Source organism: Daphnia carinata, chromosome 1, assembly GCF_022539665.2.
Source record: "Daphnia carinata strain CSIRO-1 chromosome 1, CSIRO_AGI_Dcar_HiC_V3, whole genome shotgun sequence".
Lineage (NCBI taxonomy): Eukaryota > Metazoa > Arthropoda > Branchiopoda > Diplostraca > Daphniidae > Daphnia > Daphnia carinata.
Window position 1 is genome coordinate 6,679,297 of NC_081331.1, and position 129,750 is coordinate 6,809,046.

Consider the following 129,750-nt stretch of genomic DNA (forward strand, 5'->3'; position numbering starts at 1 on the left):
CTGCAGCTTTGCAAAGAGCTGGCCAATCCACTTTTTGAATCATGCGAGAAATGAACTCAGGGTTGAATTCAACTTCATTTACTTTAACTTCTTTGGCCTGTATGTGACACCATCAAAACATTAGAAATTTATGGTTACAAGCAAAAATCTTACTTACAACAATTCCTAGTGGATAGCCAACGGTTACACCTTTTAAACATTTAGAAGTTAATATGTTGTGGGTTAAAAGCTTCATCTTTAATGTGTTAAATTCTAGCGATATTGACAGTGGTGCAGACCGAACCCACGTGTATTCCAAAACAAGCGGCTGCTGCCGCTTCTCGCCGACTCACTTTCCATCTGCAAATAAAAGGTGATTATGTGGTTTTTTATATGAACACCAACTTCCGATTTTCGTTCACATAATTTAAATCGAAAAAAATATATACGTTTTACTAAAGCAATAAATAATTCTGTTCTTTATTACTATTTCACCAAACACTGTTTTGAAATTTGGCAAACAAGCAACGCAAAAAAATTTGTACTGGCAACGTTCTAGTCTTGCTGGTTAGTGTCTTTTCTTTTTATTGGTCTTGTCTCTGCCTAAACATGTCAGCCGCTACAGGGTAAGTTGAATATTTTCATCTCGAAAAATCTAATTCATCGACCAATGCTTGTCGAAACCAAGAGTTGTTTTGCAAAGCTAGTTATGTAAAATACCCGATTCGTCCCAGTGTATGTTGTTTTATGGTGCGAAATTGACTTGTAACAAGTTCCAGTTAAGTCGGATGTGACGAGTGTTGTTGCAGAGTAGTAGACATGTGCGGAATGCCATCTTATTGGACCAGCTGCTGATCGTTCTTAATTTGTTTGAATTAGGAAAGTCCCGGCCAAGGTGGTCCCACCGCCACAACCATCTAAATCTAAGTTGCCAGCTGTTCCCGAATCCCTGTTGAAGCGCAGGAAGAAGCAAAAGGCCGAACGCACCAAGAGGCTTGAACAAGCCTTAAACGTAAGTGCCTGGTACTTTAGTGATATTACAGGTCCACTAACTACATTTCCCCGATTACAGTACCTTAAGGCTCGTCGTGCCAGGCGTGTTGAGATCTTCAAACGTGCCGAGAAATACATCAAAGAGTACAGGACCAAGGAGAGGGATGAAATCAGGCTAGCCCGTCAAGCCAAGAAGGAAGGAAACTTCTATGTTCCAGCTGAGTCCAAGTTGGCCTTTGTCATCCGTATCCGAGGGTAATTTGTTTTAAGTTGTTTTCCAAGACTTGTACTAAAAGTTTATAATCCCTTAGTGTCAACCAAGTCGCCCCTAAAGTCCGCAAGACTCTGCAGTTGCTCAGGCTCCGACAGATCAACAATGGTGTTTTTGTCAAGCTTAACAAGGTAAAATTAAATACCTAATCATTCCTGTTAATTGTATATGATGACCCACAATGTTTGAAGCACAATGAAACAAAATCCATACTGTTCACCTTGGAGATCTGAAGCAATTGTTATTAAAAAGTGCATTGGTGTTGAACATCTGAAATTAAAACCCTGAACTTTTGTAGGCTACCTTGAACATGTTGCGCATTTGCGAGCCCTACATCACTTGGGGCTACCCCAATCTGAAGAGCGTTCGCGACTTGATCTACAAACGTGGTTTCGCCAAGGCACGCGGTCGTCGCATTCCTCTTACCAGCAACGATATCATCGAACGAAAGCTTGGTTAGTGTTATATTTTGGTCGTAGTCGTAAACTGGCTGCTGGAATAACTCGAACGGGAATACTGAAATACTTCATTTTTAGGCGCTGGAAACATTATCTGTATGGAAGATTTGGTCCACACGATCTTCACCGTCGGAGGCCACTTCAAACACGCCTCCAACTTCCTTTGGCCATTCAAGGTATTTGCATACTTGCGTTATTTCAGTTGTGACAGTTTAAATAGTTTAAGTGGCGTTACCTATTGTATCGTGCACGTTTTATTGTCAAAGAATATTGATCGTAGTATATCCTTCGCCTTGTCTCAATAGACCTGGGGAGTGGAAAGCTGCGCAACAGTTTAAAAATACTTTGTTTAATGCATTGAATTTAGTACTTGATTTTAAAACGTAATTTTGTTTCGCAGTTGAACACACCAACTGGTGGCTGGCGCAAGAAGACAACCCATTACGTCGAGGGTGGTGATTTCGGCAACCGCGAAGAGAAGATCAACGAACTCCTCCGCCGAATGATTTAAATGCTAGATAATGGTGTCCCTTGGTCATGGCATGTGTAATACAAACGTCGTGACTCGAATATCGGTTTTCATATTATTATACGTTAGTATCTGACGTTCTGTTCCAACCGAAACAAGGAAACAGAAGTCCTTCGTAGGAAACCGTGATTAAGAATCACTTACGTACTCGGTACATACCTGTTCTGATGTGAAATCGTGATCATAACGCGCCGAACGAAAGGCGGAAGGCAGTACTAGTAGGTGCACGGTCCTAATTGTGAAACCATCTCGTAGATGGCGCAGTTGCATCGAGGCTTGATGTGTTGCTGTGGTTACGAGTAGGCAAGCAATTGTTTTTATTACAAGTTTCGTCCTTGTGATTGAGATTTACGAGAAAGGGAGAGACGGTCGTACAATTGTGTTTAGCTTATTAGGAGATGGTGAGAATCAATAAAGTCCTGCTCTGTGGAGCCAAACAGATAGGGAAGTCTGCAATTCTAGAACAACTGATTTACGGACACGTCACTAGAGATTCGGTACATGCACAGCACCATTGCTAAACAGCAAATGCTCAATGATCCTTTAATTAAATAAATAAATTGTTTCTTATATTGTAGATTTTTCACCCTACAATAGAAGATACATATGAATGTCATGTTGACACAGATAGAGGAGTGAAGGAGCTTATCCGATTCTATGACCTGGGTGGAATCACTTCCAAAAACAAAGAAATTCCGCGCCACTACTTTAATGTTGCAGATGCCTATATCCTAGTGTATGGTATCAATAGCCATGAGTCTTTCCTCATCATGGACTCTTTGAAAAAAGAAATCGACAGGAACAAGGAGAAGAAAGATGCAGTAATGATTGTCTTGGGAAACAAGCTGGATTTGGTAGAAGAAAGACAAGTGGATTATTCTCAGGCCTCTTTATGGGCTGCAAAGGAACGTGTTAGACTGTTTGAGATCTCAGTTTTTGACCAGCAAACATTGATAGAACCATTTGTGTATCTTTCTTCGAAATTGAATCCACCCCCACAAAAATCTACTTTTCCTCAGTTAAGCATGGGCATGGGAAGAAGCAAAATCAAAGATTGAATCCCACTATTAAACTTGTTATTGTGTTATTTTCCTGTTATGTTTTCAGTATTATAAAAACTTTCCTATTTGTCATATGAAATCTCAGTTTCGTCTTTGGATAAAAAAAATACGACGTGCATACTCCGTCGTGTACAAAATGAATTAGTACGCCAATTGAAACACACAAAAAACCTCGTTCCTCTTCTTTGTTGCTGCAAAGAAATTGTTTGTGATACACACAGTGTAAATATATAGCCCATCATGCATGATCTTAAAAAATAATATACACAGTCTCTGAACTGCTGTGCTTGTTGGATTATTTGTCTTCTTAAAATGCGGATCGAAACAACATTCGTTATAAATATATACTGTATTTTAAAACCAGCTGGTTCCGGCTGCCATACGCTGGATTATGAAAAGAATAACAGCGGATGCCACAAAAAGCGGAAAAAACAACATGATATATGAAAAAAAAATAATAATAATATGTATAGAAAAAGGAATGATTATACATTGTTGATACTGCTCACTACGTGTATAATTCCTCGTCGACTGTGAAACAAAATAAGCGACAGCGCCGCACTACATGATGACAGCGGGAAGGAAGGCAGAAGACGGCGTGCAGACTTAATAATCACTTTGCTATTCAAACACGGATATAAGGACGGGAAAATGAACAGACTAACGTATACAGACTTCAACAATCTCAGCTACTCCTGATTACAAAAGCATCACGTACGCCGTCCATGTTGAGAGTGCAACGAAATAAATGAAAAAAAAAAAAATCATAAAACATATTTAAACACAGACAAAATTTTGGAAAAAATAAAAAAAAATAATTGGAGGAAGAGGAGTAATGCATTTTTGGCGCGCCCGGCGACGCCGCTCTCATTCCACGCCGCGGCACTTTTTCCGGGCCAGTTGACGACCAGCATCCGAGCAGAGAGGACGCGCCGTTTTATACATCACTCATCCCCTCATTTTCATCTCGTCTCTAAAAGTTCGACGTGGATACGACCATTTTGCAGACCTGCCATCACTTCGACTTCAGTTTTTATTTGTTGGTTCGTTTTGTGCCTGGCATTTCTGCAGCCTCGTTGACCGGTAAGTCTTGTTTTCTGCACGCCTCTTATTATTGTAGTTATGGTGTTTGGAAATTCTTGCGATTGTTTACATCATGTGCTGTACAAAATGTGCGGCCCTAGCCGAGATGACGTAGACGAAGCAAAAACAAGAAAGAGGGGAAAAGAAAAAGAAAGAAACTGGGAGAGCGTGTACAGCAGCAGGTTGGCTGTCTGCTGGTTGTCGAGGGTTAAAAGTCGTTCGTCACGTGGTCAAGCGAATGTTAGCAGTCGCCGGCTGATGCGTATACCAGTCATTTGTTTGCCATTTTGTCATTTTTTTTCTTTTGAAATCAAACCAAACATTTTGTCTTAATCGTTTTCAAACAGGAAAAACAAAACACAAGTTCCTTTTTTACGTGTTGTTGTTGTTTTGTGTTTTTTTTCTCATTTTTGCATGGCTACCATGTTGCAAAAGAACATGCAAGTTTTGCCTCTGGCAGAATGATACACTTAGGCGTTCCGGTCTGGTAGTGATGTCAGAGACCTCGCGGTCCCGCGAGTAGATTAGGCCTTTTGTATTATGCAGTCGGAAAAATAATAACAAAAGTGGATGTGCGTGTGTGTGTGTGTGTGTGTGCTCTGGATATTTTATATTGCCTTCTCAAGTCTAGTGGTATTATCTAGTAATAAAAAAGAAAAAAGCGGCAAGAAAACTGTTACCAGGGCACATGAACAGACAAATAGACAGGCCAGAAAGGAAGAAAAACACAAATAATGATGCCCTCACTTATTCTTTCAATAATTCTACAACGTATTTATATCCAAAACAAAAAAAATTGTTAAATTGACGAACTGTCAGACAATTAACGTTCGATTTGTTGGAATGAATTTTTCTTAAAAAAAAACAAACACAGAAATTACAAATGCACTCGTAGTAGATGGGAGCGTTCATTAAAAATGAAACTAATTTCCCGGTACTATTCACGCGAGTCACGCACAATTCATGTAGCACCGGAGACCCATGGTCTTGCCCAATTTTTTCTTTCTCGTCACTGTACACACACACACACAGACGCATAAATGGCAATTTCATTTGCATCGCCCGTTGGCCCTGCAAAATGTAATCCTACCTTTCTCGCGTCATCGTCTATTTTTTATTTTTCTCGCAACCTCTCTCTGCTCTTTGGCGTCTGCCGCGCTTCATCCGCGTTCGCACCAATCACGCGTCTATCAACGCAACGACAGAACCTTAACGTCATTTCCTGTCGTCCACTCCTCCCGCTGGCTGTTGTAGCGCTTTGAATTCACGTTTTTCCTCCCCCCTTCTTTCTAGGTTGTATTGCTTTTTTTTTCTTGCTCCCTTTCATGCCTCAACAACCAGTTAGTTAGGGCGTCCAGCTCTGTTCTTCTTCTTTAAAAAAAAAAAAAACCCACCCATTTTACTCGGCCGCCCCTACTACTATAGACGGTAAGGCAGTGGTACATCATGAATCTCATTATGCCGCAGCGTTAATAATGCATCTTGAACTGCGTGTGTGTGTGTGTGTGTGTGTGCAACTATATAGCCGCGAGACAGACATGTAAGAACGCGGGAGAGAAAGGCAAAAGGATTGGGGGGAACTGAAAATCGTCAATAATTCAATTGGATTCTCTCGTTCTCCATTGCCTGCTGCTCCCCTTTTGGTACTGTACGCGTTTCAGTTATTGATACATGTATATGTATGCATTTGCTGCAGCGCAAGACTACATCTAGACAGCGACATGCATCTAGAAAATAGATGTAGTTGTACATCGTCCGTTGTTTGATATTAGATATGCGAATTCGGAGAGATTGATAATGAAAATGGTCCAACTCAAGAAGCAGAAGCAAGGAGGCTCCCAACATTCCTTTCATTATTAATCAACAATGCTCATACATAATGCCTAATCGATGAATTATGGAGACACGCTCTTACATTTATGTATGTCTGTACGTGGCGCCGCCAGTATCTGAATATATGTGCAAACTCGCTGCTTTTAAGTCTATAAGAACGCCCTGTCCCATTTGGCCTCGTAAAGAAAACGTTCAATTTGCACCGTCGTTTTGACAGCGTTTACTAACCTTGAGAGAGAAAGCTTGATAGTCTTTTACCCACGTTTGATTGAAGTAACCTCCAGATTACAAGACAATTTGTTTACATAATTCTTTTTGATCAAGAAATATTGAGACAAATTGCTATCAACTCCATCAGAAAAGATAAGCCTTCGCATTAAACATTTGATCTCTGAGCAGATGATTGACTTATTGCAGTGTAACAGCTGTTGGCTGACGTTACAATTTAGCGGCAATAGCCTCGCTTTTTGTTTTCCTTTTTTTTTTTTTTTTTTACTTTTCTTGTTTATGTGGTTGACTCGTACCGGCTAACCTGTTGCCGAATGCGTAGCAGAAGCGCGTGACACGAGACCTCTTGCCACAGTTCCGGTTGGGTCCAAGAACAAAGTACAAAACTTATTTGGAATGCAATGGCCGTCTTTACCCCCTTTTTTGTCTCCAGTTATTAAACACATTCTCCTTTGAATTTTTACGCTAGCCCTTCCGACTTCCAAATGAACACAAGAGGCTGTTTGTACCAATCACAAACGACATTCGTCAACTATGTCGTCATTTTTATTTTCCTTCTTCAACTTTAAAATAAGAAATTTTTTTTTTTTTTGATAGTTTGAAAAATTTTAAATAGCGTAAAAAAAAGGAGTAAGTTGCGCGCACGCTCCCCCTGCGTTTCGTGTTATCTATTTACATTTGTTATTCGAGTGCGCTTTGTGTTGCATCAGTATTGATTGCTGTGTCGCGCGGGAGGGGCCTCGGGTGCTTTTCCTAACTCGTTCCGTGTTTCCATGTTACATATCTAATATTTCGTATGCATTTATATATATATATATATATATATGTGTGTGTAGCTCTTCTGGATGTATAGTGCTCACACACACACATATATATATATACAATAAAAAGGGCCAGACGAGATATATAATATGAATGTATGTAGAGAGACTCAGTTGATAGGGTGGGGTTGGGCGCCACCGGGATGCCCGTGACGCGCTATGACAAAATATGACAAGAGGAAGGAAATGGAGTATCTTTTTTTTTTTTTTGTATGTGTTGTTGTTGATAACCCTCCCACCGCCAGTGGGGGGGGTGGTCTTTGACTACACCCGTTTGATATTCTATGCTACACACATAATATTATTCGATATAGAAAAAGAAAAGTCGTACTGGGTCGTGTACAAAGTCTCAAATAAATGACATCCACGCCCGTTTGACATCGCTCTCACCCTTGTCTCTGAAAAAAAAAAATGGTTTTTTTTCGACAACAAAATAAAAATAAAATAACTGAACGATATTGAGATGGTGGATAATGTTCTCGACGACGAGTATTTTCCTTTTTTTTTTTAAGCGTTACAAGCTAAAAAGGGAATTTATAAAAATGCGAGGAAGAAACGAGAAAAATAGGAGAGGGGTTCAAGAAAATAGCGACAATCGAATAAGGGCCAACTTTATTTCAAACTCGATGCACTCATGAAAAAACAAATATATATAATTTTTTTTGAAACTTGTCATCTTCTTGTTGTCTCCTATATTTCTCACGATTGCTTTTCTTTTTTGTCCTTGTCAACTTGGATAGGCCATCTATGTACATCTAATACATGTAGATGATACGATTTGTAATAGATATAAATTCTCGCCTGTTTTTTTTTTTTTTTTTTTTTATCCGGCCAATGATTTTATTCCATCTGCATTTTTTTTTTTTTGGTGGTAAAAGGGGGAGAGGGGTATAGATCTTTGTTAGTTGTCAGCATTAAGACGCAAAGCGGCCGTGAACGGAATGGCTAATATGCAAATGGTACGTTTGCCACCAACTTGTGGTAAATGTCCAAGTTGAATTGGACGAGACACAAATCGAAAGCTAAACTATTCTCAATGCCGTCCAATTTAAATGATTTAAACTGAATGCCAGTTGGCTATTTTTTTTTTTGTCTTGATTCATACGATTCAAAATGATTTCGTCTGCTGTGCGAAATGTACGGTTCGTGTTAGCAGTTAATAGTTTGACAAATAACTAGTGACGTGATGAGCATCCGTCACGCACTTTCATTTGATTTTCTGCGCCCGTAGTTATAAATCATCTCGCTAGTTTTCGGGGGATAAAAAAATGGTCCCTCCCCCTCCTTTTTCGTTTGCTCTTTTCATTTCCGTAAAATATTTGCCTATGCAATTCGGGTTTGTTTTGCTTCTTTGCTCGTTCATTTGTTTATATTTGGGAAGTAACAAACAAAAACAAAAAAAAAATGCAAAGATTGCTATTACTTGCAAGATGCGCTGATTTTCGATTGCTTTCTGATCCACTTTGTGCGCTCTTCTTGTCTCTTCCAATTTTCTGTTTTTTTATTCTCATTGCCGGTGTTTGGAGGATGGGAGAAGAACAAAAATAAAGTTGACAGTGTAGAAAGGGGGGCGAATAATTTCTCATCATTTTGCATATATTCCACTCGTGTTCTCTCTGGTTCTTCAATATTATTTTTTTTTGTTTGTTTCAACATCTTCTTCCGTGCGCATATTGATTGATTCCCTCCGACTCTTCTATAGTTACCATGTCGATGGTAATTTCCCCCTCCGCGTTCGCCACTTGATTCTCGCCGAAATATTCATGGACTCGAATGGAATAAACGCAAACGGCAGCAAGTCGAAAAATAGAAATCAAGCAAATGCAGCAACCGTGCGGCAAGAGTAAAAATTTGAAAAAAAAAAGAATAACATATTCAAAAAGAAAAACGGAAAGAACTTTGTTACCCTTTTATTGCGTTATAGCGGATTAGAATAGAGAGCTGCACGGCGTAGACATGCATCCAGTGGGTCTATAAACAGTAGCGAATGAGCAAGAAGATGGGCATAGAAGTGAATTGACTTATTTTGCTTGGGGCGAATGACGAGTCCCGACACATTGTAAGTTAATGCTAGTTGATGTTTGTCATGGAAATGAAGCTCCACTGCGCTATATATTTATTTTTTTTTAAATCTACTAATATTATTAGATTGCGTTTTTGCTATTGGAACGAGCAATTGCATGTCTATTCTTATTTTTTCATACTGTTTTTGTATTCATTTGAAATCAACAACAAGCACTTCTCGCTATTGCGTTCCATAGATTTGATGGGGTAAAAATTATTGTGTTCACCTGTTTTAACTCTTGGCTACTGAATATTCAAATCCGACTAGCGCGTGCCTCACGAGATTCGAATTATCCGCCTTTGTCTAGGCAAATGTTTGAAACTATTTTGATTGCCCTTTTCAGATATTCACTAAATTCGAGAGAACACCGCACACATTAGGAACGAGACAGTGATAATCAAACATACCATAGCGGAGCTAAATAATACCTCTACCTTTTTGTCAATTCATTGCCAGGCGTACGCGGGGTATAGCAGTGGGGTAGGTAAAGAGATTGTATAGTTTTTTGTACGCAAACCATATACGTCAGAATAATAGAAACAAGCAAACAAAGGGAGAAAATAAAAAGGGGTGAGCAAAAGTAAAGGGTCGAAACTGATTGAAATCGATGGTTTCTATCATTTTCAATGAAAAATTCATCGATGACCACCTCCCCGTGTCTGTTTTCAAACCGCGCGCCAGTTCACAAAACACGACGCAAATCGAATTTTCCTGCTCTCTTTAAATGTCATTTCACAACGTCCAAAACAGTTGAAATCTCTCTGAATGCGTAATTTTGAACGTACATAGCTGATGGTGCACAACAACAATCAGTCAAAGATTTCCCGTGGACTCGTTTCATTAGCAATGCTACGTCAAGAGTTTTTGGACGTCAGTCAGATGCGGGAGTTTGTATGTACCGTTCAATTGTTGATAGGTGCCTCCCCCCTTTTTTTTAAACAGTCTGTCGGGATTGAATAATACACGTAGTACTTTTTAGATTTAACAAGGTAACATGGCGTGCGTGTCCAGTGCGGCTGGGGTTACATGCATGTTATGGAAAGGATTACAAAATACAATAATACGTTAGATCCTGGTTGAACCGAGTTGCCATGTCAGGGTGGAGCTTATATTTACATTGGGAGCTTTTTTTTTTTTGTAACGGGAATGTTGTCGCCTGGGCAACCCTTTTGTGTATCGGGCTGTTGTAGGCGATTTTGACCGTGTGTTTAAAACACACAGTACAGATGCAGTGCGTGCGTATTGGGTATACCCCTTTCATTTTTATTTATTTTTTGTTTTTCCCACAAAAATATAATTCTCATAGTCTTCTCAATTATTTATTTGGCTGCTGGCTTTCGATTTCTTTTCGTTTCATTTCATATGTGCATGAGAGAAAAACCTACATGTGATATGGGGCAGAGAACAGAAAAAAAAGAAATTAATGAATTTTTGATTGACTAACAAAAAATGGGGAAAAACTCTTGAGTTACAAGGATTATTCTATGAATGCTTGAAGCGCCCTCGTATTTTCGGGAACGTCAGTTTTGTTTGCACATGTTGTGGATAACATCCCTCCCCCTAACTAAACCTTAAAAAAAAAAAAAAAGTTGGGGAATCATCCGTCTTGATGCATATTCCGCCTGGCGAATATGTTTTGAATTCTTAAACACTTTTACTTTTTCGTGTTTCATTTTAGATAGGATAATTTTTAGGTTTCGCTAGCTATTTGCCTCTATAATAGTTTAATAAGCTATTAATTCAAAAGTTAGACAAAAACTCGTTATTTCTGACGGAGAAAAAAAAAATCAAGTTGCTAATTCTTCGTTATTATTCAAATGTATTTCTTTTATTTTTTTTTTTTTCATTTCTCTTTTGAATTTTTTGCGGAATAATTCAAATGACGACATCCGTCTCTGCGGGCCGACGTCCGCGCAATTTCACGAGCGTTTCATTTTTGTTTTAGTATTTTGTGCTTTTTTTTTCTCTTTTTCCAAGGGATTTATAATATAGTAAAGAAAAAAATAAAAAAATTTACAGCGTTTCAGAACTGTACCAAAAAGAGAGGCGGCAGCTAGCAATGGCGTACATCAGACGAGTTTTTATGATTAGGTTTCGCCTCCCCCACCCTGCCCTCGTCCATATATACATGCGTGCATAAATAAATGATAAATAGTGCAGGGTGTATATTATATAAATTACACGTTACAGTTGCGATGTGCCAGAGTTATTGATTTCAAATCTCCTCGAACCCTTTTCTGTTTTTAAGTAAGAATTTTAAAGAGTTCCGTCAGAATTAAAAATAATATACAAAAAAACGGAAGACGGCTCGTCAAAAATCTTTTCCGTTGGGGGTTTATATAAATGACGCACGCAACGACGCCGCGGCGGCTGCGCTTCTTGCCGTTGCTCGACGCGCTTGTATAAATAAACGCTTGTTTTATTATTTATATATTTATATACAGACAGACACGCATACATATATATATATATATATATATGTGTATGTATGTTACTCTCGTCTATGTGTGTGTGTGTGAGACATTTCCTCCCAACCACCTCATCATCACCACCACCCAAGAAGACCCAAAAGGCAGCCAACTCCATTTTGTTTGTTGTTAGCAGTACCAAAAGAGTCTACTATATACAACATGCGTACATATATATATATATATACAGCAGACATTTATATACATTTTCCCTTTTTTGAAAGGGGGGAGGTTTTTTTACTATTGGCGTCGTCAGCATCATTGAATGTTGTACACAGACTCGTTTTTGAATATTTTTTTCCCCCCACATTTGTTCCATCCGATGTTAACATTTTAACAAACGATTATTTTTTTAGAGGGGGGGGGGCGGGGCTTTGGGTATGTCAAAATATCATCCCGCGCTCAATTTGAAATTGTTTTCTCCGTGCAGTTGTTTGCTGGTTGTTGTATTATGCCAACTTTGCCTGATTATGATGACCACATCATGTGCTGTCGCAACAAGCGATTTGTGAAATAGCTTTTTAGCCGTTTTTCGCCCACACTCGAACACACAACAGGTTTTTTTTTTAATTCCGTCTGTCATTTTCTTTTCGGTTTACATAAAACAAAAACATTTTGCAATTTTTTTCTTTTCCCCATTCGATTTTCTTATCACGTACAAGCGCTAGATTACAGCACTCGAGCAATGATGGCGGTTGAAACCCCGCAGTCATTGAACATCTCCCGCTACAGTTCAGAATTCGTCACGATGTTAGAAAAGCAGATGGAAAAAAACAAGTTTCGCCGAGCTGACGAAACATCGTGTTGGAAATAGAAAAAAAAAAAGAGAGAAAGGAATGACGAAAGGTATGGGAGAGGGTTGGTTGTGGAACAAGAAAAGAAAAAGAAAACGCTTCAAGCCAGAAACATAGCGGAGGGAAACAATTTGGGCGGCGGTGGCGGAATGATTCGATTGATTCATTTCTCTTTCCTCTGATCTCCGCGTATGACGCGATAGACGACACGAAATCCCCGCACTTTTTTTGTCGAATTCATCCGACCGGAGAATAAAAATGACGCAATTCAATTGGACGAAAGAGATGCGCGTTGTGTACAAGTAGTTTAACCGGCGGCGTTTGGCGACGCCATTAACCACCCGCCAGCAATTTACATCATTTTTTTGAAAATAGGGAAAAAGCATAAAGAATAAAATGAAAAGGTAATAGATCTTTTCTCGTCGTGCGTTTTCGTTTTTTTTTTCTCTGCCAAGATTCGATATCTAATTTAACGTCATCGTCGTAGAAGATTGATTCCAGAATTTTGTTTTAAAACGCCCTCGGCAATCTTTGCGTATCATTCTTATTCATTTTTTTTTTTTTTTACCTTATTCGTTTTTTATCAAAATCGATGATGACATAGGCGTTAAAAATTTTTTCCCCCATCGTGTAAACAGAAAAATATCTTTAATTGCGCCTAGCGTCTTGCCTGTTATTACCTTCCGCTGTTGATGGAAGAAAACGACAGATCCGCTAAAAGGAGGCCGGAAATGAAACCATTTTGCATATCCACGAGGCGCTGAAAAACAATTTTGCGCCATTTAAGAATAATTAACGACTTGCGCTACAATCCCCAAATATTTTTTTGAAAAAAAAAAACCTCGTTCGCGCGTGCGCACCGAATCGCACGAATCAGAGTTCAAATTTCCCGCTCTCTTCATTTGCTTCAAATATTTTATTTTTTCTTCTACCCGGCGAAATTGACGGATTTAGCCATTGGCATTTTGTTCAAGTCAACATGAATGCATTTCAATCAACTTGAAGGGGTGGGGAGTTAATCAAGTTCCTGGTCCTTTTCCATATACCTCCCCAAGATGGCGCCTGAGGAATGCGAAGGGGCAACGGACGTCTTTGCAATCACGGGGATTAAAAAGGGGGAAATGAAAAACCATCCATATCGCTTCATTAAGTACTAATTTGCCACACACCATCCAACACCCACGTCGTGTAGGCCGAGCGTTCCCTTTAATTACACGTCGCATATTAGGCGTCGCAGCGAGTTACTCGTGAAATTTTCAAAAACTCAAAAAACAAAAGACGATGCAAGCACGTAATCTCAGGTGTTGAGACGTTTGTGCTTTTGATTTGTGAGGCCCGATTCGATGGAAATCGTCGTGCAATCGCAATTGCATTCGCCTCTTGGTTTAACGCTAAATCCTAAATGCATCGGTCCCATTTCTGCGATTGAAACGTTTGCTAGTTTAAGCTTGTAAACATCATCGCACGTGTATATGACTAGCCCAAAATTCTCAACAAACTGTTAAACTATCGTCGAGACAGCTTTTTTTGCTATGATTTTCTGGTTTTCTTTTTCTGATAAATATTTACTTCGGTTAAAAACAAAAAAAGACGTCACTTCCTGGCGACGCCCTTTTTTTATTTTCCTCCCCCTTCTTCCTCCCACTGTGACGGCCGTCGGCTACGTCTACAGAGATTAGAGAAATCATGATTCACGCTGTTGTGCGCAGCAATGACGTTTGCCTACAAACAAACTAATATTGATACTAGTAGCCCGGATTAATGTGTTTAGAATTAATAATGGCGTCGTTATTATCGTGATCCGTACGAAATTGCAGCAAGCCCCCACGTCACACGACAACCGCCTCGGTTGTGTCACCCAACTTCTATTCAAAATTGATTTTTATTTTCTCTTTTTTGTTTGAAAAATCTTATAGCAAAGAGCTTGATTGACTGCAATATCGATTATAATATGCAAAGAGAACGAGGAGGATGGGGTCAAATTAATATAGGAGGTTCATTTGCCGAAGGGGAGCGAAAAACTCCTATTTACAACTACCAAGAGGGTGGAGAAAAGGGTGGGGGGGTCGGTGGGCGAATCGGGGGGATATTATAATTGAAATGGTCTCGCGCGCTCGCGCGCTAATTAAACTTGATGAAAAAGGAGGTGGGGCGAACGTTGGAGGAAAGCAACCGTTTTTTAAGCAGTGACGTGCGAAAGAAGAGAGTGCGTTTGTACGGCAACCACGGGCAAAAAAAAAAAAAAAGTCCCACCCCCCCCCCCTCCTTGTTCCAGTAGAAGTTTTGTATTTCGTCATAGACGGAGAACGCCGTGAAATGGAAAAACAGTTGACTGAGTCAGTAGCGGTTTGATTGAATTAAAAATAAAACGAGCCGAAAAACGACGTTTTGGTGCATTGAAATTTTGTGTAGCGAACGAACTTTGACGACGCAATCTTTTTCTCATGAGAAACTACTACTTCCAATTTTCTTTTTATTATTCGCAACTACGTCCCTGGGCTGCTTGGACTCGGTGGCGTCGACGAGGGGGGGGGGGGGTGATAGGGATAAAAAAAGACAAAAACGTTTGGCCAACGATCGATGGCTCAATAGATATGCAAATCAAGCGTTCTCTTTCAATCCTTTTGTCTGTTTTCAGCGTTTGAGAATACTTTTGCGTGAAACGATTCGTTTTTTGTTTTAGTTTTAGTCAGAGATTAAGAGTTTTGACTTTTTTTTGCTGTCTTTTGTATGAAACATTAAATGTCTCGAGATGTTTTGATTTGAAAATAGAAACTGGCCGCGCCAGTGAACGATGTTGCTTTTTATGGTCGCTAGATGGCTACCGCATTTGATTTTCTTTTACTGTATCGAAAAAATCATGTAACACGTTCTTGAGTTCAATAAGAAAATTTAAAAAAAAAAGGAAGAAAGAAGAATAAAAGAAAAGGATGGTTGATGAAGTCAAAATGTAATGAAAAAGTACAAAGCGCTTGGATGTAACGACATTCTGACGATCATTTCCGGTTGCGGGCATCTTCAATCGTGTCTGTTCTTTTGACGTATTCATTGCACACCGACTGTTATAATTCACATACAACTCGTGTGTGTGTGTGATGTGTGTGTAATAATCCATTTACGGTTGTCTTGCGTGTTCCAGTTCAAGAAAAAAAAAATCTCCAAGAGACAAAAGAATTATCATCTACGAGTATACACCAAAATAAAAAAAAAGGGCGGAGGAAATAAAGTCAAAAATATTTAAGAAAAAGGGAAAAATACGAAAAATTTTTCTTGTTATTGAATTGTCTCGTGATTTCCACAGTCGACAAGATTTTTAAGAAGAACAAGGAACTCACCTTCTTTTTTTCTTTCGTTCTGATTTTTTATTTTTATTTTTTGTCGGGTATTCAATCATCCGCTTCGACGATGGTGGGCTAGATTTGTGAACAACGGCCGCCGCCTTCTTTTTTTTTTTTTCTTCTTACCACAGAAAAAGATATGAGGGGCCATTTTTCTTCTGCCCTTATGGGCGTGGAAAGAAGAGAAGCCCTTCAGCCCGGGTCCGTTCGTTAATTCGGTTCATAATTTTCTGTTCAAGATACGATGCGAAAAAAAAAGAAGAAGAAGGAACATGTAATTGACGTAACTGGAAACCTCTAAAGCTATCGATGAAAAAATACGAGGGCGCTTCTTCATCTTATTCCGTTTTGCTCGAGAAAAAAAGGAACGAAAAACGACCGCCATCATGAACAATAAAAAACAAAAAATGATTTTTTTTTGTATGTTATTGTCTTGTTTTACTTGTTCGTTTTTTATTATTATTTATTATTTTCGATTGCGCCGACAGAGGGAACGGCATTTGGCAGTTAGGACGGGATCATCGTCTGCTTCATCGAAGTTAAAGGGGGAACGAAATGATTCTGGGAAATCGGGTGGTACACATGTCAAGAAAACGAGCAGTGATTGGCGCGTCAGCAAAGAAATTCATGACACGTACGAGTTTTTAGCGGACCGCGCCCACATCTCAATGCAGATGGGGTGGACGTCGTTGTATGATTTTGCGGTTTGCGCTCTGGACTTGTCAAACTCGATCTACTTGATTTTTTTTTTCCTCTTTTACAATTGATAAAATCGTACGATGAAGTCATCCGACGCTTTTACTATTTTCATATTCTTTTTTATTAAAAGAAATGAAATAGAGAGTTCGAGTTCAAAGGTGAAGATGATCTTGTCAAACGGACGCTCAAGACTACTGCAGCATGGTTTCAACAAGCCAAGCAAACGTCCAATCAAAACGAATAAGAAAAAAAAAGAACATTCGAGCGTCGTATTTCATTGGCCAGGCCAACCCTACACAAGACGCGGCCATGGGTCTGCTTGTGCGTGTGTAGTAAAGACTGGGTTTCTTCAGCAACGCGACGAGTGTGTTTAGTCAGCTGATAGCCGACGCTCTAATCTCACTGGGTCTGAACTTTGATCAACAACGATAATCAAAACATATATTTCAAAGCTCTGTGCCGGGCATAAATATATATGTACACATGTGCTGCACTCTTTGGTGGATATACATGACTTATGCTAATACCATTTGACTGGCTATGAACTACTGATACGTGAACATAGCGGGAGAGGGGGATCAACTTTAAAACTTGCGTTAACACACACACTCACACAAAAAGGGGTGGGTAGGACGCTTACCAACGTACCAAACAGAAGGGGGAAAATAAAAATAAGTGGAGATGGAATGCGACGCGTCACGGACGCTCATGGCAGCGCCTACCCAACAATAGAAAACGCCCCGAGAAAGCTATTGAACCTTCCTCATCTTTTTTTTTCAGATTTTTTCAGTTATTTATTTATTTTTTTTAAAGACCGTCAGCAGCACAAAGGTGTTGAACTGCCGCGATGATGTTACACACCGTTTTTTTTTTCGGTTAAGTTCATTTTCCCTTTTTTTTTTTGGCCAATGAATGACGTGTAGGAAACTACGAAAAGGAAAAATCAGTTCGACACCAACGTCCAAATGCTTTCGACAGCCTGCATGTGTGTCAACGGAACCTGTTGTCGCATAGCAGACAGTCTAGAAAATGTCCTAAAAAAGGGAAATGTTGCCAAATTTTCGAAACTGTATTATACGAACTCTGTAGCCAAAGACGAATTGATTACAGCTCACTTTTTTGATTTTCGATTGGATTTCTCGCTTTTGTTTAATTCCCTTAGCCAAATGTGTATGGTGTCGCTTCTCAGAAGCAAGTGCGCCAGACGCCACCATTTGGAATGCGTAACGTGTGCGCCGTCAGGTGTGTCAACCCATAGGGGGCCGAAGGACCTCATTGTGCAGGTGTGTGTGTGTGTCCCCCTGTATCTTTTCCCCCTTTTTTGTCTGTTCCACTATCCCCTACATCTATAAATGGAGATTCAATCCGATGGGTCTCCTCTCTCTCTCTGGAAATCAAACATTCTTCTCCTCCTTTTACTCAAAATGAATGATGACCCCTCCTCCGAAAAAGACGCCAACAGATTAACGGTCGTTGAGCCGTCGAACGGTTGCCATGGAGATTTTTTTGCCATCTCACATGCTACTTTTAACGCTAATGGCGATACCCAGATTTCTTTTTCCTTTTTCTATTCTTGTTTGCAACATACAATATTATTTATATTATTATGATTATTATTATTATCATTTTTTTTTTGTTGAATCGAGGGGCCTCGCGGCGTTACGAAAATGGCCGTGCCAATCTCGAAAGAAAGAGTTGCAGCAACAACAAAAGAGCAAAAAAGAAACAATAAAAAGCCAAGCAACGCCTTTTTCTTTTTCAAATAAGAAGACGGCCGGACGTTCCAACACACAGCCGCACACCTGCAGAAAATGATTGTCTACCCACGCCCACCTCACGCACACACACACACACACACACACGCATTACACCACAGATGTCTATTTCTTAATCCATTTTCATGGCAGCTTCTATGGAAGAATAGAAAAGAAAATTTTCTCTCTCAAGCCCGGAAGGTGAGAGCTAGAGAGAAGATGGCGCGCGCGTAACGATCAAATATGCGTCGTTAAATTTTACGAGAATGAGCCGCACACGGTTGTCGTTACAGATGATTTTTTCCTTCTTCTACCAATAGTCAAGTCTTTTTCCTTTTTTAAATATCAACATGATTTCTTTATTATATTTTGAATTGTTCGAAATAGCAGACGACGGTAAGACGATACTTGTCGTCAGGTGGTCGTCGGTCGTCGCCGGGACCTTCCTTTTTTTTTCTTTTTTCAAACTGCCCACCCTCTTTTCACGTCTATAAAGATTAGGTTTAGACCAGAAAAAGAAAAAAACTTTTTTTTTTTGGGGCCGTCGTCGTCGCCGCCGGTCAAGTTTATCTTGTTTTTTTTCTTTTTTCCTTTACTCGAGACGCCCTCGACTCGGACTTTGGACCAAGGGGGAGCGCCATCTTGAAAAATCTCGTCTAAGATGTCTACACTACTGGCCAAACCAAAAAACGTGTATCGACGAAATTGAAAAAAAAAAATATGTCAAATACAAGTCAACTTTTTTTGTTGTTGATTATAAATGTGCATAATATTTCAGGACGGGTGACTAATTTGAAATGTTGTTGAACGGGAAAAAGTATACAATTTTATTTTTATTTCATTTCTGAAATGAATTAGTAACTGCAGACAGCACTAAATGTAAAAAAAAAAATGAGAACTGGCAAGTGCACTGGCAAAGACAACGAAGAATAAGTTTAAAGGTGACCCGGACACGACGTCACAAGGTTGGGCCGCCTTCGACGTCGGTGGCCAAGACAACAAACACCACCAAAAAGTCCCCCCCCCTCCTCTCTCTCCACACCAAACTCGGTCCGAGCCCCTCCTTGTTTGACCCCAGGGTCTCCGCTACGTATATACAAGACACCACTACAAGTCCAGTTTCTTGCATTATTTTCCCTCGACATTCTCACCTTCGACTGGGCGCATGTTATAACTCCTCCCATTCAAAAAATTAAAAGCACAAACACACACACACACACACCAACATCTTTCATCATATTTTTAATTTTTTTAAAGATTTATTTGGTCTGTGTGTGTGTGTGTATAGTTTATTTCACATCGAAAAACGAATCTCGGTAAACTAACGCCACCGCTGCATGTCTATCTTATCGCGCGCTGGCCTCGCGCCGGTTTCCCAATCGCTGCCAAATCGCTCTGCTTTTTTATTTATTCTCTCAATTTTTGTTTGCCAGTTTGCGTGTGTGAATGAGTTTTTGCTGATTGCCGTCACTCTACCGTGGAATGAAATCTTTCTTCACCCCAAACCGGATTTTTTATTTTTGTATTATTATTTTTGAAAAAAAAAAACAGACGACGTATTTTTAAATAAAAGCCCACGAGGGGTGATGGGTATCTTCTTCTTTTGCCCTGCATGGAGGGGGTAGGGGACGAGTTTTTGACCCCGACGCGCGGCCATCATGGATAGGAGGGGGGGAAGAAAAAAAAAAAGAGGGAGGAGGAGTTGAAGGGGGGGTAAATGCACTAGTGTAGTGGAATGTTTCTTTTCCCCCCCTTCAACCCACCGACCCCCTAAACCACCTTACACACCAAGAGAAAGGGAGGGGACGTGGGTCAGCAGTCAGCTCTCTCTACTCTGCTTTTTTGCTGTCTGATTTCGTTTGTTGTTGGACAGACCCTAGCGCGTTGCCGGGTGGTCAACCTCCGCCCTCTTTTTTCTCTCTCTCTCCCTTTTTTTTTTTTTTTTTTTTACCTCAAAACCTTTTTTTTTTTAATTCTTGAATTTTCTCATTTTTTTTTTTTGCCTGGATATGGTCAAGGTCTATGGCGATACTAGCGCCGTTTTTCGTTCAGTTTTTTCCATTGAAAATCATTGAAAATTAGACGGTTGTCTGTCGTCTGTAAAGACGTTGACGCGTCGTCTGGAAATGTCATGTGCACCACTTTTTGTATGTATGTCCCTTCCCGTCGCTTGTTTATCTCCCCGAAATCACACACACACACACGACCATTTTCGTAGAGAGAGCGTCTTGGCGCTCGCGTCTCTCTCTCTCTCCGGAGAAAAGATTTTGTTTTCCCCCCTGAAAAAAAAAAAATGAAAGAGATGGGAAAAGGTGGATAAATAAAAATAAACCACCTGAGGATGAAAAGAAAGGAAAAAAAAGGGAAGGAGGAGGGTGGATAGGAGGAGCTCTAGAAAAAAAAGAGAGAGAGACGCTGCCAACGCCGCGCGTCTCCAAGTGTTGCCCGCCGGTGGCGCTCTAGAGCCCATTCGACCGACAAGTGTCCACAAGAGCGGTCGTACACATATTCACCTCTTCTCTCTCATTTCTCTTTTCCTCTCTGTTTTCTCTCTTGATATTCTATCCACTACTGTTTTGGTTTCTCCTACGTGCGTACACGAGTTCAATCCTGCGGGATCAACATTTTTGATTGTGCTGATTTTCAGTCCAGGATTTTTTTTTGTTTGTGTGTGAAGGGACAGAACAGAAACAGGTGAATTCATTTTTACTCTTTGTGTTTTTCTATTCGCAGATTTGTGTGTCGAAATAGTTGTAAGTTAGCCGGTTGTCAGAGTGTTGAAATTCAACGACGATGAACGACGCCGGTAGCACAAGGGGGCAGGGAATTCCTATTCACAAAATGTTGATTTTTTTTTTACTTGTTTCTGTGCGTGCGTGCGTGCCCACGTCCCCCCTCCTTCAAAATGAAAACAGGTTTTTTTTTGTTTTTTTTCTATGTTTGAGGACAAGGGAAGGGGACAGTCAGTCTAAGGTTTGTGTTCTTTTTGTGTCTGACGGGCGCGTCCATTGTTTTTATTGGTCGCCAAAAAAAAGGAGGAACGCCATTTTTGTTTTCTCTTACGTTTGATTTCATTGTGCACCTGCAACTTGTTTTTTTTTTTTTTAATGGGCATTTTGATTTGTCGCAGGAGGAACAAACAAAAAACAGGGAATGTCGTCAAAAATGGCGTCGACGTCGTCATCTTCGTCGTCGGCTGGCTCGTCTCCGCACCTGTGCCTCCGCTGGAACAACTACCAGTCGAACTTGACGAGCGTCTTTGACCAGCTGCTGCAGAACGAGACGTTCGTCGACGTCACTTTGGCCGCCGATGGACACGCCATCAAGGCCCACCGAATGGTTTTGTCGGCCTGTTCGCCCTATTTCCAGCATCTCTTTTTCGACAACCCGTGCCAGCATCCGATCGTCATCTTGAAGGACACGCGCTGGCCGGAACTCAAGGCCATTGTCGAGTACATGTACCGTGGTGAGATTTCCGTCGCCCAGGAGGAGTTGACGTCGTTGTTGCGCGTCGCCGAGACGCTGAAAATCCGGGGTCTCTCCGAACTCAACAGCGACCGACACGCCGCTGCTGCCGCCGCTGATGATCGCAGCGAATCGAGTCCAATGGCCAGCGTCCATCCGACCAATTTAGCGGGACCCTCGTCGTCTGCGTCGTCTGGACCGGCAGCTGTTAGAAGATCGACGCAGAGTCCGTCGTGGCCGTCGTTACCTCATCATCAGGGAGTTTGGCCGAGCCACGTGATGGATGAAGAAATGGCAACGACGCCATCGCCCACACCGGCGCCAGCCTCTCGATCGTCTGGTGTCAAACGACGTCGTGTTTCGGGATCTGAGAGTCCGCTCGGTGGAGCTTCGAGTCCGGCAGCTGCCTCCACCCCGGGGATGCATCATCAACATCACGAAGAGGCCAGTTTAGACCATCACGACGGCCCACTCTCGTTGGTCGGCCATCAACAACAAGCGCCGCCGCCGCCACCACCGCCTCACAGTCCGGTCGCTGCGCCTCAGGCCTTGACCCAGGCACCGCCTCCTCCTTCGTCTCTCCATCAACATCCACTGGTGCACTCGGACGACCTTGATATTAAACCCGGCATCGCCGAACTCATCCGCGAAGAAGAGAGGGTAAGTTCGTATTTTATTTTATTTTTTTTAGTTTGAACGGCATTTTTTTTTTGTTGGTTAAACGGAAGTTGATAAAAATAGTCGACCTATACACAAAATCTTATCGCTAAATGGGGAGGGCTGTGTGTTTTTTTCAAAAAAAAAAAGAATATCAGCATCCGCAAAAAAGAAACGGTTAGGGCGGGCGTTTTGTTTTCTCAATTTATGTTTGAAGGTTCTTGCGGCAGGAAACCCCATATCGTTATCGTAGCGTCGCGACGCCCTTTTCGTACATTAACAAACATCTTTTTTTGTTTTTAATTTTCAAAAAAAAACTGAATTTCATTATCATTTTCAAGAAGAAAAAAAAGGGGGGGTTGAGAAAGTTATAAAGATGGTGCCCCTCGGCGCCACATTCCGACGCTTGTTAAAAAAAAAAAAGGGAGGAAAAGAAATGGGCTCTCTCCCTCCGGAGATGTTGGAAGAGGATGAAAAAAAAAGACGAAATGTTTTTTTCTTGTGGGGGGGGGGGTGGAGGGGTGGAAGACGCTTGGTATGATGGCCTTGATGTTCACTCGAGGGTTGTGCTATTTCTCTTCTGGACAAGAAAATAAGTTTTTCTTTACCCAAGAAAAAAAAAGCCCCCCTCTTTTTTTAAGGTTGAAAGGTGACCAGTCCCGACACCCCCTGCTGAGGTCCCAAATCCCTTCGACCTCTTCTCGACCAATGCCGCCGTTTTTCTTGCCCTCCTCCCAAGGATTTTTTTCTTCTGTTAATGGGAAACGAACAACATGAGCCCCGAATTTCATTAGAAACAAAAAAAAAAAAATGTTTTTGTCCAAAGGAAACAAACTAGAAAATAGTAAAACGTTAGTTTTAGAAAAACCGGTGAATGGCGCAATCCTGCGATGCATCCGAGCTTGAAAACGATATTGCGCCTGATGGATTACGTATGGGGAGGAGGGCCAAAATACCTGCTTTAGCACAATAGCACCAAGAACTACCCGCCGCTCATTGATACGTTTCGCTCTTTTTATTTACGATTTTGTTGTTGCATTTTGTCAAAATGGTTCTTTTGCGGCGCGATCCAGCGGAAAAAGGATCCGTTGGCAGCGCTCTTCCTGTTTATCGAAAAGCCGACGCCGATCGTCGCCGTCGCCCGCGCCCCCGTTATATTTTGTGTTCGATAACTTGGGAAGTAGGGGGATTGTAACACTGTAAAAATGTCTTGAGGTAAACAACATCGATCCGTGTTTTTCGGAAAACCGGAATTGAGAACGTCGTGGCCATCATTAATCTCCCCCCCCCCCCCTCTGTCTCTTCAATTTTTCACAAAAAGCTAAGCGATGTGTTATTGCCAGAAAGAGAGAACAAACAAGTCGTTCACAATCGTCTACAAATCCAAAGTCTTTCTTTGATATTTTTCACCAATATAGAAAAATAAATATAAACGTCAATTAAACTCGGACCTTTTTTTTTTTTGTATGAAAGAAATCCGTTCATTAATTGATTGTTTTTTTTTAAGACTTGATGGTCGAGAAACAGCTCCCCTCCCAATAAAGGATCACAGTTTGAAGGTCGAAAACGTTTCGATTGTCACTTGTTTTTCACATAGGGGAACCCTCTTTTGTTTTTTTATTATATTGACACCTGTCTGGGGATAGTTGATGACATCCACACACATGCTCCCTTTCTATTGGGTTCTTGTTACCTGGGGAGTGTGTCTATGATGGTTATCTCCATCGAGATTTTTTTTTTTGTTCGACTCGTGTACAGGTCAAGCGCAATTCGACTCGGTGAAGCTGTAAAACGGTTAACGACACACGTTTTTTTTTTTCAAGTTTATTTTGAAGGGATTATTGTTACACGGAGTAAATTCTTAACCCCCCCTTTTTTTGACAAGTACAACTTCATTAAGAATTGGATGCTGTTCAAAAAATTTGGGTTTATTTTAACTTTGTCTTCTCGTTGATTAGACATTTTTAATCAAATGCTGCGAGTGAAAAGATTAACTCGATAGCTTTTGTTTGTCATTAACGCTTGCATTTTTAATGAAGCTTCTCTCTTATTGGCTCGTGGAGAAACATACCCAGATTTGTTTGAAGACTCGTTTTCTCTACACACCTTTACAATATGTGTGTGTTAGGGAGGGTGTAGGGAAGAAGTAGAGAAAACTAGTAAAGTACCCTCATCATTTCAATACCTTAGTTCTTGTGAAAACGAGAGGAGGGGGAGGTTGTAAGTATGTAGCCGCTCAGTGTGTGTGTGTGTGTACGTATAGAAAGCAGAAAAAGGTGGTTGTGCCCACCCGCTGAGAGGTTGGGTACCGTCCTCCCTTTTTTTTTGCAACCTGTTTTCATTGCTCCCTCTCTCGGAAAGTTGTAAAAAATCATAAAAAATAAGTATAAAAAAGCCAGTACAATTTCCCCAACCAAAGGGACATGGTTTATGAGCCCTCCCCTTCCTCTTTTTAATAATAATAAAAAAAATAAGCTTGGCAGAAACGTACGTATCTTTGGTGGGATATGTCACTAAAGATACCCACAGTTATTTTTTTTTTTATTTTTTTTTTACGAAGAGAGAGGAAGTTAGAAAATGGAGAAAATACCTGGATTTTCTTTTTTCTGCCCTTTTTTCTTCAAATACCGGACAGCCCCCACAAAAAAAAAAAAAGAAAGTTCACATTTATTGATGGATCGGCCTCGTAACGGCCGGACGCTCCCAATCTCTATTGAGCAACTCTTTTTTAATAGCCTCAGACGGATCGTGAGAAACCCCATAGCCAGTTTTATATATACATTTCTTTCCCTCTCTTTTTATTTTCTTTTACCTGGTGTGTGGACTATGAAACTGATTTCCTCCTCCCCCAAAAAAAATTTCAAATCAGATATATTTTGCTAGACATTACTGTGCGTTTTTCGTTTTTGAATGTTACCTTCTAAAAAAAAATAAACCCCATTTCTTTTGTTTTCAGGCTCGAATGCTGGAAGGGACTCACCCGTGGCTGACCGCTTCACCGTCGGTGCTCTCAGGTAAGAACCGGACCAAACTTTTTATTTTTACTAGCCTTAAAAAAAAAAAAAAAAAAAAAAATGTTGAAACGAAATTGGGTCCAGACGCTGACAGGGTAAGGGCATGCTTTTATCTCTTGTCCGTCAGCTCCTCCCTTAAAAAGTTTGAATTTTTCACGGCATTGACGGAAAGAAGAGAGGCTCTTGCACGGGGGGATGTTTTCATTAGTCGATGTGGCATGTTTCGCATGACAAATTTCACCGTTTTCTTTTCTGTCCAGTCGTCGAAATGAATGACACATTTCAATTCCAGTTTCATGTGAAATGAACCTTTTTTTTTTTTTCTCTCTCCACGCCGATAGTTTTTGCTTTTATCCATGCCGTGATCATCTATTTATCGAGATGCTCTTCTTTTCATGAAGCATCTCATTTATTTTGATTGATTTTTAGTTTTTTTTTGTTTGGTTTTCATTTTGATTTTTCATTTTCTCCCGCATTTTTTTTTTGTTCTGCCAATATAAAGAATCGCTAGTCCAGTGGCGGTCCAAAGCTCCATCCTGGTCTAAGGAGACGCTCCAAGAGGCCATCAACTCGATTGTGACGCAAAAGATGCGCTTCACTCAGGCGTCGTCTCACTACAACATTCCAAAAGGCACTTTGTACGACAACATTCTCGGAAAATCCAAGCGCATGTTGGTCCTGGACGAACTCGGTCTCGACACCCAAGATGAGGAAGCTGTTCTGGATTTTTGCTGCGAAACGAGCGTCATGCCGTACAACCGACGGACTAACAAGTCGCTGGAATCTATCGTCGCCTTTGTTGAGAAGCTGAAACAAAGCAAAGGCCAGCCGTCGTACAAGCTCGGCAGTCTGATGGGCTTCCGATGGTGGTGGGCATTTTGCAAGAAGCACAACATTGTCTCGCTCTTCTACGTCAAGAACAACAACAACAACAAATCCAGCAAGAATAAGAACAACAATCGTTCGTCACCCAGCTCGGCCTCTTCTGCTTCGTCCGGCTCCTCTAACAATAACAACCTTTCACCCTCACCACCCGATGAGTTGATCCCAGAGAATTTGTCGAAACCTTTTGAAGAAGAGATGCCCGTCGGTGGTGGGAATCACATGTCGGTGGCCGCTGCTGCCGCCGCCGCAGCAGCGGCGTCCGCTTTCCGTAGCATCAACAACAACAACATCCACCTGAGCCAGGCGTTCCAGCTCAGCCATGCCTTTCTTCTCCAGCAGCAGCGGCAAAACCATCGCCACAATCTGAGGAGTCGGACGCACAGTGTCGACCACGATCACGGAGATGAAAGCGATCCCGAACCGGAAAATTTGTCCGTTCATCGCGGATGATTTTGTTTTTGGCGATATGGAGATTTAAAACGAGATTTAAAAAAAAAATTTAATCGAAATGAATCGATTTACCTCTAGAACCAGGACGATAAATTCAACGGAAACATAACACATAACACAAAGAAAGAGCAACGTTGCCTTGTTTTTCACCTTAAAAAAAAATACCTCCTCAATTATTTTTGACATTGTATACAAATTTCCTCGGGTAGAGTTTGTGTCATTTGTGACTTAATTATTCGCTCAATAATTTTTTTTTCTTTTTTTTTTTGTTTGTGAAAACACCTCGTTGCGGGTTTTGATGTGTGAAGCAGTCTGAAGAGGAGGGGGGTGATTTAAAAGAGAAATAATCGTAAAAAAAAATAAAGGGAAGGAGGAGGGGTCGACTTGTTGTTGTTATTCGTTCCGGAAGTTTTTCAGGAAGGGATAACAAAAATTGAAAGGAAAAAAAAAATGAATTGGATATTTTTTTATTTTCCTCCTCCATTTCCCTGAATAACCCCTCCCCCCAGACTGAAGTTTTGGCTCTCGTTTGTTCTTATTTGCTTTTTGTGGATATGAATTATGATGACAGCTTGTTACATTCCCCCTTTTTTTTTCTTCGTGAGGTGTCTTACAAATTGGCAATATTTGATCGGTCTTCCATCTCGTTCGAAGACTTTTTTTTTTCTTGGGGTCTTTTTTTTTTTTTGCTCTTCTCATTTGTTTGCTGTTTTGCTGAAAAAGACTATTAATTTTCGTGTACATTTATGGCCGTTTATCGGTCGTGATGAAAAGAATTGCCAAATGGCGACAATCAAATCGATTAGTTCTTATTGGCCAACTGTTTGTGCCAATTAAAGTTTAGCGTTTTTTTTTTATTCGTTATTGTTGTTGTTTTCCAGGCCATTTCGAGTCTCCCGTAACGCAACGTGCCAATTCGGCGGCCATATCCATGCATCTGTTGTCAGAGCTCATTTTCTTCGATTTCATTTCTCACATTGTTTTCTCTTTCTTTTTTCACGATTTATTTTTTTTTTTTTGACTTTTAAAAACGTGTCTTGACTGTCATCCTCCCCAAAACATCTCGATTAGCGAGTTTTGATAGCGGTGGGGAAATGTTTTTCAATGTTTTTTAGGTGCCAAAAGATGTCGCTCACGACGCGCCCAATCATTTCTTGTTTTTTTTTTATTTTGCGCGTCTCTCGAATTGCACTCGTGACAATCTCCCGCATCTGTGCCTGACATGTCCTCTTTTTTTCGCTCGATTATCCTCTTAATCGAGGGTCGCATGTCTTTTTTTTTGCGTTTAACCTGGAAAAATTCTATCCGTCTACTTCGCTCACGTTTTTTTTATTTGTGTGTTTTTGGCCAGGTATGATTTGATTCTATTTCTTAATTTTTTTTGTATTGTTTTTTTTTTTTTTGGCTGGCATCATCTCGCCTTAACCTTGTCAAAAAAAAAAAAATACAAAAATAATTGATTTGATATTTCCCGTATATCGTCCTAAGTTGCTATTAATTATGTTTGTTATTGTTGTGCGTGTTTTGGGTCGGACGGTGAAACTAGCAGGTAAAGTATAATTGCTATTTTTTTGTGTCATTAGCCGTCGTTTAGAAGTCAACAAGGCCAATTTTGGTAGCAATCGTAAAAAATGAGAAGATGAACTCACATTAAAGTATTAGCCGCTTGGTTGTTTTCTATTTATCTTAAGTCGTTTTTGTCCTGTTCTTGCTCGAATCAACATTACAGTGGACACTTAGAAAGTAGTCACGGACGATGATGTTAATCATGTAAGGACCAATTTCAGACAACCAAAAAATGGATAACGTTTTATCCATTTCAAAGTTTTAGTTAGCCGTGCGCAAGGTAAGGCTCGTTGCCTTACTTTCTACTTGAAGATGGAATCAATTTTTCTTGCGTTTTCTAGAAATTTTAAAAAATTAATTGAACATTTTCAATTGTTAAGCAAAGTTTGCCGAGTGGGGCAAAGTGGCGCGCACGGTCCGAAAGAGTTGAAATTCCAATGGGATGGAGAGGGGGAAATATTATTTATTATTAGGTAGGCCGCAAAAGTCTGTGCTTGGTCCAGGAGGGCGCCTTGAAAACTTTGTCATATAGATGCGTACGTCATTGCAGATCGTGTAAACGTCTACTTGGGACCAGGGGGGAAGCTTATAGAAACTAGAGTTGCGCTGTAAAAACATGGGCCGTGTAGCCCATTTTCCATCATTTAACAGATCCATATGCTTTTAGAATCATCGGGCTAGAGAAATCATTTATAATGTTGAAGGCGTTGAAATAATAATGAAGGCCAGTGCCAGTTGTTTTCAACAAAACGCCAACTTAACCAGGCGAAACGGGTTCTCCGGTTTAACCAATTTTGCTCGGCATTATTTCACTGCTGCTCCGGTTATTGCTTTTTCTTGTGTTTAATGAAAACGGCAGCATTTGATTTAAAACAAGCGGCTAATACTTAGTGATGACATTGCTCAATCTTTCATGTCGTCCAGTTGTGTGTTGATTGCCTTTTCGACTATTTAAAAAAAAACAGTGTGTGTTTAATAACATGATGTTGGTTTGTGTAGACACGTACCAGTACCAATTGCAGGCGCTGTGGCAGAAAGCTTGGGCTACCGGACAGGGTGTCATGCAAAACTTGCGTTTCCGTGAGCGTGGTCCTTTCAAAACTTGGAGGCCAGAAACCATGGCCGAGGCCATCATGGCCGTTCTCCGCGAAGGATTGTCGCTGTCCCAGGTATCATCCATCATTCTCTCAAATGAATATATCTGTATACCTGTGTATAATTCTAGTTTTTTCTCCCCCTCGTTCGGTTAACAAAAACTGGTTCGGTGGCTTTTTAGACGTCCATTGCTTATCAAGGGCTATTGATTTCTCAAACTTGTCATGACGGGAAGACTCTGATGATTTGCTGATGATGTTGATTGTCTAATATGCAATGTACACATCGTAGTCGCGTTGCTTTAGCTGGCACTGTATGCTATATAAGATTGCTTTCGAATGGTTAATGAGCAAACGGAGGAGAGCGCGGGACACGCACTAGACTCCCTCCTATTGATTAATGGCGAATTGCATCAAGTATTCAAACTCCTCCTCCCCCCGTAGCAGTCTTGCTGGAGGGACGGAGGAGGGTCGTTATTGAAATTGTAATCACGCGTTCATATACCGACGAGGAGCTGCCATCAGGAGTCGAACCGACACACTCGAAGACGACGCCCACGACGCCGGCGACGCGCTCTTTATTAGATGAATTCATTTGAATAGGGAATGCACGCTTGTGCTGTGTGCCGCGCAGAGAAACTGTTAATCTACATCAGCGTCCCTCTCCCAAGTGTGTGTACGAGGCGAGCTCATAATGGTCTGATTTGCATATGCTAATAGGCTGCCAGGAAATTTGACATTCCGTACCCGACGTTCGTGTTGTACGCCAACCGCGTGAATAACATGCTCGGGCCTTCGGCCGACGGTGGACCAGGTAATCAGCTCGCAAGCTAAATGGCTGCATTGCTTTCTTTTTTTTTAAATGTTGCAACGTTTCGAGTCTTATTACGCAATGTGGTACCACTCGTCAATTTGTCATTCATGAATTCAAGTCGGACAACGCCCAGTTTTTTTTTCTCGTTCAAAACTAGTAGTTGCAACAACATGTATTCGTTGACATCTTTAGATTTTTGTCGGTTAGTAAATAACTGCCGTCTGAGACAATTCCACGGCAAACTGGTTTTTTGTTTGCAACGTCATTGAAAAAAGTTCACGAAAGTGTTCCTTTCTTTTATTCCCGAAAGTTGGCCCAGCTAAGAAAAGCCAGTTGATGTTTGTGGGTAATTTCGACGCACAGGTGTAAATGGCTGCCCATAAAAACAAAACATTTTATTGCTTTGTTTTGTTTGGTCGGTTAACGTGCCGATCCGTTAAAAACTAAATGAGAATTCAAAAATGCTTTAATTTTTCTTGTTATTAGAATTACGCCCTAAAGGCCGCGGCAGACCGCAAAGAATATTGACCGGTTCATGGCCAGAAGATCACGTTCACGGAGTCATACGGGCCGTCGTCTTTCGTGACCCCAGCAGCCTTCCCCGACATATTGACCGCGAAGATGCCAGTAAATTAACGGCCAATCGATCGGCATCAAGTGCTAACATGAGTCGTTTATTGGCTGTCCATCCACCACAATCGATTCAGGTTTTACGATACTTAATGATGAACGGCCGAACATTTAAAACTTGAACAATTTTAAATGCAGAATGAACTTGGTGGAAGCAGCGGATCGGGAATGCGCGGCTTGATTCAGACAGCCATGAATAATGGTAATAGCCACAATTATAATCATGAATTCGCACTGCCATCCTCCTCCAACATTACTGGCACGTATAGTCACGGTACTTTTTGGCGCACTCTTCCCCTTAATTTGATTCATTTCTAGACAAACTTCATATCTTTTGTTCCACATCTTAGGAGCGTCCCTCCTAACCGGTGCATCTTCTTATCCATCAATGCGATCAGTTGCTGGACCGTCCTCCGGTGCCAATGCAGTAAATGGTATCATGGCTGATCTAATGGCCGGCAATGGACCGATGGGACCCACCAATAATGCCAATAACAATATGCAAAGCGGATCTGGATCGAGTACTGGTTGCGTGAGTGGAAGCAGCCTAACACCGTCGTCGCTGTTTAGCGCTCTACAACAGGAAGTGGCGGAAGAGACGCGATTGGCCGCTTTGAACGCGATGACTCAACGTTTGATGACTACACTGGAAGGTACGTCGCGGTTTCATCATCCAAGCAATGGGCGTTGCTTAACCTCGGGACGTGATCCAGGTGACAACTTTGGATTGGGCGCTGCCATGTAACCAACAACGGGCTACCGGTGGCATTCAAAATCCAGCGGCTGCAGCAGCAGCCGCCCTGGAGGCGGCAGCGTGGTTCGGTCCTAGCAGCAGCTTTAGCGGTCAACTGCCCATCGTTGATTTAGCTGCCGATGACGTCACAGTAGCCGAAGATGATGACGTTGATGAGGAAGACGATGATGCCGTACAACACCTGGCCTCTTTTGGAGCTCATCACAATCCAGCAGTCACCAATCCCATTCATTCTAAACAAGAACAGCTGTTTGGAGAATAGCTCTTCTTTTTCTTTGTTATCTAGTGGATAAAGAAAGAAAACGTGAATTTTATTTTAATATCCCCAACGTCATGAGAGTGGAAATTGAATGACGCTAATGGCTAAACAAATAGTGAGATTCTAAAGCTGCGCTAGATATCTTCATTCGTCGTCCAACAATTTGTTGTCGAGTACCGATTTTAAATTTTATTTTATTCATTTTTTTTTATCACGAAGATTGTTGATCTAGATGACAGGTGACATTAGTACGGACGGAGTAGACAGTGACGTCAATCAAGTGTCTAGTCTCTTTACGCACCACATGTTTTTTTGTTGTATATCCGTCTTTAATGAACGCACCCAACCAAAGTTTTATTTACACGTTCGATATCTGTGTTTAAAAAGACCCGATCTCCTGTATTGCCATCAAAAGGCTAAAGGACCATATTCACTCGGCACGTGTAAACAATGGCAATTTCCCGTCCTCACCCAAAACAATTGAAAACGCAAGAATTGAAATTGGTGTTTGGTCTTTCACATTTAGACTTTCGTTCAGTACGAAACGGTGACGTCGTTTTTACGCACTGACTGCCATTGCTTTTTATTGATTCAATCGTCTCGCGTGAAAATTAATTGTGAACGCATTCAAATCGTTGGGAACTGCGCGCTAGCTGTCCTGTTTAACTATGCATTTAAAAACAGTTGAAACACGAGCGGGACTAAAAAAACGAGAAGATTTTATGCTTAGGTTTAATGGATAATTCTTGAATGATTTGACCTGCCAATAATCACCGCCCACACGTTTTATTTTCCCGAAAAAGGGGGTTCCCCCTTTTAAACCCACTTTCATACTGAGACCATCCATGCGACACAGAGGCAAGATGGTAGACTCATCTTTTGATTTTTGTGTCTAGACTTCTTGTGCTTTATTCGGCCGAGCTGACGGTTGGCACCAAGTAAATTTTTTAGAACTAACCACTGTGAATATTCGTTTGTAACTGGTAGCATAAAACCATATATGATCTGACAATATCCCCCCTAAAACACTACATTTGTCAGGTTTGAAAATGCCTCTCAAATTAGAGAATGAATGGTCGATTTTGATGCCTTTTTGTTTCTTGGTTTTCTTCGTGTGATGAAAGGTAATAACTTTTCTTATGCGCACCTTCCCCCATTGGGTTTCGTTATGTCTGTGACCTATAGAAAATGTTGAACGATGTCGTTTTATTGACTCTTCATATTTGGTTTATCTTTTTCAACGTTACTGTGTCTCACTTTTTTATAATTTTTGGCCTCATCTTGGTATTTATTATTGATTGCTGCATTACTGACAGTTTCATATGCTTTTTGTGCCACTGCACCAAACATTCATAGTTTTCTTTGTCCCGTTTAACGGCGCCTATCAACCGTCTATTGAAACAAGATCTACTAATTGGAGGCTACGTAAAATGTGAATAAACGAGACATCAATTTAGACTGTAGACGTGCCGAAATCACCCAGCGCTGAATAATGGATCATCAATTAAAAAAACAATATTGAGGTCAACTATTCGAATAAAAGTAATAACCAACAATAAAACAAAAGCTAAAGTAGGCGAAAACTTGGGGCGTATTTGTAGTCGGAGGAATAGGAATCACGAAATGAAATCGATTTCGTGTCTCCATTGTAGGGGTCGGCCCCAGTTCATCTATTGGCACTAACATTTGTTCAACAAGAAAACAATGCTTTAATCGAAATCAGCACTTTCTTTTCTTTTATTTAAAAAATGGCTGACTTAAGGAGAAAACCAATAGCTGAACCGAAATCAGCGCTCAACTTTCATTATACTGTGTGATTTTTATCGAAATCCAAGAGATTTCGTTTTTGGCCGATTTTGACAAAAGTGAGAAGGCTATATAGCTATGGCAATCCGTTTTACACAAAAAAAAAAAAATTTCGCCAAAAAAAAAAAGAAAAATCACACTTTTTTCTTTTTTTCCGACACGTAGCCATCTACCGCTCAGACTCGTTATTGCTGGCGTAGGCAATTTCAGTCCATTGGATGCCATTCGTAGTTAGTTCAGGAACGTGGATGGAGAATTACGCGTGGCTGGAGGAACAATTGAAAAATGGATAAGATAATACAACAAAAGGATGGTAAGTATAAACATTATTATATTGGTTTTCAATTATTAATTATTGTTTATTAGATCAAATTATGAAGCTGCAGGCCCAATTATTGGAACAACACAAAATATTAGATAACAGCAAAGCTAAGGATGGTAAGGCCTAATACATAATGATTCTATTTATTTGCTTTTATTCATTTGTGTTTTGTAGCTCAAATTTTGAGTCTACAAGCTCAGCTAGGGGAAAAGAACAAATTGGAACGGAACAGTTTCCAAACAGTGAAGGAGGTTTTTCCAAACTCATCCCTAACTGAACATGAGGTTGAATTGGCATTAGGCGAACACAGTCAGGTACCTACACTTTTCAAATAAGAATTCAAAATAAGTATAGAATTTTAACAAACAATTATTTATTGTTTAGTTATTCAGTCTACCACCTGACAGTGTTTTAAAGTTAAATTCTGTTAGTGCTGCACTAAAAGAATTGTTAGTAATAAGTCCATGCAGCGAAGGAATTGAACAATTGTGGGACTGTATTTGGGCCGAAAATGGGTGTGGTATGGAAACCGAGATATGGCATGAGTTCAACATAAAACATGAATTAGGTACTTTTCGGTTTTTTGTCTATTGAAAAAAGTATTTTTAATGCAACTATTTTGCATACACAGAATTTTAGTGGGGGATCAAGTCAAGTCTGGAAGTGTTACAGGATGGAAGAGTGAGCCTACAGTTGAAAAACACTGAAAGTGCATTACCATTAAGGTATGAGGTAAAGTAATAGAGTATGCAAATTGTCTAATGAGAAGTACCATCTTGTGTGAATGAATCCTGTGTAACAGCAATCCTTTATAGTTTTGTCACAGCTAGAGCCTCAAATAATTCTGCTGCTCTGGCTAAAGAACAACTTGTCCTTTACGTTCAGAGTGTTGGTGAAGCTGGGTACTTAAATGGCCCTAAAGATGTTTCTTTTCGCTGGCATTGCAGCGATGAACATCATACATGGATTTTTTAGGTATGAAAGGAATTTTCTTGAAAATTTTTTGAATTTATGACAAAGCATTTCTCCTGCTTTTTGCCAACCATGTCTAATCTAAAAAAAAAAATTTATCCAATAGGAAAGGATTTTCAACATACTGGGAACACAACTATCAACAATGCAACATTCTAGGGGTGCTATTTTATCATTCAAGAGCCTTATACAATGATTTTCATCTGCAATTTGTATGGCCTTTCCCAAGCTTCTGCCAGAAGTTGAATCTATAAGTCATGTAAGTCACATGAGCAACAATTGAGATGCTTAATGGTGTTTTTTTTATTTTCTCAGCATAGGTTAATAGTAACATTGGATCTGAAAAGATTCTTGGTTGGGGCAAGACACTGAATAAATTGTATTGATTGGATGGATGACATGACATTGCTATACTTAATTCGGATTCCCCAGACGGTATTTGATATTTAAAAAATTGAAGTGCATATCTGGGCTCCCTTCTTTTCTGAAGCCCCGTTTCCCCTTGACTCATAATAAGCCCGTAGGGGGTCATGCCCCTACTGTACGGTATATATAAAAACAACATATACCGAGGTTTGGAGGGCTCTGGCCGGAAAGGGGACGTGGGGTGCCGCTTAGTCCGATGATGTGTTCACGGAGGGCGACGTGGCTGCCCACAAATCCGAACTAAAGGTTAATCGCTCCTGTAAAAATGTTCCAAATCTTCAGCTCTTCTTCCGGCTTCTCTTAGCCAATCACCGGGTAATCTCCCCGGTGGGTCAACAAGGCAGTGTCTCCCCCTGCCTGGGTTGACGGCAACTCTTGAAAGGGCTATTGTGCCTTTTTAAAGTTGCAAAAATAATTGTAATGTGCAGAGAATTGTCAATAAAATTTTTTTATAAAATGTTTTTTGCAAAATTTGTTATTTTCATTGTCTGAATTCACACATTACATTTATCAACTTTTTTTTTATTTAGCTTGTTCAATTCATCTTTATTGTTTTTGCCACCGTTGTATCGTTTATCTGTAAGTATTCAATTATTATTTATTACACTAATACATGGATATTTTCTGAAGTAATTTTGTATTTGTATATTGTTTTACTGGCATGGGAATCGATCCCCAGACATTCAGCGTGCAACGCCGATGCTCTAACATTGAGCCACGAGATATATTTAAATTTTTTATTATCGCATATCATATGTTATCGTCTAGGATGTTTATGCAGTCTTTCACAACTATATGTTTATCTTTCTATTCATTTCTTAAGGTCCATAGCTCTGTGGTAGAGCATTCAGCTGCGAAAACTGTTACCCTGGGTTCAAACCTTAGTAGATGTATAAAGAGCTATGTCTAAATGTAGAAAAAAATATTGCAGTATTGGTCAGTTTTATTCAAAGTGTAAATGCAAGTCCGCAAGTGACTAGAAAAAAGCCGACATGATATTATATGATTCATGGCTCATTGGTAAAGCATCGGCGCGGTATGCCGAACATCCAGGGTTCGATCCCTGAATAATAAATGAATGCATACAGATAAACGATAAACCAATGGAAACAATGCTTACCATCAAAGGTGGCATAAACAATAAAGGTGAAATGAGCAAGCTAAAAAAAAAAAAAATTGATAAACGTAATGTGTGAACACAGACAATGAAAATAACAAATTTTGCAAAAAACATTTTATAAAAAAAATTTTATTGACAATTCTCTGCACATTACAACTATTTTTGCAACTTTAAAAAGGCACAATAGCCCTTTCAAGAGTTGCCGTCAACCCAGGCAGGGGGAGACACTGCCTTGTTGACCCACCGGGGAGATTACCCGGTGATTGGCTAAGAGAAGCCGGAAGAAGAGCTGAAGATTTGGAACATTTTTACAGGAGCGATTAACCTTTAGTTCGGATTTGTGGGCAGCCACGTCGCCCTCCGTGAACACATCATCGGACTAAGCGGCACCCCACGTCCCCTTTCCGGCCAGAGCTCTCCAAACCTCGGTATATGTTGTTTTTATATATACCGTACAGTAGGGGCATGACCCCCTACGGGCTTATTATGAGTCAAGGGGAAACGGGGCTTCAGAAAAGAAGGGAGCCCAGATATGCACTTCAATTTTTTAAATATCAAATACCGTCTGGGGAATCCGAATTAAGTATAGCAATGTCATGTCATCCATCCAATCAATACAATTTATTCAGTGTCTTGCCCCAACCAAGAATCTTTTCAGATCCAATGTTACTATTAACCTATGCTGAGAAAAGAAAAAAAACACCATTAAGCATCTCAATTGTTGCTCATGTGACTTACATGACTTATAGATTCAACTTCTGGCAGAAGCTTGGGAAAGGCCATACAAATTGCAGATGAAAATCATTGTATAAGGCTCTTGAATGATAAAATAGCACCCCTAGAATGTTGCATTGTTGATAGTTGTGTTCCCAGTATGTTGAAAATCCTTTCCTATTGGATATATTTTTTTTTTTAGATTAGACATGGTTGGCAAAAAGCAGGAGAAATGCTTTGTCATAAATTCAAAAAATTTTCAAGAAAATTCCTTTCATACCTAAAAAATCCATGTATGATGTTCATCGCTGCAATGCCAGCGAAAAGAAACATCTTTAGGGCCATTTAAGTACCCAGCTTCACCAACACTCTGAACGTAAAGGACAAGTTGTTCTTTAGCCAGAGCAGCAGAATTATTTGAGGCTCTAGCTGTGACAAAACTATAAAGGATTGCTGTTACACAGGATTCATTCACACAAGATGGTACTTCTCATTAGACAATTTGCATACTCTATTACTTTACCTCATACCTTAATGGTAATGCACTTTCAGTGTTTTTCAACTGTAGGCTCACTCTTCCATCCTGTAACACTTCCAGACTTGACTTGATCCCCCACTAAAATTCTGTGTATGACCATTTAGCTTTGCTGTTATCCATTTTTGTGTTGTTCAATAATTGGGCCTGCAGCTTCCTCCAGCCCATCCTTTTGTTGTATTATCTCCATTTTTTCAATTCTGTTCACAACTACGAATGGCATCCAATGGACTGAAATTGCCATCGCCAGCAATAACGAGTCTGAGCGGTAGATTTGTGTCGGAAAAAAAGAAAAAAGTGTGATTTTTCTTTTTTTTTTTGGCGAAATTTTTTTTTTTTTGTGTAAAACGGATTGCCATATATAGCCTTCCCACAGCGCTAGCGTAAAACGGGTTGCCATCGAAATAATGTAATTTTTATGGCAATCCGTTTTACACAAAAAAAAAAAAAAAAATTCGCCAAAGAAAAAAAAATCACACTTTTTTTTTTTCCGACACGAGGCTAAGAGAAGCCGGAAGAAGAGCTGAAGATTTGGAACATTTTTACAGGAGCGATTAACCTTTAGTTCGGATTTGTGGGTAGCTGGCCAGAAATAGTTGCATTAAAAATACTTTTTTCAATAGACAAAAAACCGAAAAGTACCTAATTCATGTTTTATGTTGAACTCATGCCATATCTCGGTTTCCATACCACACCCATTTTCGGCCCAAATACAGTCCCACAATTGTTCAATTCCTTCGCTGCATGGACTTATTACTAACAATTCTTTTAGTGCAGCACTAACAGAATTTAACTTTAACACACTGTCAGGTGGTAGACTGAATAACTAAACAATAAATAATTGTTTGTTAAAATTCTATACTTACCTTTAATTCTTATTTGAAAAGTTTAGGTACCTGACTGTGTTCACCTAATGCCAATTCATCCTCATGTTCAGTTAGGGATGAGTTTGGAAAAACCTCCTTCACTGTTTGGAAACTGTTCCGTTCCAATTTGTTCTTTTCCCCTACCTGAGCTTGTAGACTCAAAATTTGAGCTACAAAACACAAATGAATAAAAGCAAATAAATAGAATCATTATGTATTAGGCCTTACCATCCTTAGCTTTGCTGTTATCTAATATTTTGTGTTGTTCCAATAATTGGGCCTGCAGCTTCATAATTTGATCTAATAAACAATAATTAATAATTGAAAACCAATATAATAATGTTTATACTTACCATCCTTTTGTTGTATTATCTTATCCATTTTTCAATTGTTCCTCCAGCCACGAGTTTTTCTCCAGCCACGCGTTTTTCTCCAGCCACGCTACTCAATTAACTGCTAATGGGATACAATTAACTCAAATTTCTTACATGCCTGTAATAACGAAACCGACTGGTAGATGGCTACGGGTAGAAAAAAGAGAAAAAAGTGTGATTTTTTTTTTTTTTTTTTTTTTTTTTTTTTTTTTTAATGTAAAACGGATTGCCATATGCCATAGGATTTGACGAAAACGAAAAAAGTGCAAAGGCTATAAGCCTCACCACTTTTGTCAAAATCGACCAAAAACGACATCTCTTGGAATTGGACGAAAGCCACAGGGTATGATCAAAATTGTAACGCTGATTACGAATCAATGATTGATTTTATTCTAAAACCAGCTGTTTTTCAAATAAAGTAAAAAGTGCTGTTAACGCACCACCTTCATTATTTTTATTTTTGCGTTTAATCACATTTCTCTAAAAGTAAAAAACCGCAGTTTTCAGATATGGCAAATTGTGTGCTCACAGTAAAAAATAAGATTATCTGCTTTGTCGGGCAATAACGAGTTCATTGGATGCAATTTAAGATACTCATAAACTGTTTGTTCAAGAGCTGTTTTGTTGATAAGCATTATATTTTTAATTGATTCGCAGGTTCTATGCAATCATAAATATCCGATCAGGAAAACTCAATTTTGTTGATTGCCAGGTTTTTAAGTACGAGTAATCAAACCAGATCCGAATCGTTTTCGCCAGGATTTTAACTATTAGATCACGCGAACGTTAAAGAAGTCGATCAACACTTCCATAAAAACAAGTATGCTAAATATCTTACGTATAATGCAGATTATGATTTTTGAAACTTCAATTTTTCATTTTAATAGTTTCGTATTTTGCAAAGAAAACTGGTCATCGTTATTGCAGTTTGTATACCCCGATTCTATATGACATCTAGCAACCAAACACGTTAACGAATTAAACTGGAAGATTCACCTACCAATTTCATATGTAGCCAATGTAGTGAATCACTACAATCAAAAACGAAGATTTGTAATACAAAAACAAGTCACGAAACTGTTGCATATTAATTTATTTCGTACAGCTCAGATAATGTTAGTAATGTTACAGTATTCTTTTCCAACGACCATTGAGAAAACTCGCGCTGTTTCTGTTCGACAGATCACATGATTCCATTCTCCGCAACAACAAACTGCAAAAAAAAAACAAGTTAGTCAGATAAAAACACCAATACAAGGTGCAATGTTGCCTTTAAACCTTAGATTTCCCGCAACGACATATACAGAACACCTTACACAGCATAGCATTTATTGTTCCCGCCGTATACCAAAGAGTTGCCATTTATCAGCTTACCCAATCGGCTTAAATAGCGGGGTATCGTAAAAAAAAAACAAGCTACAAACCAACCTGAAACAGCAGACGTTCTTCCATCCACGACAACCCGAAGAACCCCATCACACTGCAGTGTTGAACAGAAAAACCTAAGATAGAAAATGAGTTAATAATCTGCAACGCAGTCATTATATTGAATACGTACTAGAAATCAGTTGTAAAAAGACACTCAGAAGGTGTCAAATAAAAATTCTTCACGAACGATCGACGTGAAATGGCAGCTAGTTGCTCAAGCGATAGGAACAAAGATGCTGGAAGAAGCCACCTTCATCTAATACGAAGCAGCATACCTGCAAAACATATGACAGTTAATTACGGTAACGAATACGGTGTAACACTCATCAGCGTTCAATCAGTGGTAGTGACGAAACTTGAAATCTATCATAAGTATCTTCAAACAAACAAAATGCATCATTCTACCAATGGAAGAACTAACATAAGTCAAACAATACCTGTTTCAGCCAACGACATCATGAAATCGTGGGACAAACTAAACAACTGTCGAGTGGAATGTGGCGAATGAGACAACGCAATAAACGACCGCAATCCTCTACCTATGTTGAAGAAAAACTTTAGACATCAACGACAATAAGACGTATCGCAAATTTAATATTGCATTCCTCAGTCTCAATAAATCAGTTTTTGCTACCAGTGTTAAGTCTAGGGTAATTGATGCATCAGAGGAAAACAAATTGGTAATAGTAGTAAGTGTACTAACCCATGGCTAAATGGAAGGATTCCAAGAACTTGATCTTGCAGATCAATGAGTACCAAATATGACCTGCTAATGAGAAAGAACAATGTACATCTACATAGGAACACTAAATCTTTCTACCAAAATGCCAAATCAGTAGTCACCAAATTTTTTATATCATAATATTCATTGGCCTGGACACTTAAATAATTTTGTCATCATCTAACAAACAATTGAGTTCAAACTAAACTTTGCATACCTTGGTTAAAAATCCCAGATAATGAACATGGAGCACAAATCAGCTTTCATCCTAGAGAAAATTTCAGCATTTAAGACAAGACAAAACCAACAAGAAAAAATGTCTACTCAAGACCTATGTCTAATAACATAGGTTCAGATCCATGCATGTCTAATAATTTGATTGAATTCATTAGGCAACTTTGTTGCAATTCATAGAGAATGATCATCACAAGTGATATGGAGAAAAACTGCAATAAAACACAACTCACCTAATCGTTTCCAACATCATGGAAGATTGCAATAACTCCACCAACCCTGTAAATTAATAGAAGGATCAGCAAAAGAAAAAGCTAACTGGAAAGATCAATTTTCCTAAATTACATTTCAGTTAAAAACATATTCCTCAAAGTTATCAGTACAGGTCTGTGTAAATCATCACTCAGGAACCATAGTTAAAGGAAACATGAAGTTCTTAATACCTTTATTCTTCAAATTGGAGCACGAGCAGAGCTAGAAAGGCATTTCCAGGTTCTTTACTGATTTGTTTCACCTACAAATAACAGATAAATTATACTCTACCATATTTTGACTGGTTTCTTTTTTTTAATTTACAGCCCTCAAACTGATAAACAAAAACCTTTTGCCGACTGCCACAAAGAAGCATATTATGGGAGCAAGTAACGATAGCAAGCTATAACTGAATTACAAGAATCAACGCCATAAAAATATTGAAGAAGAATTTAAATTAATGCAACTTACATTCCAATTTTTGAGAACCGCGTGGTCTATGCTTCGAATGAGCAGCATACACTCGTATCTTAGCATGCATCCTTGAGAACAGCTTGGCGGAAGTGACATACATAAAACGATGGATGATGCTTAAATAGGTTTTACCCCTAAGAAAATGGCGAAAACCAACGCTGCCAAGCCGTCACCGTATTTTCTTTAAAATGTTCTGGACTTTGGGATTTCTCCGTGAGTCTTTGATCCTTGTCTCTTTCCACTAATATAATAAAAAAAAATTTAAATTGTAATTGAAAATGATTCGTCTAACAGTCGAATTCAACTAATGTAGGATCTGTATTGTTATAGCTAAGAGCTTAGACTAGCTTTTTGTACAGGCTTTTTCAGCAACGCCACCTGGTGGATGGAGCTCGCTTCTAAGACTACAGTGGAACAGATCAATGCTTTGTAGCAATATGATTTATTCTTTAAAAAAATATATTAAAAAATTAATGTTTTAAGACTATATCAGCAAATCATTTAGGAGATAAACGGTGAAACCATGTTTTAAAAAGAAGTTTTTTTTTGTATTCCCTACTGCGTGCGGCGTTTAGCACTTTACTTTTTCGGGCCTTGTCTGGCCTTGTGGTGTAAACATCTCGATTTCATTTGAAATTTCAAAAATCAATCTAAGTTTGTGAGCATTTTCGTTCCATAAAGTAATTAAGGGAAAAGTTCACCTTCTTTTTATGTGTAGTTTTCTAAGGAATTTGCTTTTGTTCTCTTGAACAACCTTTTTACATTTATTGCTCAAAATTTCAACCTTCTCCCCCCCCCCCCCCACCCCCGCGGTTACTGTATAAAGCAAATCGTCCACAGATAAAAAAAAAACTTCATTCGTTGATGTGCACGGAGCAGAACTACGAAAACACTTTTCTGAATAAAATATTTTGAATAAATATATCACAAAAGGCTTACAAACCTACTCCACTGCCTTTGGCATCCTCATAACAGTATCGCCTAAAAATTTGTCTTTTCGACGGCTTACCCAATCCGTTAGCATCCCAAGAACGATGATTTGCGCTTTCAGCATGTCCATTACATTGATGATATAAGTCCATGTATTTGGAGACACCGATACAAAAGAAGAAAAAAAATAATAATAGGGAGCAAAAACGAAATGGATGAAAATAGAATGAGGTGATGTTGAAATACAATAGAAGGAAAGGGCAAATAACAATATAAGCAGGAACAATCGTGACCAGCTACCAACAGACAGCCACTACATAATTGCAATTGAATCATTTCTTTGGCAGGTAAACGGCCGGTTCAATACAATTTAAATTTAACAGACAGGTGGCTATAAATTTATAGGCCAATCACACCTTTTTTTCATTCTCCTTCAAAAGCACCTTTGATGATTGTGCGCCAATCATTATTTACTGGAGAATTAAAGAACAATTGCGATATACAGCTAAGTCTTATATGAACAGGTGACTAAACTGCACAAAATTTTAAAACCAGGTAAGAAAATCAAGAATAGATTGTCTTCTACTATTATCACTTACGAACATTTAAATAGGACATTCAGTCGCTCCTGCCGGTAAAACTTAAAAGTATGGTTAGACGTCTACAATGCTTCAAATCATGGTAATTCATTGTACGTAATTGTCTACTCAGACTTTCGGTTTTGAGGATCCAAACAAACGGATAATTATGGTTGTCGTTATTCCCATACGTTAAAACCTCGGCAATTTTACAGCACTCTTGCGATCAAATGTTTCAATCCTGAAAATATATCAGGATAGCTTTGGCGCTTTTAAATATGTTATATTGGTAGTATTTTTTTTTCCTTTTGGTCCGGAACATAGAAATTTTGAAACGCCGAGGGGTATTTCAACGAAATTTCGGAAATAACATCAACTTTAACATACATATATCAATATATGGGGATTTATATTTCTAAATTTGTGTCACAAAAGGATTTTAATTCAGCAGTGGGGTTTGCACATAGGTCCTATTGATAACGCAGCATCGAATACGTCATCAGCGACCACTGATGTCGCACGCTCGCTTTCTCGACTAATGCTCATATAGTCCTATGAGAAAATTGGGTTCTATTATTTAGTTGTCCGGTTCTTATGAACGCAAAAAAAATGAGCCACATTTTGATAATGAAAATACCTTCGCTCTTTCCTCCTCAAAGCGTTTTTGTAGTTCTTCATACTGTCTTCGTAGTTCTTTTTCTTTTTTTTCAAACTGCTGTTCCAATCGTTCGTGTTCCACAACGCCTTTACGAACAATTTCTTCGCGTTTTTCACGCTTCATTCTAATTATTTTTAAATGAAAGATGTAAAACAAATTCTATGAAAAATTTGAAAGGCTCTGAAAAGAAAGCCGTACCTATCAAGCTCGTCTTTATCCTTGTGACGTTTATTTAAACTTTTGAATTCACGGCTAACTTGGGCGTGAATAGATTTTGTAGCTCCACCAACTTGGGAATCGTGTTGCTCCTTCAGTAACTTCAACTGCTTTTCTTTCGACGCGGCAATGCACTTTTCTAGTGTAGTATAAATCTAAAAGAAAAATATTGAAAATTCATACACACATACAAAAGGCGAATTAGAACTGACTGCTGACAAACTGTCACAATCACTCTCCTACTTACGATTTCATGATAGTGCTTTCTCATATTGGCCTTTTCTTCGTTGAATTTCTGCAAAATAGGCGGAAGCCTTTGAGCGAGCAGACATTCTGCTGATTCAGAAGACGACCTCACACTCGTGGGTTCTTTATTCCTGTTAAAAGTATGTAGTGTCAAAATATATTTCACTTTCACTTATTAAAAAAAAGGAAAAAGTATACTTACAAATTCTTACTAGAAATACGCTTAATAAGCCGGCTAGAGGTTTTTGTGACTTTGGATTTGGTAACTATGCCCAATTCCTCTTCAAGTTTTGTCTTTTCCTTTTCAAATTCCTTTTGTAGGTCGTCTAATTTCTTATTCAACTTGTCACGTTGTTTTTTAACATGTTTGTTCTCAACCAACTTCTCGAACGTTTCGGCTACAACCACGGGCTCAGATTCCATGTCTGACAAACCCGGACTGGACGGACCCAAACCTGAGATGTCTCGGAATTCGGGTCGAAGAATACTGTTTGCTTTCAATTTTGTTGAATCTTGGCGCTCTTTTAAATTATTAGAACGGATAAGAATAAACGCGTTAAATGTGGACGAATTTAGCTGACAAGTTCGAAATGGCATTGATATTACTTGTAGGAATATTGTCTGCAACAGTGGATACTAGCATATCGCCTTCTAATGAAGGTTGTTGGTGAGCGCGAACTTTGGTATCCACGTCTTTGTCCTCTGCATCTTTTTCACTCGTTAGTTTACTATCAACCTCGTACTGTAATGAAAACAAGTGAAACGTAAAAATACGATTAGAGGATAAATATTATGGAAATTATTTGGCATTTAAAACAAATATTACTTCAAGGGTATCTTCCATTTCCCCGGTTAAAATACTGAGTTGCTTGGAACGCTTTTCCAATTCAGACTGATACTTGATCGGATTTGCTAATGCATTGGCAAAGTCTGACAAACCATCTGGAATATAGTCTATCATAATAAACAAAGGGTTTTTCCCATCAATTAGTTTCGTTTTTAAGATGACGCAAATAGTGAAATCACCAACCTTTGACCATAATATTGACAAAGAGAGTGGCCAAGTTCAACGGTTGTCCCCCATCATTTCGCAAACCCAAATGTCGGTAGCCAGGACACAGCCCTGTCACTGGAAGCACTCGATGGCCTAGGAGTCGTCCAGAATCTTCATAAACTGCAATTCTCAGGCAAGCTAAATCCGGCAAAACCACCTAAACAAAAACGGATATAATGTATGAAGACACCTACTATGAAGGGACTTCACATTTCTAAAATTACTTTGTTGAAAACGAAAGGCTCTTGGTCGTAAATGGGATTGATGCCGTTGTTCAGTACGGTTTTGGTACGGAAACGCTTCCGGACAGTGTCAGCCGGCAGTCCAAACATGTCCACCTCAACATACGTCGAAACTCTTTTGTCGGACAAAAACTGGCCAGATATTACCTAAACGTTGTTTTGTTGCAAAGGATAAAAATCAATATCGTTTTTTTTCTTATATGCTACGAAATGCGCATACTTGCACCGAGACTTTTCCAGCAATAATACCGTCGACAGTAGACTCGGCAAAAGGATCAAACTTACGATCCATTCTGCGCATAAATTGCGGCTTCAACAAATATCCCGTCCGTCCATTCATTTCGAAAATACCGAGATTTAGCTGCATGGCCAAGTCTATACGTACCACGAATTTTAGGCAAAAGGAAAAAAGAACTTCATTACAGATAATTCCTGATAACAGTTATGATGGGCTATAAGTACCTAGCGTTTGGAAGTTTAGTGCTACTAGCTGGCAACCGGCGTTCCAGAAAACGTGTGGCATGAAGTTAGACGAATCGACGCGGGTCCCCCGCGGATAAACACGGCTCATCTGTCGCTTGTTGTAGTTGACGAACTCGATCGGATGCTCTTTGAGGAGGGCGGTCGACTGAGTTTCGACAAACGACGACATTTCGTAGCTACGGTTACGGCCTGGAAATCAATGCGAGTAATAAAAAAAAAGAAAAGATATCTAAGCGAGTGGCTGCCTCAGATTAGTCGTGGATGACGTACGTTCAGCATGCTCGAACGAATGGAAGTGGATTGGTTGAACATAGTTGACCAGGGCAGATATCTCGGCTCCGGCCTCCGTTTCCTTGCCAGCTGTACCCTTATCCTTCTGTGCTTTCTCTCTAAGCCTGATTTCCTCCGGGCTGAGATTGGACAGCGTCGATGATTCATCTTCGTCGTCACTCTCGCTGCCCAATTCAATTTCTTCGGCCGCTGCAATTGGAGATGATAAAAAGACAGGAAAGAGCTGGGCGTTAGTGAACTCGTTCCTGACGAAGCCGTTCTCTCGATCCTCATCAAGATCACCATGAATGATTGCATCCTCCTCCTCGGTGATGCTTTCTTTGCTTTCTTCTTTCTCCAGCCGAGGTCGGGGGATTTCGCCGTTGCCTTGCGGCGGCAAAGTGCTGCCACTGACAGATCCAATCGGTGCGGCCGCAGCCGACGCGCCCGCTGTCGCTCCTTTGTCTACGTCTTTGGGAGCTCGATGATGTTGATGCTTCTTTTTATTCTTGATGATTATCTTGCGTTTCAACTGGGCGGGCGACGGAAGAGGCACTCCGGGCTCCAACTTCAAAGGAACATAAGAAAAAATTGTGAGGATCATGAAATCCACATTTTGCGAAGTTCAATACACAAGTACAAAGCTGTATTTTCCCCCCTCTGTTTTGGTAACGCTATACTCGAATAAGTTACAACACATGGTGCAGTGTAGTAAAAGAACCACAGTACTAAATTCTCATACTTTCTTCTTAAGCTTTCAACTAGATGAAAAACTCGTTCTCATGCAGATGTTGATGAGCTTAGTATAGGTTAAGATCCATTATTTAAAACATGGATCCAAAAGCCGAGCATTTTTCATATCGAAAACGAGCCCCCCCCCTCAAAAGGCAACTAAGCACATCTGAAGGTATCTGAAAGAACGTGTTAGACTTAGGCTAAGGATTCTAATTGATCCCATTCCTCTATTTTCGTTCTTTGGAAGAGCGCTACTTAGCAAAGTTCCATCAAGGAATTTTCCTCCCAATCCCATTTTCTCGCCCGATTTCCTTCCGACGTCTCCTCAAAATAATTGAACATTCAATGGAAGCGTTAAACAATTCAAAAGCGACGAGTCGTATGTTCCGATATTCAGAAGAAGTGAACATACCCCAAGGCTGTGGAACTACATACAATTCATCCAGCGAAATCGTTCTAGGTTTCTGCTGAAAATAACTAGGATTGCTTCCCTACGATAAAAAGAAATAGGAGTATTCGAACATTTTCTTTGGGCGGGGAAAGGGAATAATGATACAACAAAATCATGAGAAACGTCATTAACCATTGCGGTCAAAACCCTTCTCACATATGGTAGACCCACATTCCAAGATGAAAGTTCTGAGAACCTCAGACAACGTTTCACCTACAATGAAGAGACAAATTAATAACCTATGGTCGAAATGGAAAGGATTTAGGCTAGATATCGATTTCTCCCAAAGGCGGGCTTGCCCGTGACCTCAATCAAACTATCAGCGACTAGAAATCCAACGCAACCGTCGATCAGAAATGAAAGAAGGGGAAGGATAACGAGGCTCGTTCTACGAAGTTAATTAATAAGAAGGTATACTAAGCAGGGGAACGATCAGACTAAAATCAGTGCAGATCCGGTTGCAGTTATCACTCACGCACGCTTACGAACTAATCACAGGATCTCAAGAGCATTCTAATTATTTCTTAGGCTTAAAAAAGGTCGAAAGCATTTGATCACGGACGCTTTATCGAGGAGATCGGGGGTATGCTTGCACGGCGTTATAGTTCCTCAACTGATTTAATTCAAGTAAACGCTCGACATGTTCAGTGCGAAACCTATTTCGTGCATCATGAAGCGAATGAATAAATCAACAAGACTAAAACAGTCGCAAACGTTATGTAATATGTATAGACGAGGCAACTATAGCGACCGTACAGCAAAGGTGGGAAGCCTGTGCACGCTTATCGATCGACAGTTGTGTGATCGGGAATTCAACAACTGACGCACCAAAATCTACAACCGAGGCAGAGATGGGTCGTTATATGTTATCATCTATTCTATATCCGCTTTGATTTCACCATCGAAAAGACCAGGTTTATTTCGTCTTGCCTATTGTCGATACGAACTGGACAGATCAATCGTGCCTTGAATTGAATTGCTGATTCCAGTTGTTCGTTCGTCGACGGACAACTGGGCAGAAAACATGTATCAGCGTTTGTTGGAGCGCACACAGCTGTTTCTCAAACGAAGAGGGACTACACGGACTAGTTCTGTTTGCTTTTGCCCTATCCAGGCGATTGTTTGCTTTTGCTCCCGCCCTAAGTTGGCCACACGATGGCAACACACACTGATTCATTTCTCAACCAATAATCCCGTTCTCGTTTTACAATTTTTTTCCCCCTTGGCCTTTTAATACCCTGTATAATGTTTCTCTTTGCTTTTCCAAGCGATCCTCAGCGCCGAGTCACGTAGGGAAAGGCCGATGACGTCAGAGAATTCAGGATTCACGCAACTAGGAAAGTGAGTCAAAAGCGGAATAAAAGGAACGAAGACAGGAAGCGGGAGACGGGATGGATCGGGCGAAGAGATGATGAAAAGGGAGGGAGGAATGATAGGCGGAGACGAAGAGACGAGCTAGCTTATGAAAAACGCTTCTCGCGCCTCAATATTGATCGCGCGAGGAAGAAGTGCAATTGAGATAGAAGATACTCCCAATTTGAAAGGCCGAATCGTACATTTTTTCAGAATTGGTTCTCGGTTACAACTATAGGCTTCTTGTATCATCTACGCATTGTGGTTTAAGTAAACAAACCACAAATTTCACCGCAAATGCAAAACCGAGACACAATGAGAAGAAACATGAAAATCGGTCAACGAAACCAACACATAGACGATCACCCGCATTCAGCTTTCTCTTCACGTTAATCATTTTCGACAACCCAGACATAGAAAACATCTGTTCATAATAAAATTAAACTACGCGAATAAACTTAAACAAAAAAGATTAAAATGCAGTACGGCTTCCACTGATATGATAGCTAAGCAGTTCAGAATAATAAATTCAAAAAGAAAAGAAAATATGAATAATTAATTCACTTACAGGATGGCTCTCCAAAGCTTGATCCAGCATCATTTCCCCGAAGTATTCGCGGCAGTATTGTGCTATTTTCGCCTGCTGTTTGGGGTTGCAATGATTCTCAAAGGAAAGAATCACCGGGTATTCCGATGTCTTGAAAGCACTCTCGGCAATAGCTTCGATGACGTCCTGTTTGAAACATCAAAAACAAGGTATGCGATTAACGTATAAAATGCATTGTCAGCTTTTCTTTTGTTTAACTTGCACACAGTAATTGAGAGTGTGTCTGATATGGACTGTGACTTTTTTTCCGAAATTCTATTAAGTAATGAAATCGGATATTACTTTAGCCGGCACTTCGGGAACAAGGGTGTATCCGTGGTAGATGATGGGATCTTCGTTCTTGCCATTCCAGAAATCTAGTTCCACGCAGCGACATCCGCCCAGTAATGTTTGTCGGTAAATTTCTACCGACGATTTTCCGGTGAACTGGTGTCCTGTTGGCACAACAGTTGTGGGTTTACATCTGCCATAAACTCAGCAAAAAATTATAATCAGGTCGTGTTACTTACCAGTCAAGTACGTGTTGTGAGACGAGTTGACGAAATAGTGGCAAAGGGGCTGTTCCATGTCGTGACTGAGATCAAACTTGTCGGCCGACACGATCGAGTTATCCTCGCTCAAAAGGAAGCGCAAAAATCCTTCAGCACTTAACATTCCTATTGCAGTAATGAAGTTAAAAACGGGGCAGTTAGACGAAATGCGGTCTTTAGAAAGGTCGTTGACGGAAATACCTTTGGGTGTGTTTGGGGAATCAGGTTCATACTGGTGAAAAAGGTCTCTGGCCCGATCAGGATTGGCATACGGATAGAGGATCTCGTTGAGTCGGGGATCACGCTGGTAGCTGTTAAGAAACTCTACGAATTTTTCTACGGTGATGTGCGACTTTGTACCGAACCTATTAATGCAACATCTGTGTTCAAATTCCTAACGACAAGCTTTCAATCTTACAGCACTTACAATTCTTCGAATATTCGCTCAACTTCCTGTCTTCCTGTCAACTTCTTATAGAATCCGTAAAAATCGTCGAAACCAAATTGCGACAGGGAAATTGCATCATCCTACATTAAAAAAATAATAATAATAAATAATGCTTCTTTTAGTTACACATTTTAATAAAATTTAAATAAGTAACGTTACTTTTCCACTAGCCAGCCCCGTAGATTCAATAAACGCCTTTTCAACTCGCCGTCGATCGTCTCTGTGTTGGGCAAAAGTTCGAACGATGCTGGCATAAAAAAAAGACAAGGAACGTAAACAATGAAAATATATGATGCTAGGAAAAGGCAGAGGAAAAAGTTAAAATTGTACAAGGAAAACAAAATAAATAAAAAGAAAGAAAGATAAGAAAAAGAGAATGGTGCGCGCGTTGGCGAGTGTAAAGGTAAAAAAACAAAACAAAAACCAAATCGATTACTTTTTGACGGCAATTCTTCCTCCTTTATCGGCCTGAAGGGTAAGCCGGACGTGGGCTTTTCGCAGGAAATAGTGCACGGAGCCATTCAGAGCCAGTAGATTGTTGGCCATTTTCAATATATCATCAGTCCATTGCTAAGGGTAGGAAGAAATAAAGTTAACAAATAGCAAGGCGCTAGCCAAAAGCTTACAAACGAAATTAGTAACTCAAATATTTATAATTTGCTTTTGCCATAGATTTATGGGCAGGGAAGATGGCTATGGTGCAAGAGTTATCATCCTAATTTACTACCAGTTGAGCTTAAACACATATTGCTACGGATAGTTATACTTTCGACTGTTTAAATGATGGAATAACGAGAGGGGTAACTAACCACAAGTATCTACATGTGGCAATAAAAAAACAAATAAGTAAATACTTTCAAGAATCTCCTAACACCCGTCAATCTTGAATCAAGGAAAAACATCGTTGGTTTCATCAAACTATTTCATTGCTTATAGATGGCGATTTACGGCAGTTCCGAACAATCAAATTATCCTACTATTATTCAGTTTGAGAACAAGCAACAAACAAGGAATAACCACACAAATTCCCCATGATATAGGTAGTTGTTTTGCATACCTTGGCAGTCTCTTTCTTTGAGGTGCAGAAGTTGTAGAAAGAAACATTGACAAAATCAGGCCCATATGCTACTGTTAGTGTTTTATCTTCCAGGGAGTCCTGACTTGCTCCCATAGTGACCTGATCACGCATTTTGGAATCTTTGGGGACCTTGGCATAATGCCCAGTTCTTGTGTCCCGGATTGTGCACATGTCCAAGATTTGAGTCTCCTATATTTGCGAAAAAGATACAATTCAACCCCAAGACATAAGCAATATTCACTAAAAAAAAACTACAAAATTACTGTAACCTCATTCTGATCAGTCCAGTAAAGAAAGTATCCATTTGGATCTACTCTCAATGTTACGGCTGTGACTAATGACGAATCCTACAAATATAGACGACAATCAGCTTCTGGCACCACATAGAACTGAAAATGCAATATACCTCATCCCACTTGATAAACTTTTCACCAGCAATCATGGAAGGAGGAACAGAAACATGTTTCAGCTGAAGCACATGAACACCTGGCTTGGAATCAGCCATTGTCCCTAGATCTTGGATTGCACTTAACAGACCAAGTTCACTGGAGCCGCCAAAATGTGTACTGCTTTTAGAAAATCATGTTGTTGTACGCTATCGCACCAATCTGAAAATCTAGGCTGAGATCACATCAAACTATTTGTGACTATGTGCACTGCACACAAAAATAACAAAATTGGGCAATCGTGTAATCTATTAAATGGAACTAGACACTATTTGCTGGCCATGCCCAGCGAAATAACGGAGCTCAACATGTCACAACTACTCTGCCCGTCTAACTGGACGGAGAATCGGCAGTATTATCAGTCAGCCAAACCTAGGTATCCTTGATACTATCAGGCCGAACAACTTTGCTCTTTGCAGGCGAGGACGGTGGGAATGATTTGCTGCCTTTTTTCCAGGCGAAAAATTTCGAGAGAGCCAATGACAGCTATTTGTGACAGTCAACGAACCCAGTACCACGTAGCGGTAAGAAAAATAATTGCTAGTAGGTCAGGTTTAGTCGGATTGTATTTCTAAGTTTTTCTGACTAGTCGTCAATATTTTTTACAAGAACAAGATGGCATGCCTCTGTATACAAACCAAAAATAACGTTTTAAGGTTATTCTTTACTGTCTAACAACATTACTTGCAAGGTTCATGATTCGCTATTCTCTTTGTTCCTTTCGGCGGTTAACGTTTGTTCAATTTGTAATGGCCAGAGATGAACAGAAATGACAGCTATTAGGAAAAGTGCGTTTTATTTCACCAACAACGCTGATTTTTTTTTTACCATTCTCTTTTAGTTAGGGGTCTATCTTTATTACCGGGAAACCGGCATGTTACCGTAAGGTACTGGCACGACACACATAGAGGTTTCTTTCGCGCCAGTACCTTCCGGTGGTAAGTCCAGCCTCAGGTAATCGTCCCCGAGCACTTGGGATTGCTTGCGATTTTTCCACGATTGAGATTGAAGTCTATCCTTTTTTACATGAAAATGCCAGATCCAGACACAAGATGGTAGCGTCCTCCGATTCAAATTTATTTCCCCAGCAGTCTCTTACATCTCAGTGTGGTGTCTCTTTGACAGTTCTATCTAAATAACGAGTCATTGGTAATCGATATGTAAAACGGGGTTTGGGTTTCAAATTTTCAAATCTTCGTCGTAATCTTCCATTCAAACCAAAGTTGTGTTGTATACCATGTTAATTTTTACTTGCTCCTGAACTATATGCGCCGGTATTCATTTATTTAATGTATTTTTCCTATATTAAATATACAGATTCTCGGTATTTTATGTCTCCAAAATAAGTTTTCAAATTTGCCTGTATCGTTTCTTTCAGATGCCTTTATTTTGATACACTACACGAATTGTCTTTTTGGTCGTCTGCTCTAGTTATAAGCTGTCATTTAAATTGTTGTCTGTCGTCCTTACTGTGTCCCAGAACCTAAAGGCATTTGCAGAAGGCATGTGTGATGTTAAAAAAGTGACTGGTGGATAAACAACAACCAAACCGCTTTCGCTTTATTAGTTACCCATCTGCCATTGAATGCTACCAAGTATTACCTATTATTTCAACCTAAAGTTAGTTTGCACAAGTGCTTACAGGGCACTCGGTCGAAGAAAATTTACGTTTTATTGCCATTGTCGTGTTGTGCTAAAACGCTTACTCGGTACCCACGTGCACATAAAAAGCTAAAAACACAAAATGTTCATGGAAACAAAAATCTCTGTTTTCGTAAGCTTACTCATTAGCTTACTTATTAGTGTGTTAATTCTTAAAGAAGTAGTTTGTGAGTGGTCGCCAGAAACAATTGACTTACCCCATTCCCATCTCACACGATTCCTTAATGTGTTAACAGATGAAGCACAAAAGTGCCACAACAGTAATAGTTGCATTTATAAAAATGTACTAGACACAGGTTTATGCTGGGGATACGAAACAAATTGTCCCCAGCATTTAGGCTATTCAAATGCACATTGCCCAGGAGACCATAAAGGGTGGGTTAGTTCAAAACACCAACAGTTGCAGACATTTATCAACCAAGCAGATTTTGGATTTGTTAAACAACAAATCTTATCGAAAACAACAATGTGTGAGCCTACAGCTGATGTAAGTCTTCTGGTACTACTTTAATTACATATATCTCATTCTGTTTTTAATTTAGGGGGAATCTCTTTTGGAGTGTTCCAACTACCTCCAATTCTGTAGGGGTAAATACTTGTATCTCGATTTTCGGGATTTGCCCGCAAGGAAAGAATCATTTAGGTATAAGATGGACGTACTCAAGAAAGGACAGATTGGAGGAAAATGCAAGTTGGATAAATTTCACCTACACTCTGAAGCCACACATCAAAGTCCATTGCAATCTTGGGCTCCAGAGATCCAACATTTTGAAGAACTTTCAGATATGGTAAACGAAGAGTCACAAATCTGTGACGTCTTCATAGATAAACCAACTTTCATTATGAAAATTGACGCAGCTGTAAACATGTATCATCACTTTTGTGATTTCTTCAATTTGTACACTTCGCTGCACGTGAATGGAACGAATAAGCGAATGTTTTCACGAGATGTCAACATTCTTATATGGGAAACGTACAGTTATCACTCAAATTTCGGTATTACGTGGTCGGCCTTTACAAAAAATCCTCTATGGAATCTCAGAACATTTCAAGGAAAACGCGTTTGTTTTCGTGAAGTAATTTTCCCTCTTTTACCACGGATGATCTTTGGACTTTATTACAACACTCCAGTCGTCTGGGGCTGTCAAGAATCAGGATTATTTCATGCATTTTCAAAGTTGAATTTAGATTTTTGTGCCTTTTTTTTAATAATCTAAAGAGTTTCCGTTGTCTTTGTTACTAGATTCATTCTGCATCGTTTGAAAATTCCTCAACGGACCGCCATTGATCAGGTTACAAAACCTACAATCAAAATCTTACTACTCTCACGAAATACCCAGTATAGAAGAATTCTCAACGAGCAAGCGCTCCTCGATGCTCTAAGATCGAGTCCCCGGCAATACTCCGTTAAAAGAGTATGTTTAATATATTTAAGAACTTTAAGCAAGGTCTATTATATGAGAATCGTTTTGTTTCGTTACAATTTTTTTCAATCTTAGGTTGAATTTACTCATGAAACCGATTTTCGCCATCAGTTGCGAGTAATCCAGGAGACAGATATCTTTATTGGAATGCATGGGGCTGGCCTCACCCATTTATTGTTTCTCCCCGATTGGGCCGCAGTGTTTGAGTTGTAAGACAAAAAGATATTAAGTAAAAAGTTGACCCTTAAGGCAATGAATTTTCTCTGCGGTAGGTACAACTGCGGAGACGAGCACTGTTACGCTGATCTCGCTCGTCTTCGTGGTGTTCACTACCAGACATGGACGGACCCCACAAAACTAAAGCCGCAAGACGAAGGCCATCATCCATCCGACGGTGGACCTCATGCTAAATTCACAAATTATTCCTTTGATACGGAAGAATTTATTCGCATAGTGGATTTAGCCGCAGATCACGTTGCTAACCATCCTGCGTATCGTCATATGCTTAGTCATATACGCGAATCAACTACCGGTTCTCAACATCTCAGATCAGACGAGCTTTGACGAAATAATCTTTTGTGGAAAAGTTTCTAATCTTAAAGAAATTCTTCTTTGAATAGTGATGACGGTTGTATTAACTTGTGATAACGAACTTTTAAGAACAAGCTGCAGTTAAGTCAATAATAGCAATGCTTCAAGCTTTCTTTAGCGATGAAAAGCAAATTGTGTAAGCTGTCCAAATATTTCTGCAACAGCGTCGTTTCGAAAGAAATGTAAAGAATAACAGTAAGGGCCAAAATAAATCCCTATTCGTTTCGGTGCCCTATTTAAAAATTTAAAAAATATTAAGTGAATGCTGCCAAAAATAAAATTCCTGTTTTGTTGGCCACTAGAGGCGCTACCTCCAAAATGTACCCAAGGAATAATAAAGGGCCGTACCCTTACAGCAAAGTATACAGGGAATGAAGCAAATATAGGTATTGGTGGCGCAAAGTTAAGGCAGTCAAACAACCCGTGTTCCCACATCAGCTTGAAACGTCAGCAATTCAATCCAACCAATCCGATTGATACACACGTTACTGTTAAAAGTTAAGGCAGACGTCTCTAACATTTCGGCGCGTTGCATATACTGTTAGCAAGTGTCAATACTTGCTTTTGTTAATAGTTGTTGGAGTTGGAGTGAATATTTATCATATTCTAGGCGGACACTGCTCCTGATTCACTTAAGCCAGAAACTCATATTTGATCAGACATTATGGAATTGAAAGTGTTATTTATTTTTTGTCTTGGACTCGGTACTGTTTTAGCTGGGTAAGTAGCAATGCCGTTTGCTTTACAAGTAACCGGCGTAAACTTTGAAAAATCGTGATTTACAGTTTGCGTGACATTTTTTTTTACTGAATAGACGAGATTTTTATAAAATCTTAGGAATTCAAAAATCAGCCTCCACCAACCAAATCAAAAAAGCATACAGAAAGTTGGCTAAAGAACTTCATCCAGACAGAAACAAGGAGGACCCTGAAAAAGCCAGTGCTCAGTTTCAAGATTTAGGTGCTGCATATGAGACATTATCAGATCCTGAAAAGAGGGAACTTTATGATCGGTGTGGTGAAGAATGTGTGTCAAAGGAGGGTGCTGGTGGAGGAGGAATGGACCCATTTGCCAGCTTCTTTGGAGATTTTGGTTTTGGGTTTGGTGGTAATGGTAACCAAGGGCAAAGGGAAGTAGCCAAAGGAGCAGACATTGTTATGGATCTTTTTGTCACACTTGAAGAACTTTATTCTGGGAACTTTGTTGAGGTAATATTTGTTAAGAAGTTAATTATAAATACTTTTATCATCATGATTCATTTCAAATATAGATAACACACAACAAACCTGTTCTAAAACCAGCCAAAGGTACACGCAAGTGCAACTGTAGGCAGGAGATGGTGACACGTCAATTGGGGCCTGGAAGGTTCCAAATGACTCAACAAGCTGTCTGTGATGAGTGCCCCAATGTGAAGTACTAAAAGTTGCTTAAATACTGAGCGTTATGGTCGTAAAGCATAACTGTTTGTTTTAATTAGGCTTGTCAACGAAGAAAGAGTTCTTGAAGTGGAAATCGAACAGGGAATGACGGATGGCTCAGAGCAGAGATTCACAGCTGAAGGCGAACCACACACGGACGGAGAACCCGGTGACCTTCGCCTGCGAATCCAGACCTCTCCACATTCCGTTTTTGAACGACGTGGCGATGACCTGTATACAAACGTAACGATCTCTTTAGCTGATGCCCTAGCCGGTGAGCATTTTCACTAGTTGTTCTGCAACAAAATCACAAACAATAATAATTAATATTATTTATTTTTCGTTCGCCTTCGTGTTCGTAGGATTTGAATTAGATATTGAACACCTTGATGGCCATAAAGTACATATCGTCCGCGACAAAGTGACCTGGCCTGGAGCACGTATTCGCAAGAAGGGTGAGGGAATGCCCAATTACGAAAACAACAATCTTTTCGGCATGCTCTACGTGACATTTGACGTTCAGTTCCCTAAAGAAGAACTCTCCACAGAAGTTAAAGAAAAGCTTCGACAGCTACTGTCTCAAGATTCGATCAACAAAGTGTACAACGGTTTAAGAGGGTTTTAAAGTTCTTCTATGCTTTTCGTGCATGTAAATTTTTAAGAAGTAATTTTTTTTTTATTGAAAACATGGTTATGTCCTGCGATCGAGTATTTATATTCATTCCATGGTATTACTATTGATAGACGCAAGGCTTGACGTGGCATTTCTGAAGTTTAAGAAGCCAATATTCTGCCCTCTTCTGAAAGAAAAACTAGAACAAAACACCTTGAGTGCAATAAATTTTAGGGATTTTCATTGAATTTAGGCGATATATTTCGTAGCATTCCGCCAACTGTTAATTATTTGGTCGCCCAGAAGTACTCATTTTTTTCCCTGCGATTTTTCTGATAACGGATATGTGTCTGGATAAGCCACTTATAGCGTAACTCTTCGGAACTCTCGGACTTTTCTTACTTGAGAATTCAACCAGGTATCGTTAAGAGGTTGAACATCGTCAATTGGAAAAAATAATTCCATCGTTTTTTTTTAATGTTAGGAATGAAGTAAATGGTGCTCTTGTTTCAGGCGCTTATATACCCCCATCTAAGGCCATAACGCCCATTTGAAAATCAACTATTAAAAGGTAAATGATACAAAGAATTTATGGCAGCGGTGGGATTCGAACCCACGCCCGTTAAGACTGGTGCCTAAAACCAGCGCCTTAGACCACTCGGCCACGCTACCTAGACAAGTTGGCTATGAATAAATATGAAACTCTTAGTTAATGGAAAGCAAAATTTCAAATGGTTCCATAGCCAGGCTCTCTACATGAATACTTGAAGGCTACTGATACTAAATATCCAAATAATAATGCGTACGTTGGTTGTAATCCAAATTTGAGGTACCAAATAGTCAAAGGCTAGTTATTAAGTTTACTACAAGCGTCCAAAAAACGGGTATCCATGTATGAAACAAATAAACTAGTTCACCTGTCTCTGTATGTAGCTTTAAAGAGCAGCGAACGCACCGGGAACAAGAATGTTTTGTCTTTTGACTCCCCACCCTCTACAAGTCCACTTTCAGGTGTAATTACATCTGTTGTTCGAAACCGTGCGCTTGCCATGGTCATTTTCGATAAATAAATGTATGCATTTCAGTTCAGTACTATAACCCTTCTTTACGCATTGCATTTTGTTACATTCGAATGGTGATGTATGCAATTTCGTGCTAACTCCTGGACTTCTAGCCGTTTATCGTCAGATGGGCAGGATACCGATCGATAATTTGACACACACAAAAAAACAGCGTTCGATACAACAAAATACGAATAGGAATGATACGTAATGCACGTTTTGCATCCATCAGATGAAAATTTCCGTCAGATTTCACAATACAGCAAAGTAATGAATGCATATGCATCGTAAAACAAAACACAGCCAGCTAGTCAAGCCAGACGATCCAGCTGGCTGATTTCGAGTTCTGTCGCGCAGGACGACGAACCCGCTCCCGTATAAACGAGAAGCCCCTAGTTCTCTTCCGTTCAGAGAAACAGTCAAATAGAAAGGAAAAGAGAGAGAGGGAGAGAGAGAGAGAAGGAAGAAGAAAATGGATGTGGGGGAGGAGAGAGGGAGGAGCACACGATTCGCTTTTCTGTCGCTGTTTCACCACCGTTGAGACTACGGAATCGAGCCGCGCTACCAGCGCCACGACGGATGAAGTCTCCAATAAATTTCGACAGTCTGAGAACACGGCGCCACCATTGAGAGAGAGGCGGGAGTAGCAGCAGCACATCCCGAACCGGAGAGAGCGTCGGACGTGGCCTCCCAAAAGACACACGCGTTTAGAAACACACAATCACGAAACACAAGAAGAGGAATTACTAACACATTTTTTTTCATTGTTGTCAAACCGGTGGATTTTGGTTGACATCATTTATTTATTTATTTTTTAACGTAAAGTACACCAAATATCTCATTGGTGTCCTCTGTTTGCTCAGTTAATGAGTGCGTGTCTGCCAGTGCACAAGTGTCTCAGTGAGTGCGTATAGCATCAAGGCGGTTTGTAATCGGCAGACATCGCTCCATCGGAATCATCCATTAGCGGAGAAAAAAGAAAAAAAAATTAAGGACATCATATCCCGTTCAACAGTTTGCATTATCTCCCGTTGTAATGCTATAGCTGCAGCCGGCCAGCGTATTTTTGTTTTATTATTATTTTTTTTTAATATTTTGTTACGTGTGCGCGCGCGCGTCCAACTTATCACCGCTGCCGTCTGTTCGCCGCGCAACGCCGATCCCGACTCGACTGCATCAAAGAGATCCAACGGAAGAAAAATAGAAGGAGCGCGGGAGATTGCGTCCCTTCGTCGTTCCTAACTCCCCACCCTCACCGATTGGCCCTGTTGACCGCCAGGGAGCGTGAGTGCTGATTGTGTGTGTGTGTGTGTGTGTGTACGCGTGTATGCTTATGTGCAGTGCCGTATAGCAAAAGCGGGAGTGTGTGAGTGTGTACGCGTATGTGTATACTAGTTGGATGGGGAGGGGAGGGCGGCTGAGCATTCCGTCAGTCATTTCATTCTACGGTAGTCATCGCCCAAGTCAGTCCGTCTGTTCTGGCCCGTGCTTTGGGGTCCACTCTCGTTTCACGCTGCGGTGACGACGGCGGCAGCCAGTAAAAAAAAAAGGGCCAGCCTTTTGTTGGGATCACGGAACGAAAAACTGGGGCCCGAAGGTGGCGCGGCGCAGGCATCCTGAACTCCTTGGCTACCGATCAATACAGTTGAAGAGTGGAAGAAGGAAGTAATAGACGAAGTACAAGAAAAAAAGAAGAAGAAAAAAAAAAGAAGGAAACAAGGAAGGAATAGACGCTGAGTTCGCTACAGTCACGGACCCCCCGATAGAGAGAGATGCACATACAAAAGGCAACAACAAACGAAACAAACAAAATAAAACGAATGAGTGAAGGCTGAGAGTAGAGACAAAAAGGATAAGAGACACTCTAGGAAAAGAGGGAAAGAACAAAAACAAAAAATATCACCGCCATTCCCTTTGTAAAGACAGGAAAAATAAAACGGGGAAAGGCACACAACATACCAGCGTGAGCTGTACACGTTGCGTGGAATGGCATAGCGTCTGGAACGGGAACAAATCGACGCCATCCAAATTTCATTTTATTTGTTTGTCCTCACCTGGATCCTGAAAAAGTAGAGAATAAACGCAAATACTCGAAGAAATCAAGAAGAAATGAAAAATTAATATCAATTCTTTCCGTCATCATTCCTCGTGCACCGATAGCAGCGCCTTCATCTCTACTGACGGGAAGTGTGAATTCAAAGACATCGAGACAAAACGTAACAAATCCAAGAGCTGGAAAAGAGGCATAACGTGAATGAGGGCCAGTTCTCGTGCACGGCTACTTCGTGTTGTGTTGTGTCTGTGAGGCCGTGTGTGTGGTGTATATGTGCGTGTGTATTGCTGTGTGTCGACCCTTCCCACTTCGACTGGGGAGTTCTATATCGGGCGTGTTGTTACACACACACACACAGAACATCGTCCTGCTTAACCGCGACCACTGCCGACGCCAAAACTCTTTGTATGACTGGAGAGGAAAAAACCGCAGTTGGCAAGGCCACGCCGGACTACCACGAGTCCCAACAAACTGCAAAGTAAACAAATTCATTTAACTTAATTCTGATCGTGTTTCATCAATACGCTTTCCTCGAAAGAAAAACAAACAAGGCATTTGATCTACATTCTCATTTTGTCGTTAATCGTCGATCTATAAATACGGAAATCTCTTTCGGATGTTAGCGATCTATTACACCAGCGGATTGAATAATGAGTTTCGGGATTTTGTTGTGGTAGAATATAAAGAACTGCGACGAAAACAAGAGCGGTCACTACGAGGGAAATCGAATAAACAGGCGCGCCCATTTTTATTTCAAACCCCCTCCTGTTGTGATGCAATCAGTCTCCTTGATCGACAGCGATCGTTGGACGTTTAGCACGTCGAGTTCTTTGTCTTTTCGTTGTTCTTTGTCGCTTCCGTTAGCATCTTTCTGTTACTGTCACATGCTGTCACCAACGACGAGCCTCGACTTTGCGAATTCATACTCGACACGCCCCGATGTGTCGTAACGTATCGTAGATTACTTGCGTTTTACGAGTTTTCGTCACACCCATTAAAATTTTATTTTTATTTACCGTCGTCACATTTGCGAATAAATTTATTTAAAACAAAACAAAACAGATGAAATGATGAAAGTTAAAAACATGTGGGAAAATGGTACAGTTTGACGACTGGCCTTCTACTGTGTATTACGTCACCACCTGCATCGGGGGAGGTGCATGTTGCATATTACCACGGCCCTAATGCAAACGATCTCGTTGCAAAGGGGAAAAAATAAAGAGAAGAAAGGAAATCAGTTTGATCGATTATGGCTCGAACCGTGTTTATTCCCGCCATCTTATACGTAATAGTATAGATAAGAGATGACGAGGAACACGGCAAAGTGAAAGAGGAGTAGCCGTTTGTTTGCCGACGAGTGGGCCGTCGGTAGCAAACACGAGCCAAAAGCATCTTATATCGTCCCTATATAAGGTTGATTATTTACACCCTTTCCCACTGTCGCCTCCTTATTGGGATCCTCCTTTTGCTCCCATTTTTTTCCGCACTCACATGGCTCTCTCTCTATCCTCCGGTTCTGCTTGTATTACCTGGAGTGCAGCCAAACAAGGAAGCTGGATCCCTCGCCCATTTTTTTTTCTTTTCTTTAACCTTTCGCCGCTTCTCTTTCTTGCTCTCAATAATTTCCATCTCTTTTCGTTCGTCATTGATTCGTTTTGTTTCCGTAGGAAATCAAATCAAAAAAGAATATAATAATTTGTTTAAAACATGGATGAGGAGGAATCCATTAGAGATCCATTAGCCAATCATTCTCTACCTCGTCGATCATCGCTTTACAAAGCGGGCATATCAACTTGGTTTAACTCATTCTAGAACCACTAACGTTTCGTTTATTCATTCCTTCGATGTTCTATGCATTTTTCTATCATCTTCCGTTCCGAGTGGGGGGTTCTTCGCTTCGTTTCAACAGGGCTATGCGCAACGATGATTGTTTCACTTCTGGTTGTCCGACGCTGGCTTTAATGCAACACGGTGATGTCCTGATGCGTTTAGGGACATTAGCGCAGTCAGTAGCCACGCAACGTAAAGAAACTTTCTGCTGCCATTGCTACTTCTTGCCGTGTGCATGTGTCTCAAACTATCCAGCCGCCCACTCACAAACCACACACGGGCGAGAGAGACTTTGGTCGTTAGCTCCACCCTTGCTGCCGGGTGTAGGTGGTGTAGTATTGATCCTGGTTGGGGATAGCAGAGTTAGGTCATAAAAAAAAGTGGGAGAGAACGAAATAAAGAAAAAGAGGGAAGAGCGATGAAGAATGTGTATACAGCTCCTCAATTCCTTCAAGGCAAGAGGAGCCACTATTATAAATCCTTCCTGGTGGCAGTGATGAGGTTGAGGTATAGGGCGATATAATGGCAACGTCTATATAACTTTTCTGCTTGATCCAATCGAGAAAAAAAGAATGGGGGGGGGGAGGAGAAGAAAATTAAATACCTCACTCAAATGCCTGCCAATGGGTGCGTTTCTATTGAATTCGTAATTCTTTTCTCCATGTGTTTTCCAGTGTTCCATTAATCCATCGCGCCGTCCTATTTATACGCAGCGTAGAGGACGTTATATAAAAAGGATGGTCGATGTTATGGGTATCAATCGTTTTATAGTAGACATTGTTCTCAAAGCTCCTCTTCAGACCATATACAATACAACATATGCAAATGAGCTGTAGGAAGAAAGATATTTTTTAAAAAATAGTTATTATTCAAATCTTATTCGGAAGCCATTGCCTTTTCGCCTATCATGATACAAGCGGACGCTTGTAGCCAGTGACGTCGGATATATCGAGTATGGATTTAAGCCTCCATGTACAGTCATCACAAGTACGTACGTGAAAATACAATAAGAAAACTTAACCACGAAACCAAAGATGAACGGACGTCAACGTCACTCTCAATCATACGCTTCCAAGTGCATCATTCACACGCTGCGTAGTGTGCGTATATATATATATATTGCGGGTGAGCGTGTTAATACGTCAATCTCCCGTTCTCTTATTTGCCCATCTCCTCTTCGTCTGTCTCGTTTCGCGTCATCATCCATCTCTATTCAGTCGTATAATTTGGAGATAAGCTACCAGCAGCGAAGGCGATGCTTTGCACTATCGCTCCTTGTTGACGTTCTTTTTTTCTTTTATTTACTTTCTATTATTATTTTCAGTCTGTATATTTCACAAGGGCCAACGTGTAATTGCATCTTTTGTTTAAAAACTAAACAACTGTTCGTCATGTAACTCTACCGTTGTACGAAGTATGGGTCTAAATGGCCATGGCTGACGGTGTTGGATGACGGCTCGTTTGTTTGCCTCACCCGTAATCATAAAAGTGTGCAAATCAAATTTTACAGCCATCCTCCCAATTTTTTTTCTCTCACAAAAGAGTAGAGTACACACGTATGCAGAATTATGTAACGCATCGAATCAGCAAACATAAGAAAGCAAAAAGGCGTAGCCAACAGGTCGAATGATCGATGTTCCGGATACGAGAATGATTTGGCTTTTTCTCTTTTCTTTTTTTAGACATTTTTCTTTGTGATGTTAGATAGAACTATTCAACTCGTATTCTGCTAGAGAAAATTGATCAACCTGTCGTAATAAACCTACCGAAAAAAAAAGACGTAGAAAATTGATCTCTGCAATTAAGATTTTTGGCTGTATCCTGCATAGAGAATAGCACTCATTGTGGATAGACAATTGACGGGCGTGACATAGACGTCTATTCGAACGCCATCACACTGTTGGACGTCAAAGGAAAAGGAACTTTTTTGTGTGTGTGTGTGTGTCGAGAGAGACAGAATGTATAGAGGAAACATAGTCTTAGGGAGCGAAAACAAAAGAAACTGGGTAACTGATAACGAAAACCAAATGACTTATTGATCTATTGGAGGCGGAGGAATAAAAGTTTCAAATGTATTCGGGGCCAAGTTCGCGTGCCGACTGCCGAGTTACATCTGTACATCAGCACGCAGTTCAACTCTATGACATTTATTCTTCCGCCGAAACTCCCGCGTTCTCGTTCTTCTCCGCTTATCGATTTCCTCTCCATTCGTGCCGTTCGCAACACACCGAGATGAACCGTGGAGTTGAGGCCCGAAGCGTCCAACTTATAGGACGCCGCTAGCACTCAGTGATGCTGAGCAGAAAATAGATCACAGCCAAGCAGTGTTGGCCATCGATCTCAAACTATCTGTCTATCGGTTAAACAGAAGTACATTCAAAATCGGACTTGATTCCAGTAAGTTTGCAGTTCTTCTCTCCTTTATGAGAAACGGCCAATCGAGTTAACTTAGATACATACAGCCTGCAACCGTGTAAAAGGATTTGCCCCTCTGATTGCGCTAACAGCAGTACATCAATCTATGAAAATCGAGGCCCCACTTATACCCAGGTATAGATTGTTATAGACTCTCTTTTGTTTTTGTGAGCACTTACAGCTTTTCTTTTTTTTACTGCTTTATACCAACCGTCCCTTGTATTATTCTGGGTGACCCGGAGGTTGCCTCGATCAATATCAACGCGATAAGCTGGATGACGAATAACTCTGTGTGAGCAGCTCACTACCATCAAATAACATTGTAGCCTGCATGACGACCGCAAATGCAGTCGAATGGTAAAACGAAAGACATGAGTAGAATAGCGCGAGTGATAAAGGGCTTGATGAACCATCAGCCGAAACACCGCCCATCAACTGTCAGTGTGCCCGTGTACACATTACACGTGGAGCTTCGTGATATGGCGTTTGATTGGTTATCGAATATACGTAGCACTAACTATAGATTACTCGTTCGTACAATCATTACATGGGATTACAATTTATTTTCCAGAGAATTTTCGTTTTTATTTGTTCTACTGTTTTTGATTTCATCAGCTTTTGCTTTTATGGGACAATCACAACTACAACCTTGTCTAGATAAAAGCATCAGACGAAAAGAGCACAAGGGTTTTATTTATTTATTTAGTTAGCCCTTTTTTTTTGTCCTTTTCTTGTTTGTCTTCCCGGACCTGCTCTCTAATAATATTAATGTAGCGGGAATGCTGTAAGTCGGATCTCCGGTTCGTCGCCGCCGCCGGTGGTTTTTCTTTCTAAATCTTTTTTTTCTTGTTGCTGGTTTTTTAAATTTATTTATTGCGTGCCCACATTTCCGCTATTGCGTTGAATCTTTGACACATCACATTTGATCTTTCCTTCATAATTCTTTGAGGTATGTGTCGCCAGTCCAAGTTTTCTGAATGCCGTTTGAAAAGTGCCATCAAACATCATCGTTCAAACATCATTTAGACATGAAGGATAATCTCAGCATGACTTAAATGCAAATAAGGATATGGCTGCCAATAAGTTGAGGCGTTTCTTTTTTATTGTGCCGTGAAAGGAAAGATAAAAATGGAAGGACGAAAACCAATAGAACAAAAAGGCCATTGTAGATGCCATTTTTGGTTACTAACGAAGTTCCCACAACGGGGCAGAAACATACATCGGCAGGAGACAACGCTGAATATTTTTGCCCGTTGAAGTTTGTTGAAACACAAGATGAAAAAAGAAATTGATTTCTTTTGTTTCTCCCTTTCTTTTGCATGAGAAAGGTGTCGTGAATGTGAAAACACACGACGCCGCGAAGAAAATATTGGCACTGACAGAAACTTGATACTAACTTTTTGGAGGATGTTTATGAAGTTTTAGCCACAGTTCACAGAGAACTGTCTCGCGACACAATCGAATGCTGCATTGCAATACATATCTGTTCATGTTGATACATAATTCTGCTGCGGGAATGAGGTTTAACAAGACACTCGGGACAGTGAAAGGGCGATAATGGCTGCTCATTCTTGTCGTTTGTTTTCATTGTATTGAGCTTTGATTTTCTTTTGAATGAAACTTTCTTTTTTCCCTTTGACAAGTGACATTCGACCGACTTGCACTAAGCTGCCTATTTGCTTCTTCCCAAAATCTATAGCATCCTACACGAATATAAATCTCTTTACATCCTTTTGTTTCTACCTCTTCACCTTCGCCACGTTCCCGCTTCGTCGGGAAACCACCCGCGCGCAGCGCCCAGTTGCCAAACTGTGGGTCGATAGCCAAAAAGCTTTGATCTGGGATTAAATATAAAGGACGTGTATATACCTATAAGATAGTATATAAAAGCTATATAGGGCCTATTCATCATCAAGTATGGCTTACGATGTAGACGAGATATATCAAGATGGCAGCATGCCATTCGCTGCGATCCTAGACGCTTATATACAATTTAATATTAGGCTATTTTTCAAGCTGCATCCGTTTCGAACCGTCTGCGCTCTTTCGCATTGATTTCAACAGTTTCTTAATGACATGTAAACAAGAACAATGAATGTTACCCTCTGGTGGCAGATTGTCGGGCTTAGATAACGTGCAGGCTTATATGCACGTTCACTTATATATATATGTACTCGCTGTATGACGTAGTTCAGTGGCCCTATCGATCGACGTTCTCAAAGACATGCGACTGCTGCTGCAAAAGAGCTAGGAAAGAGTCCGTTGAGAGGCATTGGCTCGTACGAGTGACACTCGAATCGTTTTTTTCTTTGTAGCTCTTCTTGCTGATCCGCATTGCTATCGCTAAACCTATACGTGCAAATCATAAAAAAAGGGAGAGAGGCGATGGTAGGGAACGTCTTGTGACGATGAACAAATCTGTATTTATGGCTATTGACAATAGTGGGTGAGTCCTGCCGCCGTTTCGTGTTGACACAAGTGCGCGCGCGCGTCGAAACACGGTTAGAGCCTTGCATTTATTAAAAAAAAAGGAATGAAAATATGATAAAAATGTGTTGCATGTATAAATACTATTTCGCAAGCGACAGTTGCAATACTACTAACGCATAGGACATCATACATTTTTTCTGCTAGAAACAAACTAGAAAAAAAGTATTTTTAAAAAAAGGGGGGAGTAAAGGAAACAAACATATGACTTGTTCTATTAATTTCACTATCGCCGAAATAGAAATGTAAGCTCTGGCGCGCGGTCTCCATTCCAAACAAGCCCATTATCTGTAACCCGTGTGTGTGTGTATTTATATATATACAGTATATATATGCAGTACTCTGTGAGCATATCATATAGTCTCGTTAGGTACGAGAATTAAGAGCTTCAACATCAAAGAGATAGGATGAAAATACTCAATCACGCGTAACTGATGGAAGAAGAAATGGGTCGAGAAATCGAGACGCAAAGAGCCATGGCTCACCTTTTGTGTCTGTCTGTGAACATTTCTTTTTTGCCACTTTGTAGACATAACATCTCTTCTGTCGAATAACGGAAAAGAAAAAGAGTAGCAAGAATGCAGTTGCGCAAATAAAATTCTCTGAATGGTCAAGGCTTCCCAGTTCTCTAATACGCTGAATGGACGTGACGCATATAGGGCTATTCCATCCGTAGACAAGCATCCGCATCGCCTCCCGTCTTTTGTACCCACATTTTTCTTTTTTCTTCTCACTCTTCTTTTATTTTTATTCCATAGTTTTCTAAAATTCCATTTGCTTTCGTCTTTGCAACAACATATCTTTTTATCCGCTATTTAATAGCTCAGCCTTCCCGCACTGCATTGTTTTCACTAGCGCAATCTTAGCAGACCTTAAATACTTTAACAAACGAAAAATAATAATAAATCGCCTTGCCCCACCCTTACATGTATAGATCCAACTAAATACACAGAGGCAGTAGAAGTCACCATGCACTGTTGGTTGCGGACATGGTTTCAATTGTATTATTCAAAGGTAAACCGGCAGCATGGCGATTGTTGCCCAAAAGACCAAAACATTTTTCTCCTAAGAAACACACACAATCACGCTCTCGCGTCGTTGATACGCTACGCTGAACAGCGTCCTACAGAAAGCGGACGATTGCGTACTGTTCGTATATCTTATCACGGGAAGGCATCCTTACGCAAAACGTGTACAGTGTGTATACTTAATCCCCCTGACGTGTAACAACACCATCCGTCTACGCCAACTAAACGGGCTCTATGGAAGACATCTTATTTTTTGTGTGTGCTCTTATAGAGCCTATTCTGTAGTCTCCTAGGTAATAGCGACGACAGGTCTTTCCAAGATTAACGTTCAATGAAACGGATGCACGAATTATCTGCATTGTAGTGCATAATAGACACATGTCTATTACAAATATATATAGGCAACTAGCAAATGAATGGATCGGTAGAGGCATATAGTTCTCTTAACTCAACACGAAACGTATATCGGACATCGTATGTTCATGCTATTAAGTTTGCCTATTTTGCTTAATATGCATCAATTGTTTGATCCAAGAGAACTATGCATTGTTCGCTTCCCAATTTTCGAAGGTAGTGGCAATAACGAGAGTGTAACGCAGTTCCTCTCTAAATGCACGCCAGTTTCTCTAATGGATGCACTTGGCGGCGTGCAAAAGGCAATCGAGTCCATTTGCTTTCTATTTTCCACCACGTACCATTTCTTGGTTCTTCCACGTTAATTATTCTTACACGTTTGTTTCAACTCGACTGAGCTCCAGCTTACTGGCGCACGCTCAACGCTGTTTAGCGTTTAGATTGTCTACACGGATGTTGTGAAAGCTTTGAGCGAAAATGTCGCGCATGAGGCGATCAATTCTCTTAATTAAACATTCAGCCTAAACGTAATCCCAATAATGGCTTGAATGTTTAAACATATCGAATCATTTTCTACATGCAAATGTAGTCGCGCAAAATATGAGGGCTGTATATCTGCGTTTTTGTTTTGAGTGTATAAGATATGGCTTTTCTTTTATGCTCACTTCTGAAAAGATATAATTCAGCTGGTTTATGGGCGTATGCAAATCAATTCTTAATTTTTTTTGTTCACCACTCAAACCAAAATGGGTTTCAAGGCTTTGAACAGCGGACAACAGCCACGATTGTATGGTTTTGGTAATGGATACATCGGCAACTATATAATTGAATTTAGCAGTTAGACGATACGTAGATGTTGGAACGCATCAAACACGCAGTTGCGTCTAGCCTCTGTTAAAGAAAAAATCAGCAGTTGGTGGTTGTTAACGCAGACAGACAGAGCCAGTGTTGTTGTGACTATTGGCCGTGCTGTGAGTGAATCCCTTTCGAGGCCAGCACTTTATATTCTTCTTTCATATTTCTATATTTTCGTTTTGCCTCCGTCTTCTTCGTCTTTTGATTATATTTGCGTTCCTCACCCTCCCCCCCCCCCTTTTTTTTTTGCTAATCTAAAGATTTTTGCTGGCCGAATGCCATTCCCCCTTCCTCTATGGCTGGCGTGTACGATTGATTGCCTGCAATAACCTAGCAACAGTTGCCAAGCGCCTTATAACTGCTGCAAAAAGTGCATAACTTAACATTCGATCTGTTTACACATCGAGTATACAGCCAAAAAGACGGGCTGCCTCCGTTTTCGACACACACATCTTGCTCTCGCCATAAACTCTTATGTTTTTTTCGAAATTGAGCATTTACAAACAAACAACTGCCAGAGTATACATGTAACTATTAGTTACGCACTCCGTTTTGTCACTAATTCCAGGGTTCACGTTCGCTTTGCCATTTTTGTTTGCCAACCCAAACGATTCTTCAAGTGAAAACAGTTGGGGCGTGCCACTTGGTGGCGGACTATAGCATTATTGTTCTTCAGCTATTAATTCTTTACTTGACGTTATCATCAATCAAACTTAAGTTGTATTATACGGTACGCGATAAAGAAACCCCCGAACCCGAAACAAAAACGAAAAGAATAATTTGACGAACCCACTTTCACTCTCATCACCGCTTCACTTGCACCGATCCGTTAACATTAAACGTTAAAATGATGCTATAACTAGTGTATAGCTTTAAATACATTGGCTAGTGTTTTTATTCATGTACATCAGGCGTTATACTATTTTCCTTTAATTCCGCATTTTCGAACCCCCTATTTTTCTCAAATGCGTACACGCACAAGGTGTGACACACGGGCGAAAAAAAATTCTTGTGTATTTACCAGATGACGTCGTCGTATTGATTGGATTGTACAGCAGGGAGCGACGCTATAACGGGGCGCGTCGTGCATCACTCGTTCACGCAGGGGGGTTGCTCAGCGTGAACCGGCCACTGCTGAGTATTATATACAAGTTGCACCTGATATGGAAAAATAAAACCTATCAAAGCTGCTGGCTGCAAGTTTTATTTTTGTTTTGTTGGTGAGAGAGAGAGAGAGAGAGGGGGAAACGCCCATTTGTACAGTTGGTTGTTTGGGATTTGGTTGGAAAAAAAAATTGTAGCGCAAACGACGGTGCAAAACTTTTACCAATTTGAGGTAGGGCCAATATCGGAACGTTGATGGCGTCGTGAAAAGAACAAAGTAACGACATGGGCGTGAACTACGATGTCAAAATACAATACCCTATGGGAAATTACTAGCGTGTAAACACAAGAACGAGTCAGTAACAAGTTCGATAACAACAAGTGAAATCAGAAGCTTATTTTGTTTGTTTTTTATTTGTTTTTTTATCCCCAAACATTCTGCGTAGGTACATAATGCGTCCATATAAGATCGCTATCTATGAATATAATACGTGATTACGTTCCAGGCATGGTGGAGCATTTTTTGGCAATGCAACATTGATTGCGAATAGGTGAAAAATCGAACAAATTAATCTTGAATATCACAAAGTACTTAATGTCGTCCTTCTTTACGATTTCTTTTGCTTGTTTGCATTTTTTAAAATGCCGCTTTCTCTGCGGATGACGTTAGATCGTTACGTTCCAGTTCAACACTGACGGGAAGTTTCAAGTTGTAAAAGAAAGATATTGCAAACGCAAAAGAAGAAGAGAGATCAAAATTGAATGTCGTGGATGTGCGATGAAACATGGGAACTCGATATATATGGGAGCGATAGATGGCCGCTAGCGTATAACAATGATTGGTAAGGATCTCGAATGATCTGTTCCGTGTATCGCTCAAAGGATACACTGAATAGTTGTAACGTGAAATGAGAACCGCACCGCATCTGTCACGGTGAGAACGAAAAAAACAAATAAGAACAAGACAATCAGTTATTGATCGTCAACCTTCATATCCAAGAACTCTTGGCACATATACGCACAAAAGAACAGGAGAAACCGAAGAGGAAACACAATAAAAGAAAAAAAATAAATACAGAACCTTTTTATTCTTTTTAAATGAACCACCCTGATCATCAGGTGATGAGGTAGGTCCAGAACTTTGAATCCTAATCAACAATCCACATTCCTCAAGGCCCACAAGAATTTCTCAATGTTTGCCCGAGTTACTTGGTTACTTTGTTTATCCTACATACTCATCCGCATAACACAATGAATGAGAATAGATTGCCCATCGAGTCGGAAGATAAAGACACGTGACTGGCATGCTCAGCCGACGATGCCCACAAGATAAGAAACTATAGCTGAACGTGGATTCACGTATCGATGGTCGATGCGGTCGATACCGTCTATCAATCATGAGACTCGATCTATCCGTAAATATTGAAAAACCAAACAACATTCTGACTTTGAGAGGAGGAAAAAAATGCAGCAAAGAAACAAAAAGAGAAAGGACTCAAGATGTACCTAAGCGTGTACCACTGGGTTCTTGGTGCAAATGCTGAGTAGATAAAGAATAAGACGTGAGAAATTGATGATTGCGTGGCTGCTTGCCCGTCTTTGCTCTCATTTTCAACAAATCGATACGGTATCCTTTTTTTTCTCTCATCTGAAACGCCCCACAGATTTGGGTGGGGCCCGTCTTCGCTGACGGACATTCTCTCATGGCATTTCTCCTCTCGGTGTCTATCTGTAGGGGAGATATCAAAGGCAGACAACAAGAAAAATTCTACAACCAGATCTGATGTCACTGCTGTTTCTGCTCGCCTCTTGTCGTTCCAACTCGACAACTTTCTCATCACGCCCCCGCGCCTTCTCTTTTTTTTTTTACACGCTTAGCCGCACCCTTGCTGTCATTGCTCTCTTTCGCACTCGTCTCTTTACACGCCTACGTCGCACGTGTTTCCTATCATTTGGAAACTTACGTCACGATCTAGCCGACAGCAAAAGTCACTGGACTTTATTTTTTATTTTGAATTTATTCCATATTTCGTTCTTGTTTTTTCTCCACACCGGTGCGAATTTCGCACGTATAGGCTCGGCGCTAAACCTACATATCGTAGCGTGTGTTTGCCCGTGTTGATGCGTGACTAGATTGGAAAACTTTGGGGCGTGCAAATCCTTCTAATGTGACATGAAGAGAGAAAAAAAAAATTTGTTTTGACGTTAGCAAATCTTCGAACACGTTGGGTGCCAACGAGTTTTGAACGCGTGTTGCACATGTTATATGTGTACGTTTAGATATCGTGACGGATATGAGTTCACGTGATTGTTCTTGTTCAAAAAAGAAAAGGCCTCGGGTAAAGGAAACTTGCGTGTCTCAGCACTCCAGCAAGGACTAAAAGTTTATGTTGACATTTTCTACTTTTACGACGACCGAATGTTAGAGATGTGTAACACTAGAATATATCAAGAATGTTTCGTGTAGTTGCTGTCCATTTCATTTGGAGGGGCAAACGTTAGAAATGCCAGAGGGTATCAGCAGTTATGCCTTTTACGTCAATCTTGACGATACGAGAAATTTGATATGCGTATTAATAGGCTTTCAATGTCGGAATACTCAAATATAAGTGGGCCTTCTTTGATAAAAATAAATCGTTTTAATGGGTAAGATTACCAGCCAATGTATAAGTCACAAAATGAAATATTTACTTTGAAAGACGTTTCGTTGCTACACGACTAAACCCTACTTAACAACGAGCCCTTTGCGAGCCAAGAAAGTTATTATAAAATCCATGTACTTATCCAGTGACGTAGGTTCCGCCTGTCGATCTAAACTATTAAAAAAAAAAAAAAAAGGATCGCTCAGGAATGCAAACGGAATCCATTATCTCGTAAATGTATCAAGAAATCCAGGCCTGTATAACAATCTGTAACTATTTAAAACGTGATGCATCTCGTTTAAGATGACTTGACAGCAACCAGATTTTGTCGTCGGGTAATTCAACTAGTCGACGACCCCCAGGAGAAATCTATTTCAACATCCAACTTGTTCTCCTCCTTTTTTTTTCGTGCGAATGACTGCCCCGATTTGTGACGTCCTCGATATATCGTCGGCGATTTACGCGTGCGTCGAAACCGTACATGTAAATGCTGTCCCTCCTCCTCCGTTTATTCAAACACGCATTCAATCAATAAGTATAAAGCGAAGAACGTCGTATCCGCTGGCATTAAAATTAGAGACCTCTCCAAAAAAAAAAAACTCGTTAAGTTTTTTAATAGCCAATATGATCATCATATGAAATTTCGTGTCCTATTTCTTGTTCTTTAGAAAGATAAGGTTTTACGATAGCCTATAGTACATTGACGATTCATTGAATGAAATTGAATAAAATAGCTGTTGTTTATTGTTAAAGACAGGATCGGCGAGAGGAGACGTCGCCGTGGAACATGGCGTCCAAGACGGAAGCCTTCGCCACCGGTGAAAGTTACGGGGAATGTTTAGCCTCGACAACAACAACAACAATGAGCAGTGCGGAACAAGTCACAGTGACAAGTACAAAAACAATGGGAGCAATGGACACGCCAGACTTGGCGGCCGTTTCGTCAGCAACGCAGCCAACGCCTTCATCACCGTCGACGACAGTATCGACCATAGCGGGTGGTCACGTCACTTCGTCGGTCACGCAAGCAACGCCGCTGGTCACCAGTGGCAGCGACAACAGCTTCGACGGATCGAAGACGGTCAGTGCTCCGCAACAGGATCTGCCGTGCGCGAAATCCTCGCCCAAGAAAGCCATCAACGAATTGTCGCCGAAATCAGGCGGGACCAATCAGAACAGCAGCGGGAGCCGGGGTAGTAGCAAAGCGATGAGGAATAACGCCAGCAGCGCAGGCAGCAAAGAAACGCTAAAACAGCGAAAGTCAACGGAAGGGAGTACCGGATCCAATCCCATTCATCATATAGCGGCATCCGGTAGCCCGGCTCGTCATGGGACAAGCGAAGGCGGAAGTGCGGGCGCAACGACGGCCACCGAAACTGGCCGGAGAACGTCAACCGGCGCGACCAACAACAGCAGTAGTAGGAACACGACCAAGCCGTGCTGTTTCTGCTGGTGTTGCTGCTATCGATGCACATGGTAGGCAAATGGCCAACACATCATAACAGTGCGGGCTTCTTCCCTTTTTTTTTTCTTCCCCTTCCTAGTCTTATTGATTCCACTCACACAAACGGATCAGTCTACACCCCTTGTCTCATTGGCGATCTTTTCGTTTGATGTAGCCCCAGATTTTCTTTCGTTTTTCATTATTTTCCACGCTTTTCTTTTGTCTTGTTTTTTCTAGTGTGTTTTCGCCTCCCCTCAGTTCGTACGATCTCCATCAACGTTCTTGACAAAGTCTTTTATATTCATAATAGTCTTCTTCCTTTCTTTTTTTTTTTCATCACTTTGAATGAGCCTCCTCTTTTTTAAAATTTTCCCGTCTGGCGCTTTCACCCTCTTTTTTCTTTTCTTTTTTGCTTGTTGGCCATGGGACGTCATCATCCCATCATTGTCAAATAATCAGCTTTTCCGCCTAGCTGAGCATCCGCTTGATGTGCGCATACCACGATCAGGACTCATTTATTACACGTCGGTTTCAGCAGACCCGTCATTTCAGATTGGAGCGTTGTTGACCCCACAATTTTTTTTTTTTAGATTTGCGTGCTTATTTATTCTCTGTCCATGCGCGAAGGAGAAGATGAAGGGAAACAAAAGTAAATCTAACACAAAAAGCAACGCAATAATGCTTTTATTTGATAGGTTTTCTTTTGCATTCTTTTTTTTGCCATAAAGAACCGGTCCCATTTTGATTTATGTGGCGGCCAGCAGTCGACTCCATATCCCATTCAAATATAGGCTATTTCAGAGTAACGTAATGGCACTTTACGTGGAAACTACTAATCTTAAAAAAAGAAAGAAATATGAGCTACTGATCGATATCTTTTGCTTTCAGCACACTTTTCGCTCTATTGAATTGCCAGAACCATAACCATATATCCGTCAAACCAGAAGTCGAACTTGTATTTGAAAATAGATAATTTGTTGTTTGTTTTTATCCACTAAAAACAAAACGAAATAAGACCATATCAAAATCGAACAAGTCACAAAAACTGAAGTAAATGTTCCTCTTCTTTCCCCCTGATTCTGCTGACTTATATTCTTACTTTTCTACGTCGTAGGGGATCGTTAATGCCAGCTGCAAGTGAAGCATAATAAGTAAGCTGCAGCGCGTGTACTATATACGTCAGTATGCCTACAGCAAGCCAAACACAAAGACTGCATAATAAACAAGGATCCCAAAAGGCCTTTTGCCTTTACTTTTTTTTTTTTTTTTTTTTGTTGGGGGAAAATTGAAGTCTATTTATAGCTGGCTGTAGCTCAATGACAAAGTCATCTGGCTGTGCATTATGTTGAACGTCTTCATCGACCAGCCGGATGATAATAATAATAGGTAGATGAAAGACACCAGGAGCGGCAGGAGGAGAGAAACGGTTGAAGGGCAACGACAGACAGTCAGTTAGATATAGTCAACAACAACACAATGAACTAGCTCTTGGCTTCTCTTCATAGCCAAAGCACAAACTGGCACTTTACTTGGGGGCTAGGATGTCTTCCGCTGGAGTGCTGTTGTTTGCTGCGCTCTTGAGTCATCACTGGCTCCCTCTGTCTAGTTTCTCCCGCTCTATGGTAACGATGCGACCGTGAGTTATGCTCTCGAGTCTTGAACCGACAGCGAGGAAGAAATCAGGCCACACTTGACACACCACAAAACAGCTCTTCTAAAGATGATTAGAGAGATGAGGAAGATGGAAAAAAAAAAGGAGGAAACAAACAAAACAACAGATGAACCCGGCAGCACCCACTTACTTTCACTTCCGTTCACTTGCCACGACAATTTTTTTTAAATTTTATTTTAAAATAAGAGACTAAAGAAAAATCATACGTCTGACAAGGAATTTGCATTCGATGGCTATACGATGTGCACCCGTGCATGAAATGTTTTCGCCCAACTGGCGTCCATAACTTCATTAAGAAGTTATTGTATCTTGACTTAAACAGTTGATTTTGTGTTTAACGGCATTATTTTTTTTTAAATTTTTTAAACTTATATTTCCGTGCGGCTGATTGGTTTCCATCGTGTTGTGCGTCATCGTCGTTCCAACAACAGCCTATCATCGAGGAATCAAGAGGAGGAGCTGAGTAAATCCAAAGACATCACCAGTCGAGACTCGTGGAGCAACGATCCAGAAGTGACGTGAGTCTTCTTTCATCTCGTTTCGCTTTGACTCTTTTTCTTTTGGAGGGATGGGAATTTTTGGGCACGCCGTGCTGTTATATATTATCGATATATATTTTCCATCAAGTATGCCAACCTTATTTACCGACTGAATGGGTCTACCCTAATATTATCATCGCTGCTTGACCGCTTTCCACAACGACGTTTACATTCTATGCTCTTGTCATTTATGTTTGCTTTCTTTTATTAAAAAAAAACATATATGCTGCCAACTCGGACAACACGGCGCTTCTGTAAAAAAAAAAATTACCAACAATACACAAAAAAAAGGCCGAGCGTGGAAGAGATCCGTTGCTGGGGCGATTCGTTCGACAGGCTGATGAAGAGCCCCATGGGTCGGGCCGTCTTCCGCGAGTTCCTCAAGTGCGAGTACAGCGAGGAGAACATCCTCTTCTGGCTGGCCTGCGAAGACCTCAAGAAGGACAACAACCCCGAAGTGGTTGAAGAGAAGGCCAGACTTATCTACGAAGACTACATCTCCATCCTATCGCCAAAAGAGGTACTGTTTACGAGCTACACTCTGACGCTATACGCCGCTATATAACGTTGCTGTAGTATATGTGCATGTGCGCATCTTCATTCGCGTTTCGAGTTTATTAAATCTATCACATCGCCCAACGAGCTATTCCGTCCTCTCTTTACAGGCTTACACGCGTACAATATGCGAAGAGACAAATTCTATCAGCTCTAGTCCTCTTTCCCATCTTATTCTCACGTATTTTACCCGTCGATTTCATTTGACAGCTCTAACGTACCCGACGAACTGAGTCCATACGTGTTTCGGTACTTGAAAACCCTTCACGGCCATCGATCGTTAAAATGTCCGACACTCGATATATAACGCCATTGCTTGTTTGTTTATTTTTTCGATTTTAACTCGAGTGCCCTATTACGAAATGAGATGACGAGGACAGAAATGATCCGTCTGAAATGGCAACGTTGTGAAAAATGATGTAGCCAATCGTCTTAATGTATATATTTTTAATGTTAAAAGTACGATAGTCTCGTGAAGGCCTTCGTCAAAGGCAACCGCCACGCTATGAAAGGGATAGAAAATGTAGTCCTATTGGTTGAAACGTCCTTTATCACCTTCAGTTAATAGGTTAGGAAGATGGCTTAAGGATTCGACAATCCGAAATGAAGCGTTTTGGAACTAAGAGATTGAATTGAAACGGATAGAGCATTTAGAAGAAATCTCGATTTTTGCGAACATGCAGTTCGCCGTCTTTCGAAGGAAACGTCATTGTTAAAACAAGAAAAGCAGAGCCGTATATGAGGAAACAATTGATGGCGAGATTGTTCCACCCGTTGATCAACGCGTCCTCCTCCCATGTACGCTTTCCATGTCAGACATTCTTTCAATCGTTCTTTCCTGTCTTTATTTTCTTCCATCCTGTTTTTCAAAACTTTCAAATTGCTTTCATCCTTTGCGTCTATTGTTCGTCTCCTTTCACTACGTTTTTCAATTTATTTTTGTCACACCAACAGGTACGATCGGCGTTTTTCGTACATTTTTCGTATCCGCCGTTCTTCCCGCGGTACACGTAACGTCGGAAACGATTGATTTATTTTTGTTTAAAAGAAAATGGATCGCCTAGGAAGCATTTGGCTTTGAAAATTCTACAGTACCAACAGCTCTATCGTTATAGGAACGAGGAACAATGTCAAATAAATAATGAAAATGAATGAAAACTTTCCAACTGCTGTACGAACAAGAATTTTCTTGAAAAAAAAAAAGGGAACGCAAGACATGAAGGAGGGCAGATGGGAACAATCGATTCCTGCGCGTAGACGCTACGGCATCCGACGATGGCCTATTCATCGTTTGTTGAACAACCAAATAGAAGGCAGACTTGGCTCATTTTATTGGAAGTTTGGAAGCAATGGAAAAAAAAAAGTTTTTGAATCGAAAAAGGAGAAAGAGAGTTAGACATGATGGATGAGGTGGATTGAATGTAGGGCAAGAAAAAGGGAGGACAAAAAAACAAACAAAAAAAAAACTAAACTAAATGACAAATGAAGTGCGCATCTTTCATTGAGGGGAATGACAGCATGAATGAAAACGGAAAGGAATGAGGCAACCCAGAGATCTAGATCATGTCGGTCGAACTGGGTAAAAAATTGAATCAAGCCACGAGCTAAAGGAAGTCGATGAAAAAATTAAAGGAGCACGTCCGGAGAAAGGAACGGCAGTTTCCGGTACCTGTCACACCTTGTTAAATGGCAGTTTGTATTACGATTTTTTTATTTACAGAGCAAAGTTTTGTAGATATAAAGAAACAAAGACTCAGAGAAGAGCGAAAATAAAAAAAAAAGAAAAGAACGGATAAAAACTGAAATAAGAAAAATAAAAGTGATAGAGAAGAAAACGGAAGAAGAAAGAGAAAAACGTCAGCACCATCTATCTTGGAACGGTTCGGTAGAATCGATTTTTTCCCTTGTCATTTGAGCCAGAAAGGCAGCCAAGCGGGGCAATAATTTTCAAAAGCATTACGTAGGCTTTCTTCCCACCCCGTTTCTCCCGAACTTCCTTCCCGACATGCCCTTCAACCACACCATTCCCCTTCCCTTTTTCCGACCCCTCCTCGTCTTCGATCCGCATCTTCTCTTTGGCTATTTTTCCTCATCTGGTTTATTCTATCTTGATCATCAATTTTTATCCGCACAATGATCGCCTTGACTGTTCTCGTGTACTTGGCTTTGGCTGGTTCCGTTCCGTACTTTTTCCCATCGGAACTTTTTTGCCCGTCGCGTTCGTGTCAGTTTGTCCGCGTCGGACGACGAGTTTCGCTCGGGTTGCCATCTATCCCTGCTGGAGCATAACTTAAAATGCGGAAAGCAGAAATGGAGAGAGAAATGGGAGGTAGTTTATACATATATATGAAACGGGGAGGATCGATGATCCGATTGTGCTGTTTTATTGATTTCGCCCAGCGAAAAGGGAAAGAGAAGAAGCAAGGGAGGAAGATGGGGTTTGTAAATCGAAAACAAAAGAAAAAGGGAGAGGTCTGTTGCCTCTCTCTCTTCGCGTACAAAAAGGGCATACACAGTTTACACAGCCATGGAAAGAAAGAAGAGAGCCAGACGATGGAATTGTTTTATGTTTTTTTTTTTTTTTTTTTTTTTTTTTTTTTTTTTTTGAGATTCTCTTTGGTCTCTTGTTGTCCGTGCCAAAATGGAAACCTGACTCGCGCACTTCTGCGGCTGGCCGGCTCCGGCCAGTGGAACGGACAGCACTTGCGTAGAATAGGCAATGAGACTGCGACAGTACAGAGCAATTTAATTCATTCCTATGCTCTTTTCATGTGTTTTTTTTTTTTTTTTTTGGCTTTTAATATAGAAGCTAATTGTTTTTTCTTCGCTCATTCCTACAGGTCAGCCTGGACTCTCGGGTGCGCGAAATCGTCAACCGCAACATGGTGGACCCGACGCCGCACACATTCGACGAGGCCCAGTTGCAGATCTACACGTTGATGCACCGCGACTCGTACCCGCGCTTCGTCAATTCCGCCTACTACAAGAAGCTGGCCCAGTTGAGCAGCACCAGCCGGAAGGAGAGCTCCGCTTGAAGGGCCGCCAATGGGGGAGGTCGATTAACGAGATTTGAAGGAAACACGTAAAAGAATTTCTGACGATAAAAAAGACCAACCAACTGCAACCCCATACAGACAAACATGCACACGCTGGGAAAAAAAAAATGCAAACCACACAAGAGAAAAAAAAAAGAAAGAAAAACGATAAAAATTTATTATAGACGAGAGGGGAAAAGCCGAAAGTCGTACGAACATCAAAGGCCAAAGAGAAACGAAGGGCTGGTCGGTTGGCGAACGGAAAAGGACGTCAAGTATGAAAGATATACCGCGTAGCAAAACATGGACGAATGATCAAGCAGCGAAAGTCTATCTGCCTGTCCGCCGAAAGTAGGATGAAGAAATAGGCCAAGTTTGTTCATCCTCCTCTTCTAGACGACGGCCGTGGCGGCGGTCGGGACGATCGACTGCTGCCGACGCCCACGCCACATTAAGTTGATTTATTATAAGGAGGACGATGAGGGGGCCAGAAGAAGGAGGAAATGATGTAGAAAGGAGGGGGGGGGGGAGAGGAGGTGGTTGCAAGAAAGAGTTCATCATGCCTAGGTTGGCGAGTTGCCCGGCAGGCTATCGAAGAGGATGGCGCGTGCGCACGCGTGGCAAAATGCGAGGCAAGGCAATCGTCCAAAACGAAAATCTCCCTCTACTCTTTTAACAGGCAGCGATTTTTTTTCCACCTCCTCCCTTTCGTGACGTCGCCAATAAACCGTTGTCGTCGCCTTCTTATTCCTTTGCCTATTGGAGTAGTAAATCCTCCTCTCGTCCTTATTCATCTCTCTCCTCGCTGGCGCACCATTTTCAAACGAAATCGAAATCAAAGAGCACAAAAAAAAAAAACATATAGGACGCTATTGGGATCGAACGGAGATGGGTCGATTGCTTCCTAGATACAATTTTTTTTTCTCCCTCTTGCTATGGTCTTAAGATGAGAAAGCAGATTTTGGTGTGGAAATTAAAAAGAAAAACTAAAAGGAAAGAAAAAAAAAAGCTGGTGCACAAATATTTTCTTCCTTTGTTCTCTACTGTTTTCTGGCTCATTTTCTTCTTCTCTCTTCTCCCTTACGCTCTCAGACTCGCTGTATTTTTATTTTTATTTTTTAAATCTCTTTGGTGACGTGGAGATGGACTCGATAAACGATGGCACAGCAATGACGCACTGAGCGGTTAAGGAAATAGTCGCAACTCTTTGATCTCAATTTTTTTTTTCTATTTTGATACGCAATGTTTTATACGGTTTTATATGATCGGAAGCCAAGCACAAAGCAAACGAAACACGAAATCCCTCCTTTTTCCCCTACCGTTCGTACGTTGAAAGAACAAAATTAAACAAAACGCCATTGAACCCACGATTTTATGCCATCTCTTCTGTTCTCTAGTTTATCAATTATTTGCGAAAATTTAAAAAGAAGGTGTAGCATCATGCAGTGATAATTCACCTTTATATAATTAAGGCTCCATCCATTCGAGATTAATAGTTAACGGGTTGATGAAATTCAAATTGGGTGCACTAAAAACACTTGGATTTCGTTTTATCTGAAGTTTGCATAATTAACAGGCAGCAAATATTTTATTCGAAATTTGCTTTCCAAATTTAACTATAACAGGTTAAATTTCATCGAATTCCAAGTTCCATTTTCTGTACCAAAAAATCGGGCTTGTAATTGGGCTTGCTTCATTTTGTTTTTGAAGGTCTCAAATTCGGTTTCTCATTGGGTGGTGCCATAATTATTGGAAGATTAGACTATCAATAGATGGTAGTGTAGCATCTCTATAAAATTACCGAAATAACTGGTAACCCAGCGGACAGGGTGTGTCAATAAAAAAAATGGGTCGAATGGCGTTCCTTAACAAACAGGCTACACACAATTAACAAACTAAAATTTAGAAAACGAGAACAAAACAAACAGGACGAACGAAAACCCGTTTCAGTACCAATCAAACAAACGTAACAAAGGGCTAAAAGGGAAAAAATCTATGCCCCTTCTGTTGACGGACGGACGGATGAATCGATTTTTCTTTGGGGAAACGGCCTGATTATTGTGGAAAGCTAACGAATCTGTGAACCCCACCCCCAGTTAAAGACTTTTTTTTCATAAATCAACATTTTAAAAGGCACACAGATAATATTTAATTTGTACATTAGGAAACGATGCTCGTCTTTTCCCCGGTGTTTTATACGAGCTCGGCTTCGTGATTACTTTCTTTTCAGTTAAAATAAAATCAGATTACTAAACAACACAATAGTTTCCCTCATGCCCATCAGTCGTGTGTACACGATGAACCATGAAATCCAGCCCATCAGTCAACTGAATTTGCCGGGCAAGTGCTGTTGCCGACGAAAGGCGTAGATAGTCAAGGAAAACTCTTGTCACTCCAAAATTCATTTTTCATACACGCACGCACTCACACGCACAATACAAATACATAAACAAAAAACTCCCAAACTATCTATCGCATGAAGATCTTTTTTAAAAAAATTATTGTTGTGATTTCGAAGTGAATAAGAATGTAATGTGTGCTGTCTCAATTGATGAAAAAAAAGACATGGGAAAAACAGAACAGACAAAAATAATTTCTAAACAAATAAACTTTAGGAAGAGATAATTTTGAATTGAATCGCTTCGGCGTAGCGCGTGTTCGCCATGGGTCGTTGACGACTTCTCATTTGTTTCGATTTCGTTTTCTTTTTTGACATTTCCTTGTTCGCTGTTTGTTCAATCTTTGTTTTCATATGCGGCCGCAATTTTTCAGTCGAAATCTTTCTATTGGCATATGATAGTGAAGTAGACGAATGATCAACTGCGTACGTTTGTCCATGTATAATGTACTGTATAAATGAAATCAACAAGAAGAAAAAAACAAGAAAAAAACACAAAAAAAACAATACCAAAAACAAATTTTAGACGACCACGATCTGAAAGTGCTCATCCGAAGAGCGTATGTTCTTTCATTCAATTAACTGTGAGTTAACCCAATCCACTGAATGTTTCCCTAATAATTGTTTTTCTCTCGCCTGGTCTCCCCTGTTCAGCCAACACCCCTACTGGTGCACCTGTATTGTTTGTTTTTGTCGGTTACCTTGAAAACTTTTTTCACGCCATTTTGTATTTACGTTTCAGAGTGTCGAGGAGTTGTGTCCGTTTTCGACTTCCTTCATCATCAACTTATTCTTCCTCCATTCTGATTCTCCAAATTTCATTTAAGTCCCACAATCTTGCTCCTAGTCTGAATCCGGCTCCTGTTTTTAATGACATGTATCGCTGTAAAACCAAGAGATAAATCCTTGGGGGTTTCGAAAAGGAAATCAAATCTAGAAGTTATCTCATCTGTTCGACTTGCATCGTACTCTACACATTTTACTTTTTTTTTTCGCTCCCTCGTCGCGTTTTATTTTGATTCCTTTACATTCAACGTGCGTGAAAACCAAAAAAAAGTGTCTAACCTAGTCAAATGATTTCTCTCATCTTCGAGTGTAATACCTGTATCGCTGCTGTGTTCAATCTACAAGAAAAAGAGACAAAAAACAAACAAAAAAAACAAAACAAAACAAAACAAAAAACAGACAAACAAACCCATTTTTTTATGTGTTTTTTCATTATCACAATTAACGAGAAATAATTTCACAAAAATTCAGATCGTGAACAAATATTTTCCCTCTATATTCCTTTTCTTTGCCTTTTGATGAGCAGAAATATTGATCTTGGCAGGTAAGGGGATTCATCAAATCCTTCGAAAAATGCATAAAAAATATTGGGGATTCTAACTTTCCTGTACACACACACACACAAAAAAAAACAGGTCCCAAGTAACCTTACGTTTCTGGTCCTACCCCAAAGGCTTGCTGCAAGACGTTCCGTGGAGTAATAAATACCACATTTTAATATGCAATATTAACTCTTCTTTCAAGTACTTTCTTCTCTTTTGTCTTTCATTTGTTTCTGTTTTCCTGCTTTAACGATTCGATAAATCCATACGCCTTCTATTTTTCATTGCATACAAAAGATTAGAACATCCTAGACAACTAGTCGATTGGCATTTCCAGGTAGATAAGCAGTAATATAATTCAGTCACTCGCACAGAATCCCTTTTCTTCGTTCCATTTGCGCTATGCCTGCGACTAGGCAGCGTGAAATTCACTAGTGTCCAATTAGATCAATTGCATGCTGCCTTGTGAGTACTGGGAAAACATCACTTGTTAGCAATTTGCATTTTACCTTTTCCGATTCAAATGGTGCGCTAACAAACGGCTAATAGATTTTAAACGATTCCGGTGGTCAAGTGCCACAAAATTTGAAAAGTGAATTTGTCAGATTAAGCAATTTGAGAATCTCATGCAGCTAATTGTAACTGCTGAGGAAGGAGGCGATGGTACACAAAAGGACCAACAGAACTACCAAGATGATTCCGCTCAGGCACCGATCATCAAATGTATGATAGCTTCCCATGAACCGTTTCCCTTCTGCCTAAACCCATCCTTGATAAAAACATTTTTGAGAGTACATTTACCGAGCCCATCTCTCAGCTACAGGGTCGTTTATTTACTGTATCTGTACAAAGCAAGAGGGGGATTGATGCTAAGGGTTTATTTTCCTAGAAAGATGTTCACAGGAAATCTTTGTATGAACTTAACCAACTACTAAGGTGCTTTCGTCCACAAAAGTATGGACCGGGATCTCCAAGTTCAAGGGAGCCGGTCCTTTGCGAATGCGACCCGATGAATCGTAGTGAGAACCATGGCAAGGGCAATAGTAACCGCCATAATCGCCTGTGGGAGAAAACAGAACTGGTTGCAGTATATTTTCATCGATGAAATTTTGAGAAACATACCTGAATTTGCGATAGGTACACAACCCAAATGGGTGCAGACTCCAAGTAAGACAAGCCATTCAGGGCGTTGGGCACGTTCCGAGTCCAGTTGCGGATCACGCAATGAAGACAGATCAACGTTGCTTTCTGCGTCAATTTCGGCCTAAAACATATAAAAAGAAGTAGTTAATAAACAGGGGATACTTTTTATTCTTTAGCACAACACAGTAAGTCATACCGCAGTACGATGCCGAATGAAGAGAGGCTTTCCACGCCATTTGAAAGTAACATTCTTACCCTCAGGGATATCGTTGAGCTTGACTTCAATCTTGGCCAAAGCCAAAACATCAGCTGAAGCACTCATGGAACTGACAAATTCACCAACTACTGATTTAGCAGCATAAGCACCCCCAACCGCTCCACTGCCAACAATAAGGTATGAAAACCCTTGTCGGCTAGCTGCACTAGACCTAGTATCAGCAGTGCTGTTTTTGACACTGCTGCGTCTGTAGGCAGAGAAATCTGGAACTTGGATATCTGTGTGTGCAAATCGCACCTGGATAGGACCTAAAGGAGGGAAAATGAATAACGGCTTGAATATTTTTTAACAGAGGAAATAAACGAAAAGACATAAAAAACTTAAGAAATTCTGAGGTCAAGGGAACATTAACTTTGATCTTTAAGGATTAGCTATCAACCTTGCAATTTAAAAAAAAGTATTTGTTACCACCAAGCGACGCAGCTGCTCTTATCGGGTTTTTCGGCAAACTAGCCGTTAAAGAGTTGGTCGTTAGTTTTTGAGGTGCTGGCGGAACCAACGTTCGTTCAATTTGGATTGAAACAGCTGGGCACAGAGCTTTAGTGCCATTAGCTACCGTTTGCGTGGCAGCCACAGTTGCAGAGGATACATTCGCCGAACGAGCAACAAAACTCAACATTTTTATGTCGTAAGCCCGTTTCACGAATTGCAAGAATCTAACCAGCAAAATGGACGAAACGGTGTCTGCAGAGTGAAGATTTCGACAACGTTGCCAGCTTTCTAATGGGAAATCGAAAACGCAGAAACCGCAGAAACTATTTTCTTTAAATTTCCTGTTCTTTTTTATCGCTGAAAATATATAAGCTTATTCAAATTTAAAGCACTAACCATGATGAGAAATTTAAAACATGCTTTTTCAATGCAATGGGAGGCAAAGAAAGAGAAATGAACGCTATTGAAGTAGCTAGCAGTGGCCAGCACCTATTGGCTCTAATCGGGTTCCTGCCCCAGCACGAAAAAGGCCTTTCAGGGCACAATCATGGGACCTGAAAGGCCTTTTGGTTGACTTCGTCAACCAGGGGCTGAACGGGGCAAAAATTAGGGGTTGCTCCCGAAGCTCCAATGCCCTTTTAAAAGATCGTGGCTGTTCCAGTTTTGAGACAAAATGTGGCACAATCGGGGTTGCAATCGGGGCGAACACTATATGCTATGCCGCGCTAACGAATATTTTTTAGTAGTTCCGTAGTTCGTATCGGTTAGCTCTTTAAAAAAAAAAAAGAAAAAACTTAATAGAAAAAAAAGTTCAACTCGGTGTTACCTTAAGTTTGAAGGAATTAAATAAAACACTTCAAGTCACAATGGGAAAATTGGTATTTTGTTACGTATTGCAACTATAAGTTTATTTAGATGAAAAGCTACTACAACCTACAAGATGAAAAACAATAACCTACAAGTGTGCCCATAATCCACAGAAATACATGACACACAGACTATTTCTAAAAAGCAAAGAGTTAAGGGAAAGCTAGTAATCAGTTAAATTTGCCGTGTTGCTGTCAATCGGTGTCTCCGTCCAAATGTAGAATGCGAAACACGAGACATGAATTGACGAGCAGTAATCACGATGTGAAGGCTCTTGTGTTAAGCAGCAGGCATCGTAGTAGAATCAGAAGACTGTGGCTCACGTGCAACTGGTATCTCACCTTTTTTGGAAACGCCATCACGAGCACTTGCTGCTGAAGCCTTTTTGTCACCAGTTTTCACGTTTTTGGGACTTGCGGTTGCAAAAGTACTGTACTTCGTTTGCTGATTTTTGGCGTGGATCTCTCCTCCTGACCCTACCTTTCCCTTGTCACCAGTCGACGATGCAGGTGGCTGCTTGTCGGTAACGCGAGCGTGAGTGCGAACGTTAGCATCACCATTTTGTGTTGCCTTAACAGAAGCATGTCTGCCAACTGTTTGACCTTGTTGTTCATCTTTCTTTTGTGACTTCGCTTTCTTTTCTTCCCCTTCCTTTTCATTGTGATGTGTTTTTTTCGTTGGGGATCCATGTTTTGGACTCACCCGCTCTTCTCCCGATGTTTTGTTCTTGTTTTCGATGTGTGATTTTTCCTTCTGGGGGACAGCAGACTCAGCACTTGTAATTAGAAGATCCGGAACAATTGTAGGCTTACGCTGTTTTGGTTTTTCTGTCCTTTTATTTATTTTGCTTTCGGCTGTTGCAACGTGTCGTTTAAGGCGAGCTTGATCGAGATTTATCGCTTCGGAAAGATTAACTGTCATTTCGTCCTGGGCAAAATCATCAGATACATCAGTGGAAGCAGCCGTAGCAGAACCCGCAGGGAGGACAGTGGCGAAATCCGTTAAGCCGACAAGTGCCAAATCGTCAGTAGGGACAGGAGCGGGATCCGCAGAAGCAACAGGAGCGGGATCCGCAGAAGCAACAGGAGCGGGATCCACAGAAGCAGCAGGAGCGGGATCCACAGAAGCAGCATGAGCTGGATCCTCAGAAGCAATAGGAACGGGTTCCGCAGAAGCAAGAGGAGCAAAATCCTCAGAAACAATAGGGGCAAGATCTGCGGCAGGGACCCGAGAAGCAGGAGAAGCAGAATCAGAAATAAAAGATTCCTCAGGAGCATTTATTGCCTGCTCACTTTCTACGGTAACAGGTTCTACAGGAGCCGATTCCTTATGGAGCTCAGCGGTGGGTGAATCCTTCGGAACACTTGCGGTAGAATCAGTCTCCTCGTCTGATTCTTCTTTTTTATGCTTCGGGATTTTCATCTTGTGGTTTGGGATTCTGTAATGCTTTCTTTCTTCAGTCTCCTCGATTACTGGTTTGGAGTTCTTAGGCTTCTCTGCATCAACGGCGTGTTCGTCAGAATGGACTTCGTCTCGCACAACCGGGGTGGTTTTCCGATTGCCTTTCTTTTCATTTTTCCTTTCGTGCTTACTTTTCTCAAGTTTTCGTCTATCGTGAGTGTACTCGGATCTGTTTTCAAACCGAGGATGTGGGCCGTTTTTCCTTGGTGTTGTTACCTCTTGTTTAGTGCTGCTGTGCTCTTCCTTCTGTTCAGCAATCGATGCATCTGTTTTTGCCTCCCCATTTGCTTGGTTTTCTTTATCTGCCCAAAGTTTCTCCACAAGTGCATCAATCTCTGTTAGACGCTCTGTTTTTTCATCTGTACTTCGTTTTGTACGTACTTCCTTCGTACTTTCCTTCGCACGCAATAGTACGGCTAATATAGCAGATTTGAAACTCTGAACGATATCGCTTTCGTCCTCTTGTTGTTGCAATTCTTCTTTTGGTTTACCGACCATCCCAACCAATACCGCCACTGGGGGTTCTAATATGCCCGATTCGGCCTGTTCGAGCAACTGCTCGGAGCCACTGTCAACTGCATAAACAGCCACAACAACGATGAAAACCAGAACCTAAGAAAACGCAGAATTACCAAAGTGACTGTTAACTGGTAAAATAACAGTATTTAGCATGGCAGACACTACATAAAATAGATAAAAACTAACGAATACAAGGGTATCGTAAAATGAATAGAAATATTTATTGGAATTGAACTTACTATAGATTTCATTGTGAAGATTCTTGGGTAAGCAGGATAGAACAGTAGCGCGATCAAGAATGTTTAAATCTGTAATTAAAGATCAGCTAAGAAGAACAATTCTTTTCGACTAAAGAACTAAAATAAACTGCTTACCTTTTCTTTCTCAGATCTCGAAAGCCACAAATCGAAGTTCACAGTGTTCCCCTTAATAAAGGTTGATAAAATCACGTGACAAAACGAATTGAACCAATCAAATGTAGTCGCTACGTGGCAATATTTGTTTTTTTTTGCAGGTGAGTTCATCAACCAGGTAATATTGTTTTACAATGTGACGCACGCAGAAAGGTCAAGTAAGTGGTAGGTAATGGCTAGATGTTTTTGCAAAATGTTTCAATTGTTCAATTTTTATCACCTGAAACCAATACCTATTGATTTCATTTTATTGGGGAAATATCAAGCTTTGTGATGACGATGCTGAATGAGTTTACACGCTAAACGCACGAATAGGTGAATAAAATTCATATACGGTCGTAGAGTTCAGATGAATTCCTTGTTTCCATTGCGCTTTGATCACGTAGGTGTCAGGTAACCTCAGGTTTACGTGAGAAAAAACTGAAAAAGCGAACGTGTTTTTGGGTGAAATTTGCTCTTACAGGATTGTAATCCAGCCATGGAGACGTTAAACGTCTTGACCTTTGTTTCATGAAAACACGGTAGTTTGTTCTGTGTTTGTTTCAAATTTGAGATTACCAACGATTACTGTGTATAACATTTAAACTGAATTGAGGTTTTTTTCCATAAATAAAAATTTGTAATTCTGATGATCATGAAACAAAATCTCATTTTGCATATGGACCCTAAAGTATGACTTTTGTGGCAACGAAAAATATTTTCGATGCAAGTATTAAGCTGTTTATTCAGCCTCTTTTCCTAGCGAGCTTAGTAATACTTTCAGATGCAGTAAGACTAGGGTTTGTGATCGCTGAAGCGCAATGCATTGGTAGGCGGACGAATGATCTAGAGATAACCTAATTGTGATATATAAGAAAACCTATTAATAAAGAATTGCTATTAATAAATTTGATTGAGCAACCATCTTTGGCCATAAACCTGAACTACCTGGAGACGTTTTATGCAGATTTTAGCGAAATACTTGGGGGAGTAGTTCATGTGACCTCTCTGCCTTCAGCATTAAATGTTCAAGCATCGAGGAAAATTTGTGTTCCACCTTTTCGTGTTGTTGAGCTTGATGTGCAGCAACAACACATGCATTTTTCGTTTAGGCCTGAATCCCGAAACGTTAATTTTACTGTTGGGAAGTTGGCTTCTCCTTGGGCTGCTGCGTCTTAGGCAAACTTACATGTCAAAGTTTCTGCAGCAGGAGGAATCGAAGGTTGCTGTTGTGGGACGTTTTGAAAAATTGACTCTTCGTACCGAGTTCCAGACCACTAGGCCGAACTTAAAGGTTGCCAACTTTCTTTATTATAGGCTATACTCCCAGGACATTCAGGGCTTTTTTTTATAACTGGGACAAGGTAAGGACGTTTTCAAAATCATTGGATCGTAGCTAATTGTCCGTTGTTCAAGTCAACGAACTTGATCTATTTATGACTTCTTTACAGCTGCTGATGATGCTAAAGACTTGGGTACATTTTGATATACGATTTTCAACCTATTTTTAGGTTAAGGAAAAAGAAAGTGATACTTTTCTTTTTCTCCCGAAAGTGTTTGTAGGTAAGCGTTTATTTTCCCTGGCCTGTTTCCCTAACGGGTTCAACCACCGTTTTATGATGGTTGGATATTTCGCATCCTTTCGTTTAACTATGTTATCGCAAGAGCCATCCCGTCAAACTCTCCCTAATACTTAGCTAGGGAGAAAGCGTGTTATTCGCCTTCAGATAAGGAGATTTGCAAATTGGCTTTCAACGCAAACGCCATGCTTGCATCGCGTCATGCCCTTGTGATTTCTTTTGGTATTATCAATTTGTTTTATGAGGAAAAATTTTGTGTATCTATCGGCCTCCCCAGATAATAGACTATTTCACGCCACAACAAATATACACAGTGTACCCAAAGCTAAATAGGAAGCACAAGTAAAAGTGCCCAATTATTGGACTGCAATTGGTATTCCTACATAATGTATTTTTCTTTATAACCACGGAACCCTTAAATGAGCCGACGTTAGTTAAAATAACTTTAAAAATTTGTAGAATTCGCTCCCAGGGTTCAGTAGAGTGAAGAACGTCCGTGATTTTCTTCCTGAGGAAGAACATCATAAGATTTTGTTTGTTTGTATTTGATGATGATTCTTGGCACAATAGGTTTAGTAGATTAAATGAAGCATTTACCCAACCGCCTTCTCTCCTCCCCCAAGAAATGTTGTGGGAAATACGTTAGAGGAAGTAATACTTGAATCAAATATACGGGTAAATATTATTAACTTATTTTTACCTGTTTATCGGGTTTGCTAGTCAAAATAGTTTTTTGATACAGTTAGAAAAGAAAACTTAGCTGTTTTTCAACCAGAATGAGGATGACCTATAAATTGAAAATATCATAACTCCAAAGTCAAAAGTTTTTTCCACCATAAATTAAAAGAAATACTTCCTCATTACTTTTATAATGCGTTCGTGACCGTTTTGGAAAGGATACAACAGGTGCAAAATGGATGGCGTCCATTTTCAGGTCTTCTTACGAGAAAGACAGAATGAATATAAGTATCGCTAATTTAATATAGAGAGTGGTGGTAGTTTGACTACCGCTAGACCGTTGCACTGACCCCCTAACCTCAATATAAGTTAATTTACGAGAGTTACCGTTCTAGTGTTCTAACAATCTAGATTAAATAAGGTAAACAAATCTCCTTGTCACCTACAGGCATCTTTCGGGACTGAAGTGGACCGCCACATTGGGTTTCATAAGGCGCTAAAAGGAGCCTGACTCATTCACTCGCACATCTTTTAACTTGCAGCAACTACGGAAATGGACGTCCATCCTGTTCAAGTAATCCTTATATTTGTTAAAATGAAAATTTGAAATTTGAATAGATTAATTGTAGAATCTTATCTTTTACAGTGTCTTAGTATCGTGACGTTCTTGTTTCTGGTGTTTTGCGCGCTTATAACGCCCGCAAGTAGTCAGCAAGAGTACGTTGACAAGTGGGAGCCTTTTGACATCCAAAACAATCCTCATGTAGACCGATACGAATCAAGCTACAACAAATTTGGAGTGCCTTCGGACTCTCTGGTCGGTACCATTCACCAATTTATCGCTCCCCGTCCAGCAGCCCGTGAAATAAAGCGCAATAAGCTGCCCAAAAAATTTCACAATTTCGCATAACCCATGAATTTCTATATGTAACCTGATTCAGATTTTACGTCGCTTTTCACTGCTTGTTACTTGTTTCTGGCCACATGGATCTTGTGTTGAGCAAATGAAGAAATTTGAACGTAATGTTTAGTTTTTGTACTGTTTACACTGTAAGAAAAAAGAAACCCTGAAAATGTTGTGCTGAAAATTATGAAATAAAAAGAGATGAACTAATGTTGTTGCTTTCTTTTTTTATGTTGTCAACTTACAAGTGAGAACGTAGTGTACTGAGTTTTCACGACTTTCTCTGCATCCATACCCTCGTCGGCGTCTCTGATTAATGCAACCCGGCTTTCACATCGGGACGCCACCGCGTCTCATACCAGAAGAACTGTAGGGAATCCTGGCCCCATACTATGATGTAAAGGTAGGCACAATGGTACAACCTACGAGACCGTGAAACCAAAGCCAAGATTCAATTTAACACGCTGAATGGTGCAGGGTGCACAGCGAGCTTTGTAACACATTCTACTACGCTCACCGATTATGTTTATTGTACTATAGATTATACTTACGTGACATTTATTTCATCTGGGCTGGTTGATGAAATAGAAGCGCAGGGAATAGAAACCGATTTTAGTCGAATGGTTTGTTATTCGATGTCAAGCAGTGCGTCCAAGACACTGTGATGGGACAGAAATTATCACTGAGACGTCTGCATTGCAGACCTTCTGTCAAGTTTTAATAAGACGTAAATGCTTAAAAATCCGAACTCATTTGATTTTGGCTAGGAACGAGAACTTTCCCAAAAGCCGTAAGCGAAGCAACAGCTGCCGGTAATAACATGTGCCCTCGAGACTTAGTGGGCAATCGATTTCGAATTGTTCCCTGAAAGCTGAAAAATGGCAGTGGAACGAGAAGATCTATCTAAATGCTCCCGTAAATACGAGACACATGAAAAGGAACGCTATTTAAACATCTAATACGACTTCTTGTGCAATTTCTTCTGAAAAGGAAAGTTAGGGTGTTAGACTGTCGACAGATAAAAAGGCACTCGCTTGCTGCTGCAGCTATCTTACTTTCGTCCAACATCGTGAGCCAGTCACAACTCAGTTATTCTTCTTCTTATATTACCAAAAAATGAACAAGCTTGCTGTAGGTTAAATTCTTTTGCCATTTTTTTTATTTAATAAACAATGTAAAAAATATATATATATTTATCTATATATCACGTATAGGCTACCAGCCTAGTTATTGGAATCATGATTGCACTCTGTTCCGCTTACCCATCGTCGTACGATAGCTATGGAAAAGGATACGGTAAGTGGATTGGCTTTAATTTGTCTAACATCAGTTCTTTTGCTAATATGCACAACATTGTTTGCTTTATAACATTTCCAACACATAGGGTTTGAGCCTGCATATGCACCACATTTTGGATCTGGATACAATACATATATTTACGGTTCATATGTAGGACATCCGGTAATTATTGCACATTTCCTTGGTAATTTTTGAACACAGTGATATTTGGTGGCCAAAGTTTGCTGAGATGCCTACATACAATTATATTAAAAATTACGTACATAATATTGGGAATTAAGCTCTTTGTTTTGTTTCACCAAAGATAACCTTTTTCTTTTGTGTAGTGCTGTGAACGGATCAGCGAGATTCATTTTCTGTGTCTTTTCTGTTTATAGGGACCTTATGATTCCTATGGCAAATCTTACAACGATTACAAAGGAGGAAGCTATAACAAAGACTATCCCAAGACCCCATACGCTTACGCAGAGTCTTACGGAAGATATTGAATGTGCATCACCTAATTCCAAAACAGATAATATTCTATCTACAAATAACCTTCCGATTTGTTTATTTTTATATTTTTGCTATTTCCTATTGTGACTTCAGGTTGATTAATACATGTTTTATCGGACCAGGTACAGAAATGTTTGTGATGTTACTGGGTTCTTTGAGATCTAAAAAATTTATTACTTGTTGCAAAAGAAAAAGAAAAAGAGGATAAAATCCAGAAGGAAGCTTTCTGGGGCAATATCCGAGCCTCTTGTATTTTATGAAAATTATTTTTTTAAAGTTCTGGATCATTCGTCCCAACTGCCAAATTTAAGGATAAGAATGAAACTTTTGTCGCAAGTTATGCTATTTTCTGTTTACCATAGAAGTTTTTAGGCCTAGATTCCATTTATCCCCACTGAGGATGACCGAGTTAGCGATTATTGGGACGAAACCGATGTGCTTAAGACAAACTTCATCTGGGTATTTAAGGCTGGCCAAACTCAAGACAAGTCAAACGTCTCTTCGGAAGAAAGATAGGAGTCTCATGATTAGGCATGAAAAGCATTGTCCGAGAGATGTAGGCCTATAGACGCCTGACATTTCGATTATCATTACTTTTATACTTGCTTTCATATTGCCAGTTTCTACAACTTATGTGTTTTCAAGGATTTGAGCGGCATTGAACAAAAATCAAAATAGTATTTAATCACATTCAGTTACAGTCTACTGTGAGCAGAAGGTAAATCACGCATAGCTATGTACAGTACTGTAATTTCATAAATGAAAAATAGCGCTGTCGACGCAAGCCGTGATCGAAGTTCTGGACGGTTCTCTAGGTGGCGTTTACCAATCTTTTAGGTAAACAACTTCGAAAAAAATGAACACGGAATCGCTGTTGAATCATAGTCCTGCAAAAAAGGACTACCGACAATTGCACAAGATGCTAAAAAGAAGATGTGAGGAAATTTCTAAGGTTAGCTTATCTTTTCTTTATTTGTTTGCTGTCTAGCAACCTACTTTTATGTTTTCACTTTTGATTTGCAATCGATGCACTATGGTACCAAACGTAGGACAACGATGCCCTATCATCTCGGCTTATTAATTTGAAGCTTCTCATTTATAAATCTGAAAATCAATGCAGGTACAGTTCACATGTTTAATGCCTTGATGAATTTTAATCATTATGAATAATTTCCAGAAAACTGCAAGATCGGCTTGAGTATCATGGAGTTGATTACAATGCAGCAGCGATCACTGCTGCCAATAATTATACTGAAACTCCTGACTTTTTAAGCGAAAAGGTAATAAATTTTAAGTTCACAATAGTTTTTTATTCTAATATCCAAGTATTGATTCATAGGCAGAAAATAATGGAAAATCACGCCAGAAACATATCAGAAGGAAAAGAAATAAAACAGCAACCCAGAAAAACTCTTCGGCTCTTCCTGATTCTAATTTGTGCCCTATTAAGATATCTACTACAGAATTTGATGCAGATTTGTCAAATGGGTTTACCATTGAAAAAGATAACCTTAATTCATTATGATTTTGTTTTGTTGTATTTGCTATCCTAATGTAATGTGTAATGTATCAAGTTTTTTTCTTCAATAAAACACATCATGAGTTTCAGAGTAAAAAAAAAAATTTATGTCCACATATTAAAAGTAAGTGATGGGATCCTCTTTGGTTTTGTTTTCTTCAATGGAATGGACAGAGACTTCACGCTGGAGGTTTCTATAAATCCGAGCATGGATGCATTGATCATTACCAACATGAATCTATGAGTAAAGACCTTTGATTAGTGGCTTACAGATTCTGGGAAATAAAAAATTATGTTCAGATTCTTGCCTTGACAAAATAATTTCGTCCTGCCACAACTTGTGTCTTGTAGGAGATTGGTTCAAAGACATTAAAGGATGCATTCATTTTACCGGTAATTTGGTCTTTAACTTCTTCAACCAATGCCTGGATTTCAGCATTAGCTGGCTCTTCTATATCTGAGATTCCTCCTGTCATCTTTGACATTTCCTTTAAAGCAACAAAGAATGAAGTAATTTGCTTAATAAAACACTAATTTGTTAATAGATGACAAAGAAATTTTCCCTGAGAAATATGTAACTTACACAAGTTAGCTAAAATTGCTGCTGAACAACTGTTGAAGCTGTTGGTAAGAAAATGAATTCGTACTAATGTCGGAGTTTGCTTGAAAAGCTGATGACGATTTACCAACTGTTCGTCGGTCAACGTTGTGGAAGCGATGACAGCGCAAGCCTATCAAATATATCAACAATGAGTCAACCCGCTTTTGTTATTGTTGACGTATGCAAAGCCACGCCTGCATAACGAATCGGGAAATGAATAGTTATCTCATAAAAAAGTCTGGTATATTAAATGTATGGCCATTAAAGTGACAATTATAATTGGAAAAACGAAGAATGGATTTTTAAAAAATTTCACATAGGCTTACATATAAAAATATGGCGGAACAAAGATCCATTAAAAAGCAGGGTTACTATTTTTTCTGTAAGATGGCGTAATAACGCATAAGCAATGAAGTCCTTCGTTCTATTCAACGAACGAATAGAATGACAACAATCCAAGGAAATTTCTGTTTTAAAATTTCATTTACTTGTGTGCTTGGAGGCTGGAGTAGCATATAAAAACGGTGACCTATTGTGTATTTCAAGTGAGTATTAGGCATCATACTGAAATGTTTCAATATTTTCAATCTTTCGTTCGTGTTTGTGCTTAGCAAAACCACGATTGTTGTGTTTCGGTTACTCTTATTCACCTCCTCAATTCCTCTAAAAACAGATTTTAGTGTTGAGTAAGCTGGGCTACCAGTGCTGGTATCACACATCCGTTTATCCTTGCGCTTTTTTATCGACATCGAATTGCTTACAGAAATTTCAACCTTTTTTTTGCTTAGCTGCTCATTTTGTTTTCAACGTAGAGTAGAAAACGTGTAGTAAAGGCATGGCGAAATTACCTAGTTAGAATAAGAACAAAAAGTTAAAAGCTACTTTCATTTATGGTGAGTTCCCAATCCATGCAGTAGTTCTAAAACTTTAAATAGCAAAAACCCGAATTTGCCAAAAACATTTTCAACAAACGTTTTATATAAAATATTGATTTTATTGAACAAGCTTTTTAACGATATGTCTCTTTCAACTGAAACAGTATGTTTTCGCACATTTACATGAAATTTGCCTTATTTTCAAGCAAAACTAATATTTTCCGTACGGTCCACCATAACCATAGGGCGTTTGGAGGTAAGCTTTGTTTCCTCCGTGATAGCTGTTCTGGATTTTGCTGTAGTCATAGTCTCCCTTGATCATCGGAAAATCCATTGAAAATCATTAAAAAATGTGTAACAATCCAAATACCATTTGAACTTACTGCATGTCCTTCATAGTTTCCGTAGATATATTTGTCATAACCGGAACCATATCGTGGAACCTGGTAATCGATAAACCCATATCCTTATGGATTACAAAATAGTTTAAAATTTGACCAAAAAATGCCATCAAAACTGAATAGAAATGTAAATCACCTCCATACTCTGCTCCAGAATAGTCTTTCCCATAACCATATACTGATGGACGAGCGCTGCTCATCACTGCCGTCAATGCAACGAAGAGGAAGCAAATGATCTAGTAATGTGGTGAAATGTGGTTAAATATTACGATAACTCGTTTTCAACTGTGTTGTTTAGTGTCCTATAGGCTTTAAATGTTCTTACAGTTATCCTGTCCATGCTAACGATATGTAGGGTGGAGTGAACGGAAAGAGAAGTGACTGGCTGGAACTGTCAAAAGAAACTAACCTACCATCTGCAAGTGGTCAGTTCCTTTTATCTGGCACTGAAAGGGCACAACTTTCCATTATTGTAAACAGTCTGGGCGAACGCATGTGTAGTTGTGTACTGTGCCACAACTTGCAATCGTGTACATTATCGTAATGTTCTCAGATGTTTTCTCCCGACTATCACTTTAAGTTGAGTCGTTATTGTTCCGCCGCGGTTCTCGCACAAGCCATTTGAATCGATTTCTCTAGGGAGTACAAAGTAAATTAAGCGTTCAACTAATGTCTATTTGGAGGAAAAAGTTTAGTGCTGCTTTGGATTAAGTATTCTCACCTTTGTATTCTCATCTTTCTAAGAAATTAATAAGTTAGACTTTCACTTGAGAGCAGCAGGTTGTGACATGCATACGTTGCAATCATGAAGCAGTCGTTGCTTTAGCGCCATGTAGTACGGAGCACGTTCACTTTGCTACCATTTTAATAATTTACTGGAATCCTATAGCATTACCGAAAGTAATTTTTAAAAGAAGTACCGTCCTTGTCGTAAGGTTGTTGCTCTCCTTGCTTCTCGCTTTTATATTTGAAAATACGTCGTTAATAATATAGCATCTAGATTATTTTGGCGAGTATTTGAAAATAGAACGCAGCCGCCAAAACGTGCTTATAAGCAAGGGAGAGATCCTAGGCAGCCAAAAAGGGATGGCAGCATAAATTCTTAACTGTCGACTCTTTGTCGAAGCCAGTGGCAACAACTTTCCATGGAAGCTATCAAAGTTGTATGTAAGTTCTACGTTTTGCTACAGTCATGACAGCTCTCTCTTTTCTGTCCTACTTGTCTCCATCTTTTGCTTCGGGAAGATTCGTCCTCCTACTTACGTGAAGAGTCCGTGTTGAAGACGTACGCAGGGGCGATAAAAATGACAGTGTTCCAAGTTCCTACATGTGTCTTAACGGTGTTATTTTTGTTGTGTTAGCGTTATAGTTCGCTTTCCTTTTTTTTTCTTTTTCCTTGTAACGTTTTCCCATTGCTGGAAGATTCGTTGGGCAAAACCGTTAAGATTGAAGTGGTTTCCATAATTGTAGCCACAGCCTGTTTATTGTATTGTTCGGAACTTCTTCGCACGCACGCTTACAAAAACGAATGTTTGATTTTCCATTCAAAATGAAAACTACAAATGGATCATTACGGATTGTGCTATTAAATGGGAAAGTGAAGTTAAATACTTTTAGCTTTTATTTCTGTAAGTTAATAAACAGTAGTCGTATTTACACGAGCACTTTCAATGGTGTCCGTATACAGATTTTTTATTTCCATCGGATTAAAATGCGCGTCTTATTCGTGTAACTGACAAAAACGTCGCATTAAAAATATAGACAGGTGTATTCTGTTACTGCTCAAGACCAAAGAGAACCTTAGAACTTCGCATTGACGCGTAAAGGCATATACAAACCCGGGTAGTGGTAGTGTTATCTGAAGATTTCTAAAATAAGCTTCAATGTATCTGATAGAATATTCCGGCATAAATCTCTAATAGCCTTTAGTTTCTTTGTAGAGTCCCTAAGATTTAGTGTAAACTCAAACTTTATTACTGAAAAAGATTACAAAATTCTTTACGATATTACCGGGTGGCCCTCGTATTCTCCGTAGATTGTCTTGTCATATCCAGTGCCTATAGTATTAGAAAGAAAAAAAAAAGATAGAAGCTATAGTTAATACTTGTTTCAACAGTTAGTCAAAGTTGTCATCACCGTAAACAGGAGCAGGTTGAGCGCTATATTCATAACCTGATACGAAGAATAGCAAAAAACAGTTATACGTTAATAATTCGTTCTTATTTTAAACATTTTTTTTTACCTTTAGCGTCTCTTCCTTTCTGATCATGGTACCCATACGACGGTGGATTCGCGAAACTCAGTGCTATCATGGCAAGAAAAGTCATGAAAGCAATGATCTAAACGTAAAAAGCAATTGAAATTAAACTTAAATCAATTATATTTGCAATTTTTTTTAATGATACATACGGCGATTTTAAACATTTTTTAGAGTTAGGGAGAGCTCCTGTAGCTGAAATGGATTTTCTGAGAAGTCACAATAAACTGTTGATCCAAAAGGAATGAGATCTCCTTTTTATACTTGTCGCATGGGACGATACATGCGATTTCACAAGTGTAATTGCACGTCATGTTGGGTTACTTTCGCAAACTTTTCTTTAGATACGGCGAGATTTATGAGTTTTACATTCGCTTCGCTGGTTCCATTCGATCTACAATTTGCGTTATCATTTTGAAGGCTTCAAGAAGCATTTATAAAATGGAGTAAGGCCGTATGGAAGAGAAACTTCCCGTGGAAAATTGGAAAACGCCAATTTCGCAAAACTTACACTTTCCGTTTTACTTTTTGTATCTCACGACATGAGATGCAATAGATTTGACCTATTTGACACGAGTCAAAGTAGAAGAAATCTGTGGACTACTAGTTATTACTTTGACCAATTGTGACAGGCATCCTTACGAACATACAGTATATCTACAGTTATGCTGATGTAGACGATCGGCGTGATTACTTTGTTAATCGGGACGGGGCGTGTAAAAAACATGGGTTACCCCGGAAGCATCGACTCCATTTTCAAAAATGGAGGTTTTAGCAGTTTCGGGTTAGAAATGGGGCTACAAAGTAGAGTAGGCGGATTAATTTGGCATAACCGGGGCAATCAGAATCAAAGTAAAAAAATTGGGGCGCTAACAGCACTTGCCTGCAGCACCGGCTCTACCACCGTACTGTATCGAAAATCTCGTACTGCATCGAAAATCTTTGCACCGAACGTCCCCTATCCCCTTTTTTCGGTGAGGGTTTGCGGTGTCCCCGATTTGATTGAAATCGGGGCCGAGCCTTAACTGATAGTCTGACACATCTTGTAGTCATTGAATTCTGTTTGCATTCGCTAGATGGCGGAAAGGATGACAATAATATTTGGCGATAAGTTCTCGACTGCTTTTATTTTTTCCTGGTTTCAAGATAAGACCTACTGACTAAATACTGCAATATTTTGCAATATTATCTTCATTATGAACTGGTAAAACTCGTCATAAAGTAATATTGATTGATAAATTGAAGCATTTTTATTTGCAGGGGCTTGAAGAGAAATCACCTTCATTCCAGGCCATCCCCTTCAGGTGGAATGTGCACAATAGCTGAAGAGGCTGACATAGATTATGCATTTCTCCGACTTCAAAAGTAATCAAATTAGATTCCTGCATGTTGAAAAGGGGTACTAAATTTCACATTTTCATGTTTTACAGATTAGAGGAAACCAATAGGACTGTTCAAAAAGAGTGCAAGAATTTAAGAGATTCCTTTTCAGCTTTAGCCCGCTCTGAGCAAAAGCTAACTGCAGGCCTATCGTCAAGCAACCAAGTATATGAGGAAGAAACTTTCAGAGCCCTAGTTGAAGAATATCACTCAGTTACTAAGCAGATGAGTGATTCATCCAAACAATTTTCAGATATAGTACAAATAACTGTAAATGATCCCTTAAAAAAGCTTGCCACTGAGTTTGGAAGTGCTCAAGGAGCTATTAAGAAACGAGATCAAATGATAACTGATTTACTCCCTGTTCGAAGGCAACTAGAAAAGATGAAAGACAAGGAGAGAACAGGAACTAACATTGCAAGAACTGAACAGCTGAAACGTTCCTTAGCTGTGATGGAGGGTGAGTTTAAGGGAACAAACAAGCAGCTGTTGTATGATATGAACACCATGTTGGAACTGAGAGCAGATTATATTGAGCCATCTCTGTTGGCATTAATACGAGCCGAAACTAATTACTATGGAGAGTGCACAAAACTGTTCAATTCTTTGGTTCTACACAGTGATACTAGTCCTTATAGAACTTCTACAAGAGTGACGAAAAGCGAACCTGCTGCGTCAGAGCTGGAAGCCCGATTCAATCAAGACATGCAAGCTATACGAGCACTCTCGATCGTTGCTGATAAATAAACTATGTATTCCCTGAAACGTAACAGTCCATCCAGTGCATCCAGTATACCTATTAATGTTTTATAGGATTTTAATCTTCAGAGTTGATTATGAAATTCTTTTGGAAATATATAATACAATTGTAAACTTTTGTACGTCATTCACCGAATCGTTATTAGAAAGTGTTTCTCGTATACCAACATGAAGCGTTACACACTGAAACATGAGATTATATAATCTTGATTAACATAATCAAGAATTACTTTTGAGCAGATAAAACTACTCTAATAAATTAGGTAATATAAATGAATTCGTCGATAAATAGAGATTAAATGTATGGCTATGGCAATCCGTTTTACTCAGAAAAAAAAATTCCGAATATTTCTGCTGCATCCTAGCGCTGTAGCGTACTGGCGCGCTAGCATTGTCAAATATTCGGTGTATTTCGAAAACGATTAACTTAGCGACAAAAATTGCAATTTCCCCGGAACCAACATTCAATTTTGAGTATATGCTGTGATATTCAACCAATTCTGATGAGTGTCAGTTTTTGCAGAAAAAATTTTTAAGCCCGACTTAATAAGCCCGACTTTTCTTATTTTGTCGTTTTTTCCGCTTAATTTAAAAACCACAAGGCCAATTGAAAAATAAATTTGATTTCCTTGGTAAGCCTTCAGTTCTGAATCGAAATCATGTATTTTAAGCGAAATTTAGAATTTAGCCAAAATTGAAAAAGTGCAAAGGCTATAGCCTTCCCACTTTTGTCAAAATCGGCCAAAAATGACATCTTTTGGAATTCGATGAAAATCACACAGCATAATCAAAATTAAACGCTGATTCAGAAAAAGCCATTCGTTTTCTTGTCAAGTTAGCCGTTTTTTTAATTACACCGAATATTCGTGCAAAAATAAGAAAAGTCGGGCTTATACTTAGTCGGGCTTAACATTTTTTTCTGCAAAAACCAGCACTCTTCGGTATTGGTTGAATATCACAGGATATACTCAAAATTGAATGCTGATTCCGATAAAACTGTTATTTTTTTTTTTCGTTTAGTCAACCGTTTTGGAAATACACAGAATATTTTTGCTGCATCGCGCTAGTGCTGTGGCGTACTGGCGCGCTAGCATTGTGTCAAATATTCGGTTCATATAGCCTTCCATATAGTGAAATACTTTCAGATTCTTCAAAAATAGATCCGTTTCAATAATATGCCTGATAATTATGCTTAGTTAAAATACAATTGAACCATCTTCTATTTTGTTCTATTCCACCTATTTTTGAAGACTCGTTATTTTTGAAGAGGGGTAAAACGTATTGCCACATGCCATATGTATCTGGCAATTTCCTAATCTCGCATATAGAAATTTCTCGTTGCACGAACTGGTGTATATTTTTCTTGTTAGATGTCGTTAGATTGAATTTTCTTGCAAAAATTGTAAGGGAATAAAGGACTTAAAAAAAAAAAAAAAAAATGCTAGAAACCCTTTACTCATTCCCCTCCATGTGAATATTAAATTGTGACATGTAAGTTAATGTTACGAGCGGTGGCGGCAGGAGTGTGATACCAATCTCGTTTCAAATACCATAGTCGAGATGGGAGAACGAAGGACCTCGTCGCATATATGTATGAGAAGTAATGTCTCACCCAAAGGGATGCTCCGGCTTGTTGGTCTGATCGTGCTAGGCAAACTGGCAGCGTGCCGGCCGTCGCATGACATTTACCACGTTTAAAGTTGATATGCAAATGAAAGTCGTGGGGTTTAGACTGAAAAGTTATGACAAGTTTCAAAAGCGTTGTTTCCCTTCGTGCTCGTAGCCACTATAGATGACTCGACATCTCGCAGCACTTCTTCCTTCCTCGGAGTTTCCCCTTCGCTATATCCATCAACGGCGTGCAAATACAAAGTGCTGGTATCATGCCCTCGTACTGTGCCCAACGCTCTACAGTTTGCAATGATTCCCAAAGGAAACAATAAATATAAAAATTTAGATGGAATAAAGTCAAACTGTAACCTCAAGAAGAAAAATCGACCTAAGTTTAAGTTGGTTAGTACATTAGAAATGATTGCCAAAGCCAACCGCATCTTATGCGCCAACATGTAGCAATTGTAAAATCTGATACAAAAAGGAAATTAAATTTTTAGTTTACTCAACGTCTAGAAGCTGTAGCATATTAGTGTATGTTTTGATGGAAATGAAACAGCTGCTATAAAAATATTGAGTGTAATTCCCTCCAAGAGGCTATATAATAAAGAGGGTACGGTGTAACGCGGACAATCAAAATAGAGCTGCCAACTCGTTACTGTCGTGCCAAGCGTTAAAGTGAATCTTTTCGATACGGAACTATGGACTAAAAAAATGCCGCCGACTCTGTGCTTTGCCCACTGAACTGCGTTGAACTTTCACAGTCCGCTTCTACTGTAAGGCTGTGCCGCTAACGCGCAAACTAGGGGGGTAAAAATGCACGGTTAAAAATGAGAAGGGTGCGCTATACTCAACCAAACCTTTAACCGGTGCTCTAGTCACATATTAGCTACAACTGCAACAATACCATTCCACCCGTATGGTATACAAGAGTATTGTCTTATCCTCATTATATACTGAGTAACCCCAACTGATGAGTGTGACCGACATTTCGGCTCGTAAAAATGTTATAACGAACCTCGTAGCCGACGTGTGTGTGTGTGTGTGTGTGTAGACGTCAGTGCTAAGCAAAGACTCGATCCACCAATGTGTTTTACGTTTGAAGGTATACGCATGTACGGCTGCGCAACAACAGCAGGGAGGGAAAGCTTTCGCGGATGCAGTTTGAGGTTGTTTATAGGCACCGGAATTTCCGCCCCTTTTTCTTTTCTTATAGCCGCTGTGATCGAACAACACCGGCTTCCGAAAGAGTTTAGGCCCTGGCTTCTATACGCTTTAGAGTTTTTAATTACAAGATTAGTACCGACTGGCTGTTTCATCGATTGTTTCAATTGAGGGATATAGGGGTGAAGGGTAATACTAACAATCTGTCAGAAGTGATTAATAACAAGCCCGATCGTTAAAGTTGAAGGTTTACGCAGGTAATAACTCGAATGAATTCTCCGTGCATGTCGATCAACTGTCGGCTGTTTATTTTCCCTCTTACATCGGAAACCAGTACTTGGATATTAAAAACACTAAACCTTTTTATGTGAAAATAGATAGAGACCAACATTTGTAAACGGCACGTACTTGCTGATGAGACTACATGTAATCCATTGTGGAAACTAGAATGTAAAAACCTTGTTATGGAGTTACATTTGATCACATTCGATGGCGATACACCTACTAACTGGTGAGTTTCGAACAATTTTTTGAGGATAAAAAGGAAAACAAAATTCACTGGAGCGGCGAGAAATTGTTTGAAGTGTTCCTGGTATTAAATCGAACAGTCAACGGCATAATGAACAATAAAGAAAGAAAATGGATGGAAAGGCGAACCAGAAAACGGGGCGTTTACATTGCATATAAAATCCATAAGTATTCAGGTAAATTCAATAACGCGGTCACACAAAGAAGAAAAAAAACACATTTTGGGGAATTTTTCTTCTTCCCACCTTAAGCAATGTTTACTTAGCTTCCACAACCGCCCTTTATCTAATGCTTCGTTATTAAGATCAAGAATAAAATTGATTGGAAGTTTTGAGGTTTTTTGTTTCGTTTGCCTCCTTTTTCTTTTTTTATTCCTCGTCTCTTGTTGTTCTGCGTCACTTAAACGGAACGACGGTGCGACCTTCCGCACGCGCAATAATACGTTTAAATATAGTGCAGCAGACAGGGTGGAAGCGAAGAGGAGGTGCGGCGTGTTATCAACGAATGAAATACAGCGGATTGGCCTGTCAGCCGACTGAATTTTATTTGACAGTGTTTTTTATGTGTATTTTTTCGAGACTTGTATACAACCACCGAAACTTAATGGCGTACCCAAACAGGAAGGACTATATACGTACAGACCCTATTAGATCGACGCAACTCATCGAGAGTGTGGATCTCGGGGGCGTGTCCGGCACATCTAAACAGCTCCCATCGCCCCTTCTGTCTTTCTCCGACAGGAACCAAAACAAAAAATGGATAGAGGAAAAAAAAAAAATAGCATTAAATTTATTTGAAAAAAAAGGAGGGAAGGAGCGTGTAACTTATTAAAGCGTAGCCTCCGTTGGGCTGCCTGTGAAATCCACGTCGCCCGACAGACTTGAATCTATACTGGCGTTACACTATTAACAAGCTTGGTTGGGGAAAAAAAAAAATAAAACAAAAGAAGGACATACCCGCTTGTAATATATATTTAAAGAAAAAAAAAGGTGATAGTCATGTTGATGATGCTCGTCTTTCATTTCAAAGTGAATCCTTAAAAAAAAAAAGATGTACAGACAGTGAGCCGTTATTGCTTGCACAGCCAGCCGGAAGTAATTACAGAAGCTTTCGAGCAATTAAAAATTAAGACGAAAAAAAAAGGGAGAAATATAGAAAAGGAAATTAAAAAATAACAATGATAATAAAAACTCGTAAAAAGAAGAAACAAAGGTTGATATTTCAAGACATGTATATAGACAAACAAAAAGATTTGCGCTGTTATAATGTAATGTGTGGCGTGACATATCCTGTTTTGATGAAACTTAATGGTTTTCTCTGCGTTATTGTTTCGGTGGGCCTATTGTCGTGGGAAGAGTGGATGGTTTTCGTACGTGTACAATCATACCAGCGTGACGTCACGATGATGAACGATACGGGGCAGGCCGTATCGTCATCGCGTGTCGCATTGACATTCTTATTTTTTTTTCTTTTCCTTTTTTCTTTTTCTTTCCTATGTCTGCGGGACAAACGACTATCCTATCGTCCACAATCAGCCCGTTTCATCATTGGTCTTTTTTCTTTCCTCTCTCACTCTCCTTTTGCCCGCCATCAGCAAGAAGAAAAAGAGGGGCCTATAACCACCGCCCGCTGGGCAGCTCGAACTCCGGCTGACTTGTCACACTTTTTCGAAAATGGTCATCGGGAGGGGGTATATATATGTATACATCAACGTGTGTATATATGAGGGCTATGTGGTCAACAAAAAGGAAATATAATGTATACATACAGAGTATTATATCTTCTGCTTTTAAAAAACCAAAATAAAATATTTTTTTTTTAATGTTTTAAAAGAAAAAAATAGCGAGAAAAAAAAATTATAATGGAACCATCGATGGTCTAGGGAGCTCCTCCTGCTGATCTAACCTCTGACCCAGGGTCTCCATCTACGAATAACAACAGCTGCTGCTTTTGCTGCAAACATCCCTATATGCAAATGAGTGTTCAGAGCACCTCTGCTGGTATACAGGCAAAGAATAGACTACACATAGGTATAGAACAACGATTGTGGGGGCGTTTTCATTCTTGACCTCCCGTGCCGACTGTTGGCTGCTGTTGGGGTTTTTGAAATTTTTTGGTGGTCCACTAGCTACTCCCATCACACATAATCCCCCCTTCATATTTCTGTTCCCATGTCTGAATGCACATATATACTATATGTATACGCTATAGGTTGGTGTATTTTTCCTCATCAGCCTTGTGACACTATCCAAAGTTTTGCGCTGGCCCCCTTTTTCAAATGGCAGGAACCCATGCTGGACCCTGCTGGTGCCCGGCAATTTGTTATTTGATGGCTAACTTTGATACTGCTCTCGTATATGTACATACATAAGCGCCTTGTTGGGGGGGTGGTGACTCGACACATGTGAGACTGCGTGTTTCTCTGTGTTGAACCCAAAGCATCACGACAGGGCAGCTCATTCCGTCCCCAACAATTTCCATTTTGTCCTACCAGCACCTTTTTTTTTTTCTTTTCCTTCTTCTTCTTGAATTTGCTGCCCTGCTGGACGGTATAGGAAAAACATAAGGCAGGGGTATGTATCGACAGAGAGCGCTGGGAGGACCAGTAACTGCATGAGGCTGATTGCTACCGAGATTGCAGGCGACATTCCACTGCATCATGAATAGCTTATAGGTTTATCGACCAGCAGATGCTTTTCCTGTGTTTGTGTCTATGTTTTGTGTACATGTGAGCGAGCCAGTGATTTGTAGTGTGGTTCGTATAGACTGAAGAAAAAAATGAACAGAGCTTGTTGCCTTGTACGACCACATAACAATGACAGCGACACTTTTTTGCCTTATTGTTTGTTGGAGAAGAAAAAAAATGTATTTTAAACATTTCGATAAATCTTTTGGCTTTTGCTGTGTCGTTTTATTTGATTTTTTTTTTCTAATATGTCCCGCGATGGATTATATGGCAGCAGCAGGCGAATAATCAAACGGTTCTTCAAATAAAACGTCTAAGGTTTTTTTTTGGAATAATAACCACATCTCCCTATCCGGAATTTTAAATGTAAAAAAATACAGACAACGATGACAATCGAAATTGGCGAAACTTTCAAATCAAGATTCGATTTTTGCTCATGTGGATGAAAAAGAAGAAGGATGTCTTCGACGATGGCAACGAATAAAAACTTGAAATCAAATCATTCGCCATAAAACATTCGATTCTTGCTTTTTTTTTTTTTAAAGGGGAAAAGAAGCAAATAAATATGACGAGATTTTGTGAAAATTCATTTCACGTTCCCTAAAACTAAAGGTAAAATAAATAAAAGGAGATAGCTAACTCAACTGCCATATCCAAGTCACACATAAGATGACAAACGAGCAGCGCGTGATGAAGGTTCACCATTCGTGGTCGCAAGCTACGTAACAGCCAGCGCACGCTCTCGTCCGAAATGCAAGAGATAAGCCAAAAAAATAAAACAAAACAAAATAAAAAAAAAAGAAAAGGGCAAAAGAAAAAGTGTAAAAAATGACACGAAGAAACGTGAAAATGCTAATGGCCGTCAAGTGATAGCCATCAAACATGCTCAGTGTCCGTCTGAATGTATTATCGCTTTCAAACTGACAGAAGAAATGATAATACATGCCCATAACGCTGCACACAGTATATACTGTATATATACATATAATCATACATTGTAGTCTATAATAACAGATAGATGAAGATGGAGAGAGAGAAAAAGTGTACGAATAATATCACTTGGGTGGTATAGGCTATCCACCGAAGGCAAAGAAAAAAAGGGACGTATGTATTTCGTATTATAAATCAGCTCTCTCTCTCTCTCTCTTTCTTTATGTAAAGCTAAGAGGGAAAAGTATTTTTTTTTTTTTGCCAATTGTTTGTGACTTGTCTGTGGGTTCAGGAGCAGCAGGAACGAAGGGGGGCAGACCCCTCAGCTGGATATGTCACAAGGTGCGGTTGGTGATCAGCCCACCGTGACAACCCAATGAAGTCAACGTCACTCTCACCTCCCTTATTTTTTTTTTTTTTCTCTTCTTGCTCCTTTTTTTTTATCATGTTGTTTTTTTACCCTGCTGTGTTTTGTCCCTCCTGGTTGGTTGCTGCTGCATGTCGAGTAGATATCGTTTTCTTATCTCTTTATTTCCATCCCAACACATAACAGTAGGGGGTCAAATGCTGGCTGATTTTTCTTTTCTCTTATTCTTTTTCTTTCCCCTCTATTGAGTGGTGTATAATATTATATTTTCATTCTTCCAAATCTCTGCCTTCTGTCTCGTTTAAAATGGCATTTTTTTTTCTTCTTTGGTTAAATACGTAGGAAAAAAAGAGAAGGCCACGATTGTTATTACAAACTTTTTTTTTCCCTTCGGTATGGGGGGTGAGATTGTGTTCGTCAGTGACTGTGTAAAATCTACCAAGTGGACATGGTCGATGGAGCTCAGCAGGGAAATTGACCAGTTGCTTTGATACAGTCCATATGTCTACATCTAGTAGGCACGATGATGCGCTACATACAAACACTATACTAACTTTGCGGTATATAATATAACGCGCTTTGGTGTATATACAGTGCATCTGCAGAAATCGCATTGTATATAGCCTGTCCATTATTACACTTCTTTTTAGAAATGGCTCCCCCTTTTTTCTTATTATATTGTATTCTTATATAACAAACTGTGAGATTAGCCAATTACTTTTTGGGGGGGGGGGGTTATTTTCAGGAAAAAAAAAGGGGGGCGCCAGCTTGTCCAGAAGTCTTTTCAGTATCATCAAATGTCTGTGTTGCTTTATTTATACTCGACCGGTGTAACAGGCAGCAGTAAATAGGCCTATACTGATGTTTAGTTTCTATGTATATACGGTGGTCTGTAGTATACGTAGTGTAATAGACACCGATAGAAATGTTTTGTTTGGGGTATTTTCCTCTCTTTTTACGTAATAATAGAGGATGTTTCTCAAGGGGATGAAGGCTTTAGGAGGTGGTCTATTCTTTGGCTCGTATAGCCGAGGGTGGTCTACCTTTTTATTTCTCATCTGCCTTTTTTCTTTTCTATCTGTTTCTTCGTTTAACCTTAAACGCATGCAGCTCTTCGCGGTTTTTTTTTCTTCATTAGTCTGTTGGTAAACGGTATAACTGTCTATGCGGGGTATACCGTCTATTAGGCTTCTCTGCAAACTCGGCAGAGACGTAATACGCTTGTAGAAAAGCAGAAGATTGTGGTTTAAAAAAAAACATCAGAAAAAGATGGGCAGATGTTAGGCCGTGTCGACTTGACCCTTTTTAGCGCACGGCATCACGTCGGCTCCGGTCGTGAAGAAGCGAACTAAAAAAAAAAAAACATTTAAAAAGGCGCGAAATTACTTGGCTTCACTTTAAACAATACACTGAAACTGAGAGATTTATTGTCTTTCTTGCTTCAATACGTTGTTTTACAAAGTGAAACCGAATCCGGCAGTCAATTATAAAACTCCCCCCCCCGCACAATCGAGATCCCCCTGTGGTGACGGAAAGCGGCCGAATTTTCTTGTATCTCACGCCCTTTAAAAAATTCCATTTGCCAGTTGCCGTATTATTGCAGAGAAGTTACGAAACTTTCCCATATGAGTTGTCTATAATATATAGATTGGATCATGAAAAGTCAGCCATTTTCGCTCTTGCCAATGACATTTCTGAGGCCAGATGGTGTCCGCGCTCACACATTTCCTTGTCAAAAAAAGGGGGCCTACAAACGGGAGGAACTCAAAAGTTCTTTGCTATAAACACGACGCACACAGAAGTGTACACAGTTCTTGTTACGATCCAGTCAGCAGGACAGAAGGTGACGTCCCGAGAGAATCAAAGAGAGATCGGTTTGGACTTGACCGAGTTTTTCTATAGGCCTATACGATATATGGGGATGTAATGGTACGTGCATGTAACTTCGTTTTTCCTAGTTTCAATGACAAGGGCCCACACTCCATTCATCAGCATCAGCTGGTCGTGTGCGACAGTTGACAGGACCAGACGTTTGCAACAACTGCGCTGTAACACCGTGCCATACATAAATGGAGCGAGGGTGTAACATGACTTTCAAATTGAATTACATTTATCGATTCGACAAGTTGTGTGTTAGAGGAAAACGGCTAAAGAAAAACCATTAAGGAAAATGGCCACTACGCTCAATTGTTTTATTTATTTGCTATCGCGTTATTCGCCTTAACCTGTGCATTGTCCAAGATGAGCACAGTTTGTTATCATGCTTGAAGTTAATTAAAGTTAGAGAATGTATTTGAATTTTTACTGATCTAAGATGTTCGTGTTAGAATCTCGTGTAAGGCTATGCTGGTGTATTAAGAACTTGTAATGGAATCTGCTTGAGTACGTGTGAAACATTTGTTTTTGATTATTTTTAGCAACTAACAAAAAAAAAACCTATCAAACATTCTTTCGCTAGAACGTTAAAAAACGAAAGGAGGAGCACGGAATTCCAATGCCCGTGTGTGCTGCGAGAAAAAAAACGTAAACGATGAAACAATCCAACACTCTATAAATCGGGCTCGTTATAAATATAAATACAGCTAATGGGAGCGTTGCGTTGAAGAGACGCAAAGAGGTGAGAGAATAGAAGGTATGTATAGATGTTATACAAGCTACACACACAAAAAAAAATGGAGAGCGAAAAGGCGCCATCGGCTTCATTGCACGTCAAAGGCGACGGTTGCGGGCGGCACTTTATAAGAAACAACGGAGGAAAAAAATAGAAAAGGGGTCGACGGGGCCAAGATTGTTGCTCATCTATCTGCCGTAAATTAAAAAGCCGCAAGAGAGGAGAGAAATGAAACCAAAATAAAGAAGAATCTTCTTAAAACAAAAAAACCAAGAAGAATAAGAAGGAGGAAAAAAAAAATGGTCTCACACCCGCTGACAAGTGGTTAAGTGTGAAGGGCCTTTGGCGGCGGCGGCGGCGGCAAGCGGCGGCGGCAACAGCGCAGCTGAGACCACACCGCCGCGCCGCCAGTAATGAATTGCACCGGCATCATCAGAGCTGGCGAGATTTATGGATCGAATAAAATGTTGGCTAAAATAAAAGAAAACGAATAAAAATAATAACAACAACAACAAGACTACGAAAAGCATTTTCTTTGAAGAAGAACAAAAAACAAAACATTCCTGACTCTTATATTTACACACACTGGGTAGGTATTCTTTTTTTTTTTTTTTCCAGCTGGCCTAACTTATTCGGGGCTTGGATTACGCTGTTTTTTTAATATATAATCAGTGCATCATCGCGCGGCCCCAACCTCAATTAACGCAGCAAGTTCTTACCCTGCGGGATTGACCATCCCTGTACGCATGCACACATACACACACACACACAAACACTCACGCGGATATAAACACAGACACACCTTTTGGCGGCGTAATGGAAGAGAATAAATCATCGGAGGCCGACAACGGCGTGACAACACCAACCACTGACGTCATCACCGCTCTGATTTACTAATCGATTTTTGTTTTTTCAACCCTGGAAAACTCTTCGTATGCTCACCTTTTTGTGTTTTTTTTTTTTGTCTTGTACTTTATTTTTTGTTTCTTACCTTTCATTTTCAGAGTCTGGCGTTGATTCTTTTCCGCCTCCCTTTTTTTCCCTCCCATTTTAACTGGCCACCGGCTCTCTCACTCATCATCCCCCCCTTTTTCCATTTGACGGCTATTGAATGGTTCATCGCTGTGTTACTCCATCGACACAAAGTCATCCTTACTGAAGGACGAGAGTAGTCGAAAAAAACGAAGAAAAGGATGATAATAAAACAATGGAGTCTATTACAAATCCTCCTTCTAGTAGCCAATTTAATTTTTTTTTTTCGTTTCGAAGAAATCTCATTCCTGTAGCTCGCGGTGAGCAGCATACACACCTTATAATTTGAAAGAGACCGCTCCGGCTTAATCGTCAATTTAACGGCGGGCCCACGGTGCCAAAACGGACAAGTGTAAAACGGGTTTCCAATCTTTTTCTTTTCTTCTTTTGTGTCTGCCCTTTGTCTTTCTCTCTCTCTCTCTCTCTCTCTCTCTCTATTACCAGTGTGTTAAATACTAGTGATGGAAGAGGCGGAGGAGGGTTGGTTAGTGGTAGACACGAGTACTTTACACAAGTTAGATACCTTCTGTGTATGTATGTATTCAAGTTTTTTTGTTTTTTTAATAATTGGTTCCTCTTTTTCTTTGGCTCGAGGTATATGATGATGTTCATTTTCTTTTCTTTTCGTGCATTAAAAAAATAAATATTTTGTAATAGTACCTTACGTTTCAAGTGAACAAAAGTTACAAGAATCGGCACACGTCCAGCATTTTGAAATGAAATGGGGAGAACAAGAAAGAAAAGAAAAAATAGGTGAAAATTGTTTAGGTGGATACATCCTGTTGTATTTTAGCCTAAACTTCAAATGGATTTTTCAAAAAAGAAATTGCAGGCAGGAGCAGCAATGTAGTGACGGGAATGTAACAGACTTTAGATAAAAGTGGATAACAAATAGCCCTCAGGGTACTCCAAAGATAAGACAACAGATCCCCCCTCTTTTTGAACAGGAAAAAAAAAACAAGAAGAAAAGTGTATCGGCAAGTGAACATGACGAAAATTACAGGTCTGGGCGTCATCACTTCACCACACCTCACCTCGCGCAACTATCGTCGACAGGGCTATTTTTTTTTAAACCTCCCCCCTCTTTTCCTCTAATACAATCTATACGTGTGTGTGTGTGTACACACAACAGTATTGTATATAACAAGAGAAAATGAATGGTTGGGGGAGTGGGCATGTATATATATATATATATATAGATAACAAACGATTTGTGTTAGATGGGAAAGGTGATTGCTCCGGGGGATTTCAATTTGTCCGCTCACCTGCTAATGACAAGGTAACATACACAATAGGCAACACACATATACTACACCACTAATGTGGTACGGCAGTCACTTTTTGTTTTGTATTTTATTTTTTTTTTTCATAGGGATTGGATATACAAAACGAAGGGACTGTCGGGGGGTTTTTGCTGGTTTAGTTTGTAGCCGGGATCCGCCCACTATTATTTTATTCCCCCCCCCCCTTTTTTTTTTTTTTTTTTTTTTTAAAAGAACAATAAGTTGACTTGCCTCTCTTACACTTATTTTTTTTTTCCCGCACCTATCCACATCGAGGAGTCAGTTGGTTGTCTATCGGGGCCGTCTATAATGACAGGGCGCTTCGCACGGGCATCAACCGAGGCGATCCAATCAACCCCTCGCCATTGCGTCGCTGATTATCGATCGTTACACATATAAACAACCCGTTGTGCCTTATTACATCGTCCAGCCCTTCTTGTTTTTTGTTTTGTTTTTCGTTCTTCCTTATCATCCTTTTCCATGCCCAATTCCATCATCTTCGCCTTATTCCCCTATTTGGCTAAATTGATTTCCTATATAATCCTTTCGGAGAAGCAAATATACGTTTTCGTGCAGCTGCCATCGTTTGGATGGTTTAGTTCTCGAGGAAAAAATTTGTGTTTTAAATAAAATAGAAATTGCAATCGAGTGATGATCTAGCGGTCCCGCAGCGACTCGTTCAATCGTTCCGTGACGATCTCCTTCGAAAGCAATCGACGGAAATGGCGGGGAGGGAAATGAGCCACAACTTTTTTTTTTTCGTCGAGGAAAAAAAAAAAAAAAAAGGAAAGACAGGGAACGATGTGAATTCAGTTGAATGAATGTTGGACGTAAATCAGCGCTAGTTTAGTACCGGCCATTGGACTGCGATGATGTGACGCGTCTGAGAAGGAAAGAAGAAGAAAAACTAAAAAAAGGGATATCGTTTTTGTTTTCATTTGTTTTCTTCTTGTGGTTCCATCAGAACGACGAACGGGCACACGCCATCAGCTTTACCTCAAATACCACCACATCGTCCCACAAGCAACCAAGACAAAAAAAAAAAAAAAAGAGGGAAGAAAAAATAAAGGGGGAAAAGAGGCCTGAACAAATGTTTAAATACCTATCGTATAACGTCTCTTTCTCTATATCTACCGTGCATCAGCAGTTCTAGCACACACACTGGCACACACCAAAAGGGGGTAGGATTTAATACACGACAGTTTGTATATACACACTTATATATATAAATAAACAAATAGCTTTGGGTTCTTTATTATTATTTTTTTCTCTTTAAAACTCTCTTCTTCAATATCTCCAACTGGGATATATATTGCCTTCGAGCGTGTCACATCAGCGAGTGGGCTTGACACTTCAGCAGCCATCAGACCTCTTTCTTTTTTCATCTTCCTTCTGCCGATTTTTTTTCTCTTTTTTTTTAAATTTATTTATTTATTTTCACGGCGTGACACGACCATCAACATATTGGTTTCGAATCTTACGTTGTGTCACCGTGCCCGTAGCTACATCTATCTGTTAGATATGCTATGCGTGCAGCTATCACGCTGTGTGTGTGTGTATGCCTGTTTATGGAAGGCCCCGTTTGATTTATTCACGTCATTGCTGGCGAAGCAGATTGAAGTTGAGCTATCTATCCATCATCCAGTCGAGTAGAATGTGTCCTTCCATCAGGAACGGAATGAGTGTGTTATTAAACATTGGCAAAAGGTTTCTATAAAAATTCTTTTTTGTTTTATTGTTGTGATCGTATCGCAGCAAACAGTGTGTCATCGTCCTCGACTGTGCCAATAGGTTGGCTGTCTCAGATATAGCAAGTCTCGCCCGATCGCATCGAGAAAGAATCAATAAATGTAAAAGAAGAAAATAACTGTCAATATTGTTGTTTCCATTCGATTCTGTTGTTGTTTGACGTTTCTTGTAAGGAAGCAAAATAAACAGGTACACCAATCTTTCTTTTTGGCTTCATGAACGATCGATGCCTTTTCTATTTGTCCTGTGTGAGTTCAGGTGTCAAACTCGAGTTCATCTATAACAACCATTGTGGCCATCAACAGCGAAATGGTTAAAAGCTATTGGGTGTAGGTAGACGTCAGGAAAGCAACACGTAGGACCACTCAATTGCGATGTAATAATTGACATTGTGCAAGTAGATAGATTGGTCCTTTTTCCCAAATAGCTTCGTAACTATTCAGAAAAGCCAAGCCTCGCGCTGTTGGTTGTCCCAGCTTCTACTTCATCTACTATTCTTTTTAACCTTTCTATCACCTGGTACTCCCCTAGAAAAAGAAAAAAAAAAATGGTAACATGGTCATACACAGTTGGCCATGTTACCAAGGCCTCTTGCTATATAACTTCAAACCACTTCCACTGTGTGTTGTGTTACGGCCAAGTGAGTGCCGTTAACCTCTTGTGTGATGTACAATAGAGAGAAAGACGAAATAAAGAAGGACCTACATTACTATTGGGACTTGGTCCATAAATTGATATCCCATTCACGACCTTTTTTGTGCCCAAGCAAGATCTCCTCGATTACACATGGACATCGTACTCGAGCCGATCACTCTTTTCACTGATTTCTTTTTGCAATTGTGACAACCACGCGTTGCGTTAGAGAAACGAAAAAGAAGAAAAACGAGGAAAGAAAATAAGCTTTTTCTCATTTTTTTTTTTTTTTGCACATTACAACCCAAATGATTGTGGGAAGTAAAACGAAAACACACTTTGGCAGAGTCAATTGTCCTTCCTTCTCCCTCTTGTCCTAGTACCTTTTGAGGAAAATATGCCATGTTTCTATAGAAACGATTTGACTAACTACCCAAACGTTCGAAAATTAAGTGTGATAAATGATGAAATAAAGAATGCTGTGCTTTTGTATATATTTGCCTACACAACAAAGAGAGGGAAAAAAAAGGGGGGAATTTGATGAGTGCGAGACGGAGGAGGTGCCAAAAAATGAAATTATTTTTGACTTTTTACCTGACAGCCTCCCGTTGAGCTACCCAGTCATATCTCCAACGTGTGCATATATACCCGCTGCTCATGGATATATATATATACAGACACGCTCAATGACCCCCTCTGACACCTCGCTGGAGGTATTAAACAAAGTAGTCCCACTGTTGTCCATATACCTGTCCTGCCAAAAGACAAATTTTCATAGAGAGAAGAAAAAGGGAGGAATAAGGAAAGAGAAAAAAAAAACAATTCATTTAAAGAAAATGTTGGGCCTTGGAGTATGTTGACGTTATAAAAGATGACATCCCACAATCTTTTCTGTTTGGTTTTTTTTTTTTTTAATTCACCGGCAGGTGATGGGTGAACGATACCAGACTGGTGGTGTTGGCACGTTAAAACGAATTCGAATCTAAACAAATCTGTAGATAAAACAGAAAAATCAGTTTAGATGAAGATGGTTGATTTTGAACTTTAGCTTTGTCTGTTTTACGTTTTTGAATTTTGTCCCCCTTTTTTGGGGGGGAGGGGGGAGTTTTGTGGGGTTTACGACTTTGAATGCGAAGAGCCAAACAAGAGGTATAGAATTGTAGGTGGAGTCGTGATAGGAGATTGTCTTAAACTGAGGTGTTTCCAGGGGACTGGGTGTCGGCCTAACCAACTCAATCACCCCGTAAAACAAAACCATCAACTGCAATAGCTATTATACGACCTTTAAACAAAACTGTCAGAGGTAAAAAAAAAAAAAAAAAAAGGGAAAAGGTTTCAACCTGTTTTCGTCTTTTGTTGCTGGGCATGTCCACTTCCGATGATTTCATTCTAAAAAAAACAAGTAAAGATAAACAACTAGTCTATAAAAAAATTCCATACGCCCTCACCAACTTAACTTTCAACCAGGGAAACACTAAAAGAAAGTAATTTCATTTTAAAGCATCTAATACGCATTTTCCGTTCGACAAACAAAAGAAAATCAAATACGATTCTAGGGGACATCCAAATCCCACGCGTATGATTGAACTGCAATAAAATGATGCTATTATATATCTACATAGCAAGCTCAGTTAGCCTCTAGTAAACGAATATGTGAACTCAATTAACTGTCCTATTGTGTACAAAATGCCCAACAGTGAAACGCGATAAATTACTTAGTGAGGATAAACATTGATCGGAGTCCCGAGTTGTCACCAATCGCTTTCGTTCGTCGATGGCTAGGCTTTGATTCTACATAACAGTTATCCCCCTTTTATTTATCGCACAACAAGCCGTATATTCCAATGGCCATTCCTTTTCTTTTCGAAGCTAAACTATACAGATGAAAAGCGATATTGTATGCGTCCTCCACTTTTGCGTGCTCGAAAAATTCTTACAGATAAAACAAGCCGTAAAACTTGTCTTGAGAACATGAATTATAGCCATACCTGTTTTATATGCTCGATTCTTTATTGCGAGGAAATATTTTCGAAGAGAAAAAAAAAAAATGATAATGATAACGTGAATGTGTACACGGGTGTTGTACACGCAGTCTGTCATAGCCCGATGATGGTCAAAGTTCTTTAGAACCGAGAGAGAAAAAATGCGGGCCAAAGGAAAAGAAGCTCCAATAGGATACAGAATGAATTCTAGTTGCAAATGGACTGTGAAAGTGGTGGCCACTTGAATGGACGCGTATAATTTGTTTCCCTTCTTTCTTTTTTTTTTTTTCCTGAAGAGAGAAACTATACTCGGCCAGGACAAGAGTTATTGATAGGTATTCCATTGAAGCTTTGAAAAAAAAAAAATATCAGCTTCTTTTCAATGCTACCTTACATTCTTCTGCACACTGTTGAAATATGTATACAGGCAGAACTATGTTAGTTTCAAACTGTATCGTATAGTGGAATTCAAGCAGTGGGAGGAGGCAGGTCAACTTGATTGTAGGAGTCAGTAGATGGGGGGTAGCAAGGTGTATTTATAGCTCTATAGGTGACAATAGTCTTGATTATATATACCAGAACGGTGAAGAAGACCCTGAAAAAAAAAAAAAAAAAAAAAAAAAAAAAAAAAACTCTGGCGTAGGTGCCCCTCATCGTGCCTCTTTTCTTATACTATTTTTTACACGTTTTCAGATGTGTGTGTGTGTGTACCTCTTTTGGAAAACCCTTCACATCCGTCAGTGTCAGGCACGATGGCCACCCACAGCACGTCTCCCCTTCCCTCAACCGTGTTTCCATTCAAGTAGTTTGGGGTGGCCCTATGCAAAAAAAAAAAAGGAGAAGAAAACAGGCACGACAAGGAGGAAGAAAAAAAAATATACATCACAAGTTTTTGGTGTCTATTTATCCTGTGCATATGTATATATATCGACATGGCTGAATTCGTGTGGGTTATAACTGCAGCCCAAAGTGAAGAGATAGAGGGGGGGGGGGCTCCCCTATTGAGCTATAGTCCTATGGAAATTTTTGGTAGTCGTTAAAGGGCTATGTGTTGTATGAATGCGCCCATGTAGAGCTAGAGCACTCTTCAGGAGCAATTCTTCGACTTCTATTCAGCTGCTGAAGTAGGCGCCCCCCATCACTTTTCTTCTTCCATTTTTTTTTTGTATATATTTTTTTTTAGCCATGTATTTGTGGATTATCCTTTTTTTTTCGAGGTGAATATCTCTCTATATACGTGTCACAAACAAAAAAATTTCTTAAAGGGGGAGGTTTATGGAACTGCTCATCGAGTATCACTTTGACCTTTCTCAGTGGTCGGCTAGTTGCACATTTCATTTTTTTTATTGACTCTCTCGTCGTCCCCGACGGAGCTCATCGGGGTTTCCCGAATCCGAAAAAGTCTAAAAAAAAAAAAAGATTATGAGCCTAACAGAAACTCTATTATAGTTGTGTATTTGTAGGTCGTGAATTTATAATTATGTATAGCCACATTCACTGAAAATCCCTGTATTTCATTTCTATAGACCACACCTCATTATCCGTTTCTTTTCCCTCGGCACATTTCCAACTTCGATTGTTATGCGGAATTTCATTTCCCTTTTTTTCAAATTATAGCGTAGCATACTTAATATCAACGTACCAGTATAATAGAAGTGATACCGTATCGTTAATAGTCGTCAAAGATAAATAATAAAAAGTAGAGGTGATGGGCGACGGAGGGGGTGTGGTCAGAGGGGCGGTTGCGTCGGCGTGTTTATGTCATCGCGGCGAACACACCCAATCAAAAAAGAGGGGAAAACAGACAGTTAGAGAGATATGGTAAGAAAGAAAAAAAAAACAAACAAAACCAAATAGAAGGTGGAGATATGGTGGGGGGGGGGGGAAGGAAATGTTAGAGTGACGTCTGTGTGACGGTTTGCCTACACGGACCTCCCCGCTCGTTTCTCATCCGTGTATGCACAGAGACGCATGAGCGCTTTACGCCCTGTCAACTTCCAAATCGATGGACTTGTCCATATGGACATCGGAATTGAATCACCTTCGTGACTCGTGCCACTTAGAAAAACGACCACCAACTGCTCGTCGTGCCGCCATTACGTCGATATGATGGATTGCAATGACTCTGGTGTGACGGAATAAAAAAGAATAATAATAAAAAACGATAAATAAATAAACAGATATTATGCATCGTTTTTATGATGTACACGAGGGAATATTACGACGTAATACGAAGTTCAGCCTTGAATCATTTGCTACGGATGAGAAGACTTTCGTTATCTCATTTTTTCTAAATCTACAATTTAATGCGTTCAATTAAATCGAAAATTTTGTTTTGTTGACGCTTTACCAAACTGCACCAGTCAAACTGCATTAGCCTCTCCGGAGACGTGCAGTCTAAACGCTTGAAGTTGATCTCTTCGTTCATCGGTTTTTGATTGCGATTCGTTCAGTTATCGAATTAGCGGATTCCATGCTCGTATTCCAGGTAAATAGTGGTCTAAAAATGAAAACGGCTAGTTTGTTATATTTTCACGCTACCTTTTGATATCGGATTAATTGTGAAAACGTTTAAGCTCTTTAGCGCGCTGTTGCAAATGCGTTAGATTCGAGCGTCAATTTGCCTGTTTAAATTTCTCCATTCTCGCGCAACGCACGAAAAGAAGAACCATAGAATCAAGCACGATTGAACAACGTGAATCGACTTAACGATATTTTGTATAATGTAGGCACACACAAAAGATGCCTTCATCATCTTTTGCCAGTTCAATTTTTGCCACCTTGTTGTACGCTATGTGCGTACACAATGGCGGGTTCCATGGAGGTACATACATCAAATACGGGAAAAAAAGGACGATCAACTTCCATCAAAATACCTGCCTCACTTTGAGCTGTTCCGTTTTCTTTTGATATGTATACAATATTTTTCGTTTTTCGCTATAGCTGAGCCTCTTTGGATCATAAATCAGTTGAGATTTGGCCTAGGCTTTTGTTGCGTTTGGGCTTGCATATAGTGGCTATTCTTCGTTGCTCAACAGTTTGATAGCGTCTTGTTAGACACCTACTATGTACACACAATGGCGGCCTTTTTTTTTTATTTCTGAGTATATAGGAAAAATACATTAGACTCGAAAGAAAGAAGTATATATATATCAAGTATCGTACACAGGAAAGACTAATTTTCAATAGTACTTTTATTCATCCATATAGGTGAGGGCCATTTTACAAGAAAAACACACTCCCCCAATCGACTTGTCTACCCCCAGTTTTTACGGATAAGCTTTTTTTTTTTTTTAATAATAAAAAAAAAAAGAGATGAATTATGATCGGTGGGTTGTGAATGAACGGTGGCTGCCCATGACGAACGATGTCATGCGACACTCTTTCGAATGTTTCGAGTGCACGGCGAAAATGGGACCGCTTGTTGTTACATCTATTACACACGTACATATCCAATGCTGTTTGACTCAGTTTCTATTATAGGCTCTCGAACTGGTATAAGAGAACTTGGTTTCGATTTGAAAGTGAGGGGAGAGGCCTATCGACGTGTACAAGGCAACGTTTCTTTTTTTCCAATTATCGATATGGATGTTGGACACGCGCCCTCCCGATGGAGAAAGAGGCGACACTTCACTTGAATGGTCGAGTGCTCAGGGGATCCTGTCGCAAATCATCGGAACAGATGAAGGCAGAGACCAAGAAAAATTGAGCGGAAAAAAAAGCTTTCCAACCGATGAGACTCAAAAAAAAAAAAAAAAAAAAACAACTTTGGACGACTGTGGCGCGTATAAAAAGCCACGCTACTTTCCCGCGGGAATGTGTTGACTGACGGCGTTGGATATAAACACGTAAAACGAGCGCGGACGTCTCACATGATTGGATACCCTGAAGGTTTTTTCTTTCTTTTTTTTTTTTCTTTCTTACGTTTTATGATCTACTTATGCTGGTTTGCTGTTTATTTATTGATGGCAAGCTGCTGCGTTCTGTATGGGTTCCTTTTAGAGCTACTCCGGACGAGAGATAGAACTTATTTATCATCTTCGTTTATTTTCTTTGCCATATTCGGTTAGCTTTAAATGAGAAAAGTGAGTTGTTATTGTATCAATATGCGCGTTATATATGAGACGCATTTCGCTGGAATGGTAGCATCAACAGTTGCGCCCTTCGTGACCTAACAAGTTACGATAATAAGAATCGGAAAAAAACAACAAAAACAAACCTCATACAGAAAAATTGTTCTTTTCAGAAGGAGAAATTTCGAGATTCTGATTAAAGAACTGTCTGACTGTTCTTTCGGTCGAATAAATCGGAATGTTGAACGAACCCGTTACGAAAAATTCAAAGAATTTCATTTCCTTTTTTGCAATCGTCTTCGAAAAATGATGAAATTCTTTAACAATACGCAAAAGAAATTGATCGAAGCTTCAGTTTTTTTTTTTTCACGCTTTGCGAACGGCCAAATGAAAAAAGACATTTCGAGACAGTCTCGCTGTGGCGTATACTAATAAGGACTTGACACGGTTGACAGCTAAAGGCAATAGTCCTTGCATGGGCTGTTTGAATTTCAGCCAGTTGGGGAGCTATATCTTTTCATATATATACTGTATATACATACATCCATCGAATCACGAACTGCATAAGTGATGAGCCTTCCGATGCGTGAGGACGAATTATCTATCTCTAGCCTAGAATCTTAAATATTATTGACATTGCCGCATGTTCACTGGGGCGACTCATAGTCTCGACGTTATTCTAGAAAAACGGCGAAATAAAATGAAACGAACGCGCCATGGATGACATCCAATTTTGCATTGTCCATTTACTTAATTTAAAATTCGATAAAAGAAAAAAAAAAAAAGACTTTGGTCAGCTAACCTCAATTTCCCTATTTCGCTCTGCATAGAAGAGTAGATCCCCTACCCACAGCAATTGACTGTTGTAAAAAAAAAAAAAAAAAAAACAGAGAGGGGAGTTTAAAAAAAAAAAAAAAAAAAAAAAAGGTGTTCTTAACTTCTTATTGCCGGAAAGTGGCGTGGTGTCGGTTATATATGGCTTGAACACGCGGATGGATGGAGGAAATAGACTGTTTTCGAAAAGAGATCCTTCCTTTAACATCTCCTCGCCACTAAAAAGTAATAAGAAAACACAAAAAAATGGGGGCCCCACACACGCGCCCTATTCGACCATTGCGACCAAAGAAGGACAGTATCTGGTCGACCAATCGACCACGGAGCCAATGCCATTCGGTTTCACTGATGACCGTTGACCGTTTGCTGTTAACGCATTCGAACAGTTGGGTGGGCTGGAGCAAGACACCCTTAAACCCACCAGGTTTTTCATATAGGCCCATTCCTATGCTCAATTTGGACTTTTTTTGTCTCTTCCTTTTATTTCAGAGGATTTCAAATGTTGGGGTTCTCTCTCTTCGACGATTACATGGTCATGTCGCCAGTCTAGGAGGGTACGCGACAGCGCAGTAGCCAACGCCATCGTTCGCCGTTTATTGGGGGGTTATTCCATACAGAACCAGAAGAAGAAGACAACACAGCGCAAAGGGATATCAAGTGGACCATCCCCTTTTCTTCCCAATCTGATAGCACCGTGTATAACTCACCAACTTCCTTCTCTGGGCGTCATCAACGTCAACAGCGTTTAGACTGTTTTTTTTTTGTTTTTTTTTTCCTATAGATGTGCCCCATACTGCGCGAGCATCTGTATCCTTTTTTTTTTTTTTTTAAAGGAAGAAAATCAAGCAGATTAGCATCGAAACTTGTAGTTGGGATACGGTCCACCACCCTGAAATTCAACTCTAAAACTGTAGTTGACGTAACAGTTAAGAAATAGGCACTAAATTTTGGAGCCCAAAAACTGAAAGGCACAATCATCCGCATTTACCTCTGTTGTATAGGCTACGTGGTATTATAATTAGTCCCCCTCCCCCGTTTCTCCCTTCCCAAATAAGTCATTCAACTCTTCTATACCGAAGAAAAATGGGGATGCATTTAAAGGAATATTTCCAGGCGATTGCGTCCGACTCTCGGCTCAGCAATTAGATTATGTAGAGTATATATATATATACACACACACACACACACACACACACACACACACACCAGCGTTTGCCGTAAATGAAGTCTTTTGTTGTTACGGAAAACGGAATGAAGTCAGCCACGGGATATATATATATATATAAGAAGAAGAGAAACCCGGTGGAAATAACAGCAACGGTCGTTAAAGAGAGATGAACCATTTCATTTAAGAGTCCCCCAATTTATATGCAACAGCGCACTTTTTTTTATTTTTATTTTAGCAGGGTACGTCCTCTTTGCACAGTCTTACGTCAGACATCAGAAGCCTGCTGCAGTGAAATTGGACTTCAAACTTTTCGTTGGCTCCCGAACTCTGCCCTCTCTTTTCAACGTTTTCACGTCCACATCTTCTACGATCAAATAAAAAGATTTCTTTATTATTATTTTTTTTTCGGTTTGCTCATGGGTCTTTTGAAATGACTGCCCATCAACATGCAAATGGGGCCCTGTTCTCCAATCAAAACACATCGTGCACGTGCGCCAATTTACCGACTGGGCAGGTCATTTTTTGTTTTGCTTGTGCAATACCTTATTTAGAACTGACTCAGCTGAAAACGCCCTGCTCTTTAAACAAATTAGCATTTGGGCAAAACCCATCTGTCGTTATACCTTTTGATTTGCTGAAGACCTAAATAGCACACAATTTTAAAACGTGTTCGTTGAATAGAAATCAGCGCTCTCTTTTCAAAAAAAAAAAAATTATTATTCAAAAAATCAAGCTGTGCGTCTCGTATAGTCTCGTCACAATCGTCGTGATCTATAGACTGCTGCGTCTTTCATCCGTTATCCTTTTTTTTTACTCAAACGCACCCAGCGAATGATTCACGAGAGCCGTTTGCCGGGGAAAAAGCCCAGCCGGGTTCACATTGGTTCACATTCCTAACGCTCTCCTCTCTATGTTTTTCCTCATACCCAATGGGAAGGTAAGGAAAAAAAAAAATATTCTTTTTTTTTAACAAATCCAATAAAAATTCCGGGCAATGTGTGACGCTCAATTTTGTTTGTTTTTTTAACGAGTGAATAAAAGTCATAAATAAAAGCAGGATTGAGAGTAGACTTATAGAGTCGCTATATCACTGCAACGTCCGCGAATTACAACGATTAAATGTATCCATCTAGATGGAAGGGGGTCTGTCGGGGGCGAGACACATCATCCCGGGTACAATAGACGTGACACGTAAAAAAAAAAAAAAAAAAAGAGGAACTAAAGAAAAGTGGTCTATTATAGCGCAAGTCTAAGCGAAGAGAGGGGGTGATGTTGGTTCAGGACAAAAACGAGAATAAGCCACGGTCCTTTTCATGCGAACGGTGGAAGGCCGCAATTCACCGCGGCTGATTGTGGCGATGGCAGTTGACGTCATAAAGTGTTACATGCCATAGAAGAAAAAAAAAAAAAAAAAAAAGGTGGAAAAAGGAAGAGAGGGACAGCACACAGAGAGAATAAATAAGAAAAATAGATAAATAATATCGAGTGCGCTAGTGCGTCAATGAGAAAATGAATCAAGAATAAGAAAAAGGGCCAAGGGTAAAAATGGAAACGTGTCAAGAGTATGTACGGTACTATATAGCTGTCATGGACTGTATATGTATGTGTGCCGAAGCGCTGACGAAGTCTCCCTTTTTCCTTTTGATGGTATAACGAGCTCTATTCAAAAGAAGGGCCGACGGGACGAGTGTGGGACAGGCACGTTTCGGCGTGATGACGGACACCTTTTCGGTGGCGTCAACGTAGACCAGCCCAGGTGAGAATATACAACCGATGAAAAGTGCCCATCAAAAGGGCGAAGGAAGAATAAACGAATAAAAAAAAAAAAAAAATGAAGAAAATATGAATGAATGGATGATGAATAAAGAAGAGGAGCCCTTCTTTTCCCTTCTCCTTCTTATCATACACATGATAACTTACGCTATTCCTTAATAAATTGCACTGTGCTGCTGCTGGCTTCTGGCATCTACCTTCTTTTTTTTTTTTTGTGGGGGGGGGGGGGGGGGGGAGGGAGAGGGAGAGTCTACATATAGCTCTGCTAGAGAACGGACTGCACAGGCAGTAACAGCCGGGACGAACGAGTGAACGAGCCAGCGAGTGACAGTCGAAAAAAGTATTTTTTTTTTTTATTTAAAGAGAAAAAAAAAGGAGTGAAAGAGAGAGGCACGACAGAGGGAAAATCACGTGATTACTGGCCTATTCAACCGCCACAAAAACATCTTTCACCAACTTTTGATACGCAGCTTGACGCACCACGGCCCCAACACAAGCGTCCGTCTCTTATGAAAAAAAAAACAGATGATCTTTTTTCCTTCTGCGTTCGACTGGACGTTTTTCTCGGCATATTTCGTAATTCCCATCTGGTCGTTTTCGTAATACGAAAGGAAACGAATCGTGAAATGACGGACGCCATGAATTTGAATATTCGAAATTGCCCAATGGCAAAAGTCTCAATATTTCCCCAAAGCACAAGCCCGTTTTCAGCTTGTGCTTTGAACGAGGCGATCAAAGAGCCTGCGGTGAGTCAACATACTGAAAATCCAGATGTAACTCATGACAGCACTTGAGGTGATCCAGCAGAAAGGCAACAAACAAACTCTCCCAGTCAAACTTTCAAACACACACACACACACACACATACATAAAATGAGAGGAGAGAAAATGTTTTGAAAATAAAACAAAAAATGGGGATAGATTGTTTCTTCTGAATTCCTTTTGGCTACGAGCATTGCTATTCTTCTGTCTACTGTTTATTGACTTCATTTCAATTGAATACAAACGTTGAAAGGCGAGGAAGCTGAAAAGCTTGTTGAAGTGTTTGGGGCTCGCGCGATAGGCCGCTCCGCCCCCAAATGCTCGTCACGTGAAAGCCAAGAAACAAAAGAAAAACTTCCAAGACTTGAAATTTCAAAAAAAAAAATGGGGCTAGCGCACGCCAGCACCTTCTTTTTTTTTTTTTTTGCTGGAAAGAGATCCTCCCCTTAAAAAACAAGAGAGACATTCAAGTTGATAGACAGATAAAAAAAAAAAAAAAAAAGAGAAAAGAGACAAAAAGGAACGTAGTGTGTGCGGTCCTTGAGGTCTATTTTCTTATGTATTTATTATCGCAACGGAGGGAGGGTTCTGCGTGATGGTCCGCGCGCGCGCCCAGTTCCCCTACAAACTCTGGCCACTCCGAAATGCAACAGGGTAAAAAAAAAAAAAAAAATGCCGGCCCCCAAGAAAATATCTCTCTTTTATTTTTACGATTGACGCGAAGAGGGGGGTCCGTGGCGATAATTCCTTCAGCTAGTGTCAACCGCGCTGGGTCTTTATTCTGCAATGCTGGCCTTATAGCCCTATATACACCGAGGAGGGTAGCATATAGAAAGAGACGAGCCTTTCACTTAATTGGAGGCTCTTCTCTGGACCTCACAGACTCCTTCACCTTTTTTTAGTTATCTCTCTTTTTCTTTTTCTGTTTTTTTTTTTTTTTTTTTTTTTAATTTATTTTTACAACGTAGAGGTGGTGTGTTGTCAACCTCCAGGCCCAGTTTCTCTCTTAGAGTTTCATCGAACTACAGACACACACAAAAAGAAAAGGGAATTTGAAACCCCCCGAAAAAAAAAAAAAAAAAGGAGATGACCGTGTGGCTCACGTATTGCCCTTTTTGGGTCTCTCTCTTTCTTTTTTGTTTCGTGTTCACTGTCTCTCTGTTGTGCACATAGAAAAAAAAAAAAAAGAAGACAGACAGATCCGACTAGTCAAACCATTAACGGGTTGTAAATCAAGCGCTCTGTATAACACACACAGAGGAAAAAATCGAACTGGGGCCTTCTACAAGTTGCTAGAGCCCCTTGTAGCTGTTGACTTAAACAAAAAAAAAGAAAAGTACATCCAGTACACGTTCCATTGTCCGTGTCCTGTACGTACGATGCTATTATATAATAATACTGGCCTACGTACAAAACGTTAGCCCTCCTAATATAATACAGCCACAAAACAAGGTCATTGCTGGCTTATGTTCTTATTGTTACTTGACTCGCGCGCGTCCCTCCCTTTCGTCAAAGTGAAACCATACGGCCTGTTGGCCGTCTTCTTTTCCTTTTTGGACAGCATCAGGACGTTTTGAGTGGACATCTCACTTTAGACACTCCATACAAGCCGTCATACTTGTACTAACCCAAAAGGGACGCAGTTCAATAAGAAGATGAATACGTACTTTTTAATAGACTGTCGGA

General features: G+C 40.0%; 14 protein-coding genes, 3 long non-coding RNA genes and 1 other non-coding gene across 22 annotated transcripts in view; 10 read left to right on the plus strand and 8 right to left on the minus strand.

The window, feature by feature from the left end:
• Positions 1-328, minus strand: part of LOC130691228 (multifunctional methyltransferase subunit TRM112-like protein) — a 797-nt gene extending 469 nt beyond the window's left edge. The window contains exons 1-2 of the mRNA XM_057514140.2: positions 158-328; positions 1-97 (exon numbers count right to left, since the gene is read on the minus strand). The exon at positions 1-97 is cut by the window's left edge and continues 5 nt beyond it. Of these exons, the coding sequence (XP_057370123.1) occupies positions 1-97; positions 158-235 (175 nt within the window). The 5' untranslated portion in view covers positions 236-328. The remainder of the gene's footprint in view (positions 98-157) is intronic.
• Positions 329-490: 162 nt separating this feature from the next.
• LOC130691227 (large ribosomal subunit protein uL30-like) lies at positions 491-2,271 on the plus strand. Its single transcript, XM_057514139.1, has 7 exons — positions 491-605; positions 859-991; positions 1,052-1,227; positions 1,284-1,374; positions 1,542-1,698; positions 1,780-1,877; positions 2,102-2,271. The coding sequence occupies exons 1-7, from the start codon at positions 589-591 to the stop codon at positions 2,210-2,212; spliced, it is 783 nt and encodes a 260-aa protein (XP_057370122.1). The 5' UTR covers positions 491-588; the 3' UTR covers positions 2,213-2,271.
• A 312-nt stretch (positions 2,272-2,583) lies between these two features.
• On the plus strand, positions 2,584-3,420 carry LOC130691211 (NF-kappa-B inhibitor-interacting Ras-like protein 2). Its single transcript, XM_057514117.2, has 2 exons — positions 2,584-2,727; positions 2,809-3,420. The coding sequence occupies exons 1-2, from the start codon at positions 2,629-2,631 to the stop codon at positions 3,286-3,288; spliced, it is 579 nt and encodes a 192-aa protein (XP_057370100.1). The 5' UTR covers positions 2,584-2,628; the 3' UTR covers positions 3,289-3,420.
• Positions 3,421-20,832: 17,412 nt separating this feature from the next.
• On the plus strand, positions 20,833-33,420 carry LOC130691416 (protein bric-a-brac 1-like). Its single transcript, XM_059494526.1, is given in 9 exon segments — positions 20,833-21,068; positions 21,505-22,499; positions 25,453-25,510; positions 29,411-29,580; positions 30,226-30,319; positions 30,806-31,026; positions 31,088-31,223; positions 31,300-31,688; positions 31,690-33,420. Coding segments are annotated over 8 exon segments (2,316 nt in total). The 5' UTR covers positions 20,833-21,068; positions 21,505-21,527; the 3' UTR covers positions 31,966-33,420.
• Positions 33,421-34,518: 1,098 nt separating this feature from the next.
• On the plus strand, positions 34,519-35,340 carry LOC130691634 (uncharacterized). Its single transcript, XR_009001284.2, has 4 exons — positions 34,519-34,658; positions 34,722-34,815; positions 34,906-35,065; positions 35,169-35,340. It is a non-coding gene; the product is annotated as an uncharacterized LOC130691634 (long non-coding RNA).
• A 1,504-nt stretch (positions 35,341-36,844) lies between these two features.
• Positions 36,845-39,183, minus strand: LOC130691438 (uncharacterized). 2 transcript variants are annotated; one of them, XR_009001229.2, is made up of 7 exons: positions 39,077-39,183; positions 38,952-39,023; positions 38,754-38,893; positions 38,500-38,683; positions 37,853-37,946; positions 37,603-37,762; positions 36,845-37,499 (listed from the first exon to the last, which is right to left on the minus strand). XR_009001229.2 is itself a non-coding variant. In XM_057514380.2 (5 exons), the coding sequence occupies exons 1-5, from the start codon at positions 39,102-39,104 to the stop codon at positions 37,939-37,941; spliced, it is 432 nt and encodes a 143-aa protein (XP_057370363.1). In that variant the 5' UTR covers positions 39,105-39,183; the 3' UTR covers positions 37,789-37,938. The 2 variants fall into 2 exon arrangements, 1 of the variants encoding a protein (XP_057370363.1); XM_057514380.2 differs by lacking the exons at positions 36,845-37,499; positions 37,603-37,762 and having other exon boundaries at positions 37,789-37,946.
• Positions 39,184-40,171: 988 nt separating this feature from the next.
• On the minus strand, positions 40,172-42,303 carry LOC130691411 (uncharacterized). Of its 2 annotated transcripts, XR_009001220.2 has the most exons (10): positions 42,204-42,280; positions 42,082-42,141; positions 41,924-41,994; positions 41,714-41,759; positions 41,464-41,514; positions 41,229-41,294; positions 40,963-41,064; positions 40,656-40,800; positions 40,526-40,599; positions 40,172-40,310 (listed from the first exon to the last, which is right to left on the minus strand). It is a non-coding gene; the product is annotated as an uncharacterized LOC130691411 (long non-coding RNA). The 2 variants fall into 2 exon arrangements; XR_009001219.1 differs by lacking the exon at positions 42,082-42,141 and having other exon boundaries at positions 42,204-42,303.
• Positions 42,304-43,976: 1,673 nt separating this feature from the next.
• On the minus strand, positions 43,977-121,266 carry LOC130691115 (1-phosphatidylinositol 4,5-bisphosphate phosphodiesterase classes I and II-like). 2 transcript variants are annotated; one of them, XM_057514021.2, is made up of 23 exons: positions 52,492-52,879; positions 52,355-52,432; positions 52,065-52,274; positions 51,444-51,577; positions 51,167-51,254; positions 50,987-51,087; positions 50,761-50,924; positions 50,539-50,685; positions 50,312-50,463; positions 49,991-50,155; positions 47,187-47,451; positions 46,884-47,093; positions 46,593-46,802; positions 46,351-46,505; positions 46,113-46,277; positions 45,865-46,045; positions 45,661-45,788; positions 45,441-45,576; positions 45,037-45,355; positions 44,836-44,965; positions 44,571-44,743; positions 44,352-44,496; positions 43,977-44,266 (listed from the first exon to the last, which is right to left on the minus strand). In XM_057514021.2, exons 1-23 carry the CDS (start codon positions 52,588-52,590, stop codon positions 44,159-44,161), a joined length of 3,663 nt encoding a protein of 1,220 aa, XP_057370004.1. In that variant the 5' UTR covers positions 52,591-52,879; the 3' UTR covers positions 43,977-44,158. The 2 variants fall into 2 exon arrangements, with proteins under 2 accessions (XP_057370004.1, XP_059352698.1); XM_059496715.1 differs by lacking the exons at positions 52,355-52,432; positions 52,492-52,879 and adding an exon at positions 121,257-121,266 and having other exon boundaries at positions 52,065-52,132.
• On the plus strand, positions 54,030-58,337 carry LOC130691116 (EGF domain-specific O-linked N-acetylglucosamine transferase-like). The gene is made up of 9 exons (XM_059496722.1): positions 54,030-54,680; positions 54,736-55,370; positions 55,437-55,608; positions 55,693-55,826; positions 55,890-56,149; positions 57,118-57,416; positions 57,479-57,621; positions 57,686-57,900; positions 57,989-58,337. Exons 1-9 carry the CDS (start codon positions 54,276-54,278, stop codon positions 58,249-58,251), a joined length of 2,526 nt encoding a protein of 841 aa, XP_059352705.1. The 5' UTR covers positions 54,030-54,275; the 3' UTR covers positions 58,252-58,337.
• On the minus strand, positions 58,832-58,911 carry Trnal-uag (transfer RNA leucine (anticodon UAG)). Its single transcript has one exon. It is a non-coding gene; the product is annotated as a tRNA-Leu (tRNA).
• Positions 60,098-82,418, plus strand: LOC130691108 (regulator of G-protein signaling 20-like). Its single transcript, XM_057514014.2, has 5 exons — positions 60,098-61,831; positions 74,822-75,544; positions 77,616-77,702; positions 78,015-78,243; positions 81,119-82,418. The coding sequence occupies exons 1-5, from the start codon at positions 61,761-61,763 to the stop codon at positions 81,311-81,313; spliced, it is 1,305 nt and encodes a 434-aa protein (XP_057369997.1). The 5' UTR covers positions 60,098-61,760; the 3' UTR covers positions 81,314-82,418.
• On the minus strand, positions 85,960-87,164 carry LOC130691109 (cytochrome b-c1 complex subunit Rieske, mitochondrial-like). Its single transcript, XM_057514015.2, has 4 exons — positions 86,868-87,164; positions 86,379-86,707; positions 86,162-86,303; positions 85,960-86,099 (listed from the first exon to the last, which is right to left on the minus strand). Exons 1-4 carry the CDS (start codon positions 87,076-87,078, stop codon positions 85,960-85,962), a joined length of 822 nt encoding a protein of 273 aa, XP_057369998.1. The 5' UTR covers positions 87,079-87,164.
• LOC130691041 (proteoglycan 4-like) lies at positions 88,038-89,989 on the minus strand. Its single transcript, XM_057513946.1, has 2 exons — positions 89,978-89,989; positions 88,038-89,831 (listed from the first exon to the last, which is right to left on the minus strand). The coding sequence occupies exons 1-2, from the start codon at positions 89,987-89,989 to the stop codon at positions 88,038-88,040; spliced, it is 1,806 nt and encodes a 601-aa protein (XP_057369929.1).
• LOC130691118 (uncharacterized) lies at positions 92,896-93,502 on the plus strand. Its single transcript, XR_009001147.1, has 2 exons — positions 92,896-92,962; positions 93,035-93,502. It is a non-coding gene; the product is annotated as an uncharacterized LOC130691118 (long non-coding RNA).
• LOC130691114 (uncharacterized) lies at positions 94,268-95,207 on the plus strand. The gene is made up of 4 exons (XM_057514020.2): positions 94,268-94,423; positions 94,507-94,588; positions 94,677-94,753; positions 94,969-95,207. The coding sequence occupies exons 1-4, from the start codon at positions 94,409-94,411 to the stop codon at positions 95,077-95,079; spliced, it is 285 nt and encodes a 94-aa protein (XP_057370003.1). The 5' UTR covers positions 94,268-94,408; the 3' UTR covers positions 95,080-95,207.
• LOC130691112 (uncharacterized) lies at positions 95,885-96,662 on the plus strand. Its single transcript, XM_057514017.2, has 4 exons — positions 95,885-96,038; positions 96,136-96,206; positions 96,264-96,366; positions 96,426-96,662. The coding sequence occupies exons 1-4, from the start codon at positions 95,943-95,945 to the stop codon at positions 96,609-96,611; spliced, it is 456 nt and encodes a 151-aa protein (XP_057370000.1). The 5' UTR covers positions 95,885-95,942; the 3' UTR covers positions 96,612-96,662.
• Positions 98,180-98,934, minus strand: LOC130691113 (heterogeneous nuclear ribonucleoprotein A2 homolog 1-like). 2 transcript variants are annotated; one of them, XM_057514018.2, is made up of 4 exons: positions 98,808-98,934; positions 98,619-98,718; positions 98,465-98,547; positions 98,180-98,394 (listed from the first exon to the last, which is right to left on the minus strand). In XM_057514018.2, exons 1-4 carry the CDS (start codon positions 98,820-98,822, stop codon positions 98,293-98,295), a joined length of 300 nt encoding a protein of 99 aa, XP_057370001.1. In that variant the 5' UTR covers positions 98,823-98,934; the 3' UTR covers positions 98,180-98,292. The 2 variants fall into 2 exon arrangements, with proteins under 2 accessions (XP_057370001.1, XP_059352699.1); XM_059496716.1 differs by having other exon boundaries at positions 98,180-98,390; positions 98,461-98,547; positions 98,808-98,933.
• LOC130691110 (bridging integrator 3-like) lies at positions 101,821-103,014 on the plus strand. Its single transcript, XM_057514016.2, has 3 exons — positions 101,821-101,943; positions 102,000-102,104; positions 102,170-103,014. Exons 1-3 carry the CDS (start codon positions 101,936-101,938, stop codon positions 102,864-102,866), a joined length of 810 nt encoding a protein of 269 aa, XP_057369999.1. The 5' UTR covers positions 101,821-101,935; the 3' UTR covers positions 102,867-103,014.
• Positions 121,267-129,750: the final 8,484 nt, after the last annotated feature.

Bases quoted from the DNA above. Each gene is read 5' to 3' on its own strand.
- LOC130691109 (XM_057514015.2), bottom strand. From the start codon at position 87,078: ATGTTGAGTTTTGTTGCTCGTTCGGCGAATGTATCCTCTGCAACTGTG. The intron at 86,708-86,867 runs GTAACAAATACT...TCCCTCCTTTAG, and splicing joins AGCAGCTGCGTCGCTTGGTG to GTCCTATCCAGGTGCGATTT. The intron at 86,304-86,378 runs GTATGACTTACT...TATATGTTTTAG, and splicing joins TCATTCGGCATCGTACTGCG to GCCGAAATTGACGCAGAAAG.
- LOC130691227 (XM_057514139.1), top strand. The intron at 1,375-1,541 runs GTAAAATTAAAT...GAACTTTTGTAG, and splicing joins TTTTTGTCAAGCTTAACAAG to GCTACCTTGAACATGTTGCG. The intron at 1,699-1,779 runs GTTAGTGTTATA...CTTCATTTTTAG, and splicing joins TATCATCGAACGAAAGCTTG to GCGCTGGAAACATTATCTGT.
- LOC130691112 (XM_057514017.2), top strand. From the start codon at position 95,943: ATGAACACGGAATCGCTGTTGAATCATAGTCCTGCAAAAAAGGACTAC. The intron at 96,207-96,263 runs GTACAGTTCACA...AATAATTTCCAG, and splicing joins AAATCTGAAAATCAATGCAG to AAAACTGCAAGATCGGCTTG. The intron at 96,367-96,425 runs GTAATAAATTTT...ATTGATTCATAG, and splicing joins CTGACTTTTTAAGCGAAAAG to GCAGAAAATAATGGAAAATC.
- LOC130691116 (XM_059496722.1), top strand. From the start codon at position 54,276: ATGTTCATGGAAACAAAAATCTCTGTTTTCGTAAGCTTACTCATTAGC. The intron at 54,681-54,735 runs GTAAGTCTTCTG...TTTTTAATTTAG, and splicing joins TGTGTGAGCCTACAGCTGAT to GGGGAATCTCTTTTGGAGTG. The intron at 55,609-55,692 runs GTATGTTTAATA...TTTCAATCTTAG, and splicing joins GGCAATACTCCGTTAAAAGA to GTTGAATTTACTCATGAAAC.
- LOC130691211 (XM_057514117.2), top strand. From the start codon at position 2,629: ATGGTGAGAATCAATAAAGTCCTGCTCTGTGGAGCCAAACAGATAGGG. The intron at 2,728-2,808 runs GTACATGCACAG...CTTATATTGTAG, and splicing joins GACACGTCACTAGAGATTCG to ATTTTTCACCCTACAATAGA.
- LOC130691115 (XM_057514021.2), bottom strand. From the start codon at position 52,590: ATGGCTGATTCCAAGCCAGGTGTTCATGTGCTTCAGCTGAAACATGTT. The intron at 50,686-50,760 runs GTATTTCCGTCA...TTACTGCAATAG, and splicing joins TTCCCCAAACACACCCAAAG to GAATGTTAAGTGCTGAAGGA. The intron at 47,094-47,186 runs GTGATCTTGATG...CTCCAATTGCAG, and splicing joins GGAGGATGCAATCATTCATG to CGGCCGAAGAAATTGAATTG.
- LOC130691113 (XM_057514018.2), bottom strand. The intron at 98,548-98,618 runs GTGATTTACATT...GTAATCCATAAG, and splicing joins TTCTGGAGCAGAGTATGGAG to GATATGGGTTTATCGATTAC. The intron at 98,395-98,464 runs GTAAGTTCAAAT...CCGATGATCAAG, and splicing joins GAAACTATGAAGGACATGCA to GGAGACTATGACTACAGCAA.
- LOC130691114 (XM_057514020.2), top strand. The intron at 94,589-94,676 runs GTAAGTGGATTG...TCCAACACATAG, and splicing joins TAGCTATGGAAAAGGATACG to GGTTTGAGCCTGCATATGCA. The intron at 94,754-94,968 runs GTAATTATTGCA...TTCTGTTTATAG, and splicing joins GTTCATATGTAGGACATCCG to GGACCTTATGATTCCTATGG.
- LOC130691108 (XM_057514014.2), top strand. From the start codon at position 61,761: ATGACTGGAGAGGAAAAAACCGCAGTTGGCAAGGCCACGCCGGACTAC. The intron at 75,545-77,615 runs GTAGGCAAATGG...TTCCAACAACAG, and splicing joins TGCTGCTATCGATGCACATG to CCTATCATCGAGGAATCAAG. The intron at 78,244-81,118 runs GTACTGTTTACG...TCATTCCTACAG, and splicing joins CCATCCTATCGCCAAAAGAG to GTCAGCCTGGACTCTCGGGT.
- LOC130691110 (XM_057514016.2), top strand. The intron at 102,105-102,169 runs GTAATCAAATTA...CATGTTTTACAG, and splicing joins GCATTTCTCCGACTTCAAAA to ATTAGAGGAAACCAATAGGA.
- LOC130691438 (XM_057514380.2), bottom strand. From the start codon at position 39,104: ATGGATAAGATAATACAACAAAAGGATG. The intron at 38,894-38,951 runs GTAAGGCCTAAT...TGTGTTTTGTAG, and splicing joins TAACAGCAAAGCTAAGGATG to CTCAAATTTTGAGTCTACAA. The intron at 38,684-38,753 runs GTACCTAAACTT...TTTATTGTTTAG, and splicing joins CATTAGGTGAACACAGTCAG to TTATTCAGTCTACCACCTGA.